This window comes from Leptosomus discolor, chromosome Z (genome assembly GCF_034619465.1).
Source record: "Leptosomus discolor isolate bLepDis1 chromosome Z, bLepDis1.hap2, whole genome shotgun sequence".
NCBI classification, from domain to species: domain Eukaryota; kingdom Metazoa; phylum Chordata; class Aves; order Leptosomiformes; family Leptosomidae; genus Leptosomus; species Leptosomus discolor.
Window position 1 is genome coordinate 14,636,591 of NC_141419.1, and position 141,895 is coordinate 14,778,485.

General features: G+C 40.2%; 1 protein-coding gene across 3 annotated transcripts; it reads right to left on the reverse strand.

The window, feature by feature from the left end:
* Nucleotides 1-9,697: 9,697 nt before the first annotated feature.
* VCAN (versican) lies at nucleotides 9,698-119,028 on the reverse strand. 3 transcript variants are annotated; one of them, XM_086479132.1, is made up of 15 exons: nucleotides 118,959-119,028; nucleotides 109,578-109,949; nucleotides 95,361-95,535; nucleotides 95,115-95,242; nucleotides 81,013-81,306; nucleotides 67,033-68,827; nucleotides 65,630-66,810; nucleotides 40,418-45,910; nucleotides 38,215-38,328; nucleotides 35,730-35,843; nucleotides 28,418-28,576; nucleotides 27,579-27,661; nucleotides 11,612-11,756; nucleotides 10,300-10,482; nucleotides 9,698-9,828 (listed from the first exon to the last, which is right to left on the reverse strand). In XM_086479132.1, the coding sequence occupies exons 1-15, from the start codon at nucleotides 119,026-119,028 to the stop codon at nucleotides 9,698-9,700; spliced, it is 10,437 nt and encodes a 3,478-aa protein (XP_086335258.1). The 3 variants fall into 3 exon arrangements, with proteins under 3 accessions (XP_086335258.1, XP_086335256.1, XP_086335259.1); XM_086479130.1 differs by having other exon boundaries at nucleotides 65,630-68,827; XM_086479133.1 differs by lacking the exons at nucleotides 40,418-45,910; nucleotides 65,630-66,810; nucleotides 67,033-68,827.
* Nucleotides 119,029-141,895: the final 22,867 nt, after the last annotated feature.

Sequence of the window (141,895 nt, forward strand, 5' to 3'; positions counted from 1 at the left end):
CTGAAACTGTTGTAGTAGCCTGATGGTTTTTTGGACAATGCGTTTACCATTTGCTGCAAATTTATCCGTGGTTATGATTGCTGTTTTAGAATTGAGTTAGCCTAACAGGATGTAATGGGTCTGGATGGTAAGGTTTTGGTAGTGGGGGGGGTTACAGGGGTGGCTTCTGTATGAAGCTGCTAGAAGTTTCCCCTATGTCAGATGCAGCCAATGCCAGCCGGCTTTAAGACGGATCCGCTGCTGGCCAAGGCTGAGCCAGTCAGCGACAGCATTTTTCACCTCTGTGATAACGTATTTAAGAGAGTGAAAAAGTTGTTGCGCAGCAGTAATTGCAGCGAGTGAGAGGAGTGAGAATATGTGAGAGAAACATCCCTCAGACACCAAGGTCAGTGCAGAAGGAAGGGGAGGAGATGCTCCAGGCGCCGGAGCAGTGATTCCCCTGTGGCCTGTGGTGAAGACCATGGTGAGGCAGGCTGTCCCCCTGCAGCCCATGGGCGGTGGAGCAGATGACTGCCTACACCCCGTGAAGGGCCCCCACGCCAGAGTAGGTGGATATCTGAAGGAGGCTGTGACCCCGTGGGAAGCAGGCTCCTGGCAGGAGCTGTGGCCCGTGGAGAGAGAGAAGCCCACGCTGGAGCAGGTTTGCTGCCAGAGACCCCATGAGGGGGGCTCACGCTGGAGCAGTTGGTGCCTGAAGGACTGCACCCCATGGAGGAGACCCACGCTGGAGCAGTTCGTGAAGGACTGAACCCGTGGGAAGACTCATGTTGGAGAAGTCATGGAGGACTTTCTCCCGTGAGGGGGACCCCACATTGGAGCAGGGGAAACGTGTGAGGAGTCCTCCCCCTGAGGAGGAAGAAGCGGCAGAAAACAACAGTGTGATGAACTGACCCCAACCCCCATTCCCTGTTTTCCCCCTGTGCCACTGGGGGGGAGAAGGGAGGAAAATTGGGATCAAAGTTACACCCAGGAAAGGAGGGAGGGGTGGGGGGAAGGTGTTTTAAGATTTGATTTTATTTCTCATTACTCCTCTCTGAGTTAATTGGTAATAAATCACATTTCCTTTCAGTTGAGTCTGTTTTGCCCGTGACAGTAAATGCTGAGTGATCTCCCTGTCCTTACCTCAGTCCCGCAAGCCTGTTGTTATTTTTTTTCTCTCCTCTCTCCTGTCCAGTTAAGGAGGGGGAGTAATAGAGCGGCTTTGGTGGGTACCTGGCATTTTGGCCAGGGTCAACCCACCACACAGGAATGTCCCAGCTCCTTCATACAGCCAAAACCAGAAGTCACATCACACCAGGGAAGGTCCGAGATCTTATGCCCTCCAGCACAAGGTGACAGCTCTCGTGGGCTCCCCAGCCCTTTCTCCGTGGGGTGGCGCTCGTCCCCGCAGAGGTTTTGCTCTTGCACTGGCTCGGGGTCACCAGGCTCAGTTGTCCTGCTTTCTCCCTCTTGTGGCACTCGCCTGCTACTCCATGCTGGCACGGCCCTCCTGCTGCTCCAAGGGCTTGGAGCACATCTCAGCTGCTCAACAGCTGCAAACACAGCAGCCCCAGAGCTATCCTCAGCAGCCTAAAGCAATCCCCTCGGCGTTTTCAAGATCAAAGCTGTGCTTGGAGTCAGCTGGGACAGGGCAAGAGAAAAAGGGCTGGATTTCTGTAATTTTATTCATCTCTCCTTTGGCAAATATTTTTTTCCTCTAAGGTTAGCCTTGGTGCTGTTAGCAATACCTTGGACTCACTATAGCAAGTCAATCAAAATACACATATCTGAGTTTTTACTCCTGAAAAATGAAGATTTACTATATACAATGACAAAACAATGTCCTGAAAGGTAATGGTAAACTCACTTCTCTATGTAATTACACATTAGTTAGTACCCACTATATTATAACACTCAAAAGACTTTTGTAGATTAAACTCCAAGCTTTTCCTTAACTTTCACATTTGGAAAGTCTTCTTCAGGAAGAGTCTTCCACTCAAAGGCAACAGTAAATGATGCTGGATGTCCTAAGATCTTCTCTTTTCTTTAGAAGATATTTTACTTCAGCGGAATGTTAACATTACTTCAGGCAACTTGAAAAATCTCTGTGACCACATCGCTTGTCATTTTAAGCTCAAATATTTGTCTTTACAAGTACAAACAGCTGTTCCTAACAATTTTCAAGGACTGGAGATTGACTGAAAGTGTGGCCCACTTGTGCAAACAGAGGGTAAAAGGTCTGTCTTAAATAAAGTCCTGATGGATTGAAGTAGCTTTTTAAAAAAAACTCCTGTAACCATAGAGTGCAAACAAAAACTACTACCAAACAAAGAACACATACATTTAAGCCAGTTTATCGAAAACAGCAACAGCATGGTTTTTATGTTGTATGTAGCTCTTATACTGATGTGCACTTACTGGGGATATCACTGTCTCTTTGCTATGAATTCATTGGTATAAATTCAGTTTCCTCCTGAACACAAAGTTAACATGGATTGACTTTCCATTTACAAATCAATACCCATGTACTTTTCCTCCCATTATTCTTCCTGCATTTTGATTTCTGACATCACAATTCCCTTTCATAACAATATTATTTTCTGATGATTTTCATCCTTCTTACTATGCCTTTGAAAATATGGGTCTGGAAAACACACCTACAGGGAGGGAGCTAGTCTGCTGGCACAGGAAGGACACAGGGGAGAAGGGATCAAAATGTCACTTTTTCCAATCATGACTTTTTCCTTAAAGCATCTTCTGCTGGTCTCTGTCAGAGATAGCACAGTGCAAGCATACAGATCTTTGCTCCAAAACTTTGCAGATTCTCTTCAAGAGATACCTAACAGAGATGGTTTCTTGAAGAGTCAGGGGGTGTAATTGATTTGGCGCCATGATCAATGACACTGTGCTGGGTTTAGAATTCTCATAGCCTGAAAGCACAAGAAAATCAGCATGACCTGTTCAGCCTACTGAGAGGAAAACATCTTCATTTTCCCCAAAAGCAAAGCAGGATAGCTGATATTTCAGCCCTGTACCATCAGCCACTTTCAAGCTGCAAATACCAGCCAGGCCACAGCATACTTTGAAATACACCAAAGTCCATGGGTTTTATTAACAGAGCACACATTCCCATTGACATGCCCTTTTGGGACACACAAGGCATTAGGTCCTGCCTGGCACTTGCACCTGTCAGCTGCTTCATGCTGCCGGTGATGCAGGCACGGCACCATCTCTGCAGCTGCATGAAGCTGGGGGCTGCCTCCTCTCTCACCAAGAGGTAGACATTGGAAGTGTACTGGGAGCAGTCACCAGTCTTGTTACTCTGCCATACACTGCCCTTGGTCAGGATTTGAGCCTATCTAGAAGCTGCCGTGGTTTAAGACAAGCAAAGTGCAATGAAAGAACAGGTATGGCTTTCATGATCAAAGGGATCCTTTGTTCAGAAAATAAATAGCACTGTCAGCAACATCTGCTTCTTTCTTCCCCTTTTCTAAACACATTAGGAAAAAAAAAAAAACTGACAAAGATGTGGTACATGGGAGAGCCCAAGGTTTGTTTTAAATCCTGAAGAAAGCAGCTGGAGAGCCTATTGCCTTCGGAATCAAAACTTCCATCCTGTGCTTAAAAAAGCCACTTTTTTTGTTTTGCTTTGTTTTGTTTTTTTTTTAAACATGTGAAGGAAACAGGGCCGTTAGGAAACACAGATTGATTGCCTGGGTCTGCTGCAGTCTCTGTGTATGACCTTTGCCAAGCCTCTGCATTGCTTTTTTCCCTGCCACATACTGACATTATGTGTAATTATTACCCCAAACACTGTATTGTGAGAAATACAGGACAAAATGCCTGCTGTTCTCTTGCTGCTGAAGAACATCATACCATTTAGTCTCTTTTCTAGAATGATTACCTCCTGGTTTAATGTAACAAGGACTTTTGCTGTCATGGGACTTCTCACCACTACACAATACAACTTCTAGAGCTTAAAACCAGCAGTAATTACTCTTTAAGACTGCTGTGTCTGTGCAGGACCATCACGAGTGTTTGCCTTCCTTTTAGCTTCTCTATTCTTCCAGCCATCCCAGAAGCAGGCTGCTGGACCGTTTCCAGCTTGAATTCATTTCTCCTGGCTATTGGCAGATGGAAATATGGACACATTTTGGTAGTATCATATCTATTCCCTCACTTGCAATAAATTTGTCGCTAATACACCTCAAGGTGCCATTTCTCTTTTCTCAGCCATTTCTCAGCTTGAAAGTGGCTGATGGTACAGGGCTGAAATATCAGCTATCCCGCTTTGCTTTTGGGGGAAATGAAGATGTTTTCCTCTCAGTAGGCTGAACAGGTCATGCTGATTTTCTTGTGCTTTCAGGCTATGAGAATTCTAAACCCAGCACAGTGTCATTGATCATGGCGCCAAATCAATTACACCCCCTGACTCTTCAAGAAACCATCTCTGTTAGGTATCTCTTGAAGAGAATCTGCAAAGTTTTGGAGCAAAGATCTGTATGCTTGCACTGTGCTATCTCTGATAGAGACCAGCAGAAGATGCTTTAAGAGGTCATAACTTAGCCTCTATGGCAGTAACAGCTGATAGCTTCCCCACTTGGAAATATTTATTTGCTGTGAAAACCAAAATTTGCCATCAAATAGCACTTTAGAGGCTCTTAAGTTTCTTTCCAGGTCTACTGCTGGAGTGTTCAAATGATACACCTTCTTCTGGATGGCATTTCTGTCCTTATAATAACTATACTTCTTGGCTTCACCATGCTGACAACTTTTGTATGGCTTGTAAGCTTTTGCTCGTGCTTAGTCCAAGCATCATTTGTGCCCCATTCGTTATTCATCATGAGAAACAGTGTGCTCTTAGAGTCCTGTGCACATTACCACTTACAATCAGTAATATAAGTTGTATGTTTTCTCTGAAAAAGAATGCATTTGCCATTGTGCATTAACACAGTTGCACTGAACCCAGAGATTTGTCTAGTCATTTTTGGTATGCAACACTTTAAATATTTCCTGGTGAAGGAGCAGTTTCCTACCTGGAGATCTGAAGCTTATGACAGCTTAAGTCATCTTCTGCCTCTGGGGGACAAGACAGCATGTTGCAAGCCTTTTAATTGAGCAAAGACCATGACCACCCTTATTCCCTACCATCTGGAGTGAGAAATAGCTCCAGTTCACACCAGGAGTGATTCATACCCCTCTGCCTACAAACATCATTGAAGTTCACAAATCTGCCTAGAAGATTTAGGAGGCAGCTCTGTAGCCACTGCTCCTTCAGGAGCCCTACTCATGCTGAGGAGGAACCACCTGGGGGCTTTTCTGAGACACAACATCAGCAACACTTGTTAGCAGACAAAAACATAGCTCTTCCGAATGCAAATAGCCAACATCTACAATGTGGAAAAAAAGAAAAAACCAAAACCCGACTCAGTAGAGGTGCAGAGCTTCACTGAGGATTTAATTATATCCGCAAGTTATGCTTTTAGCAGGATCCAGCTTTTCAGAAGTTACATAATAGCATTTACATTGGTAGCTGCTGCCCCTCCATTTGCTTCACTTGCCATGCTTTTGCCAGGAAAGCTTGGAATAGATGATCATTGAGGTCCTTTCCAACCTGGTATTTTATGATTCTGTGATTCCTCCTCAATCACCCCAGGCTGCTGTGCTGCTGAACTTTTTACAGTTCAAACTTGCACCAGCTGTTGCAGTTTCAGCTTCCCATTGCCAGGTGAATGTCTTTCCTTGCGTATGCTGGCTTCTCCGTATGCTCAGAGCAAAGATGCTGCCTACAGAAAAGAAGACTTTTCACTTAAAAAAGTGTTACAGACATAGACCTTAACCACACCCATAGGTTGAGCTCCAGATAATATTCCTCCAGCCACTGCCCTGGCAAAGCAGTTTCTGACTGCAAAGCCCTCTTTGCAGGCTGTCCTTTCCACTAGCAGTCCCTTGCCAGCCGTTTGTATCTTGCTGGCCCACCCGTTGCACTTACAGGGGCTTGTGTTTTCTCCTACATGGTTCATCTATCCTGTGTCTGATGAGTCGCCACTTGCAGCAACTTCTCAGCAAGAGTTCCCATAGAAGTCAATGTCCCTCAAAGAGATCTGCCATCAGGGAGCTGTCTCTTTCTCCCTAGCTATAAGAGGCTGTGCTTCTTCTAGGGTGTAGCTGGAATACAGAAATGTTTCCACTAACCAGCACCTTCTCTAGCTGTTTGAGAAGCTCTATTGAAATAAGTGGTCTGGCTTATTTCTACCCTGTGTGGTGGCAATCTCTGCAAAAGGTGAATCCCGTGCTCTGAGGTTCATGCCAGGAAGTCAAATACTGTCAATATCTGAACAGACAGGAAGACATTCAGAATGTTAATAGCTACTCTGCAGAGATTTTCATGGACATGCAGAATGCAATTTCTCTCATGTGGCATTTTGAGCTCTGTCCACAAACCTGCAGCCTGAGCCTTGGCCGAACCAGATACTCCGTGTGCTGCCAGCAAGCCAAGATGTGCAGTGCACATCTGAACTCCTTTAAGCTAATGACTTTAATCATCAATGCCCCACCCTCTCCTAAACTTTCCACCTCCTCATCTGCAGCTGTTTCTGTATCCTTTTACGTGGCAGACAGTGTGCTAGGAAGGCAAAATATTTAATACTTATGCAACAGGGAAAGATTAATACAAGAATACCACTCTTGATATTTGTCTTGCCTGTACTTGTAAAACACAATTTAAAGAGGGCTCTTCTGTTGCTGCAGCAGATACAGGGTAACTTTGAAAAATCAGTTAAAAAAAAAAATTCTGGTTTATCTTGAAAGGCAAGAAAGCAAAGCTAAGAAACATTCACTCAGAAAAACAGTATTTAAATCTCTAGTGTTGTCTTTTATCCATCTACTCCAATCCCAAGTTTCTTCTGCGTACAGGAGTTCAGAGATGCTCCACATAAAGCAATCATGGCACTCGTTGTGCTGACGCCCTGGCTTTAGAGCAGACCTAACTTTGTGATGAGCAGGTGCACTTTGCAGTGGGTTGGTATTGGAACAGTTGGGGTTTAGATTGATGTTAGAAAATCTCTCCAGAGATGAATAAAGTTCCATTCTCTGTCTAAATAAACAAGCGTGGGTAACAGGTTTGGTTTTGTTTTGGTCTTTTTTTTTTTTTTTTTTTTTTTAATAAGGAATGTTGTCAGTCCTATTTTATTATGCGTAATAGAAGGAGGTGAAAAAATTCAATATAAGCACTGTATCTAACCTATTTAAAACTACAATCACAATGTTATTGAAGGCCTTACAACATTGTTTAAATCCAACAAGTAGACAAGAAAACAACAAATCTATGCAGAGTTTTTTATACATATGGTGAGAAAGTTTGCAAAGTGTTAAAATATATTTTCTGTTCTGTATGTTTCTGGTACAAGGAAGTGATGTGTAGAGTACTGTGTATTTAGGAACAGAGCTTTGACTTATACAAGCAATAATTGACTTCAAAACATACAATGTACATCTTAAAATATCCCCTAGAGCTGCTCATATAAAGTCAAATCCAGCACCCACTAAAGTTCAGCCAGCTGACTCTCTTTGACTCCAGTGGGAACTTGACTAAGCCCGTGATAATTGTGAAGTACCTGACAGTCTAATTGTATTCATATGAAAAAAATCACATTGCATAGATTGAAACAGGAAGACATGCAATAACAAGACAAGTCACAGTATAGCAAAACCTTGTTTCTTTGGTGAAACAGAAGCAGATATAAAAGTTACAAAGATTTTAGACTTTCATTCACAAAAAACCAAACATTCACATTATACACTATACAAGATAATAATATAAATAGAGAAACGTATTATGTGCATTGTTTGGGGGCGAGGGGTGGGGAATGAACCGGCCAACACAGTGGTGCACTGCCATGTTGAGTGCACAAAGGTTGGGCGCACTCGATGGAGCAGCCCCTGCTATTTCTTAAGAGATATTGTCTGGAACTGTAATTACTGTTCCCAATGAGCTATGGCAAGGTCACTCCATGGGCAGCTCTGCCTAGTACAAACGCTTATATGTTGGCTGGGTTGCAATTCTTTTCCTTTCCCTTTCGACTTTTTGCATCTTATCCCCACACTAACACAAAGGTGTAAACCTCCCATCTGTGTCTGCATTTGTAATGTTATTTTAAAACGTGTATCATAGGGAACTTACAGTTCTTGATTTTAACTTCTTTTTTCTTTTTTTTCTTTTTTTCTTTTTTTTTTGTCCTGTGCCTGTAGGTGTGCAAGGCACTTTGCAGAAACAACAGTCCTTTCTGTGGAGAGGTCATTTCAAACTTTACCTTCTACACTTACTGTACACAGCCAGGTCAGTCATCGAGCTGACCAGGGTAAGAAATCATAATAAAAAAGTCCTACAAACACACTGCACCAACTACAACCTATAATCTCTTTGTGCACACACTTCTTTCTAGAAAGCCAAGATTCTGATTCTTCTGTAAGTCACACCATTCTCACCCATCTAACCACAAACAAATGATCCTGTGTAGCAGGAATTGCGTTCTCCAGGGAAAGAGCCGTTGAACTGAAAGATGGTTCCGAAAGTGGAGCTCAAGGGCTAATACTGCACTGGCGAGCTCTTTTAATCTTCTTTGCATGGGTAAAATAACATCCAATAAATTAAATCAGTATGGCTTACTTCATTTATTTATGTACGCTTCACAGCTGCAGCATTCATACACAAACATTCATTACTTTATAAAAAGATTAAAAAATGGTTATATATACAAAATTATTTACTTTTTGATTTTTGTTTTGTTTTTTACAAAAAAATCCCCCAAACACCAGGTCTATCTCCATTTTAGAATGCAGAGACCTGTAATAGAGACTTGTGGTTAATGTTGTGAAAGTAATTTTTTTTTCTTTTTTTTTTTGCCTTTGCAGAAAAGTGGCCCTGGTTGATAAAGTTAATGTATTAGCACTTGCATTTTTACAGGCCCTCCTTGTCATACACAACTCCTCCATGAAGTCCTTTCTCATGAATGGTGAAGCTGGAATGGAGAACAAAAAAAAAGGTCCCACGTTGCAGTCCCTAGTTCATGCTTCATGCCACTTTTATGTGCTCTGTCTAAACTTTGCATCGCATGGACACAAACTGTACCTTGGATGGACAGTTTCCATTAAAAAAAAAAAAAAAGTCATGTAACGTGTGTTTATCTTCACCTGATAATAGCAAATTTCAGTCAGTGAAGTTATTTCAACCATTTCCAGCCTAGGTAAACAACATAAAAACAATGTCATAAATGACTGAAGACCTCTGAGGCCATTCTAACCATAAATATGCCTGAAATTAGTGTGACTTCTCATTTTATATACAAGATTTTAAAAACAACACACAATTAAACAACATTAAAATCATCTTATTTACATTTTCATTGGTGCTAAAATCGAGCTGTTTAAATATTGCAGAAGGCTGGTATATATCATAAAATGGTCCACACCGATGGCATATAGAAAACTAATAAACTTTATAGGCTGGAAATGGTTTCCTTTTATCCCCATAAACACTTCTCCTTTTTTTTTTTTTTTTAAATTTTCTGATAAACACCATATTTTTGCAAAATGCATTGTGAATACCGCAGTCCATAGTTTCAAAACAATTTGATAATACTCCTATAACTGATAGAAAAGGCACAGAAAGTTATGACTTTGGCTGAAATGGTGGAAATCCCCGTTCACCATTTAGCTCTCAGCGCCTTGAGTCCTGCCATGTCCTGATCCAGCGATGATAGTGTTTTGATGAATTTAACGATGTTCCCTTTCCTGATGAAGAATGTTTATAGTAGTATTTCTTAGAGTAAGTCCTTTGGTATGTAGATGCTGCAATGAGAAGGAGGAAAAAAGGGAAATTAATTTAAAATTATTTAATTATGAACCGGCTGGCTACACTTAGCATTACAGTTCCATTTATTCTTAATTAATTAGAGGGCTAAAAAATGATTAACTGGTACTATGATCATGTTACAGACAGGAGAAGCATCTTTTACACACAGTTAGATCACAGCTGCAGAAAGAATTTTTAGTGTTATTAGGAACCTGTCGATTTCAAGGGCTTTGTAAATGTTGTTGTTCACTTTAAAAGAATCTTAGTGGCTTCTATAAAAACAGAAGAGGAACACTTTCATCAGTTTTGGAGGCGTTTTTTTTTTCCTACAGATAGAGTGAGCAGTATTGTTGTCATAATCTGTCATGGCAGATTTGCACTTCTCTTAAAATATATGTTAGGTGCTTATTAATCTTAAATTAGTCCATCATTTCTGATCCGCACCAGTTTACTTTCAAAGAACTCACGATTCATGCAAGTAATTTTAGGCATATCCCATCTTCCATTCCCTTGACACCGGATGGTTGGAATATGACGCTGGATGAAACCATCTTTGCAGTGATATCTAATAAGGGAGTTAATCTCATAACGAGGTTTCATCTTCCCAAAGGTCTTTGCATTTTCCACAACAGGAGGCTGACCACAAGCAACTGAAAGGGAGAGAGAACATAACCCAAAAAACATCAGTTTGGAAATGCACTTCTGAATACGGTACTGCCCTCTAAACCCTGGCTAAAGAAAGATGTCAAGGAATCTCAGTTAGACTCCCAAGAGATACATTCAAATAAGGACAGGGAGATCACTCTTTCCTGTAGTTCTCCAGTCTTGCAGACAGTAATGATGTAAATAGGAATACAGCAGATACTATCGTTAGCATTGACTTTTTGGTTTAAATTTTTGATGTAAATTTGAGCCAAAAGGTTGGCATACTCACACAAAGAAGTGATTTTCATTGGAAAGCTGCAAAACCTGAGAACCAGTGAAGTTATTATAGGCATTCAAGAAAAAAGTCACGTTTTCAGTTCTTCTCGTGTATTCCTCAACAATAGACTATTTAAAACCACTTAAAACCGGTGGATCTGTCAAGGCCTAGACAACATGTTAACAAAAAGTTGTAAATGGTAATTGGGAACAATGGAGCGAACACAAGATTTTGGCTGTTTCTCTGCTTTCCTAGTCTGAAGAGGCACAGGCAATTCATAAAGTATTTCCGTACAGCTCTGGGAAACAGTTTTCCTCTGACTATCAGCTCTAACAGTGTATAAACCAAATGTGCTTTTCAGATTCCAGTGGTGCTGTTAAACTAGATGGTTTTGGAAAAGAGGAAGACAAAGGTCAGCATTACTTGATAGGCGAGATGTATGCTCAACTGAAGCTGAAAAGCTAACCACATACCAGCAGTCAACTGCCTGCTCTGACTGCCTACCAATATTCTGCTGCCCACATACTTCACACTGATGCCATCCCAGGAAACAAAAGTTGGTAATATTTTCATGATATGCAAGTGAATCAGGCCTGCCAGGTACATGAATGCCTCTTTTGCTGGGATCTGTACCCAAAAAGAGATTTGCCTGGTTTTAACCAAGAGTTTCAGCTGTATACACTTTTGTGCCTGACTCAACAGATTAAGTAGAGATGTAACAAGGATGACTTGTGAGGCTGACTCGGTTGAGGAGTCACTGCACTGGCAGAAATCAGCCAGAATTCTGTGATTCTGTGATTTTAACTTATGAAACTGGAATTCAGAGAATTAAGTTATTGTTACTGGAAAGTTTGTACCTGTTCCTTTCTTGCAGGTATAGGTAAGGTGATAATTGCATGGTACATCATTCCACTGCCCATTCTCGTGCCATATTATAACAACACAGTCTTCTCCAGCGGAAAAGAAGCTGTCTGGCTGGTTTGGTCGCCAGTTCTCGTATTGCTGCAGGAAAGAGGAGTAAACTGATTATCCTCAGTGTTAGAGTATTTTCACATTCCGTTTTACAGAAAAACATACAGTATTACTTCTGGTGAAGAGCAATCCCAATTGTTTGATTCAGGCTGTTAAGTGCAAACTAAACAAAGCTAGATTTATAACATCCTCTCACTCTATTAACAGATTATCTCAATTGGAAAAAAATATTCCAATCTTCTCACTTACTGTAAACTTATGTCAGGTGAACAAAACGAAGTGACACAATACAGCACAAGAAAAATCTGATCGTAAATGTGTTGAAACATACTCTTTCCTACATAGACAGACATGAAGTGAAATGCCAGGAAATGCAGTAAACAACCCATAACCCTCATTAGCCCATGTCTACTAAATGGCAAATCACAGGCTGTCTTCTCAGACTCAAATTATTTATTCTCTGACCTCATTTAATTAAGTCATTCAGTTGGATGACGTACAGGTGTAAAATAAGTAAAGGTGTCAAAATGTGCCCCTAGATCATTGCAGACTGATATTTCCACTAAAAAGTCCTAGGTGGCAGACTGAGCATATACAGCAGCCTTTCAGCTTTAGAAATGATGATCTGAATTCTGCACTCTCTAGAAAAAATAACCTCAGACATCTATGAATATATATGAATAAATCCAGAAACTGGCATGCTAGTTTTAGCAGTAGAAATCTGATTGCAGGTATGTGACAAAACAAAACAAAAAAACCACCACCCTAAAAAGACCTTCAAATGGATGAAAAATATGTTTAGCATAAAAAAAAACAGTTTCTTAGCTCTGCACCTGGGACACACACCTGACATATCAATTTGGGCAGGCTCTGTTCTTTGGTATCCAAGCTGGCTACACGTGGATCTGCACTTACTTAGCTACTCAGTTCTGCAGCTTTCAGGTCTGCATCTACCTAAAGATGTGTCCCTGCCAAGAGCTGCAGATGCTGGCTGCTGACAAGCTGTGCATGGCTTCATGCATAGGCTAAGCCAGCATTTATTCCATTGTATAATGCACTTTTTCAAGTGTGGCTAAGCTCATCATTGCCCAATTACACTGTTGGATGAAAATTAGGGAGGATTCAGTCTGTTTTTCCAATCGATAAGCAAGAAAAATAGAAAAAAAGGGAGTGTCACATGGATTGGAGATCTATGTAGTAGTCCTTGGTAGGGGACATATAGCCTACTGTCCTTGCAGTCAACAGAGGTGGGATAATCTTCCTCCCACTTCTTGTTTCATCTTGATCCCATATGAAGCACAGTAATTTGAGATTTGCGTAATATTATGTAAAGAAAAGCAAGAGAAGATTTGTGAAACTATTCTTAACGATTTTCTTTGGGACTTCTGTTGTGTCACTCCAACAAGAATTTAATGAAGGATAAAAATAGATATCTGAAAGGACTGGAATTCACATAAATGCCAGACGTTAACCAGGCAGCTAGCCCCTTGTATGGTCAAAAAGACACAGTTTATACAGTGCTTTTATTTTCCTCAGTGCTTACATCTTTCTATCTAGAGCTGGCCTATATAAATGTCGTAAAACTTTAGCTTTCTGTTTTCTTAACTTTATGAAATAATGACTATTCATTGACTGCATGAACACATTTTAGAAATAAAGTTAACATACCCCACACAAGTAGTATTTATCTTATAATGAATGAAACTGTGAAAAAATTGAGTTAAGCACTTAAGCTTTTTCTACCATGTGTCATCTTACCCATCACAGGTTTTAATTATCCAAGCAATTTAACAATCATGGTCTAAGTAAATTTGTTCTGCTCTGAATTTATTACGTCTCATAAAACTTCCCCTTTTTATGTGGAACTAACTTAATTCCATTTCTACACTTCAGTGTTTAATAGTCCTAATCTACAATTCACACTAACTCATTTACTCAAGTCCAGAATTCAGCATTTCACATTAGCTTATAAATCAGAGTATGAGTTCTGCAAACACAGTAGTCAAATACCACACATATGAGCCAAATGGGATCTACCGGCGGTTCCTGTAACACCTAGTGCAAAACAGAAAAGCAAGTTCTGTGCGTATCTGTCTGGACTTCTGCAAGCCCTTTGGCACAATCCCCCACAAGATCCTTCTCTCTAAGTTGGAGAGATATGGATTTGATGGATGGACTGTTTGGTGAATAAGGAATTGGCTGGATGGTCGCATCCAGAGGGCAGCGATCAATGGCTCCATGCCCAGATGGAGACAGGTGACGAGTGGTGTCCTTCAGGTGTCCGTGCTGGGACCAGTGCTGTTTAATATCTTCATCAGTGATGCAGACAGTGAGATTGAGGGCACCCTCAGCAAGTTTGCAGATGACACTAAGCTGAGTGATGCAGTCGACATGCCTGAGGGATAGGATGCCATCCAGAGGGACCTGGACAAGCTGGAGAGTTGGGCCCATGCAAATCTCGTGAGGTTCAACAAGGCCAAGTGCAAGGTCCTACAGCTGGGACGGGGTAATCCTCACAATCAATACAAGCTGGGGGATGATGTGATAGTGACCAGCCCTGCCGAGAAGGACTTGGGGCTACTGGTGGATGAAAAGCTGGATATGAGCCAACAGCGCGCATTTGCAGCCCAGAAAGCAAATTGCATCCTGGGCTGTATCAAGAGAAGCGTGGCCAGCAAATCAAGAGATCCCCCTCTACTCTGCTCTGGTGAGACCCTACCTGGAGTATTATGTCCAGCTCTGGAGCCCTCAATACAAGAAGGACATGGACCTGTTGGAGCGGGTCCAGAGGAGGGCCATGAAAATTATCAGGGGGCTGGAGCATCTGCCCTATGAGGACAGGCTGAGAGAGTTGGGGTTGTTCAGCCTGGAGAAGACTCCAGGGACATCTTGTAGCGGCCTGCCAGTACCTGAGGGGGGCCTACAGGAAAGCTGGGGAGGGACTGATAACAAGGGCACATAGCGTTAAGAACGAGAGGCAATGGTTTTAAACTGGAAACGGGTAGATTTAGATTGGATATTAGGAAGAAGTTCTTTACCATAAGTGTGGTAAAGCACCGGAACAGCTTGCCCAAAGAGGTGGTGGAGGCCCCATCCCTGGAGACATTCAAGATCAGGCTTGATGGGGCTCTGGCCAACCTGATCTAGCTAAAGATATCCCTGCTCACTGCAGAGGGGCTGGACTAGATGACCTTTGGTGGTCTCTTCCAGCCCAATGCATTCTATGATTGTATGAATCTATGTATGTTCTGAGCTGACAAGAAGGAAAATGGGGAGAAAGGAATTTACCCATGTATGATGTGTATTAATGAAACTGAGAGTGCTCCAAGCACCTTTTTTACAGCAGAGCTAGTTAAGAATACAAGAATCCAACCAGAAATTGTCACACTACCATGACATAGAAAGCTACTCCTGCTAAACCAGGCATAGCTGAATGCATACACACACTGAAGGCTCAGGCTTGCTGATGGTACTGCCCCAGGTACTTGCTCCGTCTCCTCTTCATGGGAGACTGTGATGCACCTTCAGGAGCACCACAAAGTATAAGGCATTGAAGGAAAATTGATTTCACTCTCGCTGCAGGGAAGTCTGTCTGAGTGTTGTGGAGCTGGGTAAGCAGAAAGAAATGATCACCTCTGACTTTGACCTCTGAATGTCTTACTACCCAACCCAACTGAAAAGTAGGATTTGCTAATGTAAGTCACGAGTGTATGCATCGTTGATTACACTGCTCAGATGATGGGCAACAGTTTCTGAAGCTGAGGCAGTTAAATTGCTTTCAAGAATATGCCCAGACATATGGACACATAGAAAAAAATAAAGAAAACAGCTTTTCTACCACTAACCAGGTTAGTGGTAGAAAAGTTTGATCAATAACATCCTGAGAGCAAAGGAAAGACTTCAACGACCCTTGCAGCTGTTACTTGTGAAAATGATACTGGAGAGCTGTTTGCTTCAGTCAGGATCAGAGTGTGGGAATGAAGGATATTTAATGGCTATTGGGGGCGTGTAAGCTGAAGGTGCTCAGCAGCTTGCCAGCTCCCACCCTAAGCACATAGACTTCATATGCTCTTACTTGCCTTGCCATAATTACTCCAAAATTTGTGTTTGCTTTGCTGGAAGTGTAATGGCAAAGGATTATATCTAGGCCCTGAGGTTTATTCAAGAATGTCTGATATCCTCCAGCATGACTTGCTGTTACCTCACATCTGATATCGTCATTGCATGGGTTTATTTTGGCTCAATAACCCTGGTTTTGCTTGGGTTTAGTGCCAGAATTGCTTAGCAGAGGAAGTTCCAGACTGCTGAATTGCTTTCTTAGGTCTCCACCCAGTTCTGCTGTAGTTTTTCAATTCCTTATTTAGCCACTGATAATGGGATAATGACACAAAAAGATTCTCACAATTTGAGTGGAATAAGTTGCTAGAAAAACAAACTAATATTTTGCTTTCCTCTTAAGGAGTACATTCTTGTATGACCATGAGCATGAGTCTGGTGTTCACTTCACTGCTATAAATCAGGGGTGACTACACTATCTCCAGTAAACCTACATCAGCAAAAAATTGATGGGAAAGAACTAAATCCCATAAGTCACATACTGATTTGTACTGTTTGTTTTCAAAGGTATCCCTTACAACCCCTCATTCCAAGTGTGCTAAGTGTAAAGACTTCTCTACCCTTGTGGTAAGTGCAACAAGCATCTAGGACACTCAGGTCATCATTATTCAGTTGGGAAACACTGCTCAAAATACTCTGAACAAAATGCCCTTGTTGAACTGGCTATTTCGTTTAAGATCCTTTCATTTCAATGCATTACTCTCTTTCAGAAAAGTATATTGTACAAAAATTAAAAAAAAAACCCTCATTCTTTTGCAACATTTACCATTCAGGTTTGTTTTGTTTTTAAGATCATGTCCAAAAAAGATCAGCCGTATTCACAGACGAGCCAAAAACTGCTGGCGTCGTTCCAGCCACCCTGCTGCTAGGTTATATCTTCATGTAAATTGTTATTGTGTAAGCAGGCCAAAGAAACCGCGCTAGGGAGCACTGTGTTCCAATTGATAAAGCTTAAGACATCCTTTTGCCAATAACCACGCTTCAGTCGACACATTTAGCAACACTCAGCTGCATCACTCATAAGGTATGACTTCTGTTTCTGAAAACCTAAATAGATTCAAATGCTAAGTTAATACATAGAAAAAGAAGCTTCTATGACCCTTTTAGTTCTCAGCAGAAATACTACACTGAGTGATCTCACAGAGGGACATAAAAACTATTACTACCCTGGTTTTTAAGCAGCAGTACCACAACAGATGTGAAGTTTCCCCTGGATTAAAATGCAGAGCACTCCCAGACTGTATATTTTAGGACATTTAATCTTAATTATGTACATGACTCAAAATGTACTTCAAAGGAGGTTTGGCCCACTACACTTTTCTCCTCCAGCTATGAGGTGTGTTTTGCCAAGGTGGCTGAGAGGGAAGTTCAAAGCAATGCAGGGGAGTGAAGGCTGCAAGCACACACCTCAGGCTCAGGCAGACACCACTGCACCAGCCACTCTGAAAAGCTCTCAACATCAATGATATCAAGACCCTTGGGTTTTCTTATCAAAAACCTGAAGTTTCTGTGTAATCAGGTAACATCAGGACCTAGCCCTGGGGACAGGATTTTAGTCCCTGTACATTCATTTGGTCCTTTGGGAGCTACATCGTTAGTATGTCTTGCCATCATTTCAGGCTGAAAACTCAAGCTTCTGTTGTGCTCTTTATGCTTTTAATTATACTCTAATAATTAATTAATCTTTCTTATACAGTTTTTTCCTTTGTTGTTGAAACTAAAGCCTGCAGTGACACATTGGATTTACTCATTCTAACTTTCTCCGCTGAAAAGCGCTGAAAATCACTGAAAATCTTCCTGCAGAAGGAAGGTAGATGGTTCATGGGTTAGCACTGAAGTTGAGACGGGGTTCAGTTCTTCGGGCTTCCTATGTGGCACTAGAAAATGCACTTGGCTGGCTGGCTCCCAGTCCGTAAAACAGTGACAATGTATTCTCTTGGCTCACAGAAGGAGCTTGGACATGATGCTTACAAAGGCCCGTGAAGACATTTTGTTGAGTTCCATGTTTTGGAGGAGGATTTCCTTATATGGCATTGAATTAACTCACAGCCATAATCTGCCAGTTGGGTGACAGGCTGACTTTTCACACAAATTAAATCTAAGAAAGCAAGGATTATAACAAGAGCTGTAAAGCAGCTAACTTTATTAGCTAGTCACTACTTTTTCTCATTCAGATGGCTGCTAATTAAATTGAATGAGCATAGCCTTCCCACCATGAAGAAGATCCTACTTTGTGGAATATTTGTTATTTAAATTTTCAGATAACCAGCCTTATTTGAAGGACTCATTTCCTTACTAATGAGTAATTCACTCAGCTCTTTCAGGAGTTTGCACTGCCAAAGTGAATCTATGAGCAAACAATATCTCAGTTTTGCGACACTGGTTTGGAAATTTTAGCCATTCCTTTATCTCCAAAAGGCACACGAAGTGGCTGAGACCAATTGCTTGGATTTTGCATTCCAAAATAGTCAACAAGCTCTGTGTTTAATGAAGCACAATAAAATAAACTACCGTTGCAAACAAAACTTTACTGCTTGACCTCCTTATTGTGTAAAGGCCAATAATCTTTTGTACATAACTAAAGATGGGAAATAATTTACTTGAAATATATCCATTTAGATTTACAACATTAATGCTTTTCTTTCTGGGAAAAGGAAGCATGTTTTCATCATGTTTAAATAAGCTTAAAGTACAAATCTGTCTTGGCATTTTTTAAGAATTGTAATTTCCACCGTGATTTTTATTTACTTTCATTCTGGCTGCTTCCTTATCTGATTGCTTCTTAATGCAAGACTAATGAGGCAAACAGAAAAAACAGGTAAAAATGTAGGGAGTGGCTGACTGGATAATCTCTGTGCCATTTCATCTTAAAGTGAAGCAACATTTCCTGCCTGGTATTTATCACTAAACAAGCCGAAACCACCACTGCAAAGCTTACTGGCTATTGTCCTTTTTTCTCCCCATAACTCTGTTAAGAACAGGAATGCAATTTTTTCACAATAACAGAGATATCTTAGAAATACTTATCAGGAAAGCCCCTGAACAAGTCCCTTGCTGTGGAGGTCTGTATAACTGGATAACTTAACTAAAAATTACATCTCACTTTCAGTAAGTCCTGGTAATTAATTACCCAGTTTTGTAGGCTGGCTGAACTACAACAAGATCAGCACAAGGTTACAATGAGTATATGGATCAGTTCAGAAAACTCTTGTTTGTGACTCATGTTGTTATACAGCACTGATTGTGTTACATGAGACACTCACAGGAAGTTTGAAAGGGATTGCATTTCCTTTTGATAGCAAAAAAAAAATCAAACATATTACTGTGAAGATTTGGCAATGTCTGAAATACTTCCATTAAGTTCACCTAATATTTAAATGCATTTATACATTAAGAAAGATAGGCTCTGTTTCATTTAATTTCACCCCAGTCCTGCAAAGAATTATTCTGTTTAATTTTATGAACGGGAGCAGTCTAACAGAACTCACCAAAAGCATTTGTTACATTCAAAAACTCCATTCAGTGAGTGCTTAAGCATATACCTTGCTTTAAAGACACAGATGGTGCCCTAAACTCTAGAAGGTAAATCGTATGCACAATTCAGACACATGCTAAAGTAACTTGATGAAGGAGCGACCAAGCTAAGTGTGTTCGTAAATCTTCTCTGGGAGAAATTCTAGTCAATTTGAAGACAACTGCTATATTTAAACTTTTCTACAAGTACACAGAAAAATCACATGTCATGATCCAGATATTTTTTAGATCATAGTGAATGGCTTCCCTCAAGCCCTTAATCTGAGCTTTATTTGCATGGGATTTGGGAAACTGGTAGGATTTGGATCAGGCAGGCACCCAACGCTCCCCATTACGGATTCACACTGTGAGCAAGACAAACTCTCAGAAGGAGCTTTCCTAAGGACCTTTGCAAAGGATTTCACTTGAAAGGGTTTTTTGGGAGCAGAGCAGTGGGATGTATTGAAAAACTCTTTGATGTCCTATGCAACAGTTTGCAAAAAGGACTCTGAATAACGTACACTCATCTATATCGATGAATATCCACAAGCATGGATTGAATAAGCAGTAAGATCTATGCAAAAATAAATAATTTAGGAAAGAGATCTAAGGAATACGAATTAAACAACCAAAAAAAGGCTAGTTGATGAAGCTTAAACATAAAAGCACTATCAGTCCTATCTTTTGGTGGGAGTTGATCCTGTGGTGGAGCAGATGACCAGCTCTTTGACATATGTTTAAAACAATAACCATAGCATGATAACTTATCCATGAGAAGTAGAAACCACCACGTATGGCAAAAAGCTCCCACTAGATGGCAATGTCCACACACTGCTGAGTCCGGGTACTGAGTAGTTCCAAAATAGTAAGTATTCAGAAAAGATGTCTCTTTAAAAGCTAATTGAAGCCAGTGGACACAACTGTATTGACTTTTATCTGCTCTGTACCAGCTCTTCTTAGAGCAATAACTTTCATCATGGTTCACACACTGTATAGTTCAATTTTGTGGGTGTACTCTCTGTGCTGCGCTTTTCGAAGTCACTTCAGTACAGCGACTGGGAATTGAGTGGCAAAGAGCTGGTGAAATTCTCTTGCTAACGGGAAGGTGTTTTACTGTGGAAGAAAACTATGGTGGGGTGTTAAATGTTGGTCAATATAACACATGTTCTTTGAGAGTCACATAATTAAATATTATCAACATGATGCAGATTGCATAGGGTGTGACTTAACTCTTTTTGTGCACAACTACCAGGAGAGCCATTGAAAAAAGGAAAATCCTGCACTTTGTCATTTACATCAACAATTACTGCAGGTTTGAAGCTGTCCAAGGATTTTAGTCCAGAGCTAGCCATTACAAGGCTCTGAAGTAACTGCTGACCCCCCTGCTAAAAATGAGACAAACCCCCACTTTGTCCAAGAAGCCCTCCTTACTGCCTACAACATATTGAACTAAAAATATACCTGTCGTTAATAACATTATATAGTTTTCCTCCATTTAAATGCAGGTCAAATGAACATCTTAAAAAGAGGCTGTAATGACTGACTGCAGCACAAAACCAAAACATTTGGTAGATTTAAAAACTCCTTCTCCAAGGATCCTGTGGGATATGGGCACAATGAGCTTTTTGTTTGCAGCTGACTACAGTACTTTTTAGTTTGTTTGCTTTATTTAACCCTCAGAGGCAGGCTCCTTCCCTGCAATACTCCACGCCTTTTGAAGATTTTTGTGTTCAGTGAAGTTACTCTTTCTGAGAGGGGTGTAGTTACAGATTTGCTCAAACTAAAGCATTCTGATTCACTGATCAATAAAAGGAAGGAAAAGAGAGGGCTTTGTTTTTTGCCAGAAGTAAATTTCTGGTTGTTTTGCTTTTTTTTTTTTCTTTTAAGGTAACTACCCAACACTGACAACCCGAAGCCCAGCACTGCAAAACACAAAGAATAAACTCTCCTATGCCGAAGGGAAGAAAAACTATTGTAGAGTCTCTGGGCAGTTTTAAAAGTGGCAATATGCCCCACTACTTTCCTAGTTGGCAGTGTTCTCCAAGTGACAGACAATCTGGCCCACAGACACTAGCCAGCTCCTTATTACAGCGCTAATCTTATGTAATGGGAGTGAGCTCACTGCCCTACAAAGCACTAATTATCAACAGCATTTTCCAAAGGATATGAATAACTCCCCTTGTGAGACAGAGGCCCAAGGCACAACCCCAGGTAGCTATATGTGCTTAATCCATAACATGAATAGCTCCAAAGGACTCCTTTACCGCTGTGCCTACTCACAAAGGTCCTTAACAGTGAAATGCCAGCAATCCAGATACAATGCAGAAGCTGCCAAAAGCAACACCAGATTTTTTCTATTTGGATGGGTGTGCTTTACATCTGTAAAAGTTACTATTCACAGAACTAAGTGTATTATTTAAATTCAATTTCCCTAAGATATTTTCAAATGTCACGTTGTGTTCACTCTTTCTTTGATCAAGCCAATTATTAAATGTCTCCACTGATAAGTTTTGGAGTTTTTTGTAGTTTGTATTACATTAAATTTAAAGTATACAAAGATCCAAGTAGGCTTGGACAAATTCCTTTGTTCGCATAGTTGTGTGAGTATTTAGGCTTTGCTTTCTTTTCCTGTATCACTGTGATTCTCCCAAATGTATTTGTTTTTATTGCCTTTTGTGATAATTATAGGATGAATGCTGTTCATGATTCATCCTTAAAGAGTTGTTCGCTATCACAGAAATGCTGGGAGAAAAGTCTACAGAAAAGTGCAAGAATAATTTTGATTCTGTAGTTTTTTAAATGTAAACAAAGTCTTACACATAGCCATTTTCATTCCAGTGTAGAATGAAAATCAGAGGAACACTAATGCTTTCCTACATCAAATTCCAACAGAACAGCCCTATAACTACACTGCAATAGAAAAAGACACAGTTAAGAAAATATGCTCTTTAAAAATACTACATTATTTTCTACTGCTGCTTGCATCTGTCAATGTAATCATACCTGAAATGTCTTGAGGAGAAATTTGATTTAGTTTCAGAAAGTAATGAATTAAAAAGCTCTAAAAATTCTGGGGTGCTACAAGTTCTCTGAACACACTTCAATACCTGCTCTCACTACCTTCACCTTTGAGAAAAATTGTCTGAAGTTAGGGACTAGGCAGCTACACCAAAGTTTGCAGCTTACAAATTCCTTTCCTACTGATCCATGAGATCTAAGATGCGGCTGGTAATCCAAGTCCATGCTTGTGACAGTGGTTTCTAATCTCCAGCTCTCACTGAACTTGCACCACAAGTGAGGATCTAAGTTTCCTGAAAGAGTATTCACTTTTTACGTTGTACTATCACAACTCAAATCAACTCTTTTCCCTTGATATAAAAAGGGAACGTTTGCTGCCGCCAAGTTGTTTTTCATGTGTCCCATCAGCTCCAGAACACAGATCCACCTCTTCCAACCACCAGAAACACTGAAAAATTCTTCCAAAAACAGAAAAAAGAAAATAAAAAAAGAGATGGAGCAGGAACACATTGTAGATGAGAAAAGGTTGCTTCCTGCCTTATGGATACAGTACAGAACAAATTAGATTCATAAGGATGGCCAGCAATGGATTCCAAACTTTAGTGTAATTATAGCTTATTTTGTTCTGCATATTGGACAAGATAGCCTAAGCTTAGCCAAGAAGCTCCTTTGAAGACATGCTCTGACCTTAGCCAAGAAGCTCCCAATTTGTTTTTTAAAGAAATTGCAAAAAAGACAAATATAATCAAATTGGCCTGGCTAATAAAATCCAGTATAATGAAATACTAGTTACCTCAAAGTAATTTGTTATGGAAAAGTAGCGTCTGGTCTGACAATTAAACTCTAGGGCATGAGAGGTATGACCCAATGACTTTATCCATGTTATTTCGCACTTTTCAAGCCCAGTCTGTGTTTGGGGTGTAGTGGGTACATACTGAAAAGGTGTCTTTTACCAGGAGATGGTGAGACTTTATCTACACAACCCAATCCAGTGCAAAACATTATGCCATTTTGCCTGAAAGGCAGGAAGCTGCTGAGCAGTTTTAATTTAAAAACCACTTTATAATTAAGAAATAAACTTGCCAAAATCCCCTAAAAGCACACAGATAACTATGCATCAAACAGTTCACTGAGGTAGATCAAAAAGCCTCCCCAAGTTCTCTTTGCAGGAACAGAGTCTACAATAATATGATTCAGGAGTGTGCCCGTTTCTATTCTGTTGGCATAATTTTCCCTGTCTTAAAAGTTCTTGTTATGGAAAACAGGTAGAGTCAATACAGATATGGACAAATGTCATGTGGACCAAAACGTTTTAAATGCTATCCCTTGCTTTCTCACTGAATCTGGTTGTACTTGCTTCGTTATTCAAGACACCAACATTTTCCTTGAGGAATTCTGAGAATCAGAGCATGTATTTACAAGATTATTCTTAATTTATTCCAGTATTTGCTTACTGGCATTATTTTTGGAAGTTAAATGTAAATTCCAGTTGATACATGAAAAACATGCACAGGAATAGAGGGGCATTTTATACTGCTGCTGGTTTTGATGAATTGTTAACAGCCAGTATTTTCTATAGGGGTTAAAAAAAAAAAAAGCCAGGATATCAAAAGTGGCTGACTATAGTTCATCCACTGCTAGTCACCTAAATAATTACCCCTGTTCTCAATAAGGCTGTGAGCCTAAGGGCACTCTAGCTAGGTTCAGTGCAGTTTTCCCACTAAGATCCTTAATTCTATATGCTCACGTTTCAAAAATCTTGGTCACATTGTTCCACATGCCTTAAAAAACAAACCTCCCGTGTCACTGAAAGGCCATGAACTCATCTCATCTGGACTCTGCAGAAAAGATGGAACAGCCCTTGCTTATTTGATTGGCAAAATGGTCATCCACATAAATTGACAAGAGGCGTGCTCCCCTGTATGTTTGGAGCCAATGGAAGCAGGACAGCACAAGATTTGTATGTCAGTGCTGCATACAGCTATGAAGTCCACAAAAAATAGCTAAGGTAGGCATGGGTATTCTATAGCTCACTGTACTTAGAAACAATGTGCAGTGCTTTTGTAGTACTTTTGCTGGTTTTCACTAAGGAACTCAGGTATGTGCTTTGTCTAACTATCTTATTTAATGGTAGCTAACACTTAGCTTCAGTTTAAAAAAAATCTGGAAAACCACAACTTGACACAAGCTGAAAGTGTCAAAAAATTACTGATTTCCTTCCGTTGGACTCTTTGGTTGAAATACCTTTTAGATGCAAAGAAAAAAAAAAAAAACAAACCAACAGTGTTTGATCCCCTTTCCAAAAATTGCGAATAAAATACATGCTGACACCTGGCAAAAGTGTTCCTTTCAACATGCTGAATATTTAAGTTGAGGATTTCCTTCTGTCCATGGAAAATGAGTACCAAAGTAATCCAAACATTGTTCCGTAATATCCAATGGTAGATCCCGTAGTTCAATGATTCCTAATTCTAAGGCGGGGCGTGGGGGGTGGGGGTGGGGGGGGGTGGTGGTGTTTGTTCAGAAGGAAAACTCATGTGAAAAAGAAATCTCTAAAATGTGTCACAGCTATTTCATCTGGGCAGTACTGGTTCAACTGCAGCACTGGGCCAACAATTCCAGTCACAACATGTCTTTCTGTTGCTGTTGTTGTTCATTTACTTTTTCTTTTAAGTCTACCAAGCACCAGAACCTTTTTTTTTACAAAAACAAAACCTAATAAAATCATGTAAGCATGATTTTCAGATTCAACCAAGCTGCTGTTGGCAGAAAGTTCAAAAAAGTATCAAGATAAAGATGAATGTACATCACTTGTAGATGCACAGTTTAAGAGCTGGAGTGACTTTTCTGATAAGAAAACCCTTACATCAGGGGAATCCTCAGCAGACTTGACAAATTTTCCTCTATGCCAGAAGTGCTGAATAGAATTGTAGACAGATAATATTCTCTTGGAGAAAGCATGGAGCTGGGCAACAACGTTAGAAAGAGCTGAATTACAGATGCACCCTGATATGTAAAACACAAGAAGGCTATTTAGATTTTGGCTGTATGCAAGAGCTACCTCTAATCTCAGACATTCAAGTTAGAACCTGAGTGTTGATGTAATAATGCTGATTTTTGTGATCACAAATTATATTAGTTCATTTAACTCTATCATGACTACTCTTCATCTGCAAATACATAAATGATGTCTTTTTTGACCTACACAGTATTCAAATTAGCTGCAAGTTTAAGGCATCATCAGGGAAATACAATTGATGCATATATTTAATTATGTTATTGCTCCTTTTAGTTACTAGAGAAGTAATATATAACTGTAACCAGAAGAGTGGTTAGCAAGTATGAAAAATAAGTTGCAAACTAGGGAAAAAAGAGCAAATGAGGAAGCTGGTCAGAACCATGGTGTCCAGAAACCGTATGGAATAAGTTATGAGGGAAAGCTATTGCACAATGAACATAAACGATTTCAAGAGACACCTGAATTGTTTCCGAAGGAAGAGACAGAGGGAAGTTGTTAAAAAGAAAAGAAAAATAAAGTGGAAAAAGGACAATTAAAGAAGAAATGTGTTGGACAGATGGTCTTATTCTGTTCCTAGAATGTCTTCATTTCTTAAAATTGAAAATTAAAGTGAAAATATAATACTATATTTGCCCAGTAGCCTGAATTAAAAAATAGAATCTCAGCCCTGATTTTAATTTCCTTGAATTTATCATTCCGTGACATACCCAAGTTTGTCTTTGGAATACATGAATATGTATCTTGTTTCACACTTCTCAATGTAAGATGGGCTGCCCCTTCAGGCACTACATTTATGCCCAAATTTATCTCACCTAACTTCCCTTAGGGAAGTGTAGGCTCCTTGGCCCACCACTGCAGAAAACCCAGACCACCCTTGAGCTCCAACCATATCTAAACCACCCTCGGAGGGTGCCTATTACTGTCGGTGAGGTGTAAGAAGCCACATCAGGAGATAGAGAATGAGCCCATACAGAACGAGTAGAGTTCAAGGCTATGTCCCATCTTGTCCTCCCAAAAACACATGAAGGTAGGCAAGACAAAAGAGTGAAATGAAACTTTTCTCTTACATCCTGCAAGAGTTGTGGCTTCAAGCACAAATAAGTGCATTGGTACCACCACAAATGTGTTGGACAATCAGTCAGGCAACAAAAAGTTCCATCTTTTTCTTCCCCCATGTGCTGTCACCTGCCACCCATAGTAGTTTTCCCAAAAACTGTTTTATTTAAAAGCCATTTCAGAAGACTTTAAATTTCTGGTTGTTTACAATAAATGGTAACAAACAAGGCCTGCTTTGGCTCAGGTGTCTTTTTACATAAGTTGTAGCCACATGGTATGCAGCAATGATCATTGCATGCATATATGAGCATGTGACTATGTGTGTCCAGATGCTTTCCGCTTTAAGAAGAATTTGCAACTGAAAAGGAAAATAATAAGTTTAACCAGTTTGGAGGTTTTTTTATGTAATGTTCTTCAATGAGTGTTAAACAGCAATAAATCACCTGTCCCTTCTACAAAAGAGACCATTTTGCATTGGGAAGATCTCAATCATTTCCTGTATCCGTCAGCTTTTTGATTTAGGTTAGTTAAAGGTGGGTAGAGAGTATTCTCCCTCTCCTTCCACTGATTTTCCTTCTTGTATCAACAGCACCTTAAAATTTTATGGGCAGATTGCTGGTTACAGGCCTGCTGAACCATCTAAGGATGGCTGCTTCTCCATGCTAGCTGCAGAGCTGCTGTACCAACTAGAACAACCTCCGACAATACTTGAGAGGCTCCTTTTTGCATTCTTACAGTCCCAGAGAATGCAAGAGCTTGAATGCCATATCCTCATCCAAAAAATGCATTCTGCTCCATATATGAAAGGGAGAGGAGAATTGCCACGTGTGTCCTTGTCTAAGACCAGAAGAGCACAAACCAGCTTCAGCAGAGACTCTTAAATTACAGTCTCAGACTTTCTGAGATTTTATCTTTGTAAGTTTTGAGAACTCCCACCTTGAGAATAATAAGGACTAAGAATGAGATTTTAGAACTATACCACAAAATAGTAGTTACGCCGAAACAAGAGGTTGCTTGGGTGCATGTTTAGCGACTGCATTTTTCATGCAGCTTCCCTCATTGTTGGTGGGAATTTGATAAGCCACTGCAAAAAGAAATGAATGAATGATTTCATTTCAAAGGCATCTTACCAGCGGGCTACCATCAGTCCAGCGGAAATCACGCTCGAACATCTTGTCATTGAGGCCAATCCACTGGTAGTCATGCCCAATACCTAAGGAACCAGAGGGATGTTTTTATTAACTTTCCCATAAATGGGAAGAGATTTCACCAAAGAAAATAAAAAGAATTTGCACAGAATGAATCAGACATCCTGTTCTTAAGATTCTTCTACTCATTACGCAAACAACTATTTACAGGCAATTTTTCAGCTTTTCAGTTTTCATTTGGGATGTCTATAAAAATGTGGATTCTCATCTAACAGTTTTAAACAATCTTGTCTCTTCCCTCCTGACAATGTCTCCCAAAGAAAACAGATTAGTTTCCTGAGCGCATATTAGGGGGAGAAAAAAAACGCAAAAAAGTTTAGCATAATAAAAGTATGTATTTTAATCTACATTTTTCAGTTTTTGGTTAGGTTGTGATCCTAGATTGCACAACACAACAAGCAGGAACTATATCTTTATGCCTACCTAATATAACATGTGATGATGTGGTTGTTGATGTCAGGTGCACAAAAAATCTAAAGTCTCCAGAAAAAAATGTTTCATGTTTCCAATGCCGAAACAATAGTTCCTGTTCTCTTCCTCAAAAACAAAGTATTTTCTATGTAATAAATAATAACTTAATAGTAATAGGGAGCTTGCATGAACTGCAAAAGTAAACATGAAGAACACAAAGTGTGCCTTGTAAACATTCTAAAAGTGTTTTTTAAGATGGAGATGTAAAAGCTGAGTGATCAGAAGAATATTTCAATAGCTCTGAATTCTCAGTGCCTGCTCTTGTTTAGAGGAATCCTAACAGTACATACGGTTCACAAAGATCTGCTCCTCATGAGACAAGATGCTTGTCAAATGTGCTCCTTGGAGACGGCATTCCCTTTCAGCCGTGTCCCATGTACGCCGATGGGCAAAGTATTTGTAGCACTGTCCTTGGAACTTGTGCCAGCCATAATCGCATGTCTCCGTGTCTGTGACAAACAAATAAATGACATCTGTGTCAATGGGTGTGAAACACAGGCATGCTTCATGCAAGCGGATGGATTTTCTGGAGGGCAGAGGTTCAAGAAGATACCGACTCATTAAGTAGCACAAATGAGAACAACCAATGCTCATCTTTGAGACCTCATTATATTTTCAGATAGTTCTGTTTACTCGGTTTCAGTACAAGCTTCAAGAATTATTAATTATGTAAGGTGTGTAATTGTAACTGGCAACTTTGTGAGCTTCCACATATCAAATTGTGCTGTATCTGGACAATCTCAGGAGAACATCTTCAGACCATAACTCTGGATAAGTGAAATGCCTGGATGTTGGACTGCAGTTAGTCTACATTTCATCTGAGTTTTTTGAATCTGTATATAGGGACAGGAATTTTTACTTGCAAGGGCAAAGAGTTCTTTGAGTGACTGTACTGGATTACCTTGGGTTGGAAGAAACTGGTAAGTGAATATAATATGAAGGAAAGTACTTGTGATTGTTCATCCACAGATGCAAAGCTGCAGTATTATCTTTCTAAACTTACCCCTCCAAATCCTCCTCCAAAACCCACCTTCCTTTACAAAGTCTAACTTAATAATCTTTGGGCATCAGTTTCCAAGGAAGGCTGTAAAGCTGAAAAACAAAGTAATGAAATGCACATTGCCTGTGCTTGTATGAGGGATGGTACTGGTCAGAATGCATAATAGACAGAATTTCACATTGGCCAGTATATTCTTTCATCTAAAGAGAAATAAACATAAGCCTTGGAACAGTAACAATCCATGGATATGACGTTAATTATTTTCTCAAGGTTAGGCAGGTGTAAACCGAATAGATGGCAAGAAACAACAAAGTTCCGGTTCCAAGTTCCAACACTGCAGGAATGAATCACAGGCAAATATCAGTGTTAATAAGATGGACATGACAAATATGATGCTTGAATGTGTGTGAGCTGTGCTTGATGGTAAGAAGAACTTGCTGCTGAGAAGAGGCAGATTTAGGGAGGAATGGAAGAAACAGTAGGGAAAACTCAGACCGTTTTGAGTTATGGCAGATGAAATGGCATCATAAAGGACAAGATTACAGCTTGTTCTGACTACAGATGGTTCCAGCTATCTCAGTACATGATGGCTCACCCTGAAGGGCCTCAGTTGCAGGATGCTGAAGAACAGAAACAAAGTTTGGCCTTCCCCACCCACCAAACAGGAATTTGCCACTTCCCACCAAGTTTTATCAAGCCCCAACCAAAACTGTGCCTGAAAGCAACTGTCTGGCCTTTCCAGAGGTATAGATATGTTCTGGGTATGAAACCGGATTTCTTGTTTCAGTAAGTTAATACAGTCGATAGTCAACAACACGTTTTGGCCAGAGGGGCTTTTTTTTTTTTGCATTAGTACAAAAAAAGTCAAATACTACAGAATATGCCAACAACATATGACTACAAATTCTTTAGCTATGATATTTCTCAGAATTGAGCAACTACCGCCTGAAAGACAATTGTGGCATAATTTTTTCACAACATAAGGCAGGTTTTTAATTCATAGCAGGAAGAGGCCATTCTCACCCTGAAGCATCAAAGTCTGGGTTTTTTTAAGTTTTTCAGTCTCCCAAGATAAAAACTAGACTTTAGATGTACAAAAATGGATTAGAGAATGCAAACATATCACTTTGGAGGCTTACCAGAATTTATCTGACAGTTCTTGCAACATTTACACAGTAGTCATTGTCTTGGGAGTCTGGTATCGAATTTTCTAAAAGTCATTAGTACAGACATAAATGTACCAAATGCAAAGACATAATAGAACTTACACTGATTATCTCTCTTCTGTTTTCAACAAGTTAAGCTGTAGAAACTACTTGTGCCTTGAGTAATCCCAGTTATGAAAAAGGAGTGTAATCTTTACTAGCAACTTGTCAGTTTTTTATCTTTTCCCTCTTTGTATTCTGTATGAGGTGCAGGCTGCAAATACAGCTTCACGCTCTGGCATCTAGGCCATTTTAAAGTTTAGTCTGCCTTTGGCTTTCTAGAACATTTGTTTAACCACACGATGCTGATGATGCTGATTAACAGTACTATGCCCTTTGTGAAGACACTTAAGATTTTATTATTCATCAGTTCAGGGACTCCCTTGTCCCACCGGAAAGAAGTCAGATAATAACAAGCAGCATTGCACGCTGAGAAAACCATGGTCAGAGAGCATTTTCAGGCTACTGTAAGCAAGCCTTCCCTGGCCTCTAATAGAGAAGAAGTGCATGATTCAAGAGATCTGCTGAAAGGCACACGGGGGAGGCAAAGAGGCTTGAAAACACAAAACTTAGAAGTCTGGTTCCAAAGAATGAGATATGGTGGCATCAGCATGAATCATAAATAACAAAATTCCTCTTCTTAAGATAGAGATACCAAACAGTGACATTGGTACCCTTAGTTAAAATGCATGCACTGCAGTGCACATACAACTCCTCCCTCCTATTCCAAATGGCATATTGTTTTCCAGAAGGGAAAAGTTGGATAAATTCTTCAACACCTGTTTGTAGCCCAAAACTACAAAGACAGAAAAAGACAGGGCTGATGGCTATAAAATACATACGATTTTTAGAAAAGTAAGAGCTGTCTTGGTTTTGTTTTGTTTTGGTTGGTTGGTTTGTTGTTTTCAGAGGAGAGGTTGATGAGAAGAGGGGAAAAAGGAATGGGGAAAGAGAGAGTCAGGAGGCTAAAGGATGAAAAATGCAAACCAGGCGAGTAAAAATGTAGGCACTGTTTCATTTCTGCAGTGCTTTGTCCTGACTGTGTATCTTACTGCATTAACAAAGCTGAAAGGGTGACACAAAGGATCCATATGGGTGTAAGTTTTTAATGCCTCTACTGAACCAGTAAATTCTAATTGCAGGTGGCTGTAAATTTTCTGACCTGATCACTTGTGAGCAAAGTAGGTGCAAGCACTTACTGAATACAATACTGCATGTTCATCGTGTACTTACCCAGGGAGGTAATCAAAGATTTCTGTAATCTTATTCCAGAACTTGATGGAAAGACTGAAACATTGTTTGCCATATTTGTGGTGTTTTAAAAGTTGTCTGACTAGTCTTGAGATTTATGTCAATTTACAGGCTTTTTCAGTGATGTGTGCAAGGAGTTACACAGCTTCTATTCTCTGTAACTGCAATTGTCCATGTATAATAACATCTCAAAACACTGCATTAATAAAAAAAAGTTCTCTGTACCTATAGATAGGTACCACTTTTTCAACAGCTGCAATAAGCTGCTGACACTAGGTCCCCCGTCTTTAAAGAATTTCCATTAGAGGCTTAAAGAAAATAAAGACTGAAAAAGACAGGTACTAGAACATAATGAAAGTCTTACTCAGCTGTGAATTTTATCTGTGACTGTCTGCCTTCAGCTAATGAACAAATGCCTGAGGCCCATTAGCCCACACATCTTGAGGAGAAGCCATTTCTCTGGTAAATATTCTAAATAATCCCTTTTCAGCTGAAAGACATCAGTTAGAGACCATCTGTTTTCAGAAAGTATCTTTGCACTGAGTCCTTCTCAAATACTTCCATTCCAGGCTACCAACCCCTGGGAACAAAGTGAATCAAATTGAGAACGGAGTAATCACAGACATTTGAAAATGAACTTGGGTTATAAAAACCCATTGTTCCTGATATGATGATTAAAAACCCCCATTGTTTTGTTTTCAGAATCTGGAAGAGAACAGCTGGCTGTATTATCCCAAGGAGGTAAGAAACACATATGTGCCATTTTGGCACACAATTCCATGTACGCAGCTGCATTTGGTAAACAGGCTAGACTAGGTGTGCCTGCAGAGCTCCTGCAGCAGATAAAGCCAAACCTTAAGTTTAAAGCAGAAACACCATTCCTTGAAAGCAGGTAGGCATCAGTTGGTATAGCAAAAGGAGAAAAAGAAAAGGAAACTCTAGCCAGTCAAGGAAGGAAGATGAAAATCTAAACAAGTGCTCATCCAGTTCTCATAAAGAATTCTTATTCTTGAAATTGAGGTTCAAATTGCAAGTCTCTACCATTTTTTTGTTTCCCATGCAACTATTCATGAAGTAAAGTACTCCTCACCACAAATAAAGATGTGTAGATAATGCAACAACAACCACAGACTCATACATCGCACTGGTCCCTGGGGATTATTCTCTACAGCTGGTTTCACCAGCCGTGTGTGAGACAGGGTATCAAACAACCCTCCTCTCCTCTTTCCCCAAACATGGAGCTTGCAAAGCAATGCTTCAGGCAGCAAAACTGTGAGGATCTGAGCTCTGGACTCATTTGTCTGGACACCAAGAGCTCTCATAACAGCTTTTCACAGGGGCATGACAATGGAAAGACTGATGGCTCCCCCAGGATAAGACTTGCATCAAGATCTGCTCTAGCCTGCAGTTACCCTTTGAAAAAGTGTTTTTGGGATATTTCTGCATTTTAAGATGTGATCTTCAAATGTCACCAAGTGGCTTGCAGAACATGCATCTGTACTTTGAAAAGAAACGTGGTGGGCAAAAGAGAGTATTCTCTAACAGAGCTACTCCACTCAATTTTAATCTAGTCTGAACCAGAAGTGATGCTGGCTAACTGTGCTACCAATCTAGTTTAAAAAGGAAACACCCTCAGCTGCTCTATTTGAACATCAGACTTTATCTATCTTCAGGAAGGAGTTCCTGGGCTCAGATTGTCTGCTGAACTGTTTCCACCTGGCAAGAAAAGCAGCTGTCAGAGCCAGTTACAGTTCACTGACTATCAGGGTTGATTTCCCTCACCCTAGGTTAGGCCACCCTGAAGGCCTCCCTATCTTCAACCACCTGCTGGAGCTCCCTGATGTGCAGCTGCACCGATCTCTGGTCACATCCTCTCCTAACGCTGACACGGGTGTAATACATCAGCCGAAGATCCCTTAGTCTAGAAAAGTCTCATAGGGGCATTTGGGTGAAACTCTGAGCTCTATGTTTCTTCTACACCCCATGTGTCATGGGGCCAGGACGTGGTGGAGTTGTCTACTACTTTGAGCTTCATTTCCAGAGGTAATGCATTCTTGCTGCTTCCATTCCCTTCCACGACATTTTGAATACTCAGTGCCGTGCCTAAGAAAGCCCATCAGCTTGACTTTTTTCTAAGCTTTCTAAAATGGATAGTATATATTGGAGAAAAAAAGTAGAGTAATGAAATATAATCTCAGTGCGCTCAACTCCACCTATCCTGTGGCACCAAGGTACACATTCTGTCGTTTTGGCTGGTCTTTAAATCTAGTGAGGTCAGGACTGGTGCCTTGAAATAAAGCCTGTTTGCCAGACAACCGTGTCTGAATTGCCAACACAGTATTATTTTGTCTGGTGGAGTGGAAATTTGGCACTAAATGCTTTTCCCAAGTCCCAAACCACTGCAGGACTTTAAGTGGAGGAAATTTAAATTCCAAAGCTGAGTGAGCAGGGCTCTGGTTCTGATTGACAAACTAGGAAATGTTCCCATTAACCACCTAAAATGCTCTCTCAGGTTGGTCATAAAAAACAGCTTAAAGCTACCATGGTACTCAGAGCCGCTTGCTACTATGGATTTGCTGGAACGAAGGGGAGGAGGAAAGGAGAGAGAACGTATTTTTCTTCTGTTGTGAAAACACTGTCAACTTATAATTTTGGAGAACAGATTCAGAAAGTCCTTTGAAATTGCAAGGTTAGCCAGGCTACTGAAAAAGTTAGTGAAAAGTGCTGTGCTAGAGCTGGTCAGCTTGGAGAGTTTTCAGCTCTAACAAAAAAAATCTCTATAGGCTGAGCTGAAAGAGTTTGCAAACTACCTTTCACTGAGGATGAGAAACAAACAAGAAAACACAAAATATTTATTAAACAAATCCAAAGGTCTAGTTCATTCATCTGTGACCAAAACCATTCAGCTGAAAAAAAAGAGAAAAGCATTTTCATAAGCTTTAGAAAGTACACTCTAAAACACCATTTCTTTTTTCCCATGGAAATGCCTTCATTAATTTTACTGACAGAACAGATTTTGCTACTCTATTCTAGTGACAGGACAAGGGTTAACAGTTCCAAACTGAAAGAGGGTATATTAGATTAGATGTAAGGAAGAAATTCGTCACTGTGAGGGTGGTGAGACACTGCAACAGGCTGCCCAGAGCAGCTGTGGCTGCCCCATCCCTGGCAGTGTTCAAGGCCAGGTTGGATGGGGCTTGGAGCAACCTGGTCTAGTGGAAGGTGTCCCTGCCCATAGCAAGGAGGTTGGAACTAGATGATCTTTAAGGCCAAACCATTCCCTGGTACCTCCTCCTACATGCACATATTGAGTAAGCATCTTGCATTGTAAATGTTTCTTGTAAATACAGTGGGATTTCTCGCAGGCAGTGTTCTAATAATTGCAGAGACTTGGATGCTTAATCTGATTTCAGTTGTCCAGTTTAGAAAGCCTTTTACAACTTCCTTTTAGTTGTGATCCTGTACCTACTTTTCCTAAAATGATCACAGAACAAATCAGTTTGAAAATTCTGGGATGAAGTTGCTGAGGCTGTGATCCCCAGGGGATGGATATATAATCTGTCATATTCAGTAGACTATTCTTGCTTTCCAGTGATGCTTGTTGGAAGTAATGGGTTCTGATATGGCTTTCACACTGTATATAATTTTTTAAGACAGAATCTCGGTCAGAGGGTAACACTGTTCCCAATTGTTGTCCCATAAGCACCATTATAGTAGTGAGCGAACCTCATTATGTGTCTTCCCAGTACTTTGCAAGCCAATATAAGCAGGCTGTGCTTGCCTTGGAGCCACCTGAAAACTGTACAGCTGTTGTTATTTTGACACAGAAACTGCCCAGTATATCAGTTTATATTCAGTACAGCAGTAACGTGACTTCCAGTCATGTTATCATGTGGATAGAGCTTGCTGTCATCCCTCTTCAAAAGATGGTGCAGATGTAACCTTAAACGAAGTCCTGAGCCACAAACCATGCTAGCCCAACACATTCAAAAATTATAGTCTCTCCTTATCACTGACGATTTCCCATAGATTTTGACAGTTTCTTCCCTCTTCTTGTTTTTAGGAGGCTTTGCCTAGTTATTCCAGAAGGGTGTTGAAACGTAAACAGATGACCTGGATCACCATAGATTAAGGAATACTCCTTACCTTGTTCACAGAGAGCACCTATATAGCTTGGCAGACAGAGGCAAGTAAAGGTATTGAGGCCATCTATGCATGTGGCTCCATTCCGGCATGGGTTAGACTGGCATTCATCGATATCTACAACATAAAGATAAAAGTGTTTTTATAATCCACCCGTGTCCTAGAAGGGAAATGTTCTTCAGCCTTAGTCATACTTATTACTAGCACTGGTTCAATCCAGAAGAATGAAGTAATGCAAAAGATCCAAGTGACCAGTTTATTTGCATGATAACTGATTTCACTATGCACAAACTTTTTTTCTCTTCATCCAGAAGCCAAGAAGCAGTTTCCTCAGGAAATGTGACATTACTGATCCACAATTTTCTATGCTGCACTATGACTCCTGAGTTAATTTCTAAAGTCTAGACCTTCAATTCCTCATTGTGAGAAATAAGCAATGCTGTGCAGTGTGTAGTATTTTCCTGCACTGGTGGAAAATTTGAGTTGTGTGACCATGGCACAAAAAATTCTCATCAAGTACTGCAGACCTCAAATATCTTCATGAATCTCAAATACTGGAAATCTTACCATGTACCATCAGGCAGACTGCTAATTTCAGTCTGCAAAGCAGCAAGCCCTGGCATTTTATTGGTTTGCATTTCTCATTTCTTCCTTGTGTAATCTTATCACCATAAAGACAAAGCATCATAAAGACAATCTCACTAAATAATTGATCGGGTAGTAACATTCATAGTCATGCACAGGTTTACTGCTGAGCCTATGGCTCTAGAGTAAACAAGTTAACATTTCTCTCCCCCACTCTTCTGGCTGATAAATTACCTTGTCTTCACCTTTTAAATTGGAGCACTAGTTAATTTAATATAATTACTTTGTGCATTTATTTGCATAGGTTCTAAGCTAACATGTCTCTTTATAAAGATCATATGGTGTTTTCTAACATGTGCTGTTCTTCCAAAACAGCCACAGCTTAAACATCAACGCAGATATTGCAAACATCTTAGTCCAAAGTGAACTGCTGACAGTGGCTGACTATTAAAATATAAGAGAGGAGATAAACCTATCTACAAACCAACAAACAGTTGTGCCATCCCAGGAATAATTGCTACATCATGTGAAAGGGCTTTTTTTAAACAATACTTTTATTTAAAAAAAACTACTTCTGTTCAAATATTGGGTCTTATTGTGTCAGTCATGTGGAAAGCTCTCAAGTCAACGTTTTATGCCTTGTATTCTGAATATCCCTGAATCACAAGTCAACATTTTACGCCTTATATCCAGAATATCCCTGATAAGTAAACCTCAGGGTTTATTTTCTTAAGCACCACAGATCACATTTCTCCATGGTGACTGGCCACGGAGTGTCCCACTCCAAGTCATTAATAAGCCACAAAGAAGTGGCCAGATAATTCTTTTATAATCTAAAGAAAAAAAGGAGAAAATAATTGTCTCTGACCTCTGGTTTGCAACCAGGGGTCGCCATATTCTTTCACAAAGAATAAAAAGGTTTAGGATGCAACATCTAAAACTTGGTATCTACCATCAACAACCAACTAGGGAACTAGCAATCTCCAACATGAGCTAGGAAAGCAGAGAAAAACACTAGCTAATTATTTCTTTATTCACATACTGTCTTGCAGAACACAAATAAAACCATAGTAATCCTGATAATTATGCTGCACTGATACCAAACTTTGGGTGGGTTTGTGTTTTTTTTTCTCCCAAGCTATGTATGATGAGTTGAAACCGTTTTAGCAACATTGCATGAGTGTTTTTCTTTTGAATTTGGCAGGCAACTGTATAACAGGCAAATCCGTAGTATTTATCAGGGAATGAAACTTAAGACTTTTCAAAAGCCTAAACCAGCTCTACACTAAACAGCCGAAATACTACTTTTATTGTACTTTGACTTGCTTGTTGGAAGGAAAAGCTGGTAATTCTGAACTGTACTGGTGAGTCTCTTGAAACCAGCAGTCATAGCAGGTAAACAGAAGTCACAGGCAGCTGAAAGAGGTCCTCAGCTATAAGAGTTAGCAAAATACTAATCTATAACAAAGATGTATATGATTATGATCATATTTATAATTTTCTTGAAAAAATATCAAGCTAGCATCCAGTGCTCAACTTCCCAGTCACATTTGGGATTAGTTTATTTTACTACCCTTTCAAATAATTACGCAAAACCTTTAAGGACTATTCCAAATATAATGTTTATTTGGTTTTATTTGATGGATTTAATGTTATGAATTCTATGTCAAGTAACTAATTTACAATTCTTTTATATCTGTGTGTGTACACATCTCTGCACTTCGTGAGGAGAAAGAAAAGGGGTAAGTGGACCTCCTTCATTTTATTGTTCTCTTCTTAAGTAAGGCCTCACTGTAGAATTTTTCAAAAGTCTATGTATTCTTCAAAACACACCACTTCTGCAGATCTCATGTATGAAAACTTTATACTTGACTTAATCAGTATCTAGTTGGCATCAGCTTACCTAATTCACACTGCTCACCGTTGAAACCTGGCAAACATGTACAGATGTAAAATGAACCACGTGGATAGCAGGTACCACCATTAAGGCAGGGATTGCTTTTGCATGGATCTTGGCCTGTTAAACAAGTAGAAAAAGAAAATTGAGTCTAGTTTCAAGGAACTGGTGTCTTTTTGATTTTTTGGAAGAAGAAATCTTCCTTCATTTCTGCTCTGATATTGCAGGCTTTACTGTTGTTACAGAAACTCTATTAACATAATAGATTACTGAAAATAAGATAGTTTTGTAAAACAGTAAATCTTATTTTCAGACATCACTATTTCAACTTTAACAACAAAATGGCATTTAATATGAACCAGTATAAATAATTTTCAGAATTACATTTTTTTGTAGCAATTTGTACTATACTTGGCAGTCATGATACTCTATTAAGGATTTAGTTTGCATGACATGACAATTATAGCTGAAAACAGTTAAATGTATGCAAAATGAATGGAAAATGCTTTTCTTTTTGAACAGGGTTAGTTTATGTAGAATGATTGGGTACACAGAACATACTGGCTGGCTGCTACTGTTTCACTTTGTTATATTTAATCAATCAATGCCCACAAGGTCGTATTTCTTTGAAAGGATGTTTTCATACAGAGATATTTCCCATCTTTCTTTCTTTAAAAATACATTTCAAGAATACAAAGAAAGGTACTGAACACATCATGAATAAACTAAACATTAAAATAAAAGCTTACCTGCTGTGAAATCCTCAGTCATTACTGGAGTTATCATTTAAATAGCTTTTCCTTGCAGACCTTTATGCCTTCTAGTGATGTTTATTTCAACTGAGTTTAGATACCTAGATATTTGCATTTGATTTAATGCCTAGGAAGAATCACTCATACAAACAACTGCACACTAGGTAACCATTTCTAAGTATAGTTTTAGAGCTAGAGGAAAATAATGAAGACAGTCCTTCTGGGATACAATAAGACCTGGCTTTGAAAATTTACAAAATGGGTGAAAGAGTTCTGTAATCTAAGTTAATTCAGAGACCTAAGAAACGTTTAGATTTTTAGTTACGTTTTTCCAAAACAATCTGACTATGGTTTATGAAATAAAAGTAGAGTAATATCTATTTTGCCCTTGCAAGCTAGACATTCAAAGAAGTCTTCCTGAAGTACCAAGTTCCCTACCTAGTCACTGGGAGGCAGAAGGTTCAGTTGAAAGCCTCCAGACAAAAAGCCCATCTATATAAGTTCGGATTGTAATTAAGTGGGCAGGATCTCCACAAAATAGAGTGCTTGTTTTAAGACTGTTTCACTGAAAGTCCCAAATGTAGAGCTATGTTAAGGACCTAATCATGTTTATTTTACGTTTACTGTCTGTTTGTCCTCCTACAGACTGCATATTTTCGCAGTAAACTTTTTCTAATTGACAGCTACCTGGATTATTTGAGGAAAAACAATAGAAAACCCTATAAAATTAAGCAAGTTCAGTTTTTTCCTCAGCTATATCTAGATAAAATATGGATTGAAGTGACCCTACCTGCACCATCTGTTTATTTGGTGAAATGGTGCCTAATAAGCATCACGTAAAACAAAATACTGTGACAAACGATGTCTAACAAAAAGATTTGCAATTTGTAAGAGACAAACACCCTATCACCCAGTTAAAGCTACAGACAGGCTAAAAATGTGAAGTCTCGCATTTGTCTTGTCTGGAAAGTTACCTTATATGTTAAGAGAAGTTAGTTTTTATAGAAAATTCTGATCCTAAATGCACACTAGATCTGCTTTTAAAGTCAACCACAAGCTGTTCTAAAACAGCCCTACCTATAAACCAATAGTATAAGCACTATCATCATGCCAACACAGAAAAGCTATCAGACAAAATTATCTGTTGGAAATTGGAAAACTAATAATTACAGCTGAATTATCTACCACAAACAATGTTACCTTCCTGTCTTTTAGAAATTGCTGGTCACCTCAAGTCTGATCCTGAGCTCCATGATGCAAACAGGATAAGTCACTGAGCTTGAGTTTTGATACCCCCATCATCCTTCATTTTGTAGGGTATTTCACAGCTCGAGGCTCACAAGTTCTGTTGTAATTTTGCACAGTGGTCTGGTTGTCACACCTCTTATCAGAGTTAATACACACATTTACAAGTATCACAACAAACATATACGACAGTGATCATATTTGGAAGTTACCTGGAATTTGCACTGCTGTGCCTTCAACTGAACCCACACTGGTGCCAATCTGGAAATCTGATCCATTAGTAACTTCCGGCAGGGAAAATGATGAAGTTATAAGTTCAATAGTATTTGGTTCCTCAGAGCTTATCATTGACTGCTCAGTTTGATACAGACTGTTTCCAGGGGCAGTGCTAGTTGTTGCAATGTTAGAAGAAATTGTTGTGATCTCCTCTTGATCAAAGAAAGCTGATAGTGTTTCTGTGCTTCTATCCAAAGGTTGTGAGGATGAAGCTAGCATTGTAACTGCTTCCTGGTCAGGTTTAAATACTTCAGTTTCAATACTATTGGGTGAATCTGAAACAGGTGTAGAAAAAAGCCATGGTATCTCTCCCTCAGTACTCCTGTCATCTTCTTGACGGGGGTTGTTCACTCTCTCTGAGGAAGCTTCAACTTTTATTGTGCTAACTTTCGGAATATCTGTGCTCGCTCTTTCTCCAAAATTCAGAAAAGCAGTAGGCAAGATATGTATTGATGGAGAATCTCCAGAAACAGTAGCTTCTTCCTCAATAGCCAAATCAGTTACAGAGGTTTCTGGCTCCTCTGTTCGGTCTGTTACAAGTCTATTAAAGTGAGGAGTACTTTCAGTAGTTGTGCTTTCTGAACTAGGCTTCAGAGAAAACTCCAGCAGAAAAGACTCTGTTCTGTCAAGAAGGTCTGTAGTGGGTGGTTTATATGTTGCTGCAATATCAGAACTAACCTCTTTGAAGGTTCCTTCTGATGAATGATCAGACTGATCTGAATCCTTTGATGATGATGTGCTTGGAATTATTACCTCAGGATAGTCAGATACTCCATTAACTAACTGAACAGTTACTGAGGATTTAGGAGTTTGAGGTACAGAATAAAAGCTCACTGAATCTGTTTCTTCATACTCTACTGATACTGATTTTGTGTTTGTGTATACTGTAGGATGCTTTTCTTCATTTTTGCTAGGTGAAACAGTTGTCAGTTGGGATGAATGCTGTGTGGTGACAATACTTACATCAAGCATGTCAGTTGTCAAACCCCTTTCTGTATCAATAGTTAAAACTGGTGTAAAAGAAGGAACCACAGGCTGCTTATCATCCAGTTCTTCTTGGCCCATTCCTGAAAAGCCAGAGACAGAGATCGTTTCACTTTGACCTGCTATTACTCCACTGTTTGCTGAAGTATTCAGCTTGTAGGTGTCTTCTGTTGTGCTAGTAACAACATATTTAGACTCATGAGGCACACGAGGGCTTGTCAGTGATGGCACTGTAGGAAGGAAAATGCCCAGTTCAGAGAGTTTGGTAGTGATGTGAGTTTCTGTTGCAAACTTCATGGCATTGCCTGAACCCAAATCTTTGTCATCTGATTTTGGTCCGCGCCCACCTGTTACTGATTCACTACTTGGCTGACTGGAAGTAGTCAAAGAAAGACTATCACCAGATCCTAATGTCTTCTCTTTGGTTATGGAAAATTTAGGTGTTGAATCATATTTCTCCCCTTCAGCTGTCATGTTATCATCACTGCCATATGTTGAGTGTATGACAGGATTTGGCAAGGTCTGCACACTTATTATATCTTCAGGCATTGATTTTGAGTGATCCATGTCTATAATAGTTGTTTCTTCCGACGGGATTTGAAGTCGTTCTTCAATTAGTGTAATATCACCATAAACAGAAACATTCAACACAACACCTCTTTTATCATCAATCATGGGAATAATTTTCTCATATATCCCAGTATCACTTGTTAGTTCTTCTGATGTAGCTGTCTTTGGTTGAACAGCAGCTGGACTTGCCATGATCTCTTTTTCTTCTGTAAAAAGGGATGGTACTCCTGTGACTACAGTCTGTGATCCATCTGTCAGTGCCTCTGTTGTCATAACTTCAGAATAAATTTCCCCAGGTACACTAGATGAAGCATTTACTTCTACTTTTGACCCAGCAGATATTGACAAATGAGTAAACATATCAGGAGAAGATGAATCCAAAACACCAACCCAGCCAGATCCTTCTCCAGAGCTTTCAGGTAACACTTTGCCTGGAATTTTTGTTGTTGATGTTACAAGTGATTCTTGTGTTTTAAGATTAGGAGTTCTACTCAGTATTACGGAAACAGGAGTTATGCCATCTTTACTCAGCAAATGTGAAGATTCCTTTTGAGAAACAGCTTTAGAAGTAGCTGTTGTCCTATCTCTTTCGTTTTCTCCTCTTGTATAGTTAATTTCCTTATTGTGAGGTTCCTGAATTGCAACAAAATAATGCATTGTCTCTTTAACCTCAGTAGAGCTGAAGCCCTTAGAACGCTCTCTTACTAAAGCTGGGGAACTGGTGGTCACTGAGCTGGGGAACTGGTCTTCTGTTTCTGACAGGAGCTCAGTTACAGCACTTGTAACTTCTTCATTAACTTCAGCGTTTGATTCAGTGCTTCCTCTTTCAAAGTCTTGTGTCTTGTCAGTTGAAAGTTTGGGTCCCATATTTGCAGGATAAGACGTTTCAGGACTTGAAGTACTCATGATTTCATTGATAGCCAATGGCACTACAGAAGGAATAACAACAAGGCTGTCTCCTGATCCTTGTCCTGAAAAGAATGGATCACCAATGAGCTCATCATCTGTTAGCTTTTCTTCTTTAGGTGTCAGGAATGATCTGGGAATACCTTTTGTAGGGAAAGTATTTTGTACCAAGTCCTCCTCTTGCTCTATAACTGTAACTGGAGAGCTTATGTAACTCCTTTCAGTCTTTACAGGCTCAGTTACATCATTAAATGGCAAAAGTATTTTTTTAACAGATCCAGTTTCTAGTTCCTTCTCTTCTGAATATGGATTGACAGTCAGAACATTTAAAAATGCCAGATGTTCATGGTTAGCCTGTGTAATTTTAAAGGATGGGTCTGTTGATTCTTCAGAAGATTCTGTAGCTTTTGGTGAAATTTCCCTTGTCCTTTCTTCCCCAGAATGTATATCTTCTACCAAAGGAATCTTCTTAGAAAAGGCTCTCACTGCCAGTTCATCAATTGTTTTGTCTTCCGTGCTTATGTCAGTTACAGTTCCCACTGAAGTTACTTCATGTTCAGTACTCAGGACTAGCTCAACAGGTTCAGTAGTGAAGGCATGATCCATAGATGATGTGCTGACAACTTTTTTGTTATACTTCTCTTGTGTTTCTGGTCTCCCAGTGGGTGAAACTGCTGTTTTTGCAAACGATTCAATGAACGTGTCTGCTTCTCCAGATCTCTGATCAATAAATGAGAAAGTACTTCCAAGTATTTCTTCAGTAGGTCCATTAGACATTAGTTTTGTGGTGCTGCTGTCCCCTTTGAATTCTTCTCCAGAACCATGCTCAATCAAGAGAATCTTGCCTAATGAGACAGTCGGAGAACTAATTTTTGCGTTTTTGCTTTCTGTAGATTCAGCTACTGCTTTTATACTGCCAGTACCATGTGTCACCATGATGTGAGGGCTGTTACTAACCACAGATTCTGGAGATGATGTGACCTCACCTGTTCCTAAATCTTCAGTTTTAACTCCTGATGCAACACGAGATAGTATTTCTTTTCTAGAACCAGGACTAGATTTTACTTCAGAAGAAGCTGTGTAAGTTGGTTCTGTTTCCTGGTTTTGTTCTCCTGGGCTTCCTGTACTGAACACATCCTGGAACATCTGACTTGTTACTCCAGACTCCTTTGTCAAGCCATCTGACCCAGTACTTGAAACTGATATTGTTGATTCATCTGTGCTTGCAGGCTCTTCATATTCTGTTGAATTCTTCAGTGAAGCACCATCTATGCTGTAAATTTTTCCTTCATGCTTTTCTGTTTGTGTTTCAGTGACAGGCCTTAATGGAACTGAAGTCAAAGTAGCAGACTCAATGATAACATCTATGTCTCCAGAACCTGGATCAATAAATGGGGAGTCAGTACTTACCACTTTTCTTGTGGGACCCCCTGAAAATATGTCTGCTGGTTCTTCTGCTGATCCTTCATTTATAAAAAGCTTCTTTTCTTTCAAGAGAGGAACAGTAGTGACCCTTTTGATTTCAGAACTTATGGTACCTGTTACCAGTACTGTTCTTCTGAGCAGGGTAGGCTCTTGACTTACAGTTCTGACTTCACTAGTAGTGCTCCCAAGTTCATTCAACTCCACATTTCTCTCTGCAACAGTAGCTGAATTTTCATGACCTGAATAAACAGTGGTCTGTGTTTCTTTTTCATCTTCAATATTCTTTTCAGTTACAAGAGAGCTGGCAACTACTTTTTCCGTAATAAACTCAGATGCAGAAATGGTGGCAACAGTTACTTCAGAACTTCGATCAAAAGCAGAAAAAAGAGTGCTTATTCCTCTGGGCAAAGCAGAGGTGATTCCTGAAACAGTTGCAGAAGTTTCTGTTGGCAATACTGTGCCAGAGCCCAAAGAAGTATCTTGCATTGAAAGGGTTTCTGTCACTGCTGTTTCTGTTGTTATGACTGAAGTTATAGTGATGTCCTCTTCTACATCTCCAGAGCCTTCTAGAACTATGAAAGTCATCTCAGGCTTTGCTGTATGACTACTTGTTTCCAGAAGGTTTTCAACAGGGGAATTTACGTTAAGTTTAATAGTTGTTCTATAATTATCTTCTTGAGTAGGTGTTGGCTCTTCCGGAATAAAGTCTTTCACACTTATGCCTACTGAAGCAGGATTAAAAACTGCATCCGGAGAAGCAGTTACAGCAGAACTTTCTGCAGTAAATGCATCAGGAGCAGAAGTTATACCAGAATTTTTTTCATCATCCTTTCTTGACATTGTCACAATTTCTGAGAAGATAGAACTGGATAAATCAGACTCAGTGGAGCCATCTCCAGAAGTTTCACTAATAATCAAAAGTGAGTTTTTTGTATCTTTAGTAGAGCTCTCCTCGGTTCCATGCCATGTTATGGTATCTTTATTATTTTGCAGAGACTGCTCATATGAAGAAGTAACAGCTATTGATTTCTCTGTTGTGGCAACTTCTGACTCGCCACTATAAACAGGTTCTAACATTGCAACATCTGCTGTTGGTTGTGTAACTTCAAATGCCCCTATTACTTCTCCAGCTTTGTTTGGTTGCATAGTGCCAGAGGCTTCAGTTTCAGATATTATAAATGTATTTGTTTCATTGATTTGAGAAAAGGTTACATTTTTGGAGTGTGCAACGCTTTCTATTTGGTCACTTCTCGCTTCCTCAGCTTTTGTGCTCTTAGGTGCACTCGTAACTTGTTGCTTTCCATTGATGAACTGCAAAGCTGGAGGAGTTGTAACATCAGTAGTATTTTCACAGTCTTCCTCTTCTTCAAAGTCTATAAAGTTTGGAAAGAAAGGATCCAATATTATATATTCAGACGAATCCTGCACAGAGTCTGAAGTACAGGGTTCAGTCTGAGCTGATTCTGCATCAATGTGGGGTTCATCTATTGCATGTGGAAGCATGTGGCGACTGAACAGATCCAAAAATTCATTCACCGGGTGATCTGCAAAAAAAAGAGAGCTTTTCATAATCCCTAAGTGACAGCAACAGTGGTGCATTACAATAGACATATGAAGTAGAAGCAATCCATCGGAGGAAAAAAAAAAAAAATTCAAAATAAAACATAGCAAATACATTGTGTTCTTCTATTGACACAAAGTTAAGTGCTGCCACAGTGTTTGACTTCTAGTCGAAGCCTTTGTGTATATTGAGCACTTTGATTATGTAATACTGTTGATTGCCATGCACCTTTAGTCTCAAACCCACACCTGAGCTAACTTATCCTGCGCTATTCAGCAGAGATAAGAAATGGACAAGATGAAAATAATTTTTAGACCAAAAGACTCTGGTCCTAACCTGCAGCAACCACTTCCATGGATTTGAGACACTAGCTAATAGTTACCAAAAACTGAAATTAGACAAAGCCACGCAAGGCAAAGTCTAAAATAAAACAGGACATATAGAATATGACTCTGCAACTCCATCTATTCTTAGTATAGAGTAACTCAAATTATGAGGAATACCATAAAAACTACATCATTTGCTCTATTCTTTACACTGGGACGCTAGGTCAGTAAAGAAAGTCTCACTTTACAAAGTTGTTGCTATTTGGCATTATAAAACATTATGAAGCAAATAAGAAAAACTATCCCAGATTCAAAAATCGATCACCATTTAGACACTAACATGAGTAAAGTCCACTTATTTTCTTCTGCTTACCACTCACTTTGAATTATTTATACACTCCTACAGATTGCAAACCTCTCGAGTTTTTTTCTAGGTGGTCAAGCAGATAAAGAAGAGGAAGGAAGTCCGAAGTAGACAAGGTGTTAGTTGCAGAAGCCTTCATGAATTCCTCTAAGATTTATTATCCCAAATTCCATAGACACTTTTTAAATGTGCACTCTCAGCACCTCAAACCTTCTGTTCCAGAAAATAGATGCTACCCTCATTTAAAAAAAAAAAAAAAAAAAACAAAACAAAGAGGATATTACAGAATTATAAAAAAGGCAAATATCAGGCTTGAACGGCTGACTTGAAGCTAGAAGCTTTGTGCTGAAACCTTATTCCCTGAGTGTATCTTTCTTCTGATTCTAAGTCTATAATCATTCTGTCCAAAGCAAAATTACAGTTTGCTGGCATAAACTGGTGTAACCAATGGAGCTTTGTCTACATCTGTCGTTAGAGGATCTGAACCAACATATAGGACTCCTGTTTTATAGTGCTCTCAGCAATGACTGCTCTCCAAAGAATATTTCTGGATATTCTGGAATAGCCATTATATGACAGAGAGAAATTTTTAAGTAAATCTTCCTCATTAAAAATATTTTCGAGACTTAAAAAAGTGAGAACATGACAGGTAAAGCATTTCATTAGTTTGAAGTAATTCCCCTACATAAGAACAACATTTAGTTTCTGTGACTACTGAGCCCTCAGAGGTAGATTAATCAAATGATCATTGTGGAAAAGAATGTATTAAATCACACTAAACTGATGCAAAGCACATTGTGAAAGGCTTCTGATTCTTTGGCTTGGGGTGTTTTGTGTATGTAAATTGACTGCAATGTGGCTCTGAAAAGGTAATTGCAACTCTATTGTGAGTTACTGTTCTAGTATCTCACACTGTGTTTACAGATAAACTCACGAAGTGTTACTGAATCTTCATTTTGTTAAATCTCCAGCTGAAAAGTAAATGCAACTTCAGGTCTGTTTTACAAAGAATAAGTAATAGGGTGTCCTGGATCTGAGGCTTTGATATAATTGTTAAACAACTGGGGAAAAATTAAGATCCACGCCACTCTTACAGAGAATATATCACTTTCAGCATTGTGTATTTCCAGTAAAATATTCACTTTGTCCTGCACTAAGCTCAGCGTTCCTAGTGCAACAAAAAAGGTTGGTTTCAACCTCATTTCTATCTGGCTATTCTATATTTCCCCAGTGAAGCCTGGTGTTTACTTTGTGCTATGACAGGTCTATTAGATGACTACAGAATTGAAACTCCTTTCTCCCTCACATGTTCTTGTTGAGAGTCATTTTATGCAATGCTTGTAAAGAGAAAAATCTCTCCCTCTTCCTTCTTCCAGTAGGTTAGAAATATTTACAGAGCCTGCCTGATGCCATAGAAAAATGGCCATTTATTTCAGTCTTCCCAGATCTCCCTTTAAAGTTTTGTTTGAGCAGAAAATTAAGAATTTAGTTAGTTATCAGAGATTTGCAATATGACATTGAGAAGCATGTCTAATAACATCCCTTTCAGAATTCAGAAATTTTAACAACTAGTCATACTGAGGAATCATATTTTCATAAAAGCAGAAGCTCTAATCCGCACAGAATTGTACACCTTCCTTTCAAAACTGTGAGTGTAAAAATACATGGGAATTCAATAACTGAAAGGGGAATGGCAAGTCAAATCTGCTAGGGAGCTTCGAGAGTTTCTGATTCTCAGTAAATTCACTATAAAACAACTGCACCAACATATAGAACCAGAGAACTACATATAGAAATGTGCATGGGCAAGAAAGATGGCTTGTACTGTGTGCACAGTTAAGAAGTCTTATATAGAAACACCCTGATATACAGGCTAATGCGGCATAAGAATTAATTATGATTTCATACACAGCTGTTAGGACATTGTGTCCAAAGCATGTAGCGTGCTTTTGCACAGAACTGTACATTAAAAAAAAATTATAAAACCTGGATGGGACTGGATAGGCTGTAATATGTAGGAGGGTACCACGACTAACAAGTTCTGACCAGTGCATGATTTTTGTAGCAGTGCACACCTGGGGGTCCCTGAAATTACTAGCTCACAGTAAATCATTTATGGTAGGTAATAAATTTAATGAACAACATCTGCTCCAAATCCACCTAGAAGACATATACAAATTCTTACATACGCAAAGATCTGTATCAGACCTTACTTTTACTTTGTTAGCTTTTTCAAGATCTCACATGCCACAAAGATTCACATAAAAGAACCTTAGCTAAAGGTATGATACTCCAATTACAAACTTTCAGAATGCTCTTTGATTAAATACCAAGCTTTTTTGTTTTGGGTTTTTTTCCAAGAAAAAATAACCAGCTTTTAAGAAAATAGTAAAGAAACAAATTGAACTATTTTTTTTAATTAGAATTTCTTCCCCTTTCTAGAGCTTTGATTATTCAATCAAGTTGCCAATGCTTAGCATTAACAGCTATGGAAAATTCTCTTAAACTCCAGAGATGGCCAATAATCTATGTAATAATGTATCTTATATAACCTATGTCCTCTAAGAATAAGCAAGATGCTAGGATGAGAACCTAAGTGCTACCATAAAATGTGAATACAGGAGGGAAAAGTCTTATCTCTTGAGCTGGTTTGTTAGACCCTTAGGGCAGACACACAAACACTTGCAATAGTGTTAAACTGGCTAGATGCAGCTGACATATGTTGCCCCTATTCATGTTCATGTAGGTTCCAGCTGCAGGTAAAGACATACAGACCTGAGTCTGTTAATAAGGGACAAAATGAGGACTTTAAAGGAAAGGAGTTTGGCTCCTAAATATGTTTATCAATAGTTCACACATTCTTATGGCAAACAAGCCGAAAGGAACACTTGTTCAAAGAGGTGCTTTGTTAATGATGACTTCAGAAAAAGAAAGTAAAAACAAGTAGCTAAAAAGTAGTAAAATCAAGGGTTGTCAGTTCAGACAGCCAATCCAAACAAGTCCTAACGCAGATTTAGCAGTAAAGGTTCTTATTGAGGAAAGTGATGAGGTATACAATGAAATAGAGATGGAATAGATAGGTGGATGAGTGTTTATGCAGCCTAGAGTATTTCTTAATCCATTTAATATGTCTAGGTGTTTTAAATTATCTGTATGGAATAGGCATCTATCTCAGTAACCATTAATTACGTGTAAGAAATGGAAATCCCTCTGGCTACAGCGTGGGTTTTAGCCACACAAGGGCTTGACTGGTACTACATTTAACCACAGAACACTGACTGAGGTGGCATTAATTTCCATTACAACCCTTCTAATGCAATTGGTTTTAAATCCACATTAATTTTTCACTGGATCAAATACAAAAGTTGCCTCTATGTTACTTCTGCACATCTGAAATGTGTAATGTGTACTAACATTTTCTTCTTAAGACTTCTAATATTCTACAAAGAACCCTAAAGGGCTTTTCCAAGATCATTTTTGAGGGAGCAGGCAGTAAAAAGCATTTTCTTTCTCAAAAACCTTCAGATAAGAAGCTGAAGAAGAATTAATAGAGAATTAAATAAAAAACAGATTCTGACTTTCAAAAACCCTAAGTATTTAATTCAGAAAACTTGTGGATTTAGCACAGTTTTGTGAAGTCTCATTCAAAATGGAACTGTTAAAGTCTGATCTGGGGTCCTGCAGATAGCAGAATTTCACCTATAGATTCCTACGATTTGTCCATTTATTGCTTCAGAGCAACGTGCTGAGTTGTTTGTGAGAAGTCATAGAGTCCAGTCTTCTGTAGAAGGACTAGAGGTCTAATGAACCCATAAAATTCACAGAAAGAAGCCTAACATGTTCTGTGGACTTTGAATCACGCCCTATATTTTTATTTGAATAGAGACAAAAAAAAAAAAAAAAAGAGTCCAAAAAGAAGACCAAAACCATTTTGGACTGTTTGTTTTGAAAGGGTGAATTTCATTCCATAATGTGACACTATCACAAACTCCAGAACATTCATTATTAAGAACCTGTAAGCATAAAACAGGTTAACATGAAAAAACCAAAATGTTTGCATTAGTCAAATATCATCCTGCACTTGATAAGCAGAAAATTTTGGGGTTTGCTTCCACAGAATTATATCAGAGTAAATTTAGATCACAGTATGACTAAAATGTCATTAAAATATTGTATATATGTGGTTCTGTATCAAATTTCTGCAAATGTAACATTTGCAGTGACTGCAAAAAAGGTAATGCGGTAATCTAAAATGAAAATAAAAAAAGTTTGGCTCATAGAGAAAAGCAATAATTTAATTGAAAATAAAAATTAAGAAAATCTTGGGGGTTTTCCCCCTGTGCATACTTGTTATCTACTCTGTTTTCCACGTTAAGTCAGCTTGTTTCTTCCTCACAGGTGTGTACTCTACGTTTATTTTTATATGCTTTCTCTACTTTGCAACAGCTGGTATGCACGGTATTGTGGTCATCATCTTCTGCAGAAGACTAGCATCAAACACATGATGACAAAATTAAGACTCCCTGGCAACAGCCTTAAACACCACCTCCAACAGATTGGATGCTCTGAGATCAAGGTCAGAGGTGGGACTAGGACCAGGGGACAAGCAAAATGCCTAATACCTAACAGTTAGCCCAATGGTTCAGCTCATCATGGAAGAACAGACTGTTAGCTTAGATAAACTGTAAAATGACAGGTCAGATATCTCAAGCTTCATAATAGCTATTGATCAGACACTTACTCACTCAGAAAATACTTTTCTGAGAAAGTCATTGCAGGAACTGATTGTAAAAATATGCTATGAGAAGCACATGATGGCAACGAGGACCAAAGGCAGAAGCATGAATCATTATCTTCTCATTTTTGCACATTCATAGAATTTGCCGCAGATTGAAGCTGCTATGAAAAGCAGATACCAACAGATAATACACAGAATAATTCATTAAACATGCACACTGTGTTTGATTAAGACTCCCTGAACAACCTAAACTAATAGCTTTAATGTGTTATCTCAAAATCCCTGCATATTTCTTGGATGCTCCTGACGGGTTTGCAAAGGTGACCTACCACAGGCGAGCCTACAGTTAATAGATTTAAATTCAGTCAACAGGGATCTCCACATCATCTGGAAAATATTTAGAAGTCCTCAAAGTAGAAGAGGTTCAAAATGTTTTATTTAAACCCCTTGAAAGTCCAGTGAAGCCTCGTATCTGGGCCTGGGAGAGGATCTAGCATGAGGAATGACTTAAATAGCTTTATGTCATATATTGACTTCCCTGAAGCCTCAGCTCTGCTGGGGACCAAATTTCCAATCCGGGTGGATTCAAGCAGTTTTATGATTACTGCTTGCTGAAACTCTTCCAGTGAATCAAAAGTCAACCAATTCCACAGGAATGTGTCAGTATTGTTGAATACATTTTGTTTTAAAAGCATACTGAAGAAGTAAAGACGGGCCCCATACAAAAAATCTATTTTTTTTTTTTTGTTTTGAAACCTTGTATTTAGGGTTTTCTTTCCCCTCTTAATATATTACATTTAAATTGGAACAGAAATTGTCAATTTTACAGAAGTAAAACATTCTGATAACATCTTCTGGGCCATTTTGTTTCATAGAAAAGGGATCTTTTTAATTGTCCTTTTCATCTCATTTTAAAAGAAATAAAATTTTGAAATACAGACATTTCCTGCTGAAGGAAAATTCCAAGTGTCAGCCTTCGGAACATGCAATTCCTCTAACTTGTGCCATCTTGCAATATCATTAACCTACCTAAGCATGGTCAAAGCGCAACAGTGCTTCAGGCATACCCCATCTCCCTGTCAGGAAAAGGTGGGAATACTGCCAAGGAGCTGGTCTAAGGTGTTAAAGAAACATGGCTACTATTATACACACCTAAGTAAAAGACAACAAGGAAAAGTCCAAAAATAATTAAAATTTTGATTATTTTAATCCTTCTACCTCACATTAACATGACTGATGTGTATGATGAGGTCTAGCAAAATCCAGTTCTTGATTACTGCTCAGTCTAAATAAGCAAAAGGTTTTATTTAGTTCACTTTAAAATATTCCCCAGTTGGATATATATTTCTAAAAATTTTGTTAACTTTGGCTCCCTTTAGAAATGCTTAAGGATGTAGGGCACATTACAATATGGGTTTCTTTTTTTACCTTCTAAATTTTATCAAAATTTGTTTTATTCTCCCTCTGACATCAAAAGAGAAGTTCGCATTTTTCAAATCTCATCTGCAGAAAAAAAAATAACATATAGAAATTGACCCTGCATAAAAAATCTCAACTACTCAAATAAGTTTCTGGAAAAAAGTAGTTGAAAAGAATAATTTTTGCACAGCTGGCTGGGTAGACTTGAAAGTAATTCAAGGTGGGTGGTCAGTCTTGCCTACTCAAATTCACTTATCCAGTCTGCTTTACCATATTTGGGTGTCGCTGTTTCCATGCAAGATACAGCCCTGTTGAAAACATGACTGTAAATTGCTGGCAAGTTCTCAAACTGCAGACTTTTTACAGCTATACCATTCCCCCAAACTCCATCTTGACAGAGTTGCTGGCTGTGACCAGAAACACCTGTGGAACATGGATGTCGCTTATGTGGACATCTGTTTTGCACAGGGCTCTGGCCTGCATGGCTGCACTTAAGCACCCCTGCCAAATTTTAAAGTAATAGACATGATGATGCAAAAACCATGTCAGAAATAAAGGAACCATTTTATTATAAAAGCATATCATGAAGCCTTCTGGCAATCTCTGGTGTTTCTTTCAGCCTCATTTGCCTCCTCCCAGAAGAATCAAAAACAACTTATCACAACAAAAATTTGGGGCAAAAGTCAAAATACAATGTTGAAGCAGACGTCCACCATTTGACTGCTCCTATGGCTGCTCAGGTGTGACATGACTGTAATGAATACTCCTTCCCCTGTACCTTTCTGCAGTAATGTCAACAATCTTTTTTTGACTTAGGAGCAAACTTACAGCATACTCCTTAACATAACAGTTCTGGAAAAAATTAAGTTGATATCATATTAGTGTAGGAGTAATAAAGATTGGTTTACATAGAAGGTATGTGCTTAATTTTAGTTTCTTAATCAAAGTAATTTGTCTCAAAGTAGGAATTTTATGTGGCAAAAATAAAATCAGAAAATATTCTGACGTTCAAGCTGTAAGACAGCGGTGTTTAAGTATATGAGTGTATATCTATGAGAAGAGGAAGAAAGGGAAGGGGAAGGGGAAGGGAAGAGGAAGTGGAGGAGAAGGCGAGGGAGAAGGCGAGGGAGAAGGTGAGGGAAAAGGAGAGGAAGGGAAGGGAAGGGAAGGGAAGGGAAGGGAAGGGAAGGGAAGGGAAGGGAAGGGAAGGGAAGGGAAGGGAAGGGAAGGGAAGGGAAGGGAAGGGAAGGGAAGGGAAGGGAAGGGAAGGGAAGGGAAGGGAAGGGAAGGGAAGGGAAGGGAAGGGAAGGGAAGGGAAGGGAAGGGAAGGGAAGGGAAGGGAAGGGAAGGGAAGGGAAGGGAAGGGAAGGGAAGGGAAGGGAAGGGAAGGGAAGGGAAGGGAAGGGAAGGGAAGGGAAGGGAAGGGAAGGGAAGGGAAGGGAAGGGAAGGGAAGGGAAGGGAAGGGAAGGGAAGGGAAGGGAAGGGAAGGGAAGGGAAGGGAAGGGAAGGGAAGGGAAGGGAAGGGAAGGGAAGGGAAGGGAAGGGAAGGGAAGGGAAGGGAAGGGAAGGGAAGGGAAGGGAAGGGAAGGGAAGGGAAGGGAAGGGAAGGGAAGGGAAGGGAAGGGAAGGGAAGGGAAGGGAAGGGAAGGGAAGGGAAGGGAAGGGAAGGGAAGGGAAGGGAAGGGAAGGGAAGGGAAGGGAAGGGAAGGGAAGGGAAGGGAAGGGAAGGGAAGGGAAGGGAAGGGAAGGGAAGGGAAGGGAAGGGAAGGGAAGGGAAGGGAAGGGAAGGGAAGGGAAGGGAAGGGAAGGGAAGGGAAGGGAAGGGAAGGGAAGGGAAGGGAAGGGAAGGGAAGGGAAGGGAAGGGAAGGGAAGGGAAGGGAAGGGAAGGGAAGGGAAGGGAAGGGAAGGGAAGGGAAGGGAAGGGAAGGGAAGGGAAGGGAAGGGAAGGGAAGGGAAGGGAAGGGAAGGGAAGGGAAGGGAAGGGAAGGGAAGGGAAGGGAAGGGAAGGGAAGGGAAGGGAAGGGAAGGGAAGGGAAGGGAAGGGAAGGGAAGGGAAGGGAAGGGAAGGGAAGGGAAGAAAAGAAAAGAAAAGAAAAGAAAAGAAAAGAAAAGAAAAGAAAAGAAAAGAAAAGAAAAGAAAAGAAAGAAAAGAAAAAAGAACAAAACATAACATTTCCAGGTGGATCCTCCCTATGCAAAATGGCTTCATTCTGAAGCCCACTGGTTGTACAGCCAGCACTCAAAATCACAGCTGATTAGATACACTGTTTGGCTGCAGTCCCTGCTCCTTTTGGGGAGATATTTAGAGCTATTATCCATGTGGCAATATACACCCACTCTGTCATGGCAAATCTTTTTTTTTTTTTAATTCCTTTTTTCTTCATTGAAATATGGCCAAATCTATGTTGGAATAGTCCACTGTGGGACAAATCACCCTTGCCCTAGACCCTCTGCTTGTGCAAAATGACTTTTAGTTACTACAGCAGTAGCATTAGTAATGCAAGTTACTACGGTATCTTCATAACATCTTAAATGCAAACATATGTTTTAGAATATACGATTAGAGTGAATATGCATGTAAATATTTGCATACATGACACATGGATTTTTGCACTTGGATCTGAGTCTTATGCTTTGCAAATATTAAGAAGACACAGAGTGGATTCTGTAATTACAATTTTAATGGAGTATTCTTAGCATCATCCCCTGAGATGTGGAAAAAGAAGCTGAAAAAACCTGAAATCTAGCTATAGGCGTTAATAAACATGATCCAAAGCAGCCTAGGGATGAACTGGATTCTTAGTTAAACGAACACAAGGCTGTAAAAACCCCACTGCTCTAGACACAAGTGTGACTCTCAGATGCAATTATAGGAAAAAGAGTGCTGCCCCATGTGCTTGAAAGCTTTTAAAAAAATAAGTGCTAACCAGCTTTTTGATACATAATTTCTACCTGGGTCAACTTTCGGGGTACCTTTGATCCTCCCACTTTCCTGAACTCCATAAAGATGTGAAGCAGATGAAATGGAAAGAAAAGTAGAACAGAAAAGGAAGTCTGATGTAACAAACACTCTAGAATAAACTTCCAACTGGAGAAGACTTATCTGAGATCAAGCTGCAGTATACCTGTAAATATTTAACCATTTCATTGCTTGGAGCTGGGTAAGGAACATATAACGCATACAGAGCGCGATCTTTTTAACCATACAATCACATGCATATATAAAAATTAGAAATGGTTTATTTTTTTCTTTTTAAAAGCAAACCTTTTTCCATTTAGGTTTTTTTTCTCTCAGCAAAAGTAGATGTTTTGGAAAAATATTAGTTTGTTTTTAAAAAAAGTTGTTTTTTGAAAAAGACATTTTTGTAAGACAATGCTTGAGAAATAAATTTTTCTGCAAATTATAGCTAAAAATAGATGCCTACCTGCAGTAAGCTTGGTGCAGCACTAAAAAAATAGCAGAGGGGGGTAAACTTTTGACTATAAACCTATTAGCACAAACTCCATCCTGTACTAACATGGTTATATGTCTACTGACCCACAATTAGTTCACGTCTGACAGGCCCTGAAAAGCATATAGCCCAAGAAGCCAAATAATTCAACTCAGGTAAGAACAAATAAATGCTTAAGTAACATTTTTGAGACACAGAAATACTTCCGTTCCCCTCATTTTCGTAGTGTTCCTACTTCACGTAGGGTAAAGTATACAACTCAATACCATGCTAAACTGTTATCCATTACATGCACTGCAATGCTCAGCAGTGTTTCTCACTTGGCAATGCTGGACTCTTTCATCCAACACCCACAAACAGCAAAAAAAAACCACCAGTGTCTCTATAATTAGCTATTACAATTTAGTAATTTCCAAACTGTGATGAGATTAGTGACCTTCTCCCCAACAGCATGAAATCAATTAAAATTTAGTTGCTGTTCAGATGATTAGTCCAAGAAATTCTGTAAGACCTTACTAATTCTGCTTTCTTCAAGCATGAAAAGGAGTACCTGCACTAAGGTAAAAGACATCATGACCACTGAAAAGCTTTTTCCCGGTTCATTCACCATTACAACCCTACTATCACTATCATTTTTCACCAGAGGACATACCTTGTGGTCTTTATCCTTGCCTGTCTGTTGGAACAAGTGTGCAGAGCATTTCCAAAGAACTCAGCAATTTTACTTGTAATATTTAATATTTAACTAAACATGTCACTAGAAACTCACTAGAAGCCTGAGTAGTACATACCTGACAGAAATCATGTCACCAATTCCAAGAAAGGAAAAAAATCTTAAAACCTCCCACTGAAAGTAGGAAACTCTCACTTGATGAGGTACTACATGAAAAATCTAAGATTATGATTTAAAAATTTTAAAATTAGTGTTTCTTATGGACTCTTTAATCTAATGCTGGTTAACAAAAAAGTAGTGAAGTGCAGCAGAGGTAATACCAAAGCCGGTTTGAACTGATGGAAGAGGAAATTGCTCCTGATCAGGAAAAGAATTCTAACTGCATTTCTCCTCCTCAGGGGTTTTAGCTTTAATCATTAATGAACAGAAATTTCTACACCATTTTTTATACTTAGTGCTCCTCATTTAAGCAAATACAGTAATACTGGGCTGCTCAGACAAGTCCTAATACAGTTCACTGAGCAGTTTTTTAAAAAATGTGTATTAATCCATAGAAGATAGATAATTTCAACTCCATGTTCCCAAAGGCAACACAAAATATGTAGCAGACTCTCTGAACACATCCTGACTTGTGCCAGGAAATAATTCACAAGTATCTTTAAAAACAGCAGCAGGAATTATGTATATTATTGAGCAAATTTATCCTCTATACACTTCCAAAAAGAAGGAGATAGAAAAAGACTAGCTGGATTAGCAAGGATTAATTCAATCATTAAACATTAAACAAAACATTAAATCTAAAATGTGCAAAGAACAACTGCAAAAAAGACCACTGAAAACTACATACCCAAAATGAAATAATAGCCAACAAATATTTTAAAAGTGCTATTATCAGACTAATTATCAAGTGACCCATCGTAAGGGAACGACTTTCTGTTAAGATCTTTAGCTTTTGAGCCACTTACAAAACCATCTTTGTTTCCATTTCCAGGATCACATCCTGTATTCACTCAAGTTTCGATGTATCTAAAGAACCATTTAATGTAAAGCAAAATAGTATAGATAATATTTTCTGAAAGAGGCGAAAAAGATTATATCCTCATCATAAGTACTAAGATTCATTACAATCTGGATACGTTCAGAAAACTGTGGTACAGAAAACCACTTTCCTCAAAAAAATTAATTCACACTGTGTTTCTATGTAAAAGACAGCTCATCTTTTCTGCAATAGGATTTCTTAAGACTTTCTCCACGTGTAAGCAAAACTTGTAAAAGGATCCCTCTCCTTCACAACAGAAGTATGAAAAACTACATTGTACCTATGAATAAAATTCCTTCATTTCTCTCATGAACAAACAAAGAGCTGTAAGAAAGCTAGAAATGTGTAATCCCTATGTCTAGATCTGAGACGTTTCCTTGGAAACAATGCAAAACCAGCAGGGAATGTGTAGGCATCCTCTGAATAGTATTTAATGTGAGGGCACTGTTCCTTGTATCTATACAAGTCTATAGATGAATGTGAAAAAAAGAAATTATTGTTCTATAATAAGTCTTCAGGAAGAGCCAGTAATAGTGGCCTAAAGACTACTTATTAATTCACAGTCTTGGCTTCTTGTGAAACTTTCTAAATATCAAGTTTCAGTTGTGTTGGACATGGGGTTGTTTTTTTTCTTTTCCTTTGTTTTAGCAAAAGGAGCAGTGTACAAAAAAAGCTTGAATTTATTACAATTCCTTGTTTATTAGGGCTCACTTTCATACAGGGCATCATTACTGTTGCATTTTAATTATAATTTATATATGGTGGTGTCCAACCTGTTTTAAAAAGCACTCCACAGCACCAGTACAACATGAGTCTTCTAACACAGAAAAATTCAAACTGGTTTAATTAGGCAACAGGACTATCAGTTTGGGTTAAATATATGACACAAATTTGTTTTGAAGAAAAAAATTACCTACTTATAGAATGAATAAGAAGCTGTAAAAGTTACGAAGACATCCTGATACCTACCATCCCCACATCCCCATGACGATTGTGCTTTCAATTAGCTCATTGGAATTACTATGGTGTAGTTACACTGGGGAAGATGATATCAGAATCTGGCCATGTTACTTAGCATTTAACAGTTCAGTTACTCTAGACAAAACAAGAACTTGGCTGTCTCTAAGCCAGGTTTTATGAATAATGCAGAATTTGGTCATTCAGGGCATGAAAACTACTTGACTAGCTATCGGACATTGACAAAATTGTTTCATTTGGAAATATGTTTCAAAACCATCAGGTGGTTTTCTTTCTTAGCTGAACACACAAGCCCAGGGCTCCACACAAAACACTACCAGGAAAGACGGCATTACTAATTCAAACACTGAAATAAGACCATGTCCATTGACTGCAGCACACTCAGGGCAGCAGAGAATGTGGTCTTTCTCCAGGGTTGATGAGGGGCAGCAGCTGGAACATTAGAGTTGATAAGGAGACCAGACCAGCCCTCCATTAAATAAACAGAAGATTTTGCATTTAATAAGATGGGAAGCTGGTTCAGCCCACATGAGGCGACTTTTACAATTGCTCCAATATCCTACCAGAAATTAATTTAGGTAAGTCTAGTTGCACAATACCAATGAACTGTGGCCACAGAATACCACATCCAAATGCGTACAAGTTGAAATGTACTTGCAAATGAAATGGTACTTTGCTCACCACAATGTTTAGGTGTCTTTGGAACTACTTTTCAATGCGTGACAGTGATATCAAGAATTAAGAAATCGGAACAACTTGCACAGGCAGGGAAATCCTATTCATACGCACCCACTTGCACATGTAATCAGTCACTGCATAAAGCAGCAGAATGCAGTGAATACAAGATAGAATCTTTCCTTTCCAATAAATTTTGATTTGAAATAGGTCCTATGAACAAACAATAGGTTTCAGCAGCATATATTTTCATTTTGGAAAAACAAATGGTGATTTTGGCACATAAAAGACAAAGTGTCCTCACCTTCAGCAGAACTCAGTCTAACACAATAATTAATACATGTAATTTTTGAAAGGTACAGAACAAATTACAGGGAGCACATGTGTGTATACTACAAAGCACAGTGTCCAGATAGATATTTGCCAGGGGGCATAAATAAAATAACTTGAAAGAGAACAATGTGGGTACAGTACAGACAGATACAAGTCTACATGCTACATAGTTTTAAGCTGGCTGTGTGGCAAGTGAGGTGCTGCCTGGAAATGGTGTTGTGAGGCATGCTGCTCCTGTCCCTCCACACCATCATCTGGTCTGGTCATAGCATCATCCTGACACCCACAGCCTCCGGAACAAAGCCAGCCTCCCAGCATGCTCCCAGAGTATTTCCACTCTCCCACGCACACATTCCCCTAAGAAGTTAGCAAAATGAAGGCTGAAAGGGGACATGGTTATTCTCTATAACTGAACAGAGAAATAAAAGTATCAAGGGATAAATGTCAGGAAGAAAAAAGACCTATTCAAGCTAAAGACAATGCTGGCAAGAATAAACATGGGTATAAACTGGCCAAGAAGCAATTCAGGCTAGATATTAGAATCAGACTTAAAGAGAGCCATGACGATCTGGGACAGCCCTCCAAAAGGAGCTATGAAGACAACAGGATTAAATGAATTTTAAGACAAGGCCTAATACGGACCTGAAAAGACTTTATTGTGCCTTCTTTGTTAAAGCTTATGACTATGAGTCATTACCATTCTGCATTTCATTCAAATTTCACATGCCCTCTTACACTGCTAAGACAGAAATATGCATGTCAGAGAATTACATGTTGAAACACAAAGGTTTGTAACCTCTTTCCACAAAATTCCACATCTACAAAGCACAAGTTCCTGCAATTTCATTCTCTTCAAAGCTAGAGGGGACAAGAAACCAGACAAAGCTGGTCAGAGTCCCAGGGTCCAACAAGCACTTTGAAACACATTCACTAAGTAAAGACTTTTAAATGTCTCCAAGAAATGCAGGTGTGCAAATTATTCCTGATACAGACAGGAGTTATATTTCCAGCATCCCCCCAACCACTGTTAAACAACACCCCCACAAGCATTTTTCAGCTCATAAAATCTTTATGGGCTGAAAAGTTCCTTCAGGTTTGGTTTTTTTTTTTTCAGCTGCTAATCCATTAACTTCCAGCAATAGCATCAGCCCTCACCACCACAATATATAGGAGCTATGAGAACACAAAAGGGCACGAGATGGTAAGTTTTGCATCTTTGCAGTGAAAGACAAAATTTTCTGTCCTATTTGATGCAATGGAAAGCTGTTAATGTGATAGCACATCACAGTGAAGGGCTGTTTTGCTTTCTCACTTTCCCAACACAGTCACGATCCCAAGGGAATAGCCTGTTGTTCCACTCAACTAAATGAAGTCCCAAGCTCCTTCCATTATGAAACATGTATGTGGTCCTTTCTGCAGCATAAAAAGGGATGTTTCCCTGTGCACAAATATATTTTCCTCATTAATTGGAACACCTGCCCTGGATCTGCCCATGTGCCATAGGCTGTCAGGAAAACCATGCCTTATATCGCTCGTTAATTTGTGCACCTGCCTCACACTTGCTCACATGGAAGTATACGAATTGTTTGTACAATACAATTTCTCAATGAAAACTGTTGTATTGTTATACAAATAAGCAACTTAGTCCATTCAACAGTGTGTTCTTTCTTATCAGCACTGGAGCACATTTTCCAGAATTTAAGCTAATGAGCTTGACCTTCCACCAGACCCCCAAATTACTTCTGTTTCCATGGGTAATTTTTTTTTGTCTAAAAGTAATTGAAACTTCCATTATGAAAGTTTTAATTGATTACAAGCATGCATTTTAAAAGCTAGGAGTATAACTATTTACCTCTTGGATGGCGTAAGACAAGAATTCCTGTAGGAGAAACTTTTTCTGGTCCTAATAAATTTAAGGGCTTATTGTATTAAAAAATTGAAAATATTTAATACCAACTTTCAGTTATATATTGTACTACTTCATATTAAGCCGCAGGGGGTGTTTGTCTAAGACAGCCTAAGATCCTTGCCACTATACTTAACTGAATTTACCCAATCAACATTCAACGTCTTTCAAGTGCAGCTCGAGTCTACAATAATAATGAAGAAAAATATTCCCCACATTCCATATATCCATAACACATTCTGTATATTGGCAGAACTTTCCAGCCAAAGACTTCAAAGCACTTCAGTGAAGTTGGTGCCAGTTTAGAGGGGGTTTGAGAGTAAGAAGATAGGTACAAGAAATCTTTCCCATTTCTCCCTCCACCAGTGCATGGCCACATGTGAACTCACCAGACCCGGAGAAGCAATGGGCTGCTCTCACCACGCTTCACCAGGAGGTAGGACACCCACTGACCGCAAAGGCACTTCTGTGCTGGAAGGGATATGCCCTGTCCTGATTGCTGGGAACTGCTGTCTGCACCTATCAAAACTCCATTCGTTTGGCATGACCCTTCTCTTCCACATGGAGTATAAAATATTTCTCACAACTAACAAAGCTTAATAGCACCTCCATGGAGCACTTAAATACTACTTTGCCTACACCACAGATGGTAAATGGAACTGCAGAGAGTAATATTCAGCTGTGTTAGTATAATAACAAGGTTTTACTGTAATTAAGTGATATGGCTGATAGTACTGTATGGTACCGTATTTCTGCTGAGCCCTGCTTCACTATTAAACTGTTTCTTCTGGCAAAAGCTGAATGACAAGGAGGTGAAGAAAGATGGGAAAAAAAGTTAATCGCATAAATATTTCCAACACACACACAAAAAAGAAAATATTATATTCATTTATACACAATACCATTTATACAGCAAACTTCTCATTATTATTCCTGCAAAGTTCTCATTATTATTCATATTTGAAACAGCTATTATTTGACAGATTTTGGTAAACAAGTTGTCATTTCTTGGGAGGCACTTCTGGACTCTTGACTTGAAAATCATTAAGGCCTTTGCTTATAACCCTCACTGATAATTTTATTTAAGAATGCTTAACTATATATTGCCTTGAAAATATGCCAAAGCAAAGGAGGAAAAACCTGTGTTTTATCAGAGAGATGTAACAATGAAAACTGTATTTCTTGTTCCCATTTAGCTGAGAACAAAAAGCCAAAGGTACAGTTTATTTAGTTCCTGTATGACAGCGGATCAATTTTGAAACAAAGAGTGATAGAACAAGAAGTTGAACTGAGTCCTAGTGAAAGGCATATGTTAGTAATATTTGCCAAATTCATTCTTCTTCAGCACCTCCTATGTACGTTTTCTTCAGCACAAAAAAAATGTTTATGGACTGACGAACAATGAAACGAAATTGGGCTTGACAGGGTTTTTCAGATGCAGTCTTTCATTTCTGGATAAAGAAGAGAAAACACTAATCTGAATCCTCAGACAGAATAAATCTTTGGCAGCCCTAACTTGACTCATGGAAAGTAGGTATAGCATGCCTTTTCTCTGTGGACAGCTAAACAGAGGAATTTCCACTGTCAAATTCTGAAAACAGAAAAATGAAGAAAATTCCCTTTTGACCTTGTACTAGGTACATGATAAATCCCTTTATGTTATAAAGAAAATACAGACACTACCCTACAAAGAATTTCTTTATCTTTAAAGGAAAAGGAAATACTATTCTATACTGACTAAATCATTCCTAAAGGCAGAATTTTAAGGTTATATAGCTTTAGGTCTTCTTATAAACACTTGCACACACAGGCATTTATATATCTGGAAAATGCACTCACAGCTTTAGAAAATTTGTGAAGATGCAGAAGGCAAATCTTGAAGAAAGTGTGTCCTAAAGACCTGATCACTTAAGTGGAAACAAGAGTAGCTATGAAGAGCAGCTATGCATTGATCCACTGTTCTTTAGACAATCCAGCTTGAAATAAATCCTAATTTAATTAATCATAGTACCCACACCATTCTAAAAAAAAAAAAAAAAAAAAGTATAAAATAAGACTCTCCTTGATGTATATGCAGAGAAATCCTGAATCATATACCTTGTGCACTATCTGAAGAAAACACAAAGTTTCCACACCCTCCCAAACTGTCCTTCTTTCCATCCGCCTGGAACAGACAGCTGTTCAGCATGACCCACTCTCCCATATGGAATAAACTGTAGTATAACTCAACAATGTAACAGGGAAAACTAGTTCACTACTACACAATCCAATTATTCATTATTAAGCCAAACCAACTAAATTTGCACATGTACAAATGTATTTAATATCTGGCTTAACTCTAATCTTCAGAAATTATCCTTTTGTTCTGACTTACCAGACTTGTCTCATTTAATCGAGACTTCCAAGACACTGGTAACATCTAAAATAATGATAATATACCACAGAAACAAAAGTAGTGTTTAAATGTTAAAATAGCAAAACTTATTTTCTGAAATAGAAGGTTAAGCTACAACTGATATGACTTGTGCAGTTTTACATCTTGTAAATGTGAAATAGGATAATAAGCATAAAGTGAAAAACATACAAAATCCACTGTATGAAAAGTCCAATAATGATATGGCACATCTCAAGGAAACTGCTTCTGCCTTTTGATTTTTGAATGAAACTCTACCAAGCACAAACCTGACAAAACCAACCAAAAGACTACCATAAATTATGAATTCTGTTGGATAAGTTCTTCAAAGTTATGGATGTTATGGCTGAGAACCAATGAGAAAACAGCTTCTTATACTACCATTCAAAAGCATTGCATACAGTTAAGCTATGTAAGAAATAAAACGAATTTTTACCATGTTCCTTCAAAAAATAAAATTATTATAAAATAACTATAAAATAACTATAAAATAATTAAACAGAATTCAATCTCAAACCTAACAGGTATTTTGAGCTTTATCTTATTTGTCATTCCTTCTACATTTCATTTTAATACCTAAAGCTTCATCAAGACATCTTAAATAATAGTTGAATATTCTTTAATGTAAAATTGCATAGCCTTCAGCTATTGTATTACGGAGATATATTCATCATAAAACTCAACATGTCATTGCTACTTCAGGAGCTTCTGTTCTGGATACCCGTGGAATTGAAGCTACATACACATGTACAGTACCATCAGCTAAAAAATGTAATGAAATTAAAAATTATGTCAATTTGCGTGACAAATTCTGTAAAACTGATTTAAAAAATATTAAGATATGCTACAAAAATGTGCAAAAACTGTTCCCCCACATCACAGGAGGGCCACTTTTGGACTCAGTAGAATGCCTTAACCTTTTTTAGCTGACTACACTGTACATGGCATTGTTAATTGCTACAGACTAATGGAATGTTAAAATACACTAGTGCTTCATTTAGGACTAGTAATGCATGGAATGGAAGCTGTGAAATTAAAATGCTTGTTTCACAGATAGCTGAAGTTAAATCAGTGACTTGACAACATTAAATAAGAAAACTGGACTATAGCTATCACGACTTTTAAGAGAAAATACAAGTTTCATATTCAGTCTTACATAGAAATTAACCTTATCCGAAACATATATGCAACACATTTATGAGGGTTTTTTGATGGATAGAAAAATAGACCTACCAATATTTAGTAAGCTGCTGTCTAGATAAAACTTGTACTTTTCATCCTTCAGTGACCCAAGAAATGTCTCCAGTATATTCTAAAGTACACCAGTTTGTTATGATAAATTGTCCATTCTGATGGACTGCAGTTCTAAAAGACAAATTCTTACCTGTATCATTGCCTGCGATTTGAATAACATACAATTTTATGTCATTTCCACTATCAGGTTGTGAAGTAGAAGGAGACGTCTCTTGAGGTTGTAAAGCCTCTGTGGCCTCCTTCACTTTGGGTGGTGCAGTAGGTTGTGCAACTGCAGTAGCAGTTGATGCTGTGAAATATTCCTTATCAATTTCTGGTTCTAACATCTTTCCTGTCAGATCGTCATCAGCAGTGGCTTTACTGGGAGAAACAGATTCATCAATTATTATAATGTCATTACTTGTTACCTCCTCTTCCTCCTCAGGAATGATACGTGGTGACTTTTGAGTAACAAAAGTTTTAGATGCTGATGTAGACTGAATTTTATCTACAGCACTAATGGAAGATGTTGTTACATCACTGAGAATTGTTGCCTTATCTGTTGCATGATCTGAAAATATAGCTGTTTGGATTTCTTCAGGTTCTTCTGATATTCCTGAACCTTCTAGAGTATCACTTGGAGAAGCTCCCAAAGTCAGATGGGTAATGCTTTCCACAGTAGAATGACCTGCTGGCATCATACGGGGGGGCAACACGGATTCCCAGCTCACTACATCACTGTCTTCTTCCCTCTTGGGTGTTCCTCTGCTTTCGTATGTTCTTGCTTGAGTACCCACTGAAATAGGCATCACTTTAGTGACCGTCTCTTCCCGATCAGTAGTAGTATCAGCTTTCAGAGTCACTATGAGATGCAAGGTGCTGGTGCTAGTTTCACCAAGTCCCAGAACTCTTCCATAATCTGTGAGCTTCATTGCAGGCACTGATACTTCTGTTGCTGGGTATGTCTCATCATAAGCCGAGCCTGTCTCATCCAGTTTTTCCTGAATAGGTGTTTGAGATGATTCAGGTCCTGGGGTTGTCTTTTGTTCATGTATTTGGCCAGATGTCACAGATAAGGTAGACTCGGTGGCAGTATCTGGTTCCTTATCCTGATCTTTCGTGGAGGTTTCGTCTGAGAAGACCTCACTATCTTTCGCAGTTTTTTCTGTTGTTTCTGTGTGAAAGATACCACCAAAAGGAGTCTGACCAGCAAATGGCATATCTCTAGTGACCTCACTCTCTACAGTAACTGGAACTAGGGAAGCATCATGTTCTTTCTGTGGAACCGTAGTATCTACCTTTGTAACATCTGTAAATATAATAGATTCCTTTCTTTCCCCAAAGCCAGCTGAGGGTGTTCCTTTTCTCTCTTGATGTGTTGCCACTGACTCCTCTTCAGTTGATGTCATAACGCTTGTCTTGTCTTCCTCTATCACTGTGTGTTTTGAGACCTCCATTTCAGCAGAGACTTCTTCAGCAGGCACTGCCACTGATGTCTCAGTAGCTTCTCTTTGTTCAACTTCTGGCGTAGGAATGGACATTTTCAAAGCATACCCTAATGTTTCATCTCCTTCTTGTTCAGTTATCTCCATGACTGTAGGCATAGCAGTTGGTAATATTGTAACACTTGAGGAGCCAAAAGACTTTATTGTTGCGCTGCTTTCATCCACTAATATTTTGGATACTGTGACCATTTCCAAATCCAAAGAGCTGCTTGTTTTGAAGACATCTGTAGTATCTTTACTCTGATCAAAATCAGCTGATATAGCTTCTTCATCACTTTTCGTTTCTGCTGGCTCCATGCTTGTCCCAGTTTCATCTGTAGCTGCTGAAAGCAGAGCTCCTGGATGCTTTGTATGGTCTGTAATTTGCCCTGGAGATGAAGTAGGCTCCATTCCAGAGATACCATCTTCTGTATTCAACTCATATATTCTCTTAGTATGAGATGGCTCTTCTGTCTTATACCCCTGACCTTTATCTGTTGGCAGCCACATGCCAGAAGCTGGAGGAGCCTGTGTGAACTTCTCACTTGCAGAACGTCCCTCAGATTCTGCTGTAACACCAGTAGGAATCTTAGTTGTGGCATGAGATATCTTAACATCCAGTGTCCTTTTTTCTGGCTCCTTTGTTTTTTCCTGCTCCTCTAACAAGGCTGATCCTTCCGTTTGCTGAGATGAGTGGATAACAGATGTGGTGCCTTCTCCAAAGTTTAGCAGGGAAACAGTACTGCCTGAGAGAGTGATGGCCTCAGATCCTGTTTGATTAAGAGTTGATATAGAAAAGGATACAGGTATTCCAGATGACACAGTAGGCTGCACATCTCTCAGGTCCTCTCTACTTCCTTCAGCAGATGCCTCATTATCAAACACCGTTGCAGAACTAAATTTAACAAATGGAGTTGACTCATCTGCTGCAGAAAACTGCCCAGTAGTTACTGCACGCTCATCTGTGAGTGTCTCTGATGCAGAAGGCACATCTGATTCTGGGATGCTACCAATAGCCATGCTAGAAACTCTATCAGGCATAATGGTGTACATGCTCTCTCTGCCCTCCCCCTCTGTAATAAGATCATATTGATCAGTGAACAAAGCTTTAGGGATTACAACAGTTGTAAGTTTCTTGTCAGATTTTGCCTCCATTGACTTTTTTGTGGGTTCTTTTGTTGAGTGGGCATCAAGATACACATTCTCTTTTGTTAGTGAAACAGAAGTCCCTGTCCTGGGCAACTCTCTCCGAGAAGGTGGTAACAAGCTATCTGTAGCTGTCATCATAGGACCCACTTCTATTTGTTCAGTCTGATTATCAGCATCATGTTTTTGTGCATCTCCTGTTTCAGTATCTTCCCACAAACCAGTGGAACTCTTAGCTACAGCTGTGCTATCCTGAAAAATTACAGAGGTCAAGAAAGCGTCCTCAATGCTTTCAGACCTACCTTGTTGCTCGGGCAATTCTGCTTCAGAGTAAGTGGGCTCCAGTTCCAAAGCTGCAGATGTGCTCTCTGTTAACCTAGGTGAAACATCGTATTCAGTCCTTCCCAGTGTATCGTAAGTGCTTATTTCGCCATCTGTGACAGTCTGAGGTAAAAGGGTGGTTAAATTAATGTTCTCCATAAGCACCTCCATTTCCCTTTTTTCCTCAGCCACTTCAGTAGTCATTTCTGTATCTTCTTCAGTCTCTAGGGTTGTTTTCTCTAAAGCAGGGACCTCTGTTTTGGTGACAGCCACTTCAGTAATCGAAGTCTCAAAACCAGGAGTTTTAAGAGTAACTTGCGCAGATGATGATTTCACACTGTCAGTTTTCAGAGATGTGATCATCTTAACAGTTGTAGGCTCTGTTATTATTTTTTTACCTTAAAAACCAAAAAAAAAAAAAAAAAAGGAATCATTCAGTCAGAACAGAAACAAATGTTACTTTAATTCCGTTAGAATGTTCCAAATAAAAACTAAATCCTACACTGAGAAAAAGCTATGAAGATCAAAGGCTTTAGACAGTTGTTTAGCATACAACAGAGCTCTGAATGACATAATAGATCGTAAACTGCAGAACATCTAACTTATTCAAATGAAATGGGGAAAGTAGCAGTACTCTTCACATTCATTGTTTTTATAGTTACCCCTGGAAGTCCTCATATTATATGAGTACCTATCAGACAGCTAAGTACTGATCAGGGAATACAAAAGTTTATTTGATGATGTCATGAATGAGTGGTACTGCAAAAACTGTGGGTTTTCTTCAAAGCTTACTGTAACATACGGCTCAAAAGTATAAAGGGGGTGAAATACCACTTTAGCTTATTTTCAGCACATAATTACAAATTGCAAAAAGGAACCCTCATTGGAGTGAGAAGGTGTTTAAGCAACAGGAACAAACATGCCATCAGCAAGTACCATTTTACAATGCTGCAAGAGCTGCTGCCCTGCATTTAAATTATACCAAGAGAAATTTATTATGGGGAAAAGTGAGAACAGTAAACCATAAGATTACGAACTTTAATACTATAATGCTGTCAATCTTTGGAAAACACTTCAAAGATATGCATCTGAAACTCCTTCACATATAGCAGCGCTTCTATGGGAATGCTGAACATGAAAAGGCTGTGTTAAACCCTCTGAATGATGGGAAGAGTAAGCGAGTAGCTACTCTAGATTCGGAAGAAACCCAAAAAAGGTCTTTCTAGTGAACCAAGTTGTGATGTTTTAAAGAATCTTGCTGCCTTATGCCTTGTCCACTCCTTCTGCCTCAGATTTCCATCCTATCTGAGGAGGAAATATGTGCCGACAACCACGACACTGCTAAGTCTGGTATCAGATTTTAAACTCCTGAAGAAGGTAAGTTTGTGCTCAGAAAACAAGATTTACTTGGGAAAAGGTCAGGGTGGAAACATCTTCCCTTCTGTCACTTCTTCTAGGTCACTAATCTTCAAAACGGCAATGGGAGCTGGCAGGTGGAAGATGTGAATGTCTTAAATCAGTGTTGTTAAGTGACTGAGAGTCAAAAGCCTTATATGGATGCAAGTAAAGAGCAAAATATGATCCTTTAAATCACACTAAGCATACGAAGAATGCATTAAACAGGCTGCGTATATGAGGTCTAACTCCTTACCAGAAACAACTATACGTATAGCTTCTTGCAGAAGAATATATTGGTCAACTTCTAACAGAGCAAAGAAGTCTATTCCCTTAACATGCAGAAATCAAAACAGTTAGAGTACTTTACAAAAAAATATTGAAGCCAAAGGGTCATTATTATAGCTGTGAGTCAATAGAAGAGATCAGGAAATTCTACTGAACGTAAGGCATGAATACTAGTTTTCAGGGGGAAAAGTAAGTTCTGAGATTGGATTCTTACTGCACAGCATATAGGGATGAAAATGTTCTAGGTAATAGTGCAGCTCCTGACTGACTCAAGACTTGCAGAGCTAATAGTATGAGCAAAGAAGAAGAAGAAAAGAAGTGAAAAATTTAGAAAGACTCAACTTAGTCACATATTTGTGCAATCACAGCTTATAGTCAAGCATATGCAGTATGTATGCACAAATCAGTTCTTTTCACACACCCATGTCTAATTAGGTACCCCTTTGATATTTGTAGATATGAATTCTGCATGTGTAAGTTAGGGTCACATAAATATTTGTTTAGTTTTACACACCAAGCTTTGAAAATGTCACCTTTGCATGAGACCTGTTTGATTTACCCTGAAGTAGACAGGCTTGCCAGATGATGGCTGCTTAGGACTTCTAAAAGAATGGGTAGATTTACAGAGCAGGGAAATGAGGAAATAGAGCCGATATTTCAAATTTCAAGAATGAGAAGTGAAAGTGAAAAGGAAACTGGGAGGGTAAGAAAATACGACGTCAATATGTGTAGAAGCAGTGGTACTCTTTGCCAGCAGAAAAAGGAATGGATATTTCTCCCTACCATATGTTAAATCTTTTTGTGGTTTTACAAAGAAAACTTAGCTACTTACTTTTTTTTTTTTGATAGGTTAAAACATTCTGTTGAGCAAAAAGGAGTAAAGTTCTTGAAATCCCACCCAGAAAAGCACAGCCTTAATATAAGTGACTTTTGTGTTTTGGGGTTCTACAACCTAAATCTGATGTTTATTGCTCTTTACAATGCCTATGTGATTCAAATGTGAGATGGTGTTCACACAATCAAGTAATTCTTTCAATTTTTTCCCTTTCTGCTTCCATGAGCGTAGTTTAAACCACAGAGTTTTACTTCACAATTAGGGAGTGAAGAATGCACACAATTAAGTTAACACTGTCCTCCTAAGTGATAGTTGGTAATTGTTAAATTTCTACCAAAGAATCTGCCAATTTGCCTTAACAGCTTTTCTTTATGGCAAAATGGAAAAGACACAGCAAAGTCTCATATTCTCCCTTCTAACCATAGGGTGACTTTCCTTAATGTAGATGGAATTTTCTCTGCAGCCAACATCAAGTACTTATTCAGATCCCAACTACCATATTTTAAATGACTATCAAGATCACTGAAAGAATATGAAAATGTAATACCCACTGACAAAGCTAGACAAAAATGAGGGCATGAGAATAGATTTTAAAATCTGTGGAAAAAAAGGGTAACTTTTTCATCATTGCTGGGAAATTGTGTACACTTACTCACAGACATTTATGCAGCTTCCCAGTTTCCAAGAAATCTGTGGAAGCCCCAAAGTTCACATATTTATGCCTGAGACAGTTATCTGTTGTTCATGACTTGTTATCTGCTAATTACTTGATAAAATAAGTACACATTTATGAAGTAAACCTGAAAAAACACCAAGTGTATTTGATTTGTTTATCTTAATAAGTGAATAAATACATATTAAATTCATGTACTAGTGTAAGAAAAGTACATACTTTTTAAGGGTTTATCAATAAACAGCCAAATTTCCTGTAGTGGAAACTGACATGGGTTTGCCAGTGTGCAAAGAGCAGTTCTGGTTAAAATCAGCTACAGGGCCTCTAAAACTGCTTTGTCATAAATATGATATATAAGATTTTTCATGCAGATCATTCAGGTTTGCAAATTTATTTGAGTGGATCAAAAAAAGATGCTTCTTCAAGGAGAAAACTATCCATGCTACCTTTTTTTCTGCGGGAAAAAAATCAAAGAGAAGGTTGCTTTTTTAATAGACTGAACATCAGTTTGAACTGTCATCCACTCCACCCAGATGTTTTACATTACTATACTCCTTGAATCATGCATGCAATATGCTATCTCCTTTGTCCTTTTTCTGATTCAAGACAAGAGGCAGATTTTCCTAATAAAACTTATGAACATATTAGCAGCAAGAAAGCAAATTATCTCACCAACAGCTGTTTATATCAAAGACTACCTTGTCATTCTTCAATCAATTCCTTTTATATTGAACAACCTGCATAAAATTGATTTTGGACAGAGTATATGACTTTGCAAAGATACTATATTTTTTCATTCTCAGTTTATTCATTTTGTGCTTTCACTGTACAGAATTTTCTTCCTCTTCTCTCCCACCATGGTTTAAATAAGGATTCAAAATAGAGGAGCAATATTAAAACTTAATACTTCTCTCAAGGAAATCACACTACACAATTTTAGATATAGTTCATGATTACCAAATAAGGATTTTAATATGTTCTCTACTGTTTAAAAATAATTTCAGGATATCTGGGTGTACTTTCTGGAAGAGAAGATGCTTATTTTAAAGATCATATATATTATTTATATTCTATTAGTTATATTATAATATATTAATAGATATATATTTATTTTCAGCATAGTCATTTCCACTAAATTTTTAACCATTTGTCTAACTTGAACCACTCGAGGAGTCTCTCTGCACTTAGAAATATTGTTTGTGTGTTTACATTTAGGTATGTGCTTAAGAACCTGGAAGAACATAGATAGAGGAAGAAATTGTTTTGAGTCATTGCTAGCAGACAAAACAACAAAAAATTTTTAAGTCAGAACAAAGCCTAGTAATAGTGAATAACAGCCAAAATAACTAATTCCAAAATATCGGTTATGTTGAGACAATCAAAATCAATGGTTTGACATCTTCTAGCCCATTTACAGCCTATGTAAAGAGGTTGCCTGGTTTAATTTTTATGTATTTTTGTACATTCATTTTTTTACTGCTTTGTTAATTTTGTTATGTGTGTCTGTCCCTTCCCTGCTACCAGCCCTGGCAGAGACTGTAGTCTTGGATGTTCCCTTGACTCCAAGATTTACGCCAGCTGGAGTTTAAATTACTGTCAGAACTTTCCAAACTGGACAAGTCTAAGAGTAAGAATAGATTAAAAAAAAATAAAAATTTGGTGTTCTGGGTTACAGAGCCAGAAACCTCTCATTATTACACTGACTTAGTACCCGCTCATTCACTCATTTCAGGAAGCAGAAAGGTGGATAGGGCATGTGGAGATTTGTTCATTACTTACAAGATGTGTGGTAGCACGAGGAGGATTCAAAATCTGACACTGCAGCTATAAAACTTTCTCTACAACTCCAGGTGTATACTTCCACTTACCTACACTGTATTTTGACATCAAAACACAAGACAAATGTAAGGAAAAAATAATTTAAAAATCTAAAAACACTATCCGTTCCCAATCAGAAAATATGTGCAATATCAGAAAAAAAGAATGGAATTCTTAAAAAAATAAATTTAAAAGCTATTAGTCTATTTTATTTATAAGGAAAAACTTAAAAACATAATGAATGCATCCTTTTCACACCATTGCCAAAGGTTCTTTTCTCCCAGCTAACAAAACGGCAGAGGCAGCAGCTCTATTAGCTCTGTGAACACAAACACTCTTAAGTAAAACCACTTGTTATTTCATAACTTCTGAAGTCAGACGGTTAAAGGGGAAAGGATATGTTACCTCCTGTTTTCCCCACATATAAGTGTAGTTCTGTGAACAAATTATAAGCTGTCAATCTACCCACAAAAGAACAATAGCAAAAAGCTGTTCTCTTTCCACATTATTTACAATAAAACTGCCAAAGAGGACAAAAAATCAGAAAGCCTCTTTAGTCAGCTCTTCCTAATGAAGTCTTTATCCCAGCACATAATAAATACAACAATCTTTGCTTCCTGACCGCAAAAACCAACTGAAGAACAAAGAGAGCCAAGATTGTCACTCAGGTCAGGAATGGACAGCAAAATTCTTGCTGCTTTGCTCTCCCCACCTAGTGTGAAAGGAGACAGATTAATTGTATGTCCCATGAGTGGTACCCAGTTCCCAAAGCACTGAGCAAAGGTAATAAAGAGGAAAACCAATTTATCTTTCCTGTACTTGAACACCTAAAGGGATGGATCTTTTACTTCTTCACCTTGTTGCTCCTAATCCCGTCCTTGTCACCTGACCCATTCAGTGATCTGAGGGAATAAAAGAGAAATAAATGTCTTCTTCTGTGTCTTCTTTTCTTTCCTCTTTCCCTCTGTCCACAATGTTTGCACTCAGGGATTATACTTAAGGAACCCAGTTTTGAATCACTCTGATAAATAGAAGTTCACTTGCTCTGGCAAAAGAAGCATCTCTTCCTGAAGCTCCACCTCATGAGGCTCCAAACACTTGCTCTGCATATATCAGTTAGAGTGAGAAATCAAGCTCTCTTGGTTAATACTTTAGACAGCATTTAAAAGGTTAAGTTGCACCCAACCACCACCTCCTCCTCCTTCTCAGGGTAAGGTCTACAGCACAGGATTGTCTGAAGTGGATTGAGACCTTGCCATTTTCAGCGTGGTCTGACTGACTTGTCAAAATTTCTTCACCATGCAACCAAAGCAAAGTGGGTTAAGAAACATGCTGCAACATGTCAGTGTGCACAGCCTCTGTGATGTTTGCCTGTTGCTATAAACCCAGCAGAAAGCTTCAGGGATTTATTCCTCCTACATCTGGTCCAAGATATTACTGGAGAAATCTGGAGCTATGTAGGTCTTGCTAAACTGCCCATCTGAGAGAAACACAGAGATCTACCTTCTTAGTAAAATAATAAAAGCTAGAGAACCGTTATCTGGTTGTAGCTGCCTCGGTAAGACAGCTTTAAACCCTTTACACAGTTTCACCTTCACAGAGGGGAGAGGAAGCACAAGCAGAGCCAACAGTCTTGTATATGCTGTAGTCAGTGCCATGACCTTGAGTTGCTTGCCTGCTCAAAGGCATTTTACCCATTCTGATACTGGACTGTGAAATGGTGGAGGACACTGGCTTTATTACGCTCAGCACTCTACTGTTTTTCATCTAAGATAAACTTTTTTTGTTCTTTTTCTTCAGAATCACAATTTTGTTCCCCAGGTATCATCACATCTTATGTCTTCAGTATTCTGTGGTCATTCCCAAACTGATCAAAAATCCACAGATCTGCTGTAATACAGTCCCTGACATTAGGCTGGAAATAATTCCCTTATCCAGGAAATAGCTGGGACATGTAGCTACTGACAGTTGCTGTGGAGAAGGACAGAACTGCCTAGTTATTCAAAGTTTTCTAAACTAAGTCACATGCAGCAAAAAGGAAGACTACATTTCTTCTGCCAGCTTGTGAGCTATGCCTAAAAATCTTCTCTTTTCGGCTGCCGGACAAGTGGAGCACATTTGATGCATTCTGAGCCTTAGCCTGCAATCATGGAGGCTCATGCTGTAGGACCTTCCAAAGAAGGGTTTTTCTCTTTCTCTGTTCTGAAATATTCCATAGAATTACACTGGTTGCAAGTCACCTTGCATTACTAAACATCCCTGTCCTAGTGAAACACTCTTACAGGAACTGACAAGAAACAGAGGGTTTGGTTGCAGAGGCTTTGGGGTGGGCAGGAGAGAGGCTTTCAGAAAGGCTATTATTATCACTTTTGTCTTACACAGGTCTGTACTGCTACATACTATGAAGACTGCTGCTTCCTACATTTCTTCATAAAAGAGCACTCCAATTTTTAGCTTTAGACCAATGAAGCACAAAAGAAAGACTCTCTCAGTCACAAGTAGTGGTTGACTTGGACACACACTTGATGAGGTTGTATTGAAACAGTCAAAACAATGTGGACTGGATTCAATGATGAACACATACAGCAACGTTGTCTCAGAACTGGAATTTTCCAATCTCCAACGAAAACGAATTCATGCCAAACCAAAGTGGCATAACCAAACAACAAAGGTGCATGAAACACAGTCAAAATTAAAGAGTAAATCTGAAACAAAATGGTCAAATCCAGAGCAAAATAGTCAACACATGTTTTGAGTCAAGCAAAAAATGCTTTGTTGAAAGATTCGCCAAAATCAATACAAGTCTGTGAAAGAATTCAGCTTCAATAAATCAGTGTTTCTCAGCAAAATGCAGATTTATGTTTTAAAAATTCAACCACCTCTGTGTATGATGTTCATCAAGTTCAGTTTTGTTGCAGGTATGTAACTGGATACATTTGGATTAGTACATTAATGGAGTGCAATTTATTCTGCAAATGCTGTAGTACAAAATGCCCCATCAAAGCCAGTCAAATTCTGTGGCGAGATTCCCACAAACTTCAGTGAATTATATCTGGCAAGAGTAGGGGGCTGAAGGATAGAAATGAGTAAATATCCTATAGCTCTATGCAAGAACTAACTATTAAATAAGTACCCATTAGAAATTATTTTTTTTCTGATGCAATATTTTATTCTCTTACAAATAAATGTAAGTGTTCAACAACAATTCTTCTTTTTTTTTTTTTTTAATTGTAATTATATTAATATGTTATAAAGCCTATGTGTTAACACTTGAAAAACTTTTCCTCTGATGATGGCTTCCAAGGAGCTTCAAGTACTTAATCATGTGTCTAACTGAAATTTTTTCAAGCCCCATCAGATACATGATTAGGTACCTCTCAGAAAAAAAGAACTAAAAGGTCTGGCAAAAGTCTTGGAGGGATGAGATGAAACACATGGATAATGTTTCAGAAGCTCAGAGCCATGTGGTTTCTGTAGAGTGAAAAACACTTGTGATCAAAGTGAAGAAAGTTTTTTATTTTTTTAACAAGATTTTTAGATTTTAAATCATGTATTGTTAGTCTGGGCCACTTTTATTTTCATAAAGCTGAGGCACTTTGTACAATGCACTTTTGTAACCAGAACACTGTTGAAGTTAAAATCCTGAACTTGACTATACTGTTAAATGTTTTCCAGGTTGGCTGTTTTATTGAAACTAATGCATAAAATTTTTAAGTTGAATTTACTGTTTGGGTTACTGTTTTTCATGTATTTTAGTAAATATTATTCCTTTTTAAAAGTAAGTAAAATACTCAAAACACAGATTGAGATTTCATTTAACTGCAATTTAAAATTAATATTTGAGATTTTCCACCAAAGAAACTTTTAATCACAGGACAGGAGTGAAGACTTGAAGCAGGGCTGAAGAAAGAGACATCCCCTTTCTTAAATATAGAATTTGTCTTTGCAATGACTAAAACAGATGCCTGCTTTGCCACAAATCTATTGCTTCAGAGTATGTGCAAATTCAGGCATTGGACTCAATCCCTTCTGTGGCATTTGTTTTGGTGACCTTACTCAGGGAGTATGGTATTACTCAGCATGAGTAAAAGTGGCAGACACAGGTCCTTCATCATTGCCATTTCACTTCTAACTAAATATGCAACATATGGACACTACCCTCGGCACTGAGTCAATGGGAACTTCACTACCTTTCACACAGGAGGCAGAGGAAACTTTATGGGGATGTTGTAAAAAAGCTGAGACCATTGCACGAACATCTGTGTGGCAGACCTTCAGACCTGGTGCTACCTGGACAGTTGGCTTGATCCTGCCCTGTTCGCAGAGGCACTCTGTGGTTTTTTTCCTTTAGCTGATCAAGATCTCATAAATGCATGTATGGCACCCCTTTTTTCTTCTTTTGCAGCCACAGAATTTTTTTGCTGGTGTGACTGGATATTCAGGCAAGGAGGGAAACACAACAGTGTAATGTCAAACACCTAACAAGCACAGTTAAGAGCTGTAAGCACTGGATTGGAGTTATACGGAAAGAGCCAAGGTCTTGGAGAGGACAGTTTTGTTGTCTGGCAGGGTGGGAATCACTGCATAAAAGCTTCATAATAGAGCTAAAAACAGTCAGAGTGATGTACGGGAAGCAATGAAAATTTCTTTTTTCCTTCTTTTTGTCTCTTTTTAGCAATGGAGCTTGGAGATAGTGGACTTTATGTGATGGACTACTGCACTAGAACTTTGAAATAAAGATAATGGGAAGTTTTGGAAGAAACTTCCAGGCAAAATATTATTTGAAACAAGGACTTAAATTCAAACCTCTTGCTATACTGTAGAGACATTTTTCTTCTTTCTCTCCCTTTTTCTGCCCCAAAAACGGGACCGACTCCAAAGCTCCAACAGGAAAGAGTGACTCAACTCTACAGCCTTTGCTTCAGGCAGTTGCTTGAAATGTGAAAGACTAAGATGCTAGGCAGTGAGTCTCATTACTCACCACTTGCATAAATCTTTCAGCAAAAGCAATGAAGAGTTACAGCTGGTTCCTGTGGGATCCCAAGCACCTTCGGAGAGGGAGAGAGAACCTTCAGTGACTTCTGAAATATGTGGCAGACAGGCACCCTGAAGGAGGGTACACGGTTCAGCACCACACTCTTGCATTTCCTTACATAAAACCAGATGTATTTGGCAAAACCTGCATCATCTAGCTAGCAGTGTTTAATCAATTCTGCTGTAATGTTGATTGCTATTAAAATTGCTGGAGAGCAGCCCACTCTCTACCAAATTGTGTTTGTTCTGTTTAGTCTTTTTTTTTCCTTGTAAAAGGGTGGATAGTCATAAACTGTGTCCTTCCTGGGTTGCAAACTGATGAAATATTCTCTGTGTATCAAGGACAAGAGTTTGCAGAAAAAGCACTTATATAAAAGGCAACAATCCAATACTTATCAAGGATGTTTTTAGAACAAATGGTATGTCATTAGAATTTGATAACCAAAATTTCCAGAAAGAACACTGAAAAGGCACATGATGTTTGAAAGAGATGAAATTCACGTAAATAAACAGAAAGATGGAAATCATCCTAACTAAAGACTAGATTACAGGCAAAAAGTCCAGTCCCTACTTTGGTCTTTCAGAGGGCCTGATAAATTCCATCCCCTTTGAAGTTCATTTTACCCACAACAATTAAAACTGATCATAAACAATTTGGGGGAGGAACAGAAGGAGTGATATGACAAAACTCTGCTCTGCAGTTCAGAGCACAAACTCCTGAACTTAACTAGTCCTTATTTCTGTATGAAGTTCCCTTGAAGTCCATTAGGACTTCTTCCACATGCAGTTTTGGAACATCTTACCCGCAAGCAATAATGGAAAAAAGAAAACAATCCTGTTTTAAAATACTGCAGTGAAGAGTGCCTGAGAACAGCCAGACTGCAATGTTACACCAGATGTTGGGATTTGTTCTCAAGCAGTAAGGTTTATTCACAAACAAGCACTCAATGCCTGAGTTGGAAAGATCTGCAGCTGCAGTTGGTTCATCATCCACAAAAATGGAGACAGTACAGCCTGCACATTTCAAGCAGTTCTGACTTACAGTCACAGGATTAGGTCCAAAAAACCCTAGATATTCATAGTTAAAGATGAAGTTCTGAACATTTAACTCAACACAAGTAGCCTTTACATGTTAATGTCAATGGCACTATTTGCAACCACAGGAAATTCCTTGAAGAGAGAGGTCTGCAGGAAAACTGTTGAGCAGTCCAACCTCCCTATGCTGCTGAGGAGGCTGCAAGTCTCAGGGGAGCGGGATTTTCTGCTGGGAAGAGGCACTCTGACCTCTTAGATGCAATGCACTTTCCAACAATATCTGTGTCCTCTTGCACAAAGAACACTCCTGTGATGGAGGGGATCTTACATGACAGAAGTAAGCTGATGAGGCTGATGGGATCTTCTCTTAACAGACACAGATAGTTGGTCTGTGGTATTTGAAAGGGTTACATGTTGCACATCATGAGATGCATGGTTTCAGGAGGTGTAGGGAAAGAGTAAGCAGTCATCACTGAAAGGTAGGAGGGATGTTCTGGAGGAGGCCAGGCAGATGACACCAGGACCTCCATGGTGGAGGTCTATGAAGCACTGCCAGTTCCAGGAGGGCCTGGGACACAGGCAAGGATCTGGAACAGATGTACAGGTGAGATGATATAGAGAAGAGAAGAGAAACTCAGGCCACTAGAAGCTGATGAACATTTTGTGACAAAAGGAACCTCTGTAAGGATAGTCTGCACCATGACAATAGAGCCAGGCTGCTGACACCGAAGATGGAAGAGGTTACAGAGGAATATTTAACCCCAAAGCCAGATGAAAGCTGACAGGTGTGGAGATCTGGTTTAGATTGATGCACTCTACCAGGTGAACATGGCAAATGCTTGATGTACCTCTGAAAATACCAGGAGGCAAACAAGCAGCCGTAAGAAAGGCAATTCAGACCATCACAGTGCCAGCTGACTGGCACACGAACACTGGGTGAGTGAGGGGACAACTTACTACCACTTTAGAAGCCTAAAAAAATATGATGGGAGAAAACACCCGGAATCCAGAGGTAGCCCCTAAACTACCAACATCTCAGAGACCTGAAAATGGCCAGGCTTCTATGCAGTCTGTAAATAACCTCTCACATCATCGAAGACAAAAAATCAAGTTAGATGACAGGCATTCACACGGTCAAGTAGGACATTTCTTCTACTGTTTTGAGTTCATTGATGTGACACAAAGATACCAGGGTGCACCCAGGTACCAAAATACGTAGCATCCGCAGTCTCAAGACGACTGTGGGTACAATGTGCCACTCTGTGTAAAACCACTACTCAGGCTGAAATCTTACCTTAAACTTCGCTCATCTTTATCTGCCAATGTTACTTTAAGACACTTGTTTTAGTTTGGCTTTTCTCTCTTTTTTGTAAAGCCACAGTGATAAAACAATTCTTTAAGAAACTCATGTGCACCACAAGAACTGAAACAAAACATATATTAAAGAAACATTTTCAGGGTTAGCATGGTGAGCATACTGAAAATTATAAATAAAAAAAGCTTACGTTCATAGCAGTAGGCATCAAACTTGCTATCTGGGTAAGGAAAGCCTGTTTGGTTCTCATAGCGATACAGGGTTCTCACCCCAAGTAAACCTCCACCGCACTGGGGCCTTGCCACTGAGGCTGGGTAACGAACGCTGCCATCCGCCAGCCAGCCATAGTCACACTGGTCAAAGCCATTCCTCCAGGCAACATACAGGTTCCCAACAGAAGCAAGAGTGCCATCTCTTTTCCGACACAGCTCTTGAGCTTCCTCAAAGGTGAGCTTCTCAGGGACTGAGACATGAACCACTTCATCTAGAGGAAGAAAACAAAGATACAAAGACTGAGTATCACATTCCACAATCAAATTAGTTCTCTCTTGCAATCGGTGTCCTGCAAGGTTGGGATTCTTTTCCAAAATTTGTTTGAATAGTTTTTTGCTTTAAAAAAAATCAGATAATTGGAAAATCAAATGTCGCAGATTTGAATATGAAAATGAACCTACCACAAAGCATAAGCATTTATATGCAAATTTTATGCCATGAAGCACACTCTGGTTGGAGATCAAGTACCTTTCTCAGTCTCTAGGCAGAGGTAATAGCAGCCTTGAAGTTCCTCTGTGACCTCTGTTAGAGTAGACTTTGCAACTCACCTGCACTAATTCAATCCAGTCCAACAGAATTTGCTTTCTCAATAAACAAATCTTTCACTTGAGACATACAAAAAAGGCAAATGTTCTTCACTGGCTGCTCCACAGCAGCTTCTATGTCATATTCCCCTCAGTCTTCAACTTGCCCCACAGAGAAACAAAGGTGAGGGAATACATTAGACATGTTGCATGCACAAAGCTCTTTTTGTATGAAAGAGCTGAACTAGTCTAGAATGCTAGTTTAGCTTCCACGGAATAACAATTTGTAAATAATAGCCATCCAGTTGAAAACCAAAACAAAACATAATAGCACATCTAATATTTTACTTCCAAGCTAAATCACCGTTATACAGTTGGCTTGGTTGCCTCACACACTCGAGCACTGTAAACAAAATCAAGGCTCTAATGTTCATGTCCTAGGAATGAAACAGTAAGCTGACTCTTTTCTAGTTTTTGCTAAGACTCCAGATGGAACTGATGAGACCTAAAATCAACAAGTTCAGCAGTAAAAAACAGTGCAAATTCAAAATATTTGTCACAAGACAGTAATTGTCTTCCTCAGCCACAGTGGGCTAGAATACAACAGTCACTGTCACAGGAAATCACTGCTTATTCATATTGGACATGCAATTACCTCTGCAGTTGTCTCAAGGCAACCTAGCAAAAGGCAGACAGAAACTACATCACCCCAAGCAATTTCATACACATCAATATTACACTTGTTTCAGGCTTGAAAGGAATGCAAATGTGAAAGGAGGCAATGTGCCAGTTTTCTTTTTCCTCTGAGGTAGAAGCTCTGATTTGTTATTACAGCTGTATCAATTACAACATCAATTCCATGGTGTAACTTTTTAAATATGTGTTGTAGGGAGTTTCTAACTTACTGGTAAAGGGACAGAGCATGTCTATTGGAGCGGAACAGATAAGGAAAGCAAAGAATCACTTATCCTCAGAAGTACCAGAATGTTTGATTCATCTCTTCAGACCACACAGTTAATGCTCTTCTTTATCAAACATTTCTCTAGAAGACAGCTTTTTCTACATTCAAGGGGTAGATCTGGTATCATGGCCAATACTGAATGATGAGTACAGTTATCCCACCATACTGTCCCAACAACAACAATGAAGCAAAGAAAGACATCATCAGAGCGGCACCTTCTGTTCTGAGGACTATTCACATCCTACTACACAGCAGCCATAATGTATACAAAAACCTGTAGTTAAAATGATTGCAATTAAACAGCAGAGATTGGTCCAGTTAGACAACAAAATGAGACAAATAAAAAAAAAAAAAAACAATGCATTTTAGTGGTTTCTAGAAACAAATATGGATCAAAAACTAAATAATATCAAACAATCCCACAACATTCCTTCTGGAAGAAATCTATTGAATACACAGGAAAATGAGTAAACAGTGCAAGGTAATAGCAAAGCAATTTTTCCATCTACTGGTCTGGATCACTGTCTCCAAATGGAGCTTGTGCGTCACATCATTAAAGTTAGTGGTATTTACTCCTCTGAGCTGTCTCTTGCACTCTGTTAAAGCAAGGAAACTTAGTGAACGGTTATTTCTTGCTACAAGATTTCAGAATGCAGGGTTCAATCAGTACTTGTGTAAAAGAGGTCACTTTGCAGAGAATTTATTTATCCAAGTTGCACAAAAGCATTTCTATATGGAAATCTGCTTTAAATTTGCCTTGGAATATGCCCATATATGCAATATTGATAATACCTCACATTTAAAAGATGAGCGGCATATCTTTCTTTGTATTGAATATGTTCTATTGATTCCACATCTATTTATTTGACTCATCTCTTAAAGTTAGCTGCTGTCACACCATCTTTGTCAAAGATTGTTTTACCAGAAAAACTAAATGATAAAAAAATCCCATGTGCCTAAGGAAAAATGCATTCTAACCAGAACAGTCCAATAAGCGAATTCCAAAGTCACATTCCTTGCTACTTATTTGGTGCATTAAAGAATTTGTGATGATAAATTCACAAAAAAAAAGGCAAAAATGTGCCAGACCAATCAGCAAAATGCCCTTATTGTCATTCCATCATATACCAAGTAAACACTATTTTCTTTCAGGAATGTTAGTGATAAGGTAAAGGATGCAAAGATGTTAAAACATGGCAGTTTTCAATTGTTCTAGTTAAAGAATGTTTTTCTATGATTCCAGAATTCTTATTTTAAAAACATCCAGTAAAGTACAAAAAGTCAGATTCCAAATAGCAGTCATTTACCCTAGGAGATAAGACTCCACAATTTGTCTGTCAAGTTTAAAAAAAAATTAAAATTCTTTATCATTGAGTGTGCACATAATATGCATAATCATTGTTGGTATGAAACATGAAAATGAAGCAAGAGTTTAATAAAGGCCTTGCTTGCTATATAAATCCAAAAACTTAAAAATTGTCCTGCAATCTTCCAAAACCACCTTACAAAAAAAAAATAACAAAAAAAAGAGAGAGAGAGAAAGGTTTATGTTTTCTGTTGAGCACATGGGAAGAAAAGAGTGCTCAAAGCACTTCTTCACCTGTGTGGCATCAGTTTGGATTACAGCAGCTCTAAATTATGTGATGAGAAAGTTTGCACAATCTTTCCTGCACTTCTCACCCAGAGCAGACTGTGGGCATGTATACTTCATGCACAGCAGATTTAGCACTTCAGGAATGTGGTGACTCATAGCGCACAGAGACAACTAACCAGGACTGACCTACTGTTTGTGTGCAGTAAGTGCAATCACTTGGAATGTGCGGGTGTGACATTTTGCTAACCAGATCACCTCTCAGACATGATCAGTGCTGAGGCACTTCCTCACCACCAGTCTCCTTGGTCAAAAAGAGATGGGTACCAAATCTTTGAGATTCTGGGTGCATGTTCTGGAAGTACTACTTAATAATCCTCCACTTCTTTATCCTCACAGCAATATAGAATTACAGTTTATCATATGTAAAAAGAGTGCCGGTCTTATTTCACCGTCAACATGGCTTTTTCTCTCACAGTGAGAACTTGGGTTGGAAACCACATTGTTCCCCAGTCAGCCTACACAAAAGCTGAGCAATAGAGCAGGAAACAGAGAAGAAGGCATGTGAAGAAAGGTCTTGATCACCAAAGTAAGAACAGCAAGAAGCTCTAGGAACTTCCTCCAGCACATCTTTTCACTTGGGGAAAAATTGTACAATGGAGCCCAGGTTCTGCTGACCTCTTTCATGGACTCAACCTCAAAACTGATAAGAGGCTTTAGAAAGGCCATGGGAAAAAGGTTTACGCTCCAATCCCAACTTCCAGCATGTCAGTCAATGTAGCTGAAACATCCTGAATCCTTCAAGGTACCAAGGAGTAAGGGATTTGACCCTTGCATAGAGACTACCTCTAAAAAGTAAAAAATTTAATGGTGAAGCTAATAAAACATATTTAATACATGCAGTCTCTAAAATTAACTGCTATTTTTGGATGCACAACAGGTGCATACTTAGCAGAAGGATTCATTGTGTCACTATAAATGTGTCTTTATTATGATGTTTGAAAGTACCTCAATTTCCCAGCCAAAACACTGGAAACAATGAAATAAACAGAGAAAACTTTCCTGGTCAGTAAATAAATGACATAGCCACTAACACCAAAGCAGGGAAGATTCAGTTTTGTGTGTGTTAAAAGCCACATGCAATGTTTTTATGGCTGGAGTATACTCTGAGTAGCTTAGCAATATTATGCAGGCAAACCCCAGGGCTTAGACCAGCAGATGAAGAGAAACTAGTTCTACAGTACCAGCGGGTGAAATGGAGACTGTGACAATGTTTAGAATGCAGACAATAACATAATGTATATTATTGCTGGCTTCTGTTTAAAACCGAGCTTCAGGTTGATCATTCAGCCTCAGCGATCAGAGCACTTGAAGAATTCCCAGGATTTTCCTGTTACATGTGGGTTTTTTTACTTGGTTAAAACAGACACCTGAAGAAAGTAATGCTTTTTCCATCTCTTTCAAATATATGAAGCCAGGCAAAGAAGCTAGGTTTTTCTCTTGAAGACAAAAGCTAATTCACTACGACCCCCAAGGAAAAAGCTTAACATCTACAGACTTTTCAGCTGGTTTTATAGCAAACTTCGTTCCTTTGAAGGTTAATTCACTTATTCTCTCATCAGAAGATGTCTCACTGACTGGGCATGTTTGTAGATGTGAATTTCATGAATCACAAATCTTAAAAGCAAGCACAGAAATAAGGGCAGGCTAGAACCATAGCCGGGGGTCAATATACAACATGTATTGACTAGAGTAGAAGTAATGAATCCAGATGTAAGCCCTCCAGCACAGAGCTCAGCAGTAATTTCTTTTTCCATAGATGAAACCACAGTTAGGGAATTGGTGGGCTGCTACTTCCTAGAGAACAACTTTGTGTCTGACTATGTGGCACTGTCCTCCCAGAGCAGAGCACCATCTCCTCAACTTCATATACCATTACCCATCATGCCAGGCATAACAAAACGAGCTACAAGTCACTTGCACTCGGCAGATGAAGGCATCAAGTGCAAGTCCACTACAAAAGTTTTACAGATGTCTGAAGGATTCTCCCAAACTGCAGAGAAGCTTAAGAGGTAACTTCTGAATTTCCTACCAAATGTTTTTGACACATCTGGTAACACACAAGCTGCTGTGGATGGTGGCTTGTCAACCATCTATGAAATGTCCTTGCTATTATCCAATCCATGTGAGTGAATAACAAATACGAAGGAGACATTTTATTTGATTGTAATATTTTTAGTCTTTTCCCCCATTTTGCTCTCCCAGAGCAACAGGAGCCTTCATGTCTGACTACTGGAGGCTTGCCAATGTGACATCCATTTACAAGAAGGGCCAGAAGGAGGATCCAGGGGACTACAGACCTGCCAGCCTGACCTTGATGCTGGGGAATATTATGGAGTGGTTCATCTTGAAGGCGCTCACATGGCATGTGCAGGACAACCAAGGACTCAGGTCCAGTCAGCATGGGTTCATGAAGGGCAGGTCCCATTTAACCAACCTGATCTCCTTCTATGACAAGGTGACACACCTAGTCGATGAGGGGAAGGCTATGGATGTCATCTACCTGGACTTAGTAAAGCCTTTGTCACCACGTCCCACAGCATTTTCCTGAGAAAGCTGGCAGCTCATGGCCTAGGCAGGTGCACACTCAGCTGGGTTAAAAACTGGCTGGATGGCCAAGCACAGAGAGTGGTGGTGAATGGAGTTCAATCCAGCTGGTGGCCAGTCACAAGGGGTGTCCCCCAGGGCTCAATATTGGGATCGATCTTGTTTAACATCTTTATTGATGATCTAGATGAGGGGATCAAGTGCTCCCTCAGTAAGTTTGCAGATGACACTAAATTGGGTAGGCGTGTTGATCTGCACAAGGGTAGGAAGTCTCTGCAGAGGGATCTGGACAGGCTGGATTGATGGTCTGAGACCAAAGCTATGAGGTTTACCAAGGCCAAGTGGCAGGTCCTGCACTAGGGTCACAACAACCCCATGCAGCGCTACAGGCTTGGGGATGAGTGTCTGGAAAGCTGCCCGGTGGAAAAGGACCTAAGGGTACTGATTGACAGACGGCTGAACATGAGCCAGCAGTGTGCCCAGGTGGTCAAGAAGGCCAACAGCATCCTGGCCTGTATCAGAAATGGTGTGGCCAGCAGGAGTAGGGAGGTGATTGCGCCCCTGTACTCGGCACTGGTGAGGCTACACCTCGAACACTGTGTGCAGTTTTGGACCCCTCACTACAAGAAAGACATTGAGGTGCTGGAGCATGTCCAGAGAAGGGCAACAAAGCTGGTGAACGGTTTGCAGAACAGGTCTTGTGAGGAGTGGCTAAGGGAATTGGGGTTGTTTAATCTGAAGAAGAGAAGGCTGAGGGGAGACCTTATCTCTCTCTACAACTGCCTGAAAGGAGATTGTAGTGAGGTGGGGGTCGGTCTCTTCTCCCGTGTAACGAGCAATAGGACAAGAAGAAATGGCCTCCAGTTGTGTCAGGGGAGGTTTAGATTGGACAGTAGGAGAAATTTCTTTACCAAAAAAAAGAGCAGTGAAACATTGGAACTGGCTGCGCAGGGAAGTGGTGAATCACTGTCCCTGGAGGTGTCCAAAAAACGTGTAGATGTGGCACATCAGGATGCTGTTTTAGTGGGCATAGTGGTATTAGGTCAACAGTTGGACTTGATGATCTTACAGGTCTATTCCAACCTAATGATTCTATGATTTTATGATTATTACTGCTCCATCTGATGTTTGGTGCTCATGAGCTTTACCTTGAGGTTGAGTGCTCAGATTCTACAACCTCCAACTGCCTTCGGTGTTACCTGAAGGAAGACATAAGGGTATCCAAAGGGATATTAAATGCACACAAAGCTAATAATTCCCATAGATGGAAACGCTTACATCTAACAATTTTAAATAAAAACAAGACAAAATATTCCAGTACCTTTCCATCTTAGCTTCTTTGTGGTGTTCTTTGAGGAGAAGAAACATTATCCCCCACTAAGAATTTGGCAGCTCTCCTTTTTTCAGCATAATGGATCTGGGGTGAACTTCAGACCTGTTCATCAGTTGTTTCAGAGAGATGGTGGAACACACCAAGCTCATCAAACAAAGATGCCTTTATGGGTATGTTAGAGCTCCAGGGCTCCATGAGTACAGGTACAGATCAGGGTGTCCAGGGTCAGGTATGAAAGACAGCTAAAAGTGACAAAATATCATATTTTCTGATGTTATATGGAATATTCTAAGGACATTTCCCCACCTGCAGCTGTAACCTGATGTTACTGCTTCTCATAAACATTTGGTCACAGCCACACGGTTGGCAGTTCAAAGCTCAAGCAGTCATGAGACATTGCCATCATGACTTTCTTTTCGTCAGAAATATAAAATCTGTCCAAACCTTCATTTCTAGAACACAATGAAGTGTGCAAAGCAGAAGAAATAACCGTGGCCACTTTGGAGACTAAAGCATTTACCCTTGCACCTTGAGGACCACATGTCCCAAGAATTTCCATTTCCTCTCCTCTCTTTCTCTCTTTGGCCAAAAGGCCCATGCAAAATGGCAGCAGCAGCCACCAGCATGGCTACTAGACTACTTGTACACCAAGGAGGAAAGTGCTGCCCATATCTATCCCACCTCTCCACACATCGTAAAGTTAATGCAGACAACTATCCTTGTTTTGAATACTCTAGGAAAAATACAGACACATTTGGGCCAAGACAGACTTGAAAACTTTCATCTATCTTCTCCATAGGCAGAGGCCTTGGAGGCTACATATTGTTAGCCTGTTTGTTAATCTAACTGGTGCTCCAGTCTTCCTCTTCTGTCCCAAACTGCACAGACAAAACGCCTTGTCTCAGCTGCAGTTCTCTTCCTCCATGCTGCCACCGTTAAGGGCTGGTTCTCTGACACACCAGACTAATGAACAGGTATCTTTAACAAAGTCACAAATTACTGTGAAACACTCTCTAGGACTGGAAAACCACAAAGACATAAACAGTTGGTTCAACTTTAAAGCAGAAAGGTAGACAAGCTGAAGTCTTTTTCTCTTACACGTTAGAACAAGTTAGTTGATTCTTTTTGATACACATCAGTAATGATTTAATTAAACTCTTCTGAGTGGCTTAGGTTTATTTTATACAAAACTATAGGCTGAACAGGAATCCACTGCATTTCCCATAGGCTTGGCCTCAAGCATGAAGAGTAGCATGGGAACTACTGTACCCTCAAAGAACTCTGCTGTAGTTGTTAAGTGTCACTGGCTTTTACCTATAGAGAGGGGGAAAATGAACTTTGTATTCTATATGATTCTTTTTTATTTTTTTGTGACTTACTTTTACGAAAATCATTTAGACATCAGCATTTTCAGATCTCCCCAAAGATGAGCTTTATCATGTTATGGCCTCAATCACAATGTCATGCATAAAAACCACCATGGCATTATTTCCTTTTTGGTTTACTTTATTTGGGCTCTGTACCCCTCTTGAGAACATTGGATCCATGACCTTGCACTAGGTCACATAATTCAAGGCTGGAGAAGTGTCCAGTATAAGCCAATGACTTACAGGCTGTGACTCTACCACAGGCCCTGAACTAAAAGAAGACTCTTTGCTCTGTGTCCCTGTTTAAAACCTAATCTAATTGTTGCTGCGAGTCCAAATGGACTCCAAAGAAGATCTTTAGCTGCCCGAAACATAGAAGAAACTTCTTACCTTAAGACATATTTTAGACTATGACTTCTTAAATTAGTATTATTATTCTCACAGAAATTTCCATGACACAGCAAAACTGCATGAGACTAGGTAGAAAGCGTTTAAAGAAAGGACACCTGGTTTTGTTTTTTCTTTTTCTTCCCTGCAGTCACTGTAAGGGGGAAAATGGCGCATGGAAGGGAGACATATAATCTTCCCCACACCCAACCCAAAATAACTTTCTTAGCATCAGTCCCCATCTGCATATTAGATACGTTTCTTAGACATATATGGCTTCTAACTGGCTTTGGCCAGAAGGCAATGCTGCATGGAGTAGCTTGGGCTCTGGCTCCACATCACACACTCACAGCCCCTCATTTCATCAGTGGGCTCTGGCGAGCAGATCTCACTTTGTCTTCATTTCTGACACCACAGCACTGTCAAATCAATCACACACACATTTATCTGAAAACAGAATGGAAACCCCTCCTTCCTCATCACCCGTTTCCATTCAAGGGATTACTCTGTAGAAGACACTGCTGCAGACACCACTTCAGCTGGAGGTGTTAATAGAACCTCAGTTATAGCCAAACATTTGCAGCTCAATCACTTTAAAGTCTTTATTAGTAAACCATCTCCCACAGTTACAGGTATCCTAAATGTTCTTGTTAATGCTTAGTACACTGAAATATGCAATGAAATATGAGGAATGTAAATCAGCTTGTAGTAGGAAACCATGCCCAGCACCTATTTAATGATATTTTGAATAAAGATTCTTTTTTTTATCACTAGGAGCTCAGAAATTTTAAATCCTTCCCATAATTATTCTTCTGTGCATTTCAGCAAAACTCAAAATATTTGACTTATAATTGTGCAGTCTTTAGTCTCTCTGGGTTTCCTCAGAACGAGGAAATGGTAAGAGTTAGCCTAAACAACTGGTCTTAATTTAAGCTAATAGTTTGCATTTCAAGAAGAAATCCATGTCTCTGACTAACTTTGTGATTTCATATGGCCAGAAAGGAAGAAAATTGAAATGGTGTCCTACAAATCCGCAGTGCAAGTACCCAAATTAGTACTACAAATTCAATACACATTTAAAATGTATTGCAAAAATTCCTACCACCGTTTATGGCCTTCTGGGGTAACATGCTAATAGCAGCCAACATACCAATAACTGTTCAATGACTTTCATTATGACATTCTCACTATGGCCCATATTTTGATATCATTAATCAAGCACCATGAATAGTCATCCCACTGACACGGGCTCTCCAAATAAGGGTGTATTTACTGCAAGTAAGTCTAACAGATTTGGCATTGAATCAGGATATGCTATGCAGATATGAACTTTCAAATTCACACGGAAAAAATCATGTTTAAGACATGGTGTTCTACAGCATACTAAGTACTATGAATGTCCTTTGTTATTAATAAAGTGTGAAAAGCACTCATTACAAAAGAAAGATTATACCTTGTTGTATGACAAAGAATCAACCTTTGGTGGGCAGTGCAATCAGAAATTTAGCATAACCATAAATCTTGAACTGTAAGTCTTCCACCAATGTATGAATGTGTTATAATACATCAAACGAAACACAAGAACCAGTTTACTGACATGTTCACTTCCTAGTTAACTTCTGTTGATATTTTAGCTAATTTTCTTTGTTCTGTGGATGAGTGGTTCCAAAGTGTAAACTCATTGATGCTATGTAATTTCAAACAAGCTCTGCAGTTGAAATTAACATTTGTTATTACAGAAACTGATTCTGTTATGCAGACAAAGCCATCTTGCCTCCTTAGCCCCATCTTGAAAAGGAAGTCTGGCTCAGAGGTCTTTCTGTGAAGGCACTGAACAAGAATTTCTTCTTGCTATACCATGATGTGGTACTGTGTCTTCCTAACATGCATGTTTCTATTCATCCAAACAGAATAAATTAACTCCTTTGCATGTCAGTGTAACATGGCTATACCATGGCTATACTTTATATCCATAAAACTATCAATCCTTCTGACTCCTAGAAGTTCTTTTCAGACTCCAGTTTGTTTGAAAACTTCCAAGAAAATAGGAAAAAAAAAAAAAAAAAAAAGGACAGAAGCATCTTTTGTTGACCATTATAAGAATCTGGCATTAAAATCGATCAATATAACCAGAAAAAAAAAAAATAAAATTGTGCAGCAGTTTAAGGCTGTACTGCTAATTGTCAATTGTGTTGTTCACAGCAGTCACCTCTTCACAGCACATACAGGACCTTCCTGCTACATAAATAGCTTAAAGATGTGGTCAGTGTTGACCTGACTCTGCTTTCTTGAAACCAATGGAAAAACTGTAAAGGGAATTCTCCTGTCTTCTCAGATTGAGTTTACTATCATAGCAAAGTGCTTCTAGTACTAACGCCATTATCTATTAACATAACAAAACATGCAGCTGTCATTTATCACACTGGCTTGTCTCACACTTTTCAGTGAAAAAAAAAAAAAAAAAGTATAATACGTACCAGCCTAAGTTGGAGTGCTCTTTTCCTAATTTTGGGGAAAAGATTCTAGAACATTTTTATAAATACATATTCTAAGAATCATTTAAAGGCCAGGTCAAACACACTTTGCCTTTGGGAAGCACAGTATTGAAACTCACAGGCATCTTTGCCTCCTGCAGAGTTACGTTCTGAACCTGTACCCATCTCTATGAGCATTTTGTTACCATTCAACAAGTTTTGTAATGGTCTTGGAGGGTTTCAATGGATTCCAGAGGTGAAGCAATCAATCACAGTCTTCAAGTCAGACCTACAAACCCTTGTAGGTCTTGTCCTTGTAGGTCTTTAACCCTTGTCCCAGGCTATGGAGACCTTAACATAAAGGCTGAAACTGTCCATTTGCTTTAATCAGTTTTCCACAGGAAGCTACTGTGCAAGGAAGAAGGTAAAATGAATGTGCTTATAGTTACCTGGGTTGATAGACCAAAACTGCCCAATACACTGTGCTAGCTTATATTTCTTAAATGCTGAAGGTTTCATATCCAAACAGATCATGTTACCACAGTTCAGCTGACAGACCACAAAGACATGCATATGTCTAAACAGAGCGTCACCCACAACAATAGGACAGAAATGTATAGCTCTCCAGACAGAAAAGCCAGCTCATGAATCTTGGTAAATGAAATTTCATAACAAAGAAGAAACAGCTAATGTTCATGGGAAATTGAAAACCTACGCATGTTCATCTTCATCAAAGAAGACTGCACAGTCACTGCAAGCTGTTTGAACCTCATGGCCTGATTCCAGGTTGTTTTGAGCATGGAACATTAGCCTCAGCGAAATAGGCTCCAGTTTTGACTTTTTTTTAATTTTTATTTTTAAAAGCTCAATAAGAATATTTGACCATGAGAATCTGCTGGCTCACAAGCATCCAGGATAAGCTTCTCCATATTAGTTACACTTCTCTGTTCTTAAGAGGGAAAGGAACAAGGCATTGCTGTTCATCCAGGAATGATACAGATTAGTCAAAACTTCTTTTTGTAAGCTAGGAAAGACCAAATTGAATTAGAAATCCTTTATTCAGACACAATTCAGAATTCAATCCCATCAAGGCTTGATGGAGGATCAACGTTATGAACTCCAAGTGTTCAGATGTGCTGCTTACTGACAGATATAGATAGAACATAAGTAAAACTAAGACAATGCTGAGCGCTAACAAAAATCTGTCACCCAGTTTTCAGAGTTCCCAGGCTTATGCATTTTCTGAGTCTTTGTAAAACTTGTATTGCTTGTATTTTATAACTCTTCAAGGTGAACATAGTCTGGGGCAGATCCTCAGCTACTAAAAGTAAGATAAAAATGCTTACCGATTGCTGTAACTAAAGTCTTTAAGTCATCATCTGTAGAAAACTTTGCACAGTCTAATCTATTTCTGCTCTAAGAGAGAATACAAACACTGACCACCTTAATTTTGCAATTGCTTGTTACAAACGTAGATAAACATACCAAAGCAAGCTTGCTTAGAGCTATGGCTGATTTATTGTTCTACTGACTTCAAGAGAAATAAACTAAATGCATATCAGTCAAGGATCAGCCAAAAAAAATATTTAATTAGGAATTAGAGGTATTTTTTTAGAAACGAACAGTGAAACTGGTATTTAATAAAAACCTCTCAAGACAGAAGCAGTGTGACACACTCAGACCACTGCAGTAAATGGAAAATATACTTTGGTCCTGATTGCAGAGTATTTCTGTACCAGAATGAAGTTCCCATGCACATAACCAGCAAAAAGCCCTAAAAAATAGGCTATAGATCAGGAAAGGCTATTTCTGCATTTATATTTTAAGTATGTGTATTTAACTGGTCACAGTGATGTCTAAGTGCAAGGCTATCCGGTGTCTGGAACATACCTATAGGCCCACTGAAAGAATATAGTTAAATTCATTTCCAGAAGAGAGATTGTAAGAAACAGTTTACAACATCACACCTGTAATTCAGAGATTTGTGCATGCTAGAACTGCCCAATCATGGAAAAAAATACCGTATTTTTCATTTCACCATCAAACTCTTTGTTGAATAGACTGAGCACAGAGCCTAACCATGGATCACAAGGTACCATGGGGTTCACCATATGATCCGTGGTTCACAGTCACCATGTGGCAGAATCATAATCACTCTGCTGCATTAGAGCCATTGAATTAGCAACTCTTGAAAAGACAATAGTTGTACTATGGAATTGCAAAGAATTTTACTAAAGAAGATTAGATTCCTCACTGAAAAGTTTATGCTTATTTGTTTCCTTTTGATGCTAGGATGCCGCTTTTTTAAAAAGGTATTATTAAACTTGGATTGTAATTAAATATCTGTCTAATTTTATGCCATGGACATGTAAAAACCTTAATTACATACTTTATAAACTATAATACAGTTAGTATATGTACTATATCTGTGTGTATATATATATACAGTATATATAGTTTCTCAAACCTTAAATGCACTTCTTTGAAAAACCTTTTATAACATTCAAAAAATAAGATGCTTCAACAGCAACTTTTGTGAGATCTACTGCACTAACTATAGCAGCTTTAAACCTGACTGTCTCTTTGTAGAGTCCACATTCGTCTTTAATTAAGGCCTGCTAGACCTCAAACTATAGGTTCACTTCATTCAGCAACTCTCTTCAGATTCAAAACAGACGAAACTTATTTTACGCAGAATGTCTTATTTCTTTACACATTAGAATCTCCAGTAATTTTTAAATTTTGCAGTGCAGAGTAAATATGAACTTATATTACCTTCCATGTGTTCCACATAGCAGTACACATCATAAGTTTCATTAGGAAAACGGCGCCCATATGTTCTGACTCCTTTCTTTCCCATTTTATCTCCAAAGCAGCCAATTCTTGGATGTCTAATTGGATACCTGAAATGCAGCATGCTCATATTTATTATTATGTTAGGTCAGCATTTTAAGTCTGTACAGGCTAAGCATGCGTATTAATTTTGGGAACTTGTGTCAAAGGGCCTTTCAAACGTCTCACCTAACAGTCTGGTCAGACAACCAGCCAGCATCACATTGCTCAAATCCATCTTCATAGGCTGCTTTCAGTTGTTCTGGGCTTGCTATGACACCACCGTTGTCCAGACAAGTCTGCTGAGCTTGTGTAAAGTTCAGAGTATACCTGCTGGTTGCTGCACGATAGTGAAACACAACGCCTGAAGAGACAAAAACCTTACATTAGTGATGTATTTTGCATTGTTTCTGCAACCATCATCATACGGTAACTTTACCTAGGTGTTGTTACAATACTGAAAACAGATGGGTACAATAAGAATAGTAAAAAACTAAGAGATATGCAGTCATATAAATGATGTCCCTCCCTCTAGTGGCTGCTACCAGTAACTATGTAACACTTTGCATTATTAATAGTTGGTGAAATTATATTCACTGTGCACACAGAAAACAAAAGTAATTAAAACATATATGCATTTTCACAGCTGCATTACAGAAAATGTGATGAAAAGAGAGAATGAATGCTAAAATACAGCAATGATATCACACAGTTACCCGGACTCTTCCAGTTCCAAGTGCTGGTTGGCTAATTGTACTGCAGGAAAGGTTGCTTATGGTAACAGTGCTACCTGACATGTTGTCTTATTGGCCTACATAACATATCCAACTGCGAGTCAAACTGCATGACCAGACAAGAATAAGCACATCTAGTCCTCGGAAAAAGTGGGCTTAAAAATAGACTTTCTGAAGAAGCCAAGATGCAGTAACTGCGCGCAGAAGTGCCACCAGTGAATGGGGGAATCTCTTGAGGGCTTGAGGTCTGCTAGCTGCAGTGAGACATATGAGAAATGGGGACACCAAGAAAATTGTGCTTTTGATGTAGATTTTTTAATCAACGACAGACCTGGTGTCTATGCACCAAAGCTTACTACAAATACAACATTTATAAATATATGGCTGTTGGTCAATTTTTCATAACCATGTTTTCCTGAACACACTACAAATGATATAGACAAAACAAAGCTTGCTTTTATTTGGGGCCTTTCTGGTTCTGGAAAGATTCTCGACAATTTCAAAAGCTACTTGAGCACGTCAGACATCTGGAGAGGAAGGCCTAGAGTTAAGATGGTTTTGGTTAAGATGGGATCTGACTAGAAGGCACATTCTGTTTTCTATATATGCATAATTCCCACTGAATTCAGCCACAGCTGCACATGCACACCTAAAAAGAACCCATAAAGGTCACCAACTCCTAAGCAGCAGAAATCAAATATTCTACCTTGCAAAATCACTTCCCCACTATTGGCAGTGTCTTTTACATTTTAGCATCAAAAGGATTGTCCTCTGACAATCTCATTCACATTCAACCTTACTCATTGCACTCTAAAACCTTCAGAAGCATTGCAATACCATAAAACATCCACTACACAGAAAGGCTACAAAGCAAGAAAAATAAACCATAAAATATTCCTTTTCTCTGATGATTTTATTGGAGTACTTCTTGATGAGGAAATAACATAATGTAATACAGTTTGGAAAAATTGTGGCATTGGAGCAATAATGAATTTAACAAGTCTTTGTTATTAGAGCATTGTTGAAAGATGGAAAAAGTCTGCTAATTTATGAGCAAATAGAAATATGTGTAACTTAGTAAAATGTTGATTCAAGAGGTTCCAACATATTCAGAAGTATTTTTTCTCATGCAGACAAATTCTGTAAAATTTTGCCGCTTATCAAAGGTCTAGATACAGCCAATAAATAGAAAATAAATAGAATCCTCATATTTCATCATTTAATATGTTGTCATACACCATCTACAGCCCCTAACTGGAAGGTTACAGACCACTAGCATCGCCATAAAATGCCTTTTCAGAACCAGTGGCAGAACCCATCACAAACAGTGCTTCTTCCAAGCAATGATGTAATTTCAGCTTCAAATGGACACAAGTGTTGTTTGGCAACGGTGACAAATGAAGAATACACCCTGAAAAATTATGGCCAAGTTTGTATTACTAAATTAAATCTTCCAGGTGCCTGCAATTCAGTCATCAAGACTGTTAAATTGTTAGATTAGTCCACCTTATGATTTGTCCCAGGCCCCATAACAGCCTTCCAAACTGGGCAGACTTCAGGAGCTAGCAGAGACCAGGGACAACATCCAAGGGACATCTTCATCTTGTGCTGGGAGCCAAAGGAACATAACAGCATGGATGGGGTCCACACCACTCCAGACAGCCTCTGAGCTGTCTAACACATTTTCTTATTAATGTGAACTATCCGTACCAGGAGAGATTGAAAGGGAAGGTCAGAGAGATATCTTTACTAGCTCCTGTATCCCTGCACTTTCTTTGTTACAGAGCATCCTCCGTTGCCTGATTAGGGAAAACATTTTACATTTTCTTAATATGTGAAAAACTTTATTTATACATATATTTATATGTATATGTATGTGTATGTGTACACATATTTTGGCTTTGTGTACCCTAAACAGTACATGTCCATCACAGAACGCTACCTTGAAACTTAAAAGGAGTTTGGCAATAGCAACTAATTACAGTTGGAATGTCAAAACATAAAAGAATAAAAATATGATTTGGAGATTTTTTTTAAAGCTGTGGTATGCATTAAAATATTTATTTTAACGTAGTCAGAATTTAGTAACATTGGTTGATGCTGTGAGCCAGTTACCTGCTGGTGTAAATGAGCATTACTCTATTCAGTGGTACAGTGAATAGAGTGACCTCTTGGTGTTCTGGGTCTAAGCGCAAGAAATGGGCAAGTTTTACAGAGCTCATAACAGAAGTAGATAAACCATTTACCCCGAATCATAAATATGAACCCATAATAATATTCATGAGCTGGGCGTCTGGTTTACTGCATGTTATTGTCGAATATATAAAAATATTTTAAATCTTTTTTCTTGGTAGCATTGGCGTTTCTGTAGTATACAATATTTGACACTGACTCTGTAACTCAGGGTCAAACCAGAAATGCCCGAGTCTGTGAAGCAATTCGTTTATTTGATTTAGTTTTTTAATAATAATTAAAATTTGTTTTATATGAATTTATATTAATTATGTCTTTTGTTGTTGTTTTTGCAAGATTGCTTAACTGGTGCTCATGACTTCGACTGGGCACAAAAGCACTCTTTCTCAGTGCAAGCACAAAAAGGTTCATTAATTTAGCAAGAGACAGCAGCATATTTCTCTGCACTTGTATTTTTTTAAAAAACTTCCTATTGCTTAAATATATGAGTACATCCTCCACAATCAGCTATCTTGCCTCTCATTTCTTCCATGTTGGAAGTAACCACTGCCTTTCTCAGCTGCACAGGTTTGGGATCACTGTGATACCTGAACAATGCAGGACTAAAAAGTTAAGATCACTGCTAAAGTAGCTTTTGCAGTGCTGAGAAGAGCCTTTGGTCATTTGTAAATCCTGGAAAGGAACTTGGAGAATGCTTTGTTCTCCTCACCCTGATCCAAAAGGTAAACTTCACCTATTCTTAGAGCTGAAGGCTCTTCCATTTCCAGCGAGGAACTAATGGACATAAAAGAGCCTCCAAGATGAATGAGAAGGAGGACGTCAGTATGTATAAGCCTGTGCAACAGCTGCAATAATTAGAAGACCCCTGGGGCTAAGAAGATTAAAGTGCAGTACTTCCATTGTTTCAGTTAGACAGAGAGAGAGGGGCAAAATCCCTTGTCCGAGTTTTTGCACTTTAAAACATTTGTAAAGGATTTTTTCCCTTTGTCTATTTCCTCTCCGAAAGAAAAGGCAAAAAAGGAGTTGTCCTAGGAACAAAAAAAGCAACAAAAAAACCCCACACTACAGCAGTATAATGTTGTCACTGAACATCTGGCAAACAAAGTCAGGGTAATCACAGGAAGGAGTAGCAGTGTCTGCAAGAAAGAGCACTTGCAGGAAAGTAATTTGTAGCATCCAAAATTGACTTCTGAGCAAGAAAGAATGTCTTTTAACCATCTATGTCTGTCTTAGACCAGAAAACGAGACCATAAAGTATTTGCTTTTAACAAACCAGGGCTTCCACAGGTAGGTGCCTGGTTCTGTGGTTTCACACCTTTGGATTGCAACTTTGCTTTATTACTTGCCAGGGTATGGTGCAGCAAAACCCCCTGGAACTGCAGGGGAAGGGCTCCTGGGACAGCTAATAAACTACAGTTCACTTTCACTAGAGAGCTGCAACATGCACCTTTGGAATCACATAAAGCCTGAATTTCAGAAGTTGTCTCATGCAGAAAATAATATCTAAACAAAACAGATTATGGTGGTAGAGGTTGTTACTCTATTTTTGTGTTCAAGCCTTAGCCACTGATGTGCAGACCACTGAAATAACTCTGACAAACACACCGCAACTTGGTGATCCTCCTTGTCTTTAATGCAGAAGACAATTTAAATTACAAATACACGCCGAAATAGAGGTTACAGGACTGAGCACTGTATGAAAAGAAGGAATAGGGCAGAATTTTCAGCTTCCTGCATGAATAATTCGTGTTCCTCATTCGAGGTTTTGCACCCATCTTCTGACCCCTGCCTTAGGCTTTGGCAACCTGAGAACAGGCTCCCTTGCATCAGCAGGCCCTCCCTTGCCAAACGCCTTAGGGAACTTCTCATTCTGTGGAAAGAAAGTGCATACCAACCCTTCTGCTCTGTCAGCCCCAGCACCTCCAGCTCTCCAGGGACAGGCTTCTTGCACTAACTCGCATGCTGCTCCTCTGCAAAATTTTTGCGTCCATCCTCACAGAGCAACGCAGTTGCACGCAGTTGCATGCAAGCTCCTCTGACCAAGTTGGTCCAGATAAGGAAAGCAATTGATGATGAGATTTACCTGTATTTTTCTCGGGGGGATGACTTCTTTACTATATCTATATTTGTCTCTGAATACTCAGTAGGATTACCCTCACCACCCCGTTACCTCTGCACAGCAATGTGCTAGGTCACACAAGAGTTCACTGAGGCCAAGGCACTGGTAGTTAAATTAAAATCACTTAAACCCCACACAACCTCTCAGAATGGTCCTCATACTGGGGGATGACCAACACCTTAAAACCAGTTTAGCTGTTAGTATTGGCCTCTGTTCTACCACCATGTTCTACCGTGTGAAGGTATGCCATGCACTGCCTGGGCTCAGAGCTCTCCCGAAGAAGGTCCTCCATTAGCCTGATGAAGAAATCCCACCAGCCTGCCCATCAGCAGCTTGATCAGAACATTTGCTTCTCTGTTCCTGACATGCATTGCAAGTAGATTCTGGGTCTTTCTCACCCAGAAATAAATTTCCCTCTCCTACCCTTTGACGGCCACTACTCACTGTGCTCTTTCCTTCCCAGCTACAGAAGCTGGAGATTCCTTGAGATCTATGATGCAGGACAGTAAAACACAAGCTTAAAAATACAACTGCCTGTGTCAATTTATATAGCAAAGAAGCACAGAAGTTCAACATCAAGAGGTGGTAAGGTTTCAACAGATAAATCTAAAACATTAAATAAAAGCAGCTCTTCAAATGTGGGAGCTAATGAAGTAGAGTTCTGGCTGTAGAGAGAATAAATCAATTAGGTTGTAAAGACACAATCTCTCAGGGCTAACAGGGCAACTGAGTGGCAGCATTCCCACACTGAAAACAATTCCCATTTATTACCATTATAATGCCTGCAAGAAAGAAGAGTTTGCATAAAAATGAAAATGTGAATTATCATTTTCTCTGCTTCCCTAATTGCTGCTTCTTTCCTTTAACAAGATCAGTATTTTAAGCCTAGGATTTTCTTTATTGGCCTTAAAAAACAAAAAAACAAACAAATAAACAAACAAACAAACCCAAACAAAGCCAACCAAAACTAAAATATTGGAAAAGTCTCTCAGACTTGCAGTGGAATCAAACAGAAACTACCAAAATGAGGCCCAAGAAAACAGTCGTCTCCCAAAACATCAGTAAGAAAAGGATAAAGTGCTCTCAGTATTGATAAAAGATATTCACTGACAAGATACGAAAAAAAGAGCAACAAAACTGAAGGGATCCCATTTTCCGCTTTGTTCCCTTTAAATCCAGTCATCTCCAAGAAGGATGACAAAAATTCAGCTCAAATGAGTGGTTTGTTCAGATTTTTTCTTTTTGATTACACTTGGTCATACATGTTATTTTTTGTTGCCCAATATCATAGCACCACAAAAAACGAGGATTTCATTAAATATTCAGTTATGTTCCAGAATGAAGAGTACTGTTCCACTGCATTTCTAGGTCAGCTTTTTACAAGGTACCTCAAAACTCTTTTATAGAAGTGGACTTTATAACTAAAGAGAGAGAATAAACATGGACAAAGAAAGGTATAGCAACACTTTTATAAAATCCTTTCTGGGATTCAAGTCACTGAAGTTTTCTTTGCCTAAAGGTTAGAAGTCTAGTCTTAACTAGTCATCTAAATCTCTGTAATCCGTGACCAGGGATATGGACTGACAGAGAGCTCATCTCATCCAAGACTCTCATCAGAGAGGAGCTGAAGGTGGCATGAGCCTGCACGTTTAGCTTACACAAGGCACATGATTTTAAATTGTCAAAAAATAAAAAAATTCTGCCCTGACTTCAGGTTTCCTGATTTCAGACTTGGCATCCAAGTCAAGGCTGTGAAACTGCATTTGGTAAACTATTAGCAGGCAAGTGAACACTTGGGGTTTATCTTCAGAAGGCGTTACCTGCTGATCATCAACATCCACCTTGTGTCTCTATTGGAATACAGTGAAAACCCACCAGTGTCCAAAAGCAGCTTAAAGTGGGAAGGAAGTGGCAGCTCAGTGTTAGCTGTTGGGAAGGGAAAACCATTTCTCTCCAGCATCTGAAGGCTCCTGAGATCTGACATTTTCAGACAACAGTGGCAAGGAAATGACTAAGAATGAAGACAAAATAACATTAAGCATTCAAAAAATGTGAGGCCAAGGACTTCTAACATGAGACAGTTTGACTTGTGGGTTTAATAACATCAAGAAGGGTCAGAAGAAAAACTCAAAACACTGTAGAAAGATTAAATTACAAGAGCTGACAAAAGAAGAGTTGCTCCTGAGAAAAAGGGAAAATTTCAGAGGGACATGCAGAGAAGTCAACACGTGGAAGGAAAAATTACTCTGAATTACTTGTTCTGCATATTTCTCTTCTTGTAAGAAGTCGAAGCATGTAAAGCTGAAACACTCTTAGATCCATTCTGAACATAAAATATCCCTGAGAGATCAATGTAATTATAGCAGCAACGAGGGTATAAGGAAAGCATTTCCCACAATTAGTAACAGGAAAGGAGGTATCTACTGTGATGAAACTGTCCTTCTGCATGAGCCTGCAGACCTGTCGGCGCTGGTGCTGCCCCCTGCCTCAAGGACAGCTCTGAGGTTGTGATTAATGAGTAGGGCAGGCACCTGGCTGCCCCAAAATTGCCTGCGTGGGCTAAAATTAAGTGTTTCACTCCTCTCTCTTACACTTTCATCAGCTGTAAAATGAAAATACTAACCTACAGCGTAGAGTTCAGTCTAACCCCGCTGATCTTAGACATGAAATATGCAAAGCACCCCATAACCCATGTGAATGGCTGCTCTCGCTTGATTACAGGACTAATAAAGGCATGTAGCACATCACGTAACATGGTTACCTACAACACCAAAATGACACAACATGTCCTTTAGTCCTACATTGCTATGACTTTCCCAGATCAGGTCCCCAGGACTACACATAACCAAGTAATCCTTGTTAGAAACACGAACACAACCACTCTTATACCCCTAGCAGAAATAAGGCAGTTCGAACTTAGTTTTAAGCTGAGCAGTTTGAACAGAGTTTGAAAGAAATTATCGCACCTCTATCACAAGCTAATGATGCACATACTAGTAAGCACTGCTCAGCAGATACAAAATACCATCTTAAGCTACGGTGTCTTGGTGATATCTCTGAGTTCCTAGCGAAGAGAATATAAGCAGCTATTCATACACAGTTAGTTGGCATATGTTGCGCCTATAACCAAAGCAAAGAAAATGCACAGATTTATGGCAGTTTCCAAGATCCTGACATTCTTTAGAAAGATTTTACCTGTCAAAAAAGGATGTAGTAGAAATATGCAATGTAGGGACAAAGGCATGATTAAACACGTACATCTTCCTTGTAAATTGCAACTAACTTAACTAACTAGCTGTGGTTAAGTGGTGGCTTAACCAGGAGCCCGACTGTGGATACTAAAAATTTACATAAGTTCAAAAAACAAATGGAAAAAGAAAATAAATCTGTGCAGGATTGGCTAATGTAAAGCCATCACCTCTGCCTCAGGAAGTCCACGGGTGACAAGTCTCTGACAGCAATCAGGTAGGCAGGAAAAATGTTTATATTTGCCCTTTGGCATCAGCTTTTCCTGCTTTCATTGGAACGGACATGGGTAGATACAGATCTTTTGTCTGAAATGGTACAGATATGACTTTGGTTTTGGCCTGATTTGTGAGCAACATAAATCAGGCAACAGTTGATTACATGAAAAAAAATAAATCTTCTACTCAGACACTATATAAATAATAAATAATTCTATGGCAAGGTAGGATTTGATGTTGAAGCATTTGGAGTAAAAGCACTGAAATACAAGTTTGTCATGGTCAAAGAACGCAGTTTTGTATTTACACCCCATCTGCTTAGTAAACCTAGAATTTATATTGTTGTTAATAACATAAATCTGATTTTTCTGAACTTCAGAAATTCAATTGGCAGGTAAAAATAGCAAATTAACTGGATATTTACATACAATTATCAAATTTGTCTGTTGAGATAGTTACACAGAAAAAATAGATGCACAATTATATACATCTTTTGTAGACAGTCTTGGTCTTGAGACTCAGGCAAAAAAAAAAAAAAGGCATTAAAATCTTTACTGTTTACTTTCAATGACTATCACCAACTGTTCAACTTGTACAGCTTAACCTGGGAAACACTATATGTTACAGAGAAAAATATTCTTTCTTAGAAATCCAATTTTTCCATTCACAATACATTCCATCACTGATAAAATACGTGAATTTGATGAACAATGGGTCCAACAGCAGTTTTATATCCCTAACATACCTATATGAAAGGACAGAAGTAGCAATTACTGCGATTTTTTTTCTTATTCCTGTTATCTCTCCCACTTATCTATTATCTTACTTGCAAAGGTTCATTTGAAAAACAAACAGCACAGCTGTCTAAGCTTATCTACCTGGCTTCATTGATGCTGGAACGTGCTTTGTGTTTGAAAGTTTCAAATGAGGGAATGTATGTAAAACAAATGGAAATCCTGAAAATATCTAGAAATTGGAATATGTATCAGGCAAAGAGTAAAGTCAGGACCCTGAATTTTGAGAAAGCAAACTTCCAGCTCTTCAAGGAGCTGGTCAGCAGGACCCCCTGGGAAACAGCCCTCAGGTTCAAGGGCACAGAAGAGAGCTGGCAGACCTTTGATGCTTTTCAGAGAGCGCAGGTGCTCTCGATCCCCAGGAAAGCGAGGCAAGAAACCGGCATGGCTGAGTCCAGACCTGCTCGTCAAACTAAAGAAAGAAAGGCCCAGGCAGTGGAAGCAGGGACAGATGTCCTGGGAAGGGTATAGGGACACTGCCAGGTTGTCTAGGGATGGGGTCAGGAAGGCCAAGGCATGGCTGGAGCTGAACTAGGCGAGGGAAGCAAAGAATAATAAGGTATGTCAACCAGAAAGGAAGGTTAAAGAAAGCGTACTCCCCTGAGGAGCAAGGCTAGCAAGCTGGTTACAATGAACGAGGAGAATGCTGAGGTACTCGACAGCTTTTTTGCCTCAGTCTTCACTGGCAACATCTCTTCCCCCACCCCTCCAATGGATGGGCTGCAAGAGGGGGACTGAGGGAGCGAAATCCCTTCCACTGGAAGAGAAGATCAGCCTTGAGACCACCTGAGGAACTTGGACATGCATAAGTCTATGGGACCTGAGGAGGTGTACCCCAGAGTCCTGAGGAAATTGGCTGATATAGTTGCCAAGCCACTCTCCACGCTGTTTGAAAAGTGATGGCATTCAGGTGAAGTCCTGGGCGACTGGAAAAAGGAAAACATTGCACCCATTTTTAAAAAGGGTAAAAACGAGGACCCTAGGAACTATCAACCTGTTGGCCTTTCCTCTGTGCCTGGGAAGATCGTGGAACAGATCCTCCTAGAAGCAATGCTAAGGCACATGGAGGACAGGGAGGTGATTTGAGACAGTCAGCATGGCTTCACCAAGGGCAAGTCCTGCCTGACCAACTTAGTGGCCTTCTATGATGGAGTGACAACATCAGCGGACAAGGGAAGTGCTACAGATGTCATCTATCTGGACTCCTGTAAGGCCTTAGACATGGTCCCCCACAACACGCCTCTCTCTAAATTTGAGATATGTTGATATGATGGGTGGACTTTTGATGGATGAGGAATTGGTTGGATGGTTGCGTCCAGAAGGTAGTGGTCAACAGCTCAATGTCTAGATGGAGATCAGCGACAATCAGTAGTGTCCCTCAGGGGTCCATACTGGGACCAGTGCTGTTTAATATCTTCATCAATGACATTGATGGTGGAATTGAGTGCACCCCTAGCAAGTTTGCAGATGATACCAAGTTGAGTGGTGCAGCTGACATGCCTGAGGGACAGGATGACATCCAGAGGGACCTGGACAAGCTGGAGAAGTGGGTCCTGTGTGAACTTCATGAGGTTCAACAAGTGCAAGGTCCTGCACCTGGATCAGGGAAATCCCCAATATCAGTACAGATTGGGGGATGACAGGATTGAGAGATGCCTTGCAGAGAAGGACTGGGGGGTACTGGTGGATGAAAAGCTGGATGTGAGCTGGCAATGTGCACTAGCAACCCAGAAGGCCAATCGCATCCTGGGCTGTATCAAGAGAAGCTTGGCCAGCAGATCAAGAGACGTGATTCTGCCCCTCTGCTCTGCTCTGGTGAGACTCCACCTGAAGTACTGCCTTCAGCTCTGGGGTCCCCAGCGTAAAAAAGACATGGACCTGCTTGAGTGGGTCCAGAGGAGGCCACAGAAATGATCACGTTCTGGAGCACCCCCCCTATGAGGAAATGCTGTTGAAGTTGGGGTCGTTCAGCCTGGAGAAGAGAAAGCTCCAAGGAGACCTTATTGTGGTCTTCCAGTACTTAAAGGGGGCCTGCAGAAAATATGGGGACAAACTTTCAGCAAGGCCTGCTGTGATAGGAGTAATGGTTTTAATCTAAGATGGCAGATTTATACTAGGTATAAGGAAGAAATTTTTTACGATGAGGGTGCTGAAACACAGGCACAAGCTGCCTAGAGAGGTGGTAGAAGCCCCATCCCTGGAAACATTCAAGGTCAGGTCGGACAGGGCTCTGAACAACCTGATCTAGCTAAAGGTGTCCCTGCTCACTGCAGGGGGGTTGTATTGGCTGACCTCTAAATGTCCCTTCCAACCCAAAGTATTCTATGATGCTATGAAATCAAGTCCTGCGCTGATTTAAAAATTCCCAAACAAACTAGCGTGCAAACCCATAAAGTTATCAAAATAACAACAAAGCAATTTCACCTACTTCAGCAGAATGATGCAGATAAGATTTGGCCTACTTCATTTGGCCATTTCTGAGAAATTTATTAAATTAGACATTACACACATAACGGTATCGGCACTTAAAGAAACAGATGAATGTTTCTTTCTGAAGCATTAGTAGCATTTCTTCCCTCACCTAAATTGTCCCACGCAGGGAACTTTGCAGGAGTTTCATATCATTGATAAATGATTCTGCTTCACTTTAGGGTTAAGATATATGATCAAGCAAGTAGTACCTGAGCCAGAGTTACCACTTTTTTCTGTGTACTTCTAATCCACTAAAAAGCTAAAGAAACACATGCTTGCTCAGTCCTCAGAAAAGGATTGCTACACAAATGCATTTTACGTTTCACTTGAGAAGAGCATAAAATGTGTAGAATAGCAAAACTGATGATAATTTTACCAGGAATTCAGGGGTTGACCTGCACGCACCAGCTCCGGCTCCACCCAGGTGAACTGACAAAAGCACAGAGTTGAACCATGCTAACCATCAGCTCCCAAGTTACTGCAATTAACTCTGAAGGATCTCCCTACACCATGCTAATGACAGGTAGCGAAGAATGCACAAAGAAAGGGTACAGAAGAGCACGTGTTTCAAATTATTATCACCCTGGGGTGCAAATTTAAAAAAAAAAAACAACATAATGGAAATAAATTACATTTGGGAATAATGTTGGGATTTTTTGGTTGTTTTTTTAAATAAAAGCTGAAATCAGAAAAAAACCCAACAACATAAAACCTTACTGAAAAGAGGGCAGAGGATCTGAAAGCAACATTCGCATGAAATATTTATGAGTTTGATAAATGGCATTTGTTTACTTAATGTAGAAAATGGAGCATGGAGTGCACAGATGACAATCTAACAATGTTAGTTTCCATTCGATTCAGGATCTGGCTTTTTCCCATCCTGAATGTTTGACATTAAAGCAATCATGGAAAAGAACAGTTGGAGACAGAAAATGTTGTGTGTGAAATTTTCTTTCAATTAAAAAATCTGATCTGTTCATCTCATTGCAGTGTTTTGCAGGAACTCTAATTACAGAAGCTAAGGGATTGCCATAAATCAATAAATCATCAGGTATTTTGTTGTAGCAAACATCTGCTACTCCTGAACATAGATATGCAGTCAAGGGAGCACTTGAAAAGGAATAAACAATGCCAGGTACACTAGTTACCGAAAAGTAATGTTCAAACCAGGATTTCTTTTGTTTTTGCCATTAAGACTGAAGAGTTTACGAAGTTATATAGACATTAATGGTTACATTGATTTATTGTATTTCCAAGTTAAGACTACACCTTCAAAACCTTTCATTGAATCAATGCCAAAAGACTTCAAGTTAGGTTAAACGTATTGGAACAACAACACAGTATTAAGCTCACAAAAAAAAAAATCTTAGCCAAAGCTATAATTTTCAGCAGCAGATATTAATGCTTGTTTTGGGATTCAGTCATCTGAGTAAATACCAAATATTTCAAAAAATACCTAAGTGCAAAGAAGTGCAAGGCAGAGTCCAAACTAGGGCTCAGGCAAGCTGGTACATCCACAAAGCAGTGTTGTTCTAAGCATGCAGAGTAGTTTGGATCCAGAATTTGCATTTATATGGCACAGAGCCTGGACTAATATGTCCTACCTTTCAGCAGGGTTTGTTAGCTCAGGCTCGGCACCAAACTGACAGGGTTATACAGCACCAGCCTCTGAAGCAGTCTTTATGCTACGCTTATAGCGCTATGTAAGCATGCTCTTAGGAGAAAAACACCTGTAGATCAGATGCATCTTTTGCCCTGCAAGCAAATGCCTTTGAAAGTCTTGTCTCTTCTACCTTTTTATTTATACACTTCGCCCCCTCCAAGTACCAGAGGCTATTTCCTTATAGTGATGGCAAGCAGACTTTTAGCCCTGGATCCTCCGCATTAGCAGCCACTTCATTACTCTTTTTCCTCCTGCAGCTTCTGCCAGATGGGTTTCCTCCTACCTATCCAACTTCTATTACTGGGACAAAAGAAACTCTTCCTCTCTGCTTGACACTCCTATCACAGAGTGTCTCCCAGTTTTGTTGACATTATAGTTTTGTACACCAAGTGACAAGACAGGCCAACCACAGCTCCAGTGGCAAGGCAATTGCTTTCATTCATCCTACAGAAACAATTAAAAAGAAACTGTTTCTGCCTGCCAAGTCTGCCTTCTTGTGAGGACACAGAAATTTTCAGACAGATGTATTAGTACAATATGTATCATGTTTCAAAAGGGCTGGTTTGAGAAAATTTTAGAGGTATCTCCTCAAAAAAGACCAAAACAAAAAACAAATACAAAACAAACAAACAAACAAAAAAAAGAAAGTAAAAGAAAGAGATTGTCTTGCAAAGGATATAAACCCAACCAAAGTATCAAACCACTTCAGGAATAAGCAAGCAGCATTTGTTCCAGGAATCAAAAGCAGCCTCCCCAAAGGTGTAAGTGAGAAGTGAGAGCTATGGATTGGAAGAGATTCATAAGAAAAAATAAAAGACAGAAAGAGAACCAGAAGAGTGAACAGTTAAAGGAGGGTAAATTACTAAAGATGCTCCTTTAAATGCTCTCTAGTTATATGTTAATTACTAACTTTTACTGTTTTAACTGGAATCACTGTTGACTACAAAGGAAACAGATAAATCCTTACCCTCAACAGCCAATGATACAATGGCTTGTGTGTCTTCAACTCCGTACATAACATCACAGCGATACACCCCTGCATCACTTGCACGCAGCTTGGAGAAAGTCAGCGAAGCATCACCGGTCTCCTCTGAATGGGTCGGAACAGACACTCTATCTTTGTAGCTTTGCCCTATTTTGATGTTGCCATTTTGAGCCACCAAGACTGTGGTTTCTTTTGCATCTTTTCCACTTTTATCCAGTTCAACCTTTGACCATTTGATTCGAAGATACTCAGCTGCATAGCTGGATGCTATAGTGGGTGTGGTTGAAAAGAAGCATGGTAGGACTGAAGTTCCAGAGAGGGATCCCTTTACCAGGGTTTTTGTTTCTGCTTTAACTAGAAAAAGGGGAGAGAGGGTGAGAGAAAGGAGAAATTGCATTAGTGGAACAGCAAAATCAAAAACAGTTACATTTCATTGTTATTTAACGTCCCACAGATGTGCAAGACCTGAAATCCATGAACCTTAGGTGATTTGTAACAGGACTGGTAAGTACAAGCTAAATAACAGTTTGCACTGATATCCTAGGCTGCTGATGGAGCCCTCTTCTGTTTGGGCAAGTTTAATTTGCTGCTCTCTGACTTATTTTCTCCATTTGCTCTAGACACCAGGTTATTGGCCTTCTTTGGAAACTGTTTTGGAATTTCAGATGAGAGATGGGCTGTAAGAACTATGGGTTTTTACTTCATAGGAGGAAGACCACACTGAATGAAAGTCAGTGAATTACCACGCATCTATTGCTGGTCAAAAGCATGCATACAGGGGAGCTACTGGTGTTTACACCTTGCCTTACCTCACAATACCTTGTTCATTTGCTCCTGTCCTAAAAGTAAAACATAGTCCACGATTTTGCACACATGACATCCCTTACTTCATTATTCCTTCAAGGGTTAACTCTTTTTATTGCAAATGTGCTGAAACAAAAGCCTTTTCAGTGAGAATCTCCCAAATAGTCATTCTTGTTAAATTATTTCCTTATAGCCTCAGGGACTTTTAACACGTTGCAAACCCAAAGTATTTCAGGATGTTAAAGGAAAGAAGGAATTAAAGTGCACAGAAAGTCCCTACTTGGCTCACTTGACATGATAGGACCTTTATCATTTTTAATGACATCTCCAGCTGCAAACACTTTACAGTGAAATTCTTCCATCTGACAGTATCCTGAGGGAGAAGTTGACTACTGTTCATTCAACCTGCACACAGCAACTGTCTGAAGAGAGAGTTTCTGTTAGATTTATTTTTTATATGGTGTTATTTCTCCATACGTAATGGCTTAATAAAGATTAAAAGCTGCTGCACAACAGTGTCTACCTAACCTCTTTCACTGTCCTGCACTGTAACATTTTTTGAAACATGGAACATGCTGATCATTAATTTGAAGTCAGCTAGGATTCATAAAGTTTAGAAATACAATAACTTCAAATGCTAGTCACCAACAGAGTGATACATGAAATAGGGGACACCAGCACATGAAAATTATCTAGCCATTTATCTATCATCAGAAATATCACCTCACCATAAAAAGTAGAAGACTTTGAGGGTGGAAAAAAAAAAAAGAAGAAAAAGAAAGATGGAAAAAAAAGAAGGAAAAAATAAAAAGGAAAAAATGCTTATTAAGTTGATTAGTTTTAACAGAGACAGATGACTTTATACAGGATAAAGTATTAACAGTCTTATCTAAAAAGGTTCAATAAAGAATCATCAGCTTGATGGCCAAGCATTTTAATAATAAAGTACTAACTAGAAACACAAAAAAGAAAAAAAATGGACTGACCAAGGAAGTCCCAGAAGTTTAAATGGAAGTCCTCGGGTCCTTCCCATCCATGGCTACCTAATTAAAAATCCTTGGGACCACAATGCAGATACACTCAAGATGACTGAACCAGAGATGATTAGACCAGAGAGAGTACAACAACAATGGGGTAATGCTGTGCCAAAACAGCTGCGTTGCACCCAAAGCTCAGCTGAAAAGTTCATATGGAACAGCACTGTCTGAGCACGTTTACCAGCAAGATGCTCACTCTGTGATTCAAGACATGGTGAGATTTTCATTCTTCCTTTGACTCGTTAACAGAGACCAGTGATGGTACAACTCACATTTAATAGTCAAACTAATCATTTCATACACTTTGGGCCCAGACTTAGGAAGAATCTATCTGTAAAACAGGGAAAGACAAAAACAAGTCCAATACAGAACTGAAGACTGGAGAATTTACAACGCTTGAAGGCAAGCCTGTAGAAATTACTGAAGTCTAAAGACCAGCTCAAAAGCTTTGATTGCATATACATTTCTTTAGAAAAAAAAACAACTCCATTGAGGTTTGGGGATTTCTGTTTCCATAAGGAAATAAAAACTCATTTCACCTAGAGTCAATTGATTCCTAAAAACTAGAAAGGACAGATTTTATCTGAAGATGTACAGTATGGGAAGACCACTACCTTTGATATTGCCTTTAATTTCTTGAAACTTCACTGACTTACGAGGGTTAGAGGTAAAGGAACAGAATGCTCAGTCCTATAAGTTGTGATGGAATTACTGCCAAATTGCACAGGTGGGAGATCAAAATCAGTCTCAAAATATTTAGTATTTATTACGATCTCTCGTCATCTATATATATTACAGGAACTTCTTACATGAAAAATAACCTAGTTATAATTATCCCAACTGACAGAATTTTAATAAACTTTTGACAATGTTGTTTCTGGTTATGAGTGATTTGCAATATCAGCACTGAACCCTGAGGAAATTTCCTCTCTCTAATATCTGTGTCTTCACATCAGCAGAATGAAACCCTTGGCAAACAACATGTATTATTGTGATGTGTAAACTAGATCTATCCTAAATTGGGCTGCATCCCCAAATAGTAAACCATGTAGATACAAACATGCGTGTCAAACTCAAACTGTGGAAAGCATTATAAAAACTACATAAAAGCACCCTTTGATTTGATGAGAGGAAGAGGGGAGAAGAAGGAAGAGAAGAGGGGAGAAGAAGGAAGAGAAGAGGGGAGAAGAAGGAAGAGAAGAGGGGAGAAGAAGGAAGAGAAGAGGGGAGAAGAAGGAAGAGAAGAGGGGAGAAGAAGGAAGAGAAGAGGGGAGAAGAAGGAAGAGAAGAGGGGAGAAGAAGGAAGAGAAGAGGGGAGAAGAAGGAAGAGAAGAGGGGAGAAGAAGGAAGAGAAGAGGGGAGAAGAAGGAAGAGAAGAGGGGAGAAGAAGGAAGAGAAGAGGGGAGAAGAAGGAAGAGAAGAGGGGAGAAGAAGGAAGAGAAGAGGGGAGAAGAAAAGTTTTCCCTACTGAAAGAAAAAAAAATTGTCACTGAAACATAAGATTAAGTGATGTTCCCTCACAGTTCCAAAACTCTTGATTTCATTTGGATTTTTGTCCAAGTTAGTTAGTCAAGCAGAATTTACTGGCCGATGCAGAAAGTGTCAATGTCTTCTATTAACCCATACAACCCTTTTGTGTCTAGTATTTTCCCTATGCTTATACTCCATGTTATGTCTCCTCTTCAGCCACTATCAACGGTATATGATAGACTATTCCTTAGAAAGGGCATGGCAGGTAAAAATATGAAGAAAACATGTTGTAACTCTTCGTAAATTGAAGCACAGGTTGAGAAAAGGAGGTATTTTCCAACATTGTTTTATACCATATCTCCACCTCACTGTGTAGGACCTAGAATACTTGTAACATCATGTACTCTTAAACAAGAGGATGGTTTTGAAATGCCTAAGCTGGTTGGTGATTAAATAAGCATTTTTTTCTGTTGCTGATCAATATGTATCATTCATGCATAATTAATTTATTAGGGAAAAAACATAGACAATAAAGAAATAAAATATACAACTAAGCCCAAATCTCCTAGCCATAAACACATATCTTGACAGTAGTCCCAGCAAAGTCCATGAGAGATTTGTACAAGATGTTGGGACTACAGGGTCAGGCTGAGAGCAGCACAATGCAGTCAAGCTACAGGCAGGTTTGGTAGATAGCGTGCCTCAACAGATGGGTATTTTTGTTGTCTTCCTCTGTTTAAATATTAAAAATCTCCAGCATCAGAATAAGTAGCAGGAACAGAATGTAGAATGAAAACTTCTCCCATGCAACGCCCTGACAGAAGACAGTCCTGTCAGGTTTAACTTATTGGGTAGGATTTTGCCACAACTTATTACTGTCTTATTTTCTCCAATGCTATGGCTATACATTTGTATCACGGGGAGGATGGCGTGTGGCACACTCTTTCTTTAAAAGATGAAAACAAAAATTCCAGCTTGCCTTTTCATGCTTTTTTTCCCCTGCAAAACTTCCTTAGATCCTCCCAGTCCACCATCTTAACTGCAAAGTCAGCTTATCTTACCAATGACACATAGCTTGATATCTTCCTTTTGAAAAGGGAGAAAAACTACAGAAGAACTTCTTGCTTGAGAACAAGGTCTCTTTCCTTAGAACTTGTACATTTTTTCTGTTGTAAATGTTACAGAAGTCTTAAAATAGAAATCTAAAGAAACAGAATTCTGCCCTTTCATATTACATTAATCGTAATGACCAGACCAGCAGGTCTGAAGAAAAGAATACCCTAGACACTGCTTAGAGGATCAATTTTGCTGCGTCATTAAGCTTAACTGAACAGAATGTTGCTACTGACTGTGTAGGCAAAACCCACATGCATAAAGAATAAAAGATTCTGTTTATTTAAGCCAAACTTACAAGACAAGAAAAATTTGATCTCAGTTTTCAGTTCATCAACAACCTACCTAGACATACAATATACTGCCCTGTCTACCAGCAGCAACAGAAAGAATTAATGAAATTATGTGTTCTGTTAATCTGACTACTAACACCAAGTCTATGAGAAGTCATTTCATTAACTGTAAATCTTTTAGTGAAGGTAATGACAGATTACAATGAATGCACCACTTACATAAACTTTCATGAAACTCTGACAACAGAGATAACAGACTGGGACCCCACAAAAATCCTCACTGAGTTCTTTACCAGGTGATTTGTGGTCTGAGCAAGCAGAATAAGAGAAGGAGTCATAGAGTGATGAAGAACCAACTACTTTCATATTCTGCAAGAAATTCCCAGGAAGCTGGGCAAATGTAAGTCTCAGCTGCAGAACTCAACGTAACATATACAGACACTACAGGTATGCATACATGCATTTTATAGCATATATAGAACACAAACATGATCAGATAAACTGATGTTTAAACTGATATATTATTATATACCTTTGAAAGAACATATGACACACTGCAACCTAGGGGATTTCTACTGTATTCTGGACTACTGGGCTTTCACAAAAGCATACTCCTTCATGGCATGACAGTCACTTAAAATGAGTAAGATAAACTCCAATATTGATCACAATCAAAAAATCCATCTTGTAAACTAAAATATCCTAACACCATCTAGTTCAAAGTGAGTAAATGCCACACTAGCAGCAGGCGTAAACCTTGCTCATGAACTCCTGTCATTAATCCTTCACATGTACCAGAGCAAACAGCAAAGGTCTCACAGAGGGGCACTGCCGTGACCCCAGAAGCTTACACCATATTTCCTGCTGCCTTTCTGACACACATCTTCTGACAAGTTAAAGTCTTAAAGAAGCCATGCAAGACCATTCTCAATTTGCCCTCAAAGGAAAAATACTTTTGTTGCTACATAAAGTCTAACGAGCATGCCACACAAACATGCTAGGTATTTATAAATGTGATCATTCAAAGATGAGAGTGGAAAAGAAATCAAAGGAATAATGATTAGCAGTGAACGCATAAAACTTTGCACACTTACAACTTGCTATGTTCTAAATCAAGCTTCAGTTTTGTTATCATTAACATTAACACTCACAGATTCCAGGATCTACACTTTAATTGATGATAACTGCTGATTTTGTCAAATTTCCCATATGACTCTAGGAAGAAAAATTTTAGACTTCCAGAATAATTTTGCCTGAAAGTTTTTAAAGGAAAAATTATAATGCATCATATTGAAGTGACTATTCAATTAAATTTAATTAAATCATACAGAGTGATCCAACCCACTGTGGGAATGGAAGCATGGAAATTTGTGTTTCATGGAAGATTTCAAGGCTTCAATTTTGTATTCAAATTTAGGATTTAAAAAGAAAAAGTTGAAACTTAAGATGTCTAACTCTTCAAAATGCGGAGATGTATTTTGTTTTTAGAGTATTTTTTTAAACAAAAGAAACAGTTGTACTTGTAAAGATTGTCTGTAATCTCGTAACACTCATCCTCAGAAATGTTATTACACAAATTGACTGACATTTCTACAAAACAGAAGTGTATGAATTGATCCCACAGACTCTATTGGATCAATTCATGAAAAACAAAATTTTTTCATGTTTGTCTTCTTCCCCATGGCCGTACTCAGAACATGTTTAAGACTCTCTGTGGTGAAAGAATGGCCCCCAACTTCAACATAATCTCACAGAGCTCACAGTGTATTCTACGAAAAATAAGGGTCTTTTTGAATTCCTCACAAAAGATTAAGGCAAATAAGGACCAGTCAGAACATGGTCTCTGTTCCTGAGAAGCCCTTACAGGGATGTTCATATGGAACTTGCTTAAGTACTAAAGAGTTTACTCTGGAGACAACATGACCCATTTAAGAGATGATAAAAGGTGGAGTAAGTCAAGGGACATCTGAAGGTGCCATCCCATGATTTACCACTCTAAGGATCCATCCCACTCCTCCCCACTTCCAGTGATGCACTCCCAATCCTTGAATTCTGCCAGCACTAGCATTTGCATGAGGCAGTGAGTCAGATCAGAGGTCTGATCCAGTGGAAAAATAACCTGCAAGAAATGCCATGTGCTCTTTCAAACAAGTAATTTACCCGATTCAGCTGGCCATATACTTGCATAAATACCAGTGTCAGCACTGAGGAAAGCATGAAAACTAGCACCAGTGGATGGAAAAGGGGCAAGACTATCCCATCTAGTGTTAAAATGTATGTGCGATTAGGCTGACCATTAGCCCTAAGTAAACATGAAGAGACTTTCAATAAGTCATAACAGAAACGTTATGTTTAAACTTCTTGTCAGATTCCTTTGCCCTACTTATTCTATCTTCTTACATGTTCTCCATTCGTAGGTTGATTCTCAGGTAAAATCTTGTCATTAGACCTCTCCTTGTGTGAGCAATGTACTACCATTTACTCCATTTTGAAGATGACTAATTATTGCTAGTAGCTCTTCCTTTTCTTGTATCTTAAAAGACATTTCTGCCTTAAAGAAAGATATAACTTAGAATCAGAGCGGTTTGGGTTGGAAGGAACATTCAACAATCATCTAGTCCAACCCACCTGCCATGGCAGGGACACCTTCCAACATATCAGGTTGCTTAAAGCCCCATCCAACCTGGCTTTGAACAATTCCAGGGAGGGGCATCCACGACTTCTTTAGGAGACCTGTACCAGTGTCTCACCACTCTTACTGTAAAAAATTTCTTCCTCATGTCCAATCTAAACCTACTCTCTTTCAGTTTTGCTCCTTGTCCTACTCTGGTAGAAAGTCTCTCTCCATCTTTCTTATAAGCCCCCTTTAAGTATAAGTGCTTATCATATAAAAACTGCCAAGTTCATCACGTAGACTTACATTGCAAGTCCATTACCTTTTCTGACAATTGTTTACTTTGCCTCTCTTAATGCTTCATATAAACAAATTATTAAATATCAGCTGTGAATCCAAGATCCATACATCAGTCCACACTCACAGATATTTTACTAAGTAAAAAAATAAGAGGAAAAAAAAGCATGACATTTAATAACTAAATCAGTCTCAGCCCCCTATGAATGAGAAAATGGAAGCTCAGTTTTTCTGTCTTGCTAAAGCTTTGAGTCTCTTGTCCCTGAGGACAAGTCTAATCATCCTGGTCTGTTGTACGTTTAATGAAGAATGGAAAACGAAAACCACCTTTAAGGAGGAAGTGATAGTAGGAAATAGCAAAGGATGGTGCTTCCAACCTACCTGAGGAAAAAAAAAGCTACTTTTTTTCAGTTGGCCCCACTAAGCACAACTGTTTTTTCTTTTATCTTGCAGGACTACCTAAAGACTTTCCTAGAAACAGTGTTCAAGCTGGAAAAAAACAATTAGTACATTCGATTTTCCCAAAGGGCAAAATCAGTTTGAGGAGTCCTTTGAAAGAAAAGAAGAAGAAAAAAAAAAAAAAAATCAAGAAAAATCTTGCTTTGAGGCTTGGGAAAGTTATAATCCCAATTTTGTGAGTCTGCAGCAGTTGTATGGACCTTTTCCTTACTAAAGGCTTGACTCAAACTTTCAAATAAACATGGCAACCACACATGAACACATACTTTAGTGCTAGCACGTGATCACGAAGAGAAGTAATGAGGGCTCCTCCTTTCCACCCAAACCAAAGACCTGCAGCTGCCCTAACACTTCCTTGCTCCAGACCCCAGCAGCCAAGGGACTTGCCACCAGGTTAGCTCAGGCAGCCCCCCCACAAGAGGGGGCTGGCAGCCAGACGCCCATTACAGAGGCATGTCCCCAACTGCTCCTTAACAGATCACAGAGCAAAGCAGAAACTGGAGCTACTGATTTTGCCTGTATCCCACTTGTGCACGGCATTTTTCACCCTGAATACAGAGAGGGTGCAAGCTGTGACCTATAGATCCCAAAACACATTGGGATCTGACTGGGAGGTGTGCCAAACTGGTATTCCTGTAGCCCAAGGACTTCCCCATTTTATTCACTTCTGCAGCCTGGCTAGGTCTGTCCCAGGATCCTGCTCCTGCGCCGCCAGCACTGCCCGCTGCTGCCTCCGTGACACCAAGCTGAAACTCCCATGGAAGGTGTCGGCTTTCCACTAAAGTTAGCACCACGCCATCAGCCCTCACTTCATCTACTGCAAGGAGCTCCTTAGTGGATGATGGAAAATGAAGGTGCAAGACATACCTGTCCAACAGGTCGAACATTTCAAAAGCACAGCTTAAAGGATTAAAATGCATTCTGGAGTATTTGGAGAAAGCAGTCTATTTTGCTTTACACAATGTAATCCCATGGCACTTTCTTTATTGTTACTCGAATTAACGACACTTACAAACCTCAGGAGACATCAGGCAGGCATGCAAAAAACTTGTCAAAAACATGCCCACCCACCAAGACTTTTCTATATAAATCAGTAAGGCAGTGAGGAGAACACAGAAATAAAGTCAGTTACACAGTGCAGCAAGAAGAGTGGCAGAGGCAAAACCAGAAGCTGAATCTCCTGAGTTTGAGTTGTTTCCCTAGTCCTGAGAAACACCCTACTGATTGGACCACTAAAATGAATTTTAATAAATAGTTCTGTGTATAACAGACTTACCTTTAGGTAGCATATATGTTATAACTAATGTAGAGTACATCCATAAGATACTTTTTATACTTAACAACATCTTGACCTACAAATAAAGAACAAAGGAGTAAGCGGTTAGTATTGCATTGTGTCCTTAACAAGTGCTGTAATTCAATACATCAATATTTGCCATATTAGAAGCAGTCATCTACTTAAAAAAAAAAAAAAAGTGTTCAGCAGGACAGTGAATAATTCTTAATATATTGATCTTCTGCCATTTTATTCACCATTAAATTTATTCCCATACAGTGGTAGCAGTGTAGGAGTACAAAAACAATGTGGTGTTGCCAGTCCAGTAACACAAACTACCCTGTCATTTAGCAACAGCTAGCAACCCGGTTCATGTCAGAAGGGGCTCCCATGACAAACTTCTCACGAATTTTGATGGTGAGTCAATGTCCACACTACGATCCTTTCCACCTGCAAGTAGGTTGCCAAATGACTTCCTACTTTCAAAATTTTCCATACTATATTTCATGGTGAAAATTTGTTACAATGACAATGTGTCCCCATGGAATACAGATTCATGCATTTCAGGTTATTGAGTCCAAACTGATACTCAGACATGTCAGTTCCCTTTGGGTTTGCTTCTCATTTCCTTTACAGCCTCCACCTCCTAACAACAGGAAAATTCTCCACATATATTGTATGTACACAATAAAATATTGCATGTTCATAATAGTATATCATCATTTTTATTCCAGTTCTTACACACGTTGAATCTGTAAATATCCCCCAAAAAATTAAAAAATACAGTAGCAAAAGCATTGTAAGTCCCAAAAATGTAAACTGCCGTAAAGGGTTTATAAATAGTCCCTCTTCCACATATCTACACGTATGTACCTTCTAGCCAACATAAAACAGTGTCTGTTGAAAAATTTTTATCACAAAATCCTGAGTTTCCTGATAACTGCTGTCAAAATATGCTAATTGGGTTCTTTACTTGGGCAAGTAACCTGAACTGGTAGTTTTTTCCTGTCCAAGTGAGATTGCAGTTGAACTGTTTTTAGGAACAGCGAAACAGAGATTTAATAGATATACATCTGTGTTATAACTACAGAACTTGTATTGCACATACTTATTTTAGCATTTTTTACTTTATCATGTTAGTTCCTTTGTACTTACACATGATTCTTTAGGGTTAAAACATTAACTAATACAGTTAAAAACCTCCACAAGCTATACTGAACGTGACAGTAAGACACACAGAGAAACATCTTCAGAAAGCTACTGGTGACGTGTTCAGTCTCAGGACTTACAGCTGCAGCCCAAAGTTCACATGAGTCTGTGTGAATTGGTATCTATCCTGTAACAGCTGAACGGTTCAGAAAAGACGCAAAAACATCTCAAACCAAGCCTTTCCAATGAGGCAATCTCTAACATAACAGCCTCAAATTAAAAATTCCCACCCAAAAGGGCTGAAAACCCAAGAGTTTTCATTCCCTATATGTGCATGGCCAGAGTCGGCTGGTTGCACTAGGAAACACATGCTGCAACCTATTCCCAGGGCGTGGAGGAAAGAATACAGCTGCTTTCCGTAGAGCAGACTGCATGCTGCCAAAGACACCCCATCTCTGCTACGGTCATTCAATAGAGATGAGTGTATAATGTGATATCACTTATTTTGCAATGTTAACTTCATGGAATTTGCACTTTTTATGACTGAGCCCCAAATAAGAACTGAGACTTCTTTGACCTCATTCAGTTTGAGCCCTATCTGTCATAAAACTTTTTCTGAAGGCTCAAATACATACCCCCAACACCATCCAGCCAGAGTTTTATCCCTCCCTGTGCTTACACAAGCCAAGCTGTACACGGAGAAAACAAAAGTGGCTATTGAATAACTAACTTTAAAGATCTATGCTGTGCCCTGTTATACTGTGTATGCCCTAGTAAGTTCCCTGTAGAAAGTCATTATGAGTGAGGAGGTTACACGAGATAAGTGTAATAATAATCTTCACTATTACACAACATTTAAAAAAAAAAAAATCAGAGGTTACGCTGAGCCTAGAGATGTGCACAGACTAGAAGGGCCTTCAAGCAACCTTTGTATCCTGAAGCTGCTGAAAGCCTCAAGCACCGAAACCGCTGCAGACTAGTTTCTTTGGTAACACAAGTACTCTGAAAGAAGTACAAAAAGAAGACTGACAGACTCTTCCAGCTTCAAAGGCAATGAATGCTGGACCCGCCTGCAAGACAATGTGAAAGCTCTCGCCCCTGTGAAAGCAGCATGGCTCCAGACCTTCTTTAGAGATTTTCTCCCCACATGTGTTTCCCATGCGTCACACAAACTGGCTACATCAACAGCTAAACAAAAATCTAGACAAGCTGTTTACAAGTTTAGCTTTCCATGTTTACCCATACACTTAAACTCCCTCCTCCTCCAGAAGGCAACCTTGGCTTTTAGGACCAGAAACAAGGGAATCAAAGATTCACTGAGAATCCTGGAAGACGGGCGTGCTGCACCTAAAAAGGGCTGGTTGCATGTTGCAGCCACCACCTGCTCCTCTGCACTGGCCCTAACCAGGAGTAGCTCTGTTCTTGGCACATGCCAATGGGAGGCCCATTGCCTTCAGAAGTTCGTTCCAGTACTGTCATGACAAGAGTTGGTGTAACCGCTTCCACATTTGTAAGATGACAAACCCTGCTGTCACACTCAGAGCCAGCTGAGAGCTCTGAGCGTGAGCTCCTGCCCTACACTACAAGTCCAGAGCATGGGGAGGACCTCGTTTTCCCATTCCTCACCACTTACCGCACCAACACAGAGCATTGATCCTCCAACGTCATGTTGGCCACTGCATTACAAATGCAGTTTGAGGAATCTTACTGAAAAAACCTCACATCTTCAGCTTCCGGTCACTAAACATGATACATACACCCACAATGAAACATGAAAACAGAAAGACAACTGTGGAAGGATTATTTTCAAGACATCCTGTGACTGCCAAAGTCAACCATTGGTACAGAGGAGAGCATTCATGGCTGTGATGTCTACTTAGCCTTTCACTGAGTAGTGCAGGAATTACACCTGCGGCACCAAGAGCTTGGATAGCTCAAAAAAATTGCAGTGTTTGAGCATGGAGCTTAATATGAGACACCTGCCAAATATCCCCACCCAACTCTTGGAAAATAATCTCTCAACCTTTTATTTTTCTAAATCTCCTCTACCCCGAGGTCCTTACTCAAGCAATGAAAAACACTGGGGGAAGGGTCCAATTTTCAGCCCTTAGGCTCATAAACATGATTCTCGTGCAACACTGCATGGATGAGTGGGTCCTTGGTGGGCTCCCATAAACACTTCTGGGTTACTGTGCTTCCTTGTAGCCTCCTGAGCAAAATCCCTGCTCTAAAACTGGTTTGCATTTCCCATTCCCACACTCCACAATTTATAAAGGCCTCTGCTGGCTGCCTGCCGTACTGCCCCTAAATCCACTGTAATTAGCCAAAATCCTTCTAACCATACTTTTTTCCACAAGCTTTTTTTTTTGCCCCCCCTCGGTGTCACTACACCTAGAGTAAGAGAAAGCCGTAATATTATGAACACAGTAAGAAAATCCTGCCAACTCAAGGCTGCAAGACTTGAGTAAGTGTTTAATTTCCACCTTCTGTTAAAAAAGTATCTCACTTAATGTGACCAAACTTGGGTTGCCTGCTGGCTAGTTTCCAACTGGCCTGATCCATTTTATTATGAGCTACTACAGGCAGACCAATCTACAGTAGTAATTTGCACTACATTTTTAAACTGGATGCAACCTTAAGCACAGCGTCTTTCAACCAAAGGATGCCAAGTCCTTGACAAACTTAACATCTTTAAAAACTAGCAGCAGAGGTTCTTTCTACAGGGACAGAGCAGGGCTCCTATTTCTGCAGGCACTGTTACCTTCCCTTACCACAGAAAAAACTCATAGAAGCAGTAAGTTCTGATCAAATTCCAGCTCGTGCTTAGTTTGCAGTGTAAGCTTGATCTCACACCAATGCTATTTTAATTTAACCAGATGGGAGAACATCATGTCTCTCTTTCTGTTTTAAACTCCAGGTTAAGAAAGACACTGAATTGTTCTGGTGTGGAACAGACTAAAATCTACCATCCAAAAACTATTCCAAATTTCTCTGAAGTTAGGGCAATGAGAAATTAGGTACTTTCATGGAGGTGACACTGTCTTTAAAGGCTGCAGCTTCTCAGGTCACACTGAGATTGAGTCAGTACACGCTCTACAGCTGCACTGTGAAAGCTGGACACGTTACTTAAACATGTAAAAAGCAGCCTCTGCCCTTTGTCCCTCCTCGGCTCCATAGTGAGAGTCAAGTTCACACACAAAAAAATTTTAAAAAGGGAAACACCCCCCTATGGAACCTGGCACTAGAGGATTGACTTGAGGTTGCTGCTCCCACTAATGAGTAAAACAGTAAATTACACAGCTTTCCAGTGAAACCCCATCAAGCCTGAAATGGCAAATCCCTAGCTTAGCACACCTCTTGCTACCTTCCGAGCTCTGCCTGAAAAGTTCACAGCTGCTACCCTTTCCCAAATGAACACAGCCTGTACTTTCTTTTGCTTCTACAGTCCTTTGATCCTTTCATGCCATCTGACTGTTAATTGCTGACATGTATCAACCTCACCATAAGTGCTGCCTAATTAACTTCACCAGTTTCACCACATCTCTGTCATATGATTAATTAGCCCACTGTGCTGCCACATGGCAGACTTGGCCTGCATCTGGTTCAACAGTGGCGTCTGCTTAGCCCATTATCACCTGCGAAGGTCCTCCTAAGACCTTCGAGGTGAGGAAGGGATGATGCAGATGCCCCCAAGACCTTCTTGAAGGCATCTGCATCATCCCTTCCTCACCACCTCCAGCACCAGCAGCCATAGGGAGAATCCTTTCCACACTGGAGCCTCAACAGGCAAGCAGTGTTGCCGCCAGACTCAAGCGCAGGCAGGAAAAGCGACCAGAGCACAGCATGTTCTGGCGCTCCTCGCTCTGGCAGCTGCCGAGAAGCTGCTGCCTGAAGACATCCCTCCCAGGTCCACGCTAATTTATGCCAGAAGTGACTCCGAGCTCTCAGACGGCCTCACGGAGACACAGTGGAAAACTGTGGGAGGCAGCGGACAAAGCGAGGTCGCAGAGCTCACGAGCCTGTGAAGCCACACGTGCCCACGCGCTCCCGCCAGCATCACCCCAAATGCAGGCTCTGCCCTCTCGCCTGCCAGACAACCTTCCAGGGTGGCTGTGGACATTTTCTGCCCCACCTCTCCCCAGAGCCCAACACCACCAGCATGGTGAAGGGAGCAAGAGGCACACGTGAGGAGCACCAAAGGGAAAATTATGTCAAGATGCAGCTCGCGGTGCCCCGCCACCATCGCGGGGCTCAGCGCAAGGACCAGCATGTTGGCCGGTAGGCAGTGGGGGTTCCTCAGCGCGTCTCACAGGGCGTCAGCACTGGGAAGCTCCAGAGGCTGCGGGGGACCCTTAACCCCCTCTGCCGGGACCAGCGCCCCCAGGCCCGCCGCACGCCCTGAGCGCTGAGGGCCCGGCCGGAGGCGGGAAACCCGCTGGTCCCGACCCGCTGTCAAATACCACCCGACAGGCGGCCATCGACGGTCCGCGGAGCGCGAGGAACAGGCCGAAATGCCGCAGCGACAATTTTAAAACATTATTTTATTATGATGATGGTGATTTTTAAAATTATTATTTTTATTCCCCCCTTCCCCCCCCCCCCCCCCCCCCGCAACATCTTGAAGGCCAGGGAAACCGGAGCCCTCTGGCGGAAAACGATCGACTACAGAAACGACGGCCCCGCTGCTCGCCGCCAGGGGGCGCCACGGTGCCGCCGCCTCAGCGCCCGTCCCGTTCCTCGACAGCGGCCGGGGCCGCGCCCGCCTGCGGCGGGACCCCCCGGCCCCGGCCCCGGCCCCGGCCCCGGCCCCGGCCCCGGCCCCGGCCCCGGCCCCGGCCCCGGCCCCGGCCCCGGCCCCGGCCCCGGCCCCGGCCCGCCGCTACCCGCCAACCCCTGCCTGCCTTTTCCCCCCCTCCGCTCGCCTGGGGACACCCCAGCGGACCCTGGACGCCTTTGAGCAGAGGCCGTCGGCGACCCCACAGCCGAGCCCGGGCAGAACCTCTCCTCCTGCCCCGGCAGCGCGTCCTGGGGGCGGCCCGGTCCGCCCCGCCAGCGCGCATCGTCGCCGCAGCCAGGGCTCCCCGCCGGGCGCTGCGCCCCTCTCGCTCCGCCAAGTCTTACTCAGTCTTTTTGGGAAGGAAACTTCCCGTTTCGCTAAGCATTTTTAAGAAAGGGAAAAAAAAAAACCCAACAACCAAAAAAAAAAAAAAAGACAAAAAAAAACAAAACAAAACGCAAAACCCACTCAACATTTACATTCGTCCATCGTGGGATAGCTTTCTGCAACACGCTTCAACACTCACTCCTAAAAAAAAAAAAATTAAAAAAAAAAAAAAAGGAAAGTAAGAAAAGAAAAGAAAAGCTATCGGGGCTTAATCCCGAAAGCCGGTGCCCGGAAGGAGAGGGGGTGGCCGGGGAGGACGTGACAAGGGGGACAATGAGGGCTGGCCCCGGCCCTCGCCCGCTCCCCGTCGCCCCTTTGTGTGGGGACGGTGCCTGGGGGCCGGATGGTGTCTGCCCGCGGGCTCCCATCCCCTGCCGTGGGGATCCCGACCCTCTGCCGATGCCGCCCCCGCCCCCGCCTTTTCCCGCCGTCGAAACTCCCTTAATTCCTTCCACGATGCTCTCACTTTTCCTTTGTAAAACAAAGGCGAAATCCTGAGGAGTGGAGGGAGAAGGCAGTGCCCGTGCCCCGAGAAGCTGGCCGTGGGTGTCAAAGGGGGTGTTTTGCTCCACTGACCTTGTGATCCTCCTCCTCACCCACCGCCCCCCTTTCATCAGTGAAAATGTGGCTCAGAGGACGCCTGCTCTCCGTCTCCTCCGGAGTGATGCTGTCTGAACACCTCAGCCCCGCTCTGCCCCGTGAGCAGCTTTCCAGGAACACCAGGGGAAAGGGGAAAAAAAAGAAAAAAAAACAAAAAACAACCAACCAACAAAAAAAAAAAAAAAAAAAAAAAGGGAGGGGGTGTGGGGTGAACACAGAAAAAGGAGCACACGTTTTTCCCAGCGCAAAACCTGGTGGCCAGAGGAAAGGTCCATCCTTGTCGCTCCTGCCACACGGGCGCTTTGTGTATCTAACACCCGTACAAAATTGCTTCCTCCTTTCTCCCTCCTGAGCCCCATCGCACACCAAGGTGCAGCTCTACCTTCCTGGCCATTCAAACAATCAGCACCAAAGATTTCTACCAGGGCCCCCACCCCAAAGTCTTTTATTTCCTAGTTTTCTTTGTTCTCCTCTTTCCACCAGGGGATTTTTGTGGGTCCCCAAGCATCCCTTCTCCTCTCTCCCCGCACGTCGTTGAACTTACCCCAGGTTGTTTAAATTCACCAATCATCGCTATTCTCTCCCGCTTAAGGTTTGCCGTTCAACTCTTTGTCCTTACAGGTACCAGCAGTAAAACAACCGTTTTAAATCTTAAGCTAGATGTTTGCTGGCAATCACATGTAAAGAAAAAAAAACAACAACTGAAAAAAAAAATAAAATAAGCAAAACACAAAAAAAAACCAACCCGCATTAAAAGAGTTATAGTTACCTTAAAAGGTAGCGTACTGCAGAGATTGCAAAAAATCACAACGTGGTGGCTAGGCTAGTCCAGAGATCCCAGTGGCCGCATGAAAGAGTAAATCCCCTCGTTAGTGCTGGAAAGAGATGGTGGTTCCGGGGTCTCCCCTTCTCCCAGAGCTCGGTCTCCCCTCCCTCCCCGCCGGCGAGCACCTGACTCCGAGCTGCGGAGCCTGAAGCGAGTTGTGGGCAAAGGGAGCTCGCCTGCAAGTTCAAATGCGAGCCTCAGCCACCCATCATTATTATATCGTTGTACCGTCAGCGCTGCAGAGGAGGGGCGCTGGCTCGGGGAGAGGAGGGTTCACAAGCTCTGCAAGAGCCTCCTTGCAATTTGCAAAGCTCCCGCAGCTGCTGGGCGCAGGAGAGCCCCCAGCGCCTGCCTCCGCGGAGCGCCGCGCCCTGGTGCCCCCCTCCCGCCGCCCCCTCGGGGCCCCGCAGACCCCAGCCCAGGAGCGGCCCCGAAAGTACCGGGTAGCCGCAGCCCGTGCCGGCGGGACGGGTCCCTCCGCTCGGCCGGCACCGGCCCTCCAGAGAGGGGCATGCGGGTGCGAAAGGCTCATTGTTCCCCAATTAAACAATTAACCGGAAAGAGAATGGAGAGACCTCCTCAACCCTGGCTCCCGAAGCTGGTTGAAATGGGGAAAGTGACTGGGACCGAAATCTCTTTTTCCCTTTTGCCGTCCCAATCTCAGCGGAGGTTACAATGAAAGAATATATCACTGTTTGTTCCAAATTTCCCCTGCTAGTGCCAATGCACAGGCAGTCTCGCATCAGCAGCCTCCCGAGCCAAGCTTCTCCACCCTAGTTTCACGCATCTCCAGCCACTTTTTTTCTTTTTTTTTTTTCCCCTTATTTTTTAAGATTAGACTCTGTGTTTGCTCTTCAGACCTCTCAGAGATGAAGTCATAAGCAGAACTCTAAACCACTCTTTTACAGGGGACTTTCACCAACTAGTAAAGGGTCTGCAGTGTCCCTCGCCAGCTCCTTTCCCAGAATGTACCTATCTTGGTATGTGGCAGACACGTAAGGTACCGTTCACAAGGCACAAAATGCTGGCAAGAGCAGTGCTTCTGTCATGCTCCCTCTCAGAGAAGCGTGTGCCACGATTCCTGCTGCTCCAGGAAGGTGTAAATCTGGAGCCAGAAGAGAAAAGCCTGGAGAAATAGGTGTGTCTGATTGCAATGCTCTGGGCATGTTTTTGGCAGCCCCAGGTACAACTGCTAGGAAGAGGCAGGAGGAGTTTTCCTTCAGTGCCTCTCACTGTTACTGTTCCAGCTGCTTTGTCCCCTGAGTTATGCCGACAGCGGGTTTGAGGCAAGCCCAAAGCCCTCATTTCCACAGACAGCTCTCGGTGCCAAGCTGGAGGAGCGGGAGGTGGAAGAGATGACAGCCAAGCAGGGGGACACGGAGACCTGGTGGCTTAAACCAGATGAGGTTTGTGTGAGTTGTGTTCTGGGTGTGAATGGAGCTGGACCGCTGGGTGAAAGCCTTATCTCAGCTTCACAGAGCTTGTTGGTCTTTCCTCTTTAAATAGGGTAAATCCACAATTGCTTACTTGCTAGCAAGGGCATTGAAGAGAGGCTGACCCCCTTCTCCCATGCAAACGCAGACAGCAGACAGAGTACAGCAGCCTCCCTACATTGCCACCCCCCTGGCATCAGTCCCTCCAGTTCCTCTTGCTTGGGTCAGTCCCTACAGAGCATGTGTGCCTCCTGGGCAACGCCCCGTCTTGACAGACTTACTCCTTGTTGGGTTGCAGGTTTCTAGATCCTTAAACCTTATGCAGTGGAACAGTTGACCAAAATGCAACTCCATGCTTTCAAAGAGGCACTATAAAAAGTTGCAGGCATATTTTTGAGGCTTTTTGGTGTAAATTAAGTTGCAGGAAGCGGGTTAACTCTGCTCTTTGCTAGCCTGGCCTTCCCTGCCTTGCCATGTGTAGATGGCAACCCTTACTGCTGAGGCTGTGCACACTTCCTCTGCACAACGTTGTGATGAAAGGAGAAAACTAACATTGAATTTCTCCAACATTGGTTCAGATAAGCCTCTTCAGACATAAGTGGGTTGGGTGAGATGCACAGTTAGGGCACTGTTCCTTCTCTCCATACAATCTCAGCCCCCTCTAGGGCTGGAAACAAAATCCTTTGAGGACTTATGCATAAGGTGGGAATCGCTCTGGACAAACTCCCTCCTTTGCACTGCTCCCAGTGGCCCGTTCCCTTTTCTGGATGAAATGGTGGGAGTCCTGCCACCATCCCAGGCCTCAGGAAAGGAGCGCAGGAGGCACCCTGTGGCATTGGGGATTTCCCGTTCTCCAGGCCACCCTCAGGACAAACAGGGAACACGTAAAAGATCAGGCATCACGGTCAAACTGAATGTAGCTCAGTTGTCCTCTCTAGCCTCCACCATCTGCCCCGTCTTTTCCAGCTTCATCTGTTTTTATTTCACACCTTGCCTTGGCTTCAGGTAGGAGGGGTGGTCTTTAACAAAGCAGAAACCACCTCTGCAGCCCTGGTCTTGCTTCCCCATCACCTCTTGACTCTCAGACACTGGAGATTGAGCAAAGGAAGGGAAGCGGACTCAGTGACTCTGCTGCCTGTGTCTGTGGGGCATCCTGTCCCTGCCTGTGGAGATCTCTGCTCTTCTGTGGAGCTGGGCTATGAGCATCTTCTCGCAGCTGTGGCTGCTCCGGCAGCAAGTGGGACAATCCCAAGAGGGGAGGTTGCAGCTGCCCGTGCACACTGGGGTACCCGCTGTGCCGGGCGTCCAGCTGGAGAGCTGACCAACCCTCCTGGGGAGACCAGACTAGGTATGACCAGAAATTCGGGGGGAGCGGAGAGCAGGGCACTGCTGTCTTTGCCTACAGGCACCAACGATAAAGCAACGAGGAGTTAAACCCTGGGGCTAATCCAGCCTCAGGTCTGCCTGCTTGTGTCCTTTTTTTCAGAACGGGAAAGATTCTTTGTAAAGAAAAGACCTACACCTACACCCCCACCCCCCTTTCTTCTCCCGCCCCGCGAATGCCAGAGCCCTGATGGGAACCGGACGATCAAGCCGCTCGTTCACGGAGCTCGGAAGAAAGCGGAGGATGCAGAAACCGCCCCCCCCCCCCCCCCCCCCCCCCCCTTCGTCGTCCTCCTCCTCCTTCCGCGGCCCGGCCCCGCTCACCGCCGGCGCGGAGCTCCCGGCGCCCCCGCGGAGCCTCGCGGCCCTGGGGCCGGAGGCGCGGAGCCCCTCGGCGGGGGAAGAGAAGCTGCACACACCATACACCCCACCCCACCCCCCCCACCCCCTCCACCCCCGCACCTTCCCCCCGCACTTTCGGGGGAAACCGAGCAAGGCGAGAAAGAGAGGACGCAGACGAGAAGGCGTGTGTTGTTTTGTCCCCCCCACCCCCGTTTCCCCTCCCCTTTAAGCGTTAGGGGATCGTTTGCATCCGCGGTGGGATGGAGATTTCTGGACATGGGGGAGACTTTCGGGCTGGTGAGACAAAGGTGCAGGCGGAGATAGTGGCGATGGTCGCAGAGGCCCCCACTTCTCTGTGCGGGGTGTGCTCCTGCCGCCCGCCAGAAGTGTGGGGCCGGGGTGGGAGGGAAGAGGAACTCATCCTGGGCATCCCTAGACCGCGACGGAGAGAAAACCCTGCGGGAAGGAGGGTGGAGATCCTCAGGGCTTTTAAGAATGGAGAGAAGGATTGGGGAAAGTAAGGAGCTGATCAAGCTAGGAAAAAAGACCTCTGCAACCCCTAGGTATTTTCATCCCACTTTATTTAATGCTCCCCTTCTTCCTCGAGAGCTAAGATTTCTGCACTGAACCAAAAAACATCCAGAAACTGGATCTCCTTTTCTCCTCTCGGAGAGACTTCCTCCATGAATTATGTTAGAGGCCTGAAACATTGTCTGATTTACTGTGAATGTCAGATATTTTTCTTTGTAAATATTTTAGGCAAAGTAGAAATAGTAAACCTTTGCTCAGGCTGCCAAATGCCTCCCATGACAAATCATTGTTTTCAGATGTTGAGATTTGTGTATGAAAACCCAACAAAGGGAAAATGTTTAGGCTTTGCCTCAATCCTAAAGCAACATCATGGGAGGAAAAAAATTCCTGCTAGCTACATCACAGTCCTGAGATGATGAAAAATACTATTTTCATTACATACTATTTAAGCACAGGTTTTATGTTACTGACTCAACAATGATTATCGTTTTAAATGTGAAACACAGACCCTAAATGGTTCTTTATGAGAAACGATTGTTTTGAAATATCTGAAATTAATTAGACCGTGGCTACAGCCAATGTGAAAATATCAAACTGAACATCTGTGGAAAAGAAAGCTTCCCATCACTTGAAAGAACAGTGTGAATCTGAAATAGAGTCTATCAATGAAAAGCTAATTTGTTTGGCATAGGTTCTCTCAAGCCATCTTTTTGTGACTTTACAGTCACCTTTTCTTCATCTTTTCCTATGCTTTTTTTTCTTTCTTTTTTTTTTTTTTTTCTCCTGAGCTGCTGTGTGTGAAAAGCCTTACATAAAAGTCAAGGAAATAATTAATGTAATTTAGATTCCAGCAGTACTAAGGTCAGTTCAGGCAAATCAAAGATCCTTGCAAAGTTATTCCACTTGGCCACTATCTCTGAAGGTCTAACTTCCCATTCTCATCTACTTGCAACAGGCTATGCCATGCCAGCTGTGCTGAAAATGAGTCCACTGGTCCAATTTTCCTCTTAAAGGTACAGAAATGTAGGCTGCTTCCTAACTCTGCTCTGATTCAGTTATCTAAAAGCCAGTGTGCCTTCAGAAACCACAAAATCTTTCAAAACAATAGACTTTTGCGAGTTCTCAGATTCTGAGTTTAAGAAAAGCTTTTCCCAATCCTTCTCTCCTACGCTTCAAGTCAAATATTTTTACAGAGCCAAATTAAAACTCTTCAAAGGAGTCAACCTTAGCAGCAGCAGTAACCATAGTGTACACAACCACTTGCTCAAATGAAACACTTGATGGCTAATGTCAATGTTTCTTTTGTGGCAAAACCCTTCTCCACCTATTTTTACTCCATATTTCTGTAGCGGAGGAGAGAACACTTGGCTACGAAAAACTATGAACAGAGTGTTTCATTTGGTAATAGAACAAACCGTAATTGATGGTTGGGTATTATTTCTGCATGAAATGTAATGATGCAGACACAGCATTATCTACACTAAGTCAGCTTCCAGGACAGAGTTTATCAGGAGGAGGTCAGGGACATAGAGGCTTTCAGCAGCGCTTGATGATGGCAAAGGCAGTGCTATGGTTTTCTCCTGCGTTTCAGTGCTGCCTTCTGTTCTGCCTCAGTGTTTCAGCCCTGACTCCAAGGACAAGGGGCCAGGCTGAGATGTTTTTAATTATGCCTCCACAGCTAGTCCCACCAAAATCTCTGTCAGAAAGATGGTGGCATTTGGTTCTGCCTGGTGTAACCCAAAGTATCAGGCTCTGTCTTCAAGTCAGGCTCAAAAAGCAGTCTGTTTTACACAGACAGATCACAGCAAGCATAATTGCTTTGTAATTTTGGGGAGGAGTTGTTAGGGTAGGCAGCTGACTGCCGAGGTCCTTCTCAACGCTGATCCCTAGGAGGATCAAATGCAGGACAAGGCAAGCAAGGGCGAAAGAACTTATCAGCACAGGGCGGCCTGACCTATAGTCAAGTGTTGTGCTAATCCATATTGTCCTGGGCTTCCTCTGATAAACTCCATCCTGGACACCCATTATTTTTGTTTTGATAACTCCACGGCTGCATCATAAGCTTTGGTGCAGAAGTAATCCTGAATAATCAAATGTGGTTTGTTCACTTATTGTTACCATATGAAATGAGCCTTTCATAACTTCATTTTTTTTTTTTTTTCCTTTTTTTTCTTTTTGTGATACAAAGGTACCATCGTTGTGCAAAGAATAAACTCGCTTGGTCTGGTTCCACACTGATAGGGCAAGCTCTTGAAATGGATTAAGAAAGATTTTCTTAACTAATCTCTTTTTCCTGGGCCTTCTCATCCTTTGCTAAAGCAATAACAAACATTCACAATGTCATTAATCCAAAACCCACTGAAGTCACTAGAAAGATCCCGCTGACTCCACAAGTGTCAGTCAATAATAGTTTCTTCTCCTTTGCTGTCTGTGAAGGGGAGCAAAGACACTAAACCGAGGAAGAACACCCTAAAAAATAGGAGGAAATGGAGACCGCAGGCTTTTTCCTTGTCCTCCATCATGCAGGAAAATCTCTACTTTTCTTCCCTGGGGACTCCTTTTGCAGATCAAAATAGAAAGATGGAAATTTTGCTAGCTGTTAGCAGGCAAGAAAAGATGAAAAGATCCATGTCTACAAGAAGAGTCATAAGCCACCTTGAGAAAAAGGGAGCATAAGCAGGTTGAAAGAGCTGAGCCAGGCCTATTCCTAGCATCCCACATCTTCTGGCTGGCTTTTGGACATGGCCAGGGTAATATTTGTGATGCCTTCAATTAAAATAAATAACTAAGTGAAAGTGGGCCTGCAAATACATCTTGCACAATTTATAATATTCTTGGGGCAGTTGCAAACATTCCTCCTACAAAAAGCTTATCACTTCCTATGTAGGAAGTAATCCTTTTTTGCTCAGTGGGGAAAGGATGGGCATAAAGGCAGAGAGAAATAGTCAGTCCTTCCACTGAAGAACTGTCTCCCTTTGGTGCTGAAGAACAGGCAGGGCTGCACATGGTCTTGGCTCATGCCAGCAGCTGTGATGGCTTCTCTGCTCTGCCTGCTGCGGGTCTCACCACTACTGACCCTTCAGCACAGCCTCCAGTCCTTATGCTGCTGGAGGAGTCCCTCTCTGGTGAAAACTACCCTGCTTTGTTGAATGTTCTGTGATTTTTAATTATTTTTCTTTTTTTTTTTTTTTAAAAAAAGAAGTCCTCTAAGCAATACTCAAGAAGCTCGTTTTCATTTAACACAGAACATGAATCATGGTGGTAGCAGAGAAAAGCTTGGAAAGAGGAAGCAGCTTTGCCCTGAAGACCTGATGCACAAATAAAAATAATCAAAGGCAGAAAAAACTGTGATTTGTAAAGCAATCTCATTGTTCGAGAGGAAGATGGGCTCAGTGTTATGTGAAGCCTGGAACTGTCAATGAGTGAGAATCCATTCATGGCGTACACCATGAGCACCAGCACCATGCTCTGCAGCTCATGCCTCCTTCAACAGTTGTGGCAGGCAGGTACAGCAAACAAAGACACCTCCCCAGGTGAGCCCTGAATACCAGGCACCAGGCATTACTGCTAAAATGCCTCTGCAGACAAAATCGGGGCACTCTGCCCAAGGAGCCTCAAGCTCCATGTCCCCCACCCACCGTTTTCACGTCTCCGTTATGAGCAAGTATCCGCAGGGCTTTGTTATAACCAAGGGTTTCTCACCAATTTTTGCCACTCTGTTTGCAACAGCCACCTCCTGAAGACATATGCCATTATTGTACTCTAGCTGCTGTAGGAAAGATAAAAAGAATTGTTTCTGGTATGCAGACATTCAGCAAAATGTTTCCTCTGTCATGGTGAGTGGGGTCTTCCAGGATGAGGGAGGATGGAGACAACTTTAGTATCCCTAACACTGGCTACAGGAGCTTAAAAAAAATGCCCTTTTTAGTACCAGAAACTTTGGGAGACTTTTCTATACTAATGTCAGTGGATCTATCATTGCTGTTAGCCTGGTACGGGAGGGAAACAGAGGGGTCCTCTTTTCTGTTTTGAATAGGACACCTGGATGAGCACATGCCTTCAGCACAATAGCCCCAGCAGCTGATATTTCCATGTCCAAAGTGCTTAGATAGCAGCTTGTGCTATCTCTTCTGGGTGGTGAGTTTGCAAACTAGGCCAGTGATGTGCTTCGGAGCAGATAAGAAGCTCTCACACTGGGGGCATGAACTTCCACGAGACTCTGCAAAATCTGCTGCCATATAGATGTTTTGTAATTGTTGCTGGTCCTTCCCACTGGTCCTGCTACCAGTAACTGTTCCGTAAGCCAACAAATGAAGGGGACTGTGGTACAATAAATATAGATAATCCCACCTGCCTGGTATTTTATTTCGAAGGACGAGAGGTGGTCCAGGTATGCTCAGGTTGTGAGGGTATGTATTTCTTTTTCTTGCCTTTGGCCTCAGCTAAATCATTACAGAGAATATTCCAATAAAATCCACTTAAGAAGGAGCTATTTGATCACATTTTTTCTAATTTTTTTGTGTTCCCCTGATTCAGTTGCACGAGCAACTGAGAACCTGTGGTTTTAAATGTTTCTGCTGAATCCAGTAGTAATATACACCCAGTAGCATACCCAGTTTTACAACTTCTGTGTCTTGCCTATTACTAGCATTGCAGGATATTGCACTTTTTTGTGTGCAGTGGACCAAACAGCTAACAATTTGTCGATGGTGTTAGTCTCCCCAGTGTTGTTGGTCATGGGATGGTAGGAGAGGTCATAGTTTTGCGGGAGTTTGCTTCTTACAGACTGCCTTCTGGATAATCCCCAACTATTCCACAGTCCCAAAACATGCAGGGCCTACGAGGAAAGCAAAGCAATATAGAGTGTGTAAGTCAGAGGAATCCCACAACATGGCAGCAACAACTCATAGTGAAGCAAAAGCTGTCTGGTCCTTTGGACATGGCTGCTGCATACCAAGCTGTTGCAACAAAGCTCTTTGAAGTACAGAAACCTCCCTCTCTCGCATTAAGCAAGTCTTTAGCACTGCAGACTCAGGTCAGTTCAAGAGAAGAGAGGATCTCCATGACACACTCCAGGAGAACAGCTATAAGCAGCGCAGGCTGGGAGTGTCTGCCTGCTTGTACACATAAAAGCACACTTTTGCACCAGGGAATTTGAGGAGCCATTGGGATAGCAGAGACAGAGAATGGAGCTGGCAGCAGCAAGGCAAAAGCACTCTGAGGGATGATGTGGCCTGATCGCAGGAGAAGTCTATCTTGCATGCAGCCAGGCAGAGGTAAAGGGGGTTGAGGAGCAGCAAGATGCCATGAAAACAGAAGAAAACCAGGGGACAGGTCTGCTGAAGGAGGACGAGTGTCAAAACAAACTCCACATAACAACAAAAGGCAGGGGGAAATTAAGTGTTTGTTTTGCTCTCTGTTTGCTTTTTAATGAAAATAGGCAGGCCAGTGTTTGAGAGTTGTTAGCATTTGTTACTGACCTGCAGCTGGTGCATTTTTCACCCACTTCTGTCAGAATTTATTTGAGTTTGGTACTGAACGCTGATCAGACTTTGCCCCTTGCTTTACTTAGGCTTGGAATTGCTTATACAGCAAACACGCTCTGCTAGGGTTCTCATTAATCCACTTCTTTGTTGAGGTTTCCTAGAGGAATTCCTATTTGGTAAACCAAACAGAATTAAAAGGAATGCATCTGCACCGGGAATATCCATCTTGGGTCTCTGGGCCCTATTGTCCCATCTAAATTAGACTAGGAGGCCCCCTGTGTTTGCCTAGTGCCATGATTCCCATTGGCACTTGATAAAGAATTAATAGCATGTGTTAGTCCAGAGTATTTAGCAAATTCGTGGGGACCTCTGGCAATGTGGCACATACTGGCTCCCTCTCGCAGGCTGAGCTCCTGCAGCGGCAGCAGCGACATGGTCCATGCCACTAGGTGGCACTTCCCTTCTTACAAATTACAGTAATTAAGCCGAACATCTGATGCCGCTAATGAACATTGCCCACTATTTTTGGCAGATAAAGGGGATGGAAGCTGATGCACAATTTGATTCTGGTTTTGTTTGTTTGTTTTTTTTTTTTTAAAGACAAGATTGGTAAATATTCTCCAGCTCAGTTTCTTATCTCTGCTTTTTTCAGATGCTCTGAGCTCACAATGATTTCTTTGCCTCTGCATTTGTTTTGTTGAAATTTGTCAGCCTCCTACACATGTATAAAGTTGGATCCTTTCCTCTAGAGATAGTGCTTGTTATTGAAAACAGACAACTTTCAGTCTCAATTCAATATTCATTCCTTCTTTGTTGCCTTGGTATCAGACTCAACCAATACACCATGAAAGAAGACAAGACACGAAAGCCAATTTGGGCCTTCCAGCTTCTCCTTTCACAGCACCCACAGAGAAAGTTTGAAATGAGTGAAAACTTCAGAGTTTGTCCCAAGAAAATGTACACTTTCTTTAAAAAAAAAAAAAATAGAGCCAAGTTTTACCGTGGATTATGTGACATTTCACCTTGTGCTTTAAGATTCTATAAAGTCTAGTTTAGGTCAAACTGTTTTTGGCAGAAAACCAGGCATAACTAAGAGCTTCATATAGTTTCCATCTGAAAACATAAATCAAGCAGCAGGCTCACGGACAGCCCAGCCAAGGTTTGCTAAATCTTACAGCTCCAGACAGTAAGGCTTTCAGTGAATGTAGTCTGATATGTAGTTTTGGCTATGATATGCAGATATGTAGTTTGTTTGTTTTGCAAAGCATCTGGGCGCAAGGAGAGGAGGAAAGATAAGTGAAATGTGGCCTTTTCCAAGCGCAGAAGCTGCCTCCGGCTCCCCAGTTGCTGGTGAACAGTGGGCTCTTTTACACAGTCCTGAGTGCCTCGGCGGAAGCATGTGGGATGCAAATGCGAAAAGGGTATGAGTCAATTTATACATTTTTTTTAATGTGTGCGCAGATGTATTTATACTGTATCATCTTTGATACAAGGAGATATCCATTCATACCTGCACACACCCATTGCCCCTTTCACTTTTTGTCCATCCATCTTTGTTAGCTCCATTTTTTGGTGAACTTGGAGGCCTTGATTTTGCTAAGTCTTGCGTGCTTTTTCATGATCAGCCACTTTCCTCTGTGTTTAGTTGGACTGCTGTCTCACGAGGAATGAGACCTCAGCTTGCAGAGCAGGGTCTGTATGATTTTTTATGGAGTGCCATGAGATGTTCAGTTTAATAAAGATACTTGTATTTTTTTAAAACTGAATGAGAATACACAATTTCATATTTGTAGAATGGTTTAATAAGCTCTCATAGGCTTAAAGCAATACAAAAGCTTGAACAATGCTTTTTCTCAGAATTTGCTCCTTTTGTTGTAATTTTGGTTTTGTGCCATGAAAGTCTGAGTGGTTTCTAGCAAAACCCTTCACGTGGAGTAACCTCTGCTGATTGCCCTCTGCTCCCTGCACTAGTGCAATCATTTCACGCTGATTCACAGAGGGCTGTTTTTTTCTGCCTGTGAGTATCCCTCAGGATTAATGTCTTTCAAAACTTCCTAACATATTCCAGTCCATTCTGCTGCTTTCAGAGTCACATGGAAGACTTTCAGTGCACCACTCTATACTACAGATTCAGTGCCTTATTAACAAATACTAATTATGTCACTGCAGTCACACACTGCAATAGTTGCCTTATATGCAGCCCAGGTATGCAGAGATGGAGGGGGGCGGAGAAAAAATGCTCAGCACAAAATTCTGGGTGGATAAAAGATGCAAGCGTTTTTATATCTACAATATTTCAAAGTTGACAAGAAAAAGCATGCTGCAGTTCAAGGCTGAAGCTGAGGGCTCTAACATTGGTGAAATCCCTTGAAAGAGATCTGTGTCTGAAGACCAGGATTTGTTCATTGTTGTGGATGCTGTATTGACTGTGATTTTTTCCCTGGACAGGCAGTGGGACTGCTGGACATGTGACAGGTCTATATAGATGCTGGACTGCATCAGGAAGCCCTATAGAGAGGTGCTCTGGGGCTAGTGGCAGCCCTAGAGCCCTGTTAACCTCTGGTAAATCTATTGCTGTACTTGTCAGCAGCAACTGGAGAAATCCTTCCATGAGCTTTGCTTCTTCTTGCAAAGTTTGTCCAGCGTCTTCTGTTCATACATGTCTTTCTTGAATGTATAACATGTCTGCTTCCTTGCAGGGCCTCTCCTTTTCTTGGGCAAACACTCCTTCTATTTTGACTTAAAAGCTGAGAAAATCCTGACTCTTGGTTTGTGTTTGAGTTCCCACACACCAATGCTTACAGTATCTCAGGGCACTGACGGAGAACAGGATCTGAGGTCTTGTCAACATCTTTTTTCACAGGATCGCTCTTCAAATTCCCAGTGTCTCACAGTAGCTGATTGTGTCCAAGGAGAATTCAGCAGTACTAATTCTGTTTCTGAAATCATAATCATTTCCATCAGCACGAATGAGACTGAATCATGGGTGCTAATACCCCTGTCGCACATATCTTCTCGACAGTCCTTGTTCCTTTTAATTAAATTAAGCAACTGTGAAACTAAAGAGAGGAGGGCTGAACAGAGCAAACCAAGGAAGAAAAGGTTTTTACTTTCGTTGCTCTGTGCTAAAACTTTTTTTGCAGAAGCTTTTCTTCTGATATAAGAATGGACTTAATTCCATCCCAACAAGATAAGCTAAGCAAATAAAGCTCTTAAGAAGAAAATCTGAGGAAATCTTTAGACTGCTAGATTTTGCTTCATTCTTTTACAGATAATAAATGGTAAAGACAAAATAAGGAGCTAACTCAAAAATGCCTGGTAAGATTTAACACAGTAATAAGCTATCACTATAGTTAGGGTCACAATTAAAATGCCTTTGGGACACGTTAAGTGCCATCCCTGGGACAGCTGCCCAGCAATGTCCTGCTGTTGGAATGCAATAACTATCCAACTATAGATGATCCTTGGGTGCTGAAAAGCTGCAAAGATATTAATTGACTGAAAGTAACATGCGTAACATGGACAGAAATACCTTACATGAAAGTCTATACGTGATTTTTGTGTAAGAGTTAATGGTTTGTGCAGCAATGCAATAGCAAAGATTTAAGTAAAGAAACAAATAGCTGTTTCTTATGTGCTATAGCTCTTCAGAATTTGTTTACAGTCTTCACTTTGTCAAAAGATAGCTGGTACCTACCTAGCGGTACCACACTCTTCAGCCTGGATGAGCAAATTAACTTACGGCTCCCTTGCCAAACAAAAGGAATATGTTGACTGTGCGTATGCTTCTATAAGAGGAAGCCTGAAAGCATTTAATAAGAAAATGCTAACTTTCTGAAATGCGTGTTTTCAGGGCCAGGCATTTAAAACTCCTCAGAAGACTGCAATAAGCTCTTCACATAACACAATTATTTTAATAGACTAAGATAGGATGCCCTGTTTGTGTAAGTTCATGCACCCATGCCCAAGCACACATACACCACACACTTCACCTATCAAGAGGACTAATAGCATTCCCTGGGTTTTGTTATTGCGTGCCTATTACCCTTGGAAAAAATACATAAATGTTCAGTTCAGGGGCTTAGTTTGCAAGTTGAAAGCTGAGCTCTGATTTGACTTAGGCAAGCTTTGAAGAAAGGCCAGATAAGGTACCATTAATCTATATGAGCAGTTCTTTTGCCTGAAGGCAGAGAGAGAGAGGGCTCCTTTGGGAGACTGGAGACCACCTGGGCATTCATCCTATCGGTCCACAAATCAGTGTGTTAATAGCATGTGTACAATAGCCTGTCAGAAAGAGCAGGAGGTATCTTTGAATGGTGCCTTTACACAACATCCAGAAACTGAACGTTGGGTTTTTTTTTTTTGTTTTCTGAGCCATCCCCAGGATAGAAAAAATAGATCTTATTTAAAACACAGAAGAATATAGCCCAATGTAAAAATTTCTCAATAATCCTGGTAGTTCTGTATCATTAGAGTTAGACATAGGTACTTATACAAATACCCTTTTATGTGTACAGGTGAAGTGTTTTTAGAATGAAGGATTATGGAAGAAAATAACAGAAGTGCAGTTGCAGCTGTTTTATGGGCACAGCCAATGTTGATGACTGATTCAGGAAAGTGATCACAATTTTAGACCACCATATTCACTCTAGGAGACTGGGCTATGTATCTATTATCTGCTTGGATGAAAGATATGAGCAGGTTCCACAGACTCCTACAAAAAGCCCAGCTATAGTGTTCATATAAGGACTGGCCCAATAAAAGTAAGCTCTGAATAAAGAAGCTGTGACTTAAATGCACCAATACCACAACTCCTGCTGGTGTGTAGCATAAAGGAGCTTTAGTTCAACAGCGGATCACATGTCCTTCAGAAGGATTTGATATTAGAGACCTTGTGCTTAATATTACCCATATATTAACATTTCTACTGCCATGCAGCAAGTCACACAAGAATGTTTTTCATATTCCTAACTTGAAAAAGTGCTCCCACATACAGAGCAATTCCATTATTAGGTCCCAGATAGCAAAAGAAAGCTCTTACAGAAAAGGACTTACACAATGACCTATTCAGATTAAAAGTTGTACAGCCAGCCCTTTTTTTAGAGCAAGAGATACTCTATTAGCAGCCAGACAAACTAAAAAGAGCAGATATTTTAATATTGTAGCCATTCCTAGTTCAGCATGAGGCATCGTCTAATAAATCTTAGCATTCATTCCCAAAAGCCTTTCCAATTACCCATCCTTGACCTACACCCATAGCAGTATGAAACAGGTGACCTACCTCCATGGACAAAATACTAAACTACAAATATCCAATATCTTTGTACGTTGTAAGAACAAAGAAGTGGGTATGGTATAAAATACATCTCACCAGTCTGACATGAAGATATCAAAACCACAACATCTGTTTCATTTATCTGAATGCATAGTAAAGTATTATTATATTATCACTTTTCAAATGGAAGTATTTGGAGCTTGAGGGAGCTTTGTGTCTAGTGAGGGATACATTAAATAGTTTGGGAGATGGTCGCCCAATACACAACTGCTGTAGAGCAGCAGTACTGTATTTCTTCCACCCTTGAGCAATTTTAAAACCTTTAAATCTTGTGTGTAATGTTTACGAGGCAGCCAGACTGAAAGTAAGAATCGGATAATGGTGGGAACTCATAGTAAGCAAGCACTAAAAGTGATTGTATCTTTGGAAAACAAGGCTGATGGATCGACTAAAGTCACAAGGCATACATAGAATATGGGGGATTATATGAACTACAAGGATGTACGGTAATTTGGAGAGAAAATTTGCAAGGAGGAAGATGAGATCAGCAGATCAAATTCAGATCACTTCAGCTGTAACCAAGCATACGTAACCAGAGTTCACCACTCTCTGCACAACGTGTGATTGCACCTTCATTCTTTGTTAAACCAAAACAATACAACAGACACCCGGCATGACCTTACTGAGACGACCTTGCAGTTATATGTCACGGCAAAGTAGTCAAGAACTTTTGGTAATGAGATTGAGC

Coding starts and splice junctions, on each gene's coding strand:
- VCAN (XM_086479130.1), bottom strand. CDS start 119,028: ATGTTGTTAAGTATAAAAAGTATCTTATGGATGTACTCTACATTAGTT. Junction 95,243..95,360: donor TTGTCTGACCAGACTGTTAG/GTGAGACGTTTG, acceptor GCTGCATTTCAG/GTATCCAATTAGACATCCAA. Junction 9,829..10,299: donor TAAAATTACTTGCATGAATC/GTGAGTTCTTTG, acceptor TTCTCATTGCAG/CATCTACATACCAAAGGACT.